This window comes from Coregonus lavaretus (assembly GCF_964263955.1).
Source record: "Coregonus lavaretus genome assembly, chromosome: 13".
Taxonomy (NCBI): domain Eukaryota; kingdom Metazoa; phylum Chordata; class Actinopteri; order Salmoniformes; family Salmonidae; genus Coregonus; species Coregonus lavaretus.
In genome coordinates, this window is record NC_140000.1 from 32,438,326 (window position 1) to 32,568,133 (window position 129,808).

The 129,808-nt window shown below is 43.4% G+C and overlaps 5 protein-coding genes across 10 annotated transcripts; 2 read left to right on the plus strand and 3 right to left on the minus strand.

Moving 5' to 3' along the window:
* Nucleotides 1-29,430: 29,430 nt before the first annotated feature.
* LOC311139167 (PR domain zinc finger protein 13-like) lies at nt 29,431-35,150 on the minus strand (the record flags this gene model as incomplete). Its single annotated transcript, XM_084174059.1, has 4 exons — nt 29,431-30,875; nt 33,061-33,181; nt 33,297-33,428; nt 34,977-35,150. The coding sequence occupies 4 exons, from the start codon at nt 35,148-35,150 to the stop codon at nt 29,431-29,433; spliced, it is 1,872 nt and encodes a 623-aa protein (XP_084030185.1).
* Nucleotides 35,151-44,218: 9,068 nt separating this feature from the next.
* Nucleotides 44,219-51,814, minus strand: LOC311140759 (desmin-like; the record flags this gene model as incomplete). Its single annotated transcript, XM_084175977.1, has 11 exons — nt 44,219-44,312; nt 44,667-45,296; nt 45,477-45,601; nt 45,811-45,921; nt 46,106-46,216; nt 46,308-46,442; nt 47,477-47,572; nt 47,666-47,785; nt 48,065-48,214; nt 48,728-48,887; nt 51,594-51,814. 11 exons carry the CDS (start codon nt 51,812-51,814, stop codon nt 44,219-44,221), a joined length of 1,953 nt encoding a protein of 650 aa, XP_084032103.1.
* Nucleotides 51,815-59,256: 7,442 nt separating this feature from the next.
* Nucleotides 59,257-63,837, minus strand: LOC311139447 (thiosulfate sulfurtransferase/rhodanese-like domain-containing protein 3). Its single transcript, XM_084174324.1, has 4 exons — nt 63,614-63,837; nt 63,240-63,425; nt 60,324-60,483; nt 59,257-59,897 (listed from the first exon to the last, which is right to left on the minus strand). Exons 1-4 carry the CDS (start codon nt 63,738-63,740, stop codon nt 59,840-59,842), a joined length of 531 nt encoding a protein of 176 aa, XP_084030450.1. The 5' UTR covers nt 63,741-63,837; the 3' UTR covers nt 59,257-59,839.
* A 1,656-nt stretch (nt 63,838-65,493) lies between these two features.
* Nucleotides 65,494-102,924, plus strand: LOC311140710 (ubiquitin carboxyl-terminal hydrolase 45-like). Its single transcript, XM_084175894.1, has 18 exons — nt 65,494-65,759; nt 67,502-67,617; nt 67,875-68,044; nt 68,250-68,350; nt 68,649-68,749; nt 85,184-85,335; nt 87,288-87,383; nt 87,731-87,861; nt 95,009-95,096; nt 97,512-97,593; nt 97,809-97,900; nt 98,330-98,386; nt 98,522-98,647; nt 98,737-99,379; nt 100,070-100,167; nt 100,356-100,442; nt 100,663-100,810; nt 102,028-102,924. Exons 2-18 carry the CDS (start codon nt 67,515-67,517, stop codon nt 102,156-102,158), a joined length of 2,406 nt encoding a protein of 801 aa, XP_084032020.1. The 5' UTR covers nt 65,494-65,759; nt 67,502-67,514; the 3' UTR covers nt 102,159-102,924.
* A 6,610-nt stretch (nt 102,925-109,534) lies between these two features.
* On the plus strand, nt 109,535-119,219 carry LOC311140866 (arginine/serine-rich protein PNISR-like). Of its 6 annotated transcripts, none has more exons than XM_084176140.1 (12): nt 109,535-109,594; nt 110,405-110,526; nt 110,698-110,880; nt 112,753-112,997; nt 113,107-113,296; nt 113,436-113,695; nt 113,884-114,036; nt 115,619-115,718; nt 116,366-116,419; nt 116,956-117,141; nt 117,234-118,380; nt 118,876-119,219. In XM_084176140.1, exons 2-12 carry the CDS (start codon nt 110,439-110,441, stop codon nt 118,904-118,906), a joined length of 2,637 nt encoding a protein of 878 aa, XP_084032266.1. In that variant the 5' UTR covers nt 109,535-109,594; nt 110,405-110,438; the 3' UTR covers nt 118,907-119,219. The 6 variants fall into 6 exon arrangements, with proteins under 6 accessions (XP_084032266.1, XP_084032268.1, XP_084032265.1 ...); XM_084176142.1 differs by having other exon boundaries at nt 109,543-109,850; nt 113,107-113,272; XM_084176139.1 differs by having other exon boundaries at nt 109,548-109,850.
* The last annotated feature ends 10,589 nt before the right edge of the window (nt 119,220-129,808 follow it).

A 129,808-nucleotide genomic window follows, 5' to 3' on the forward strand; every position in this document is an offset into this window, starting at 1 on the left:
TTCAGGTTTGTGCACGGCTGGGCCTTAAATTTGGCAGAAGCCTGAACATTGTGGGCATGGTTAGGGCTCAGGCTTCAATTTCATACCCATGTGGCGTGCAGGGCTCTCTTAAAAGGCACTTGCCTTGCCCCTAGTGGACGGTTGGAAATTGCCATGGAAATATAATGCCAAGTGGTGCCCCTAACTAAACCATTCTAAAAACGCCTGGACAGTGTGTAATCCACTGGAGTTTGGGCTGTTTAATCTGTAATGGAGTTGAATGGGCCCTATGTGTGTATTATTTAAACATCTGACTAATAATACCAATTTAAAGACAGCTACCTTTGAAAATAGCTACTGTCCTAGTAAAAGCACGTTGAACTAAATATAATAGCATACCTTGGCTTTTAACATAAATTATCGATGAGCCTTGACTTCATCAAAAACCACAGATAATGATAGTGTTCTTTCACTTTAGGGAGGGAGTCCACTGAGTGTGTGTTGATTCACAGTGCATTAGCAGAGTTCCTGGCTGTTTAGTAGGGTGAGGGTAATGAGGAAATCAATGGGCCACATTCACACATCTTTAACCATGCCCACACACACGCACACTCACACACACACACACGCACACACACACAGCAAAGCATAAAAGCAGACAGTAGTCCCTCAAACATATGGGCCTCATATTGAATTCTTCCTCTATGTTATTACCATAGTAGTGGCTGTAATGGCCCTAGAACACTATCCATAACTGTATTGCTCATAGATTAAGCACAGTGATGAGATGTTACGCTAGTCTACAGTCATATGGTCAACTGCAATCAGACAGTCGATAGCAGCCTGTGGCTGCCGGCAGGCTCCAATTGAGTCCAACCTTTGACCCACCCGTTAGTCGATCCGAACCCAACCTGGTACTTTGAGTGCCTTTCACTTGTTTGTTTTTTCACTTCTCGCCCAGTAAACAGGTTGGTCAGTACATGTTGGTAGCCAGCTTTGTTTGGAGTGATCCAACCAAGGAACTCAGTCTGGCTTTCAACTTACTCTTGAAAGTTGTAATAGTAGAATGCACAAGGTGCAATTTTACAAATTGGGTAGTGCATCATCAGTTTTCCTCTTGTCATGTCAGTCTTTGCGTACCTTAGAGAGCTATTTATAACTTTCTCAGAAATGTCCAGATCAACTAGCTAGGTTTTTAACCCATAGATTTTGTTGTTTGAGTCACTCAAATGTCCCATCAATATACATGAGACATGTCAAAATGTATATAATTGCAAGAAAATTAGCTTTAAAACTGCAAAATGTTCTCTGCACCCCATGACAGAATGTCTAGAATTGCAGAAAATAAGCTTTAAACCTGCAACATTTTCTCTCCACCAGAGGGGTGTGAACTAAATAGAATGGAGCCAGAGGAGATGGCCACCGTTTTACGGGCTCCTGACCAATTGTGTTTTATTGCTCTGTTTTAACTTTTTTTGTACATAATGTTTCCGCAATCATTTCCTATGACCGAAAAGAGCTTCTGGACATCAGAACAGCGATTACTCACCTCGATCTGGACAATGATTTTTTGTTTAATGAGTCGGACGCGAAGGATATACTGCTGTTCCCAGACCAGACCCAAATCTCCGTCATTCGCAAGAAGAGGAGACACCACTACAGGGGTCGGTGAGCCAGATGCCTGGCGAGACTGCGTCGGCAAGTGGATAATCCACCTCTACCCTCTGTTCCACTGGCGAACGTGCAATCACTGGAGAATAAACTGGATGAGCTCCGTTCGAGACTACCCTATCAATGGGACATTAAAAACTGTAATATCCTATGTTTCACATAGTTGTGGCTGAACAAGGACATGGATAATATACACTTAGCTGGGTTTTCTGTGCATTGGCAAGACAGAACAGCAGCCTCAGGTAAGATCTGTGTCTCTATATTACCAACAGCTGGTGTGCGATCTCTAGGTTTTGCTCGCCTGAGTTAGAGTACCTCATGATAAGCTGTAGACCACAGTATTTACCAAGAGAGTTTTCATCTATTTTCTTCGTAGCTGTCTATGTACCACCACAAACCGATGCTGGCACTAAGACCACACTCAACGAGCTGTATAAGGCCATAAGCATACAAGGAAATGCTCATCCAGACATGGCGCTCCTAGTGGCCTGGGACTTTAATGCAGGAAAACTGAAATCCATTTTTACCTAATTTCTACCTGCATGTCACATGTGCAACTAGGGAGAAAAAGCTCTAGATCACCTTTACTCCACACACAGCGACGCATACAAAGCTCTCCCTTGTCTGACCATAACTCTATCCTCCTGATTCCTGCTTACAAGCAAAATCTCATACAGGAAGTACCAGTGACGCGCTGAATACGGAAGTGGTCCGATGAAGTGGATGCTAAGCTACAGGACTGTTTCGCTAGCACAGACTGGAATATATTCCAGGATTCATCCGATGGCATTGAGGAGTATACCACATCAGTCACCGGCTTCATTAATAAGTGCGTTGACAACATTGTCCCCACAGTGACCGTACATAAACTCAGCAAAAAAAGAAACGTCCTCTCACTGTCAACTGCGTTTATTTTCAGCAAACTTAACATGTGTAAATATTTGAATGAACATAACAAGATTCAACAACTGAGACATAAACTGAACAAGTTCCACAGACATGTGACTACCAGAAATGGAATAATGTGTCCCTGAACAAAGAGGCGAGGTCAAAATCAAAAGTAACAGTCAGTATCTGGTGTGGCCACCAGCTGCATTAAGTACCGCAGTGCATCTCCTCCTCATAGACTGCACCAGATTTGCCAGTTCTTGCTGTGAGATGTTAGCCCACTCTTCCACCAAGGCACCTGCAAGTTCCCGGACATTTCTAGGGGGAATGGCCCTAGCCCTCACCCTCCGATCCAACAGGTCCCAGACGTGCTCAATGGGATTGAGATCCGGGCTCTTCGCTGGCCATGGCAAAACACTGACATTCCTGTCTTGCAGGAAATCACGCACAGAACAAGCAGTATGGCTGGTGGCATTGTCATGCTGGAGGGTCATGTCAGGATGAGCCTTCAGGAAGGATACCACATGAGGGAGGAGGATGTCTTCCCTGTAACGCACAGCATTGAGATTGCCTGCAATGACAACAAGCTCAGTCCGATGATGCTGTGACACACCACCCCAGACCATGACGGACCCTCCACCTCCAAATCGATCCCGCTCCAGAGTACAGGCCTTGGTGTAACGCTCATTCCTTTGACGATAAATCAATTCACGCAGATGAGCAGGGACCCTGGACATCTTTCTTTTGGTGTTTTTCAGAGTCAGTAGAAAGGCCTCTTTAGTGTCCTAAGTCTTCATAACTGTGACCTTAATTGCCTACCGTCTGTAAGCTGTTAGTGTCTTAGCGACCGTTCCACAGGTGCATGTTCATTAATTGTTTAAACCCTATACAATGAAGATCTGTGAAGTTATTTGGATTTTTACTAATTATCTTTGAAAGACAGTGTCCTGAAAAAGGGACATTTCTTTTTTTGCTGAGTTTACATATCCCAACCAGAAGCCATGGATTACAGGGAACATCTGCACTGAGCTAAAGGCTAGAGCTGCAGCGTTCAAGGAGCGGGACACTAATCTGGACGCCCTATGATGAACCATCAAACAGGCAAAGTGTCAATAGATTACTAAGATCGACTCCTACTACACCTGCTCTGACGCTCGTTGGATGTGGCAGGGCTTGCACACCATCATGATTACAAAGGGAAACCCAGCCGCGAGCTGCCCAGTGACGCGAGCCTACCAGCTAAATGCATTGTATGTTTGCTTTGAGGCAAGCAACACTGAACCATGCATGAGAGCACCAGCTGTTCCGGACAACTTTGTGATCACGCTCTCTGTAGCCGATGTGAGTAAGACCTTTAAACAGGGCCGCAGGGCCAGATGGATTACCAGGACGCGTACTCAGAGCATGCGCTGACCAGCTGGCAAGTGTCTTCACTGACATTTTCTACCTCTCCTTGACCCAGTCTGTAATACCTACATGTTTCAAGCAGACCACCATAGTCCCTGTGCCCAACAACGCCAAGGTAACCTGCCTAAATGACTATCGCCCTGTAGCACTCACATCTGTAGTCATGAAATTCTTTGAAAGGCTGGTCATGGCTCACATTAACACCATCATCCCAAAACCCTGGACCCACTCCAATTCGCATACCGCCCCAACAGATCCACGGACAACGCAATCTCTATTGCACTCCACACTGCCCTTTCCCACCTGGACAAAAGGAACACCTATGTGAGAATGCTGTTCATTGACTACAGCTCAGTGTTCAACACCATAGTGCCCTCCAAGCTCATCCCTATGCTAAGGACCCTGGGACTGAACACCTCCCTCTACAACTGGATCCTGGACTTCCTTACAGGCTGCCCCCAGGTGGTGAGGGTAGGAAACAACACATCCGCCACGCTGACCCTCAACACGGGGGGCCCTCAAGGGGTGCGTGCTTACTCCCCTCCTGTTCACCCACGACTGCGTGGCCACGCACGACTCCAACACCATCATTAAGTTTGCTGACGACATGACGGTGGTAGGCCTGATCACCGACGACGATGAGACAGCGTATAGGGAGGAGGTCAGAGAAATAACAGTGTGGTGCCAGGACAACAACCTCTCCCTTAACTTGAGCAAGACAAAATAGCTGGTCGTGGACTACAGGAAAAGGAGGGCAGAGCACTCCCCCATTCACATCAACGGGGCTATAGTGGAGCAGGTCGAGAGCTTCAGGTTCCTTGGTGTCCACATCACTAAGGACCTATCAAGGTCCAAACACACCAACACAGTCGTGAGGAGGGCACGACAATGCCTATTCCCCCTCAGGAGGCTGAAAAGATTTGTCATGGGTCCTCAGATCCTTCAAAAGTTCTACAGCTGCACCATCGAGAGCATGCTGACTGGTTACATCACCGCTTGGTAAGGCAACTGCTCGGCATCTAGGACCTCTATACCAGGCAGTGTCAGAGGAAGTCTCTAGACTGTTCTCTCTGCTACCGGATGCAAGCGGTACCTGAGCGCCAAGTCTGGGACCAAAAGGCTCCTTAACAGCTTCTACCCCAAAGCCATAAGACTGCTGAACAGTTAGTCAAATGACTACCCTGACTATTTGCATTGTCCTATCTATTCTTATATTTTGTACTTACTCTCTTGCAGAGGCTCGATGTACACTCACTTGACTCTAACCACACACCCACACATACTACACTGACACTCCAACACACACACACACACACATATGGACCAGCCAGTGCCATTTAAGATGAGGTAGTACGATTTCTTTTTATGTACATGGCCTTATTTCTATTACAGCATATTGGATGACTGTTATTCATATTCCATTCACCCAGTTCAATGTAACAGCGATAGGTTTAGGCTACTACATGACACTTGAATTTTCCCTATACCCATCATGAGGTTGCTACAACCTAGCCTATGAATTAAAGTTTACAACATATGTGCACACAGGTCGAGAGGAAAATTTGAGGTAACACATTCAACATCGCCTTGCACACCCTTGCCTGCATCTAGCTGATTTAGGGTGTAATCATTAGTCCAGCAGTTGCAAATATGACTTTCAATTTGACAAATTCAGGTATGTTTATCCCCGTTTTGTTCGGTTTGCTTCCGTTTAAAACACGTTTTTCTCTCTCTTTGAGTCAACTACTGACCACATTTTATGCACTGCAGTGCTAGCTAGCTGTAGCTTATGCTTGCAGTACTAGATTCATTCTCTGATCCTTTGTATGGGTCGACAACATGTCAGTTCATGCTGCAAGAGCTCTGATAGGTTGGAGGACGTCCTCTGAAAGTTGTCATAATTACTGTGTAAGTCTATGGAAAGGGGTGAGAACCATGAGCCTCCTAGGTTTTGTATTGAAGTCAATGTACCCAGAGGAGGACGGAAGTTAGCTGTCCTCTGGCTACACCATTGTGCTACCCTACAGAGTGTTGTTGAGGCTACTGTAGACCTTCATTGCATAATAGTGTGTTTTAGCATAGTTTTATCTAAAAAGGATACGTTTGTTTATGTTTAAAAATATATATATTTAATGAAATTCACTGAGGAGGATGGCCCTCCCCTTCCTCCTCTGAGGTGCCTCCACTGATATGGACACGCACACACACACACACACACATACATTCACAGATGTTCCCCAATGCTGGAAGGGGGGCCTGAGTGAAAAAGTTTGAATCCAGCCCATTGCTATTTCAGCACACTCTCTCCTCTTTCCTGTCCTATCCAATACAATATACCAAATTAAAAAGGGAAATGATCGGGGGGGAATGCAGTGTGCCAAGTTAATGTAACCATCAAATTAGATGGAACGGTACATCCATGGCTGGTGCTGAACACTGCAACTGTGTATTCCTTGCACAATTCAGTAATGTTTTGTGAGAGGAAAATTGTTGCCCTTACTTTTGAGTCTATATGAGTGTGTATGCAGTGTATCTAGTGGGTGACCAGTTGTGTATCTTTACTCTACCTGCCTTCTCCTGGTTTACCTGCTCCAGGAGAGCCAGTCTGTCAGCAGCAGCAGCAGCAGGAGAGCAGTCACATCACATCCTCTGACCTCAGATAGACACAACACTGACATAAGGGACAGACATGTCTCTATTAAATGGATTCTCCAAATACTGGGGAGGAAAAACCTGCTTTTGTGTGTGTGTGTTTGTGTGTGTGTGTGTGTGTGTGTGTTTGTGTCTGTCTGTCTGCCTGCTTATACTGTATGTGTGTGGACTAGATCACACTTTGTGTGAGGGACACACAATGCACATTAGCGTTTTCAGGCCTGGACGAATGAGAATGGATTCTCATTATTCCCCACATCAAACAGGGGTAGTGCGGCCCATACGCCGGCTCATTTGCAGCTGAATGTGGGAGGCAGTGGGGATGGAGCTCTGTTTAGCATGTGTTTGTTTTTGGACGCGGACCTGGGATAGAGGAGGAGAGGGTACCAGTGAGCCACAGCTGGTGTGCGCCGCGCCCCTACCTGCTTGTGCATCAGGTCTGACTCGGTATGACCTTAAGACAGACTAGCTGTCACCTCCATACCTCCTCATAAGGTGGATCACTATCAGTCTGGGTGGCAGGTTCAGGGTTACACTGAGGTACAATGAGTGACATGAGTGACATTAGTTCTTCTGATGTGAGTGAGGATGGGGCAGGTGTGCTTGGCATGTGTGCTATAAGAAACACAAACAGTATGGTAATAGAATAATTTTTGACTGAATAGGAAGAGGAAAACAACATGTAAATGTGTGTTCACTGTTGACTACTATATATTGTATGTGTGTGTGTGTGTGTGTGTGTGTGTGTGTGTGTGTGTGTGTGTGTGTGTGTGTGTGTGTGTGTGTGTGTGTGTGTGTGTGTGTGTGTGTGTGTCTGTGCATGCCCATAGACCCTCAGACCCTAATTAATAGTATGCACATGCAGTGTATCCAGTGTGTGTGTTTGACCAGCATCGTGTGTTTACTCTACCTGCGCTCCTCTTCTGTTTTACCTGCTCCAGGAAAGCCAGTCTGTCAGCAGCAGCAGGAGAGCAGTCACATCACATCCTATCTCTCTGACCTCAGATAGACAGAACACTGGGCTGAGAGCTCACTGCTCCACTGAGAGGGACAGGTTCACCCCACAGAGATAGAGGGCACTAGATGGATATAACCTGTTTTAGCATGGACATTGCCATTGAGGGCTTCCACCATTTTAAGGTAGTCAACTGGGTGGGGATTCCTATAGGTTTGGAGTGATCAGCCAATGATCAGAGCATTGTCTTCTCCTTTAAATTTGGTTGCCTGTGGTTTGTAAATGGCTTTAAGCTATATCACCACCATCTAGTGGTCACAATAAATTAATGACACACAATATTTGGTTTAGGACTCCAACACTGCAGGTGCAGTAAATCACCAATATTAGCTTTAGAAGAAGAAAATGTACTACTTTAAAATGGAGATAGCCTCAATGGCCCTGCCCGTGCTATCACAGATGCCATAATAGCACAGATGTGATGATGAGTCCTCTATCTATCTCTGTGGTTCACCATGAGACATCAGCTGGGAAAAGACAGTTAAACCACAAATACAAATAAAATAAAATACACATTTATCAAATAAACGCAGATCTACCCACACATGCAGAACTGGGTGGTTACTTCCACCATTTTAGTAGCAGTGTTCTTTCCTAAGAGATAAACTGTGTCTTTCCTTTTTTTAGAGTAAATATTCTGTTGATACAGCAGCGGGTAAGGTTCAAGGTTGGCCTTCCTGGTTTGACTGAGAGGGGACCAATACTGGCGCTACTGAATGCATCTGAAGGAGATTGTCTCTGACGCTGTGCCAGTGCAGGCTGCTTGTTATCTTTGTGCTCTGTTGTCCTTGCTCTGCTGTCTTTCCAGCAACATGTCCCTTTCTCCCTGCCAATTGTGTTTGTCTCCTCCACAGCCTCTGTTTGTGTGTGTGTGTGTGCGCATACGTTTGCGTGTACTTGCATGCTTGCACGTGTGTGTGTCTGTGTGTGCATGCATGCATGCGTGCATGCATGCGTGTGTGTTATGTGTTGTGTTTTCATTCACTATGTGACTGTCTGCCTGCCAGTCTGCCAGTGTGCCCATGATCTCCCCATAAGGAAGGGCAAGGTTGTCATGCAATTCTGACTAACCTCAGACATCCTCCAAGCAAGTTTATTCCAATATATCAGTATTCAACCTTGTCATTTTTTGGTGCACTTGAACTGCAAGTCCCACACACAACTCCAACATAAACCTCTTTCTGGTGGTGAGGTAGTGTAACAAGGTGAGTAGGACGGAGCCAGGCGCAGGAGGTGTGAATCAAAGAATAGGGTTGATTTGGCCAATACAGCTGTCTACAGCAATGCCTAAACCAAATACAGTGCGACTTAAAAAACAAAACACACGAGTGAATATCCCAGCGATAAAAGTAACATAATGCTCAACACGAGCTAGCGACACCTCCACATGGAACAATAACACACAAAGACATTGGGGAGCAGAGGGAATAATTATACACAGACTGATGAGGGGATATGTACCAGGTGTGTGTGAAAAACAAGACAAAACAAATAGAATGATGAAAAGAGTAGCGGCTCCAGCAGCGCGCCGACACCGGCCCCGGGGACGGCCAGGAGGACGCGGAGCAGGGCGATCTGGATGGCGACGGTGGAAGTCCCGCAACAGGGAGGGATCGAGGATATCCTTCACCGGGACCCAGCACCGCTCCTCCGGACCGTACCCCTCCCACTCCACAAGGTACTGAAGGCCCCCCGCCCGACGCCTCGAATCCAGGATGGAACGGACGGAGTACGCCGGGGCCCCCTCGATGTCCAGAGGGGGCGGAGGGACCTCCCACACCTCAGACTCCTGGAGTGGACCAGCCACCACTGGCCTGAGGAGAGACACGTGAAACGAGGGGTTAATACGGTAATAGAAGGGAGCAGCAACCTATACGTAACCTTGTTCACTCTCCTCAAGACTTTGAACGGCCCCACAAACCGAGGGCCCAGCTTCCGGCAGGGCAGGCGGAGGGGCATGTTCCGGGTTGAGAGCAAGACCCGATCACCCGGTACAAAGACCGGGGCCTCACTGCGGTGGCAGTCAGTGTTGGAGGTGGACTTGGGCGGCGTTCCACGTCTCCCCCGCGTGCCGAAACCAGTCGTCCACCGCAGGAGCTTCGGTCTGGCTCTGATGCCATGGTGCCAGGACCGGCTGATACCCTAAAACACATAGAAATGGTGACATGTTAGTGGAGTAGTGGCGGAGAGAGTTCTGGGCATATTTGGCCCATGGCATGAACACTGACCACTCCCCCGGCCCCCAAAAACCTACCCACATCCTGATTCACCCGTTCCTCCTGCCCATTAGATTCGGGGTGAAACCCAGAGGTCAGGTTGACCGAGACCCCCAGACGTTCCATGAACGCCTTCCAGACCCTAGACGTAAACTGGGGACCCCGGTCAGACACTATGTCCTCTGGCACCCCGTAGTGCCGGAAGACGTGAGTAAAAAGGGCTTCCGCAGTTTGCAGGGCCGTGGGGAGACCGGGCAGAGGAAGGAGGCAGAAGGCCACAATGCAGGAGGCCGGGAGTATGGGGGTGTTGTCTATGGGCCTCTCCTCTGTGTCGTACAGCCGTGACAGTGCGTCTGCCTTCACGTTCTTCGTACCCGGGATGTAAGACAGTGTAAAATCAAACCGGGTGAAGAATAGGGCCCACCTGGCCTGGCGAGGGTTCAGCCTCCAGGTTGTACTCCAGGTTACGGTGGTCCGTCCAGACGAGGAAAGGGTGTTTCGCCCCCTCGAGCCAGTGCTTCCACACGGTCAGGGCTCGGACACCAGCCAACAGCTCCCGATCACCAATGTCGTAGTTCTGTGTTTTCGTTAGTGCAAATCAAGTCTGACATTTTTGATTGGAAATTACAAACTTTAGAAGCATTTTTAAACCTTGAATACACTACAATTTGCATTTCCTGCTGCACAGGAGAATTCCCTGCGACAACAGAGTGATCAAATTAAGATAGCAGATCTGTACCTGAGTGATGCATAGTGGCAAGCATTTTGCACCATAATGCCCACCACACATCAACACATGCAGTGAAGAGAGATACTTTGGCAGGTGAATATCGATTGGCCCCTTCACCAGTCACATTACGGTGTACTAGGGATGTACATCTCTCCTTTCAAGCACGATTCGATGCACATCTAGATACATCGCTGTCTGCCCATATGTAGCCTATCTCTGTGGCTTAGAGATTGAGATCCATTAACCTGTTAATGGAGCTTGTTGATAAACTCCTCATGTGCTGTGACCCCTCTAGAAGCAGGTAATACACTACTGTAGCTGTATCCTACTCAAAGGAAATAGTAAGATTCATCCCCCTGAAGCATAAAGACATGTAATTCACATACCCTCCTGAGGAGTTTGGAGTATGTACTCTGATAGGTGCTGACTTCCCAGTTGCCCTAGAAACGAGACATGTCTTCAACCAAAGTACAGGCAGTTGTGTTAGCTGGCATCGCAGAGCATCACTATCAAATTGTATCATCCATGGACAGATTTGAAGCAATATGCACACACAGGCAGGCATGCATGCATACACACACACACATACATTCTCGTGCACATACATGCGCATTCACACGCACACGCATGCACACACACACACACACACAGCACACAGATGCCTGGGGTCCTGTGCTGTTGCGGAGTATTTGTAATGCTCGCTGACTGTTACTTCCTCTTTCTCCATCAGATTCCCTCAATAGGAGCAGTTCAACAAAGCCAATGTGATTATACCTTACAGAGAAATCAAATGAAAGAGAAGAACATGTCAAGACAAAACCCTCATTTTAATTCACCTGAGCTTTGTCTCACTCTAAGCTCAAGGTTGCTTCACAAATTAAAATTTCAATTATTAATTTAGGTCTGTTTGGCCTGTTAGTTTTCTTTGTAATTTTTCTTATCTGATTTAATTAGCAAAAAAATATGTTTGATGTCTTCAGGACTGTATTGTGCGTGGCCTTTTTGTGTGCTGGGTTTGTGTGACTCCAGGAGTGAGCAAATTGAGAGAATTTAATTAACTTATTTTTGAAAGAGCAGACAATGTGTGTCTGTATTACACAGACTTAGTGGGTGAACGAGAGATTTTCAACATAACCAAGATTTTTTAAACTGTTGATAATAGATATAGGAAGTGATGCGAGCTAGTGCATCGGTGGCTTCAATGAGAGAGAACAGTCTCTGATAAGGGAGCAGAGATGTCTGCTGCTTATTACATACTGCCTGTCACACACACATACCCACATACACACACAAATAATTTGTGAAGCATTTATGCAATGCTTATGAAGAATTTATTAATGTCCTATAAAGCATATATAGACTGATTTTTTTATGCATTGGAACACACTTGGTCTCTAGTAAAATTGTTAAGAGACAACCCAACTGGAAGAAACTTAAATACCTTAAAATACCTTAAAATAACTGATATTAAAGGGTCTTGAATTTGATCAAGCACTTTAGCCTTCCACTAAAAACTCTGAAGATAGAACAAGAGCACTTGGTGGACTATCAGCAGCCAATGAGTAATAGTTGTATTTAATTTTTTATGGCTGCACAAGCACTGTGGGACCGTGAAGATCTATTTATATTCTGTATCTTCCTGTGTGTGGATAACACCTACGACCCCTACTATTTCATCCTATATACACGTTTCTCCTATTCACAGTAGGAACTATTGGCCCTTGGTTTTCCCATGGTTCCACCTGAGTGAGTCTTCTTTTCTGTATCTGTACTTTCTCCTCTTTCTCCATTCTCCTCCTTCTTTCTCCTTCATGTGACAATATGTCTTCCTCGGATGAACTGAAAATGTCAAGGGGTGCTGAAGGTGGGTGTGGTGCATGAATCAAGCGCAGGACGCAGAAGCTCAGTCCAAAAGACTTTAGTGCAATATTCACGTAGAAAATAAGCACAATAAGCCCGAAGGCGAAATAACGGCGCACACAGGCGTCAAACAAACGGCGCACTAACGTGCGAAAAACCTCTCCAAAACACTGGAGGGAAGTACGTAGCTCCAAAACAAAACAGAAGAGCAATCACACACAAAGACAAACACACACAACGAGAACTAAATAGGACACTAACGAGGACTAACAAGACACAGGTGTACAACATCAAGACAAAACCAAACGAACATGAAACATAGATCGGTGGCAGCTAGTACTCCGGGGACGACGACCGCCGAAGCCTGCCCGAACCAGGAGGAGGAGCAGCCTCGGCCGAAACCGTGACAGTACCCCCCCCTTGACGCGCGGCTCCAGCCGTGTGCCGACCCCGGCCTCGGGGACGACCAGGAGGACGCGGAGCAGGGCGCGCGGGATGGTCCCGGTGGAACTCCGACAGGAGAGATGGGTCTAGGATGTCCCTCCGCGGCACCCAGCACCGCTCCTCCGGGCCGTACCCCTCCCACTCCACGAGATACTGGAGACCCCCCATCCGGCGTCTTGAGTCCAAGATGGACCGAACGGTGTACGCCGGAGCCCCCTCGATGTCCAGTGGGGGCGGAGGAGTCTCTCCTATCTCATTGTCCTGGAGTGGACCAGCTACCACCGGCCTGAGAAGAGACACATGGAACGAGGGGTTAATATTCTTATACTCAACAGGTAGATGTAACCTATAACACACCTCATTCAATCTTCTCAGGACTTTAAAGGGCCCCACAAACCGCCGACCCAGCTTCCGGCAGGGCAGGCGGAGGGGTAGGTTTCTGGTAGAGAGCCAGACTCGATCTCCGGGTGCGTACACCGGCCCCTCACTGCGGTGGAGATCGGCGCTCGCCTTCTGACGAAGGACGGCCCGCTGCAGGTGGACGTGGGCAGCGTTCCACGTCTCTTCCGAGCGCCTCATCCAATCATCCACCGCAGGGGCCTCGATCTGGCTCTGCTGCCAAGGTGCCAGAACCGGCTGGTAACCTAACACACATTGGAAGGGGGTTAGGTTGGTAGAGGAGTGGCGGAGAGAGTTCTGGGCCATCTCGGCCCAGGGAATGTACCGTGCCCACTCCTCCGGCCGGCCCTGGCAATACGACCTCAGAAACGTACCCACATCCTGGTTGACACGTTCTACCTGCCCGTTACTCTCCGGGTGGTACCCTGAGGTAAGGCTAACCGAGACCCCCAAACGCTCCATGAACGCTCTCCAAACACGGGAGGTAAACTGGGGGCCTCGATCAGACACTATATCCTCGGGTACCCCGTAATGCCGGAAGACGTGGGTAAATAGGGCCTCAGCGGTCTGTAGGGCAGTAGGAAGACCCGACATAGGGAGAAGACGACAGGCCTTAGAGAACCGGTCCACAACGACCAGGATGGTGGTATTCCCCTGAGAGAGGGGAAGGTCTGTCACAAAATCCACCGAGAGGTGGGACCATGGTCGTTGTGGAACGGGCAGGGGTTGTAACTTACCCCTGGGCAGATGTCGGGGCGCCTTACACTGGGCGCACACCGAGCAGGAGGAGACATAAACCCTCACATCCCTAGCCAAAGTGGGCCACCAGTATTTAGTGCTAAGGCAATGCACTGTCCGGCCAATACCCGGATGTCCAGAGGAGGGTGACGTGTGAGCCCAGTAAATGAGTCGATCCCGAATCTCGAGCGGAACGTACTTCCGACCCTCAGGACACTGGAGGGCTGGGGTCGGTACGCAACGCTCGCTCGATTTCGGCATCGACCTCCCACACCACCGGTGCCACAAGGCAAGACTCCGGTAGTATGGGAGTAGGCTCAACGGACCTCTCCTCCGTGTCATACCGCCGGGACAGCGCATCTGCCTTACCATTCTGGGACCCAGGGATGTACGTGATTTTAAATATGAACCTGGTGAGAAACATACTCCATCGAGCCTGGCGAGGGTTCAGTCTCCTCGCTGCCCGGATGTACTCCAGGTTCCGATGGTCAGTCAAAATGAGGAAAGGGTGTTGAGCCCCCTCAAGCCAATGCCTCCACACCTTAAGGGCTTGAACTACAGCTAACAGCTCCCTGTCCCCAACGTCATAGTTACCCTCCGCCGGGCTGAGCTTTTTTGAGTAAAAAGCACAGGGGCGGAGTTTAGGTGGCGTGCCGGACCGTTGAGAGAGAACGGCCCCTATACCAGCCTCAGACGCGTCTACCTCAACCTGAAAGGGTAATGCGGGATCCGGATGCGCCAGCACCGGAGCCGACGTAAACAGGTCCTTCAGTCTCCTAAAGGCCCTGTCCACATCAGCTGACCACTGCAGGCGCACCGGACCCCCTTTCAGAAGGGACGTGATGGGAGCTGCCACCTGTCCAAAACCCCGGATAAACCTCCGGTAGTAATTCGCAAAGCCCAAGAACTGCTGCACCTCTTTTACAGTGGTTGGAGTTTGCCAATTACGCACAGCGGACACACGATCCACCTCCATTCTCACCAGTGACGCGGACAACCGATAACCCAAAAAGGAGACCGACTCCTGGAAAAACAGACATTTCTCTGCCTTGACATATAGGTCGTGCTCCAACAGCCTCCTCAATACACGACGCACCAGGGTTATATGCTCGGCTCGGGTAGACGAGTACACCAGAATGTCATCAATGTACACGACCACCCCTTGTCCCTGCATATCCCGGAAAATGTAATCTACGAAGGATTGGAAGACTGATGGAGCATTCATCAACCCATATGGCATGACGAGATATTCGAAATGACCTGACGTGGTACTAAACGCTGTCTTCCATTCGTCGCCCTCCCTAATGCGCACCAAGTTATACGCGCTCCTGAGATCCAATTTTGTGAAAAACCGCGCTCCATGCAATGACTCTGTCATGGTCGCAATCAGAGGGAGTGGATAACTGTATTTCACAGTAATCTGATTGAGACCACGGTAATCAATGCACGGGCGCAACCCTCCATCTTTCTTCTTCACAAAAAAGAAACTTGAGGAGGCGGGAGAAGTGGAGGGCCGAATGTATCCCTGTCTCAAAGATTCGGCTATGTAAGTCTCCATAGCTTTTCTCTCCTCTTGAGACAAAGGATACACGTGGCTCCGTGGGAGCGCTGCTCCTGCCTGGAGATCAATCGCACAATCCCCCTGTCTATGAGGAGGCAACTGCGTCGCCCTAGTTTTACTAAACACGAGAGCTAAATCCCCATATTCAGGCGGAATGTGCAGTGCGGGCACTTGGTTTGGACTTTCCACCGAAGTCGCCCCCACGGAAACACCCAGACATCGCCCCTCGCACTGAGCAGACCACCCATCGAGAGCCCTCTGTTGCCACGAAATAGCAGGGTTATGGGTGCTTAACCAGGGAATTCCCAGCACCACTGGGTACGCAGGAGAGTCGATCAGATACAGCTGTATAGTCTCTTCATGACCCCCCTGCGCACACATCCTAAGTGGTGCTGTGATCTCCCTAATCAACCCCGACCCCAACGGGCGGCTATCTAAGGCATGAACGGGAAAAGGTTTGTCAACAGGTAGGAGAGGGATCCCTAAATCTAAACAAAACTTCCGATCAACAAAATTCCCAGCTGCGCCTGAATCTACTAGCGCCTTATGCTGGGAATGAGGTGCAACCTGTGGAAAACACACAGGTATACAAAAGTGCGCAACAGAAAGCTCTGGGTAAGTGGGACGTCTACCCACCTGGGAGGCCCCCCCAGTGCATGGCCTGTTGTCTTCTCCCCCGGAGAACCCTCCCCAGCACCTGGCCGCAGTGTGCCCTCCACGACCGCACTTGGTGCAGGAGACAGGCCCCCTCGGGCTCCTCCTCCTCCTTTCTCTAGCGTCGGCACCCCCGAGCTCCATAGGGCTCGGCTCGGAGGTGCCGGAGGGCGGAATGGACGGACCCCCCTCGGGACGTCCACGGGTGGCCAGCAGGGTGTCCAGACGGATGGACATATCGACCAACTGGTCGAAGGTGAGATGGGTATCCCTGCAGGCCAACTCACGTTGAACGTCCTCCCGTAGGCTACATCGAAAATGGTCGATGAGGGCCCGTTCATTCCACCCTGCGTCCGCCGCTAGAGTCCGGAACTCTAGAGCAAATGCCTGTGCGCTCCGCCTCCCCTGTCTCATGTGGACTAGACGCTCCCCCGCCGCTTTGCCCTCAGGTGGATGGTCGAACACGGCCTTGAAGCGGCGGGAGAACTCGGCGTAGGAGATGGTGTTGGCGTCCATCTTCCTCCACTCGGCGTTAGCCCACTCCAACGCCTTGCCCGTGAGACAGGAGATGAGGGCGGAAACGCTCTCGTGTCCCGAGGGCACCGGGTGTACAGTGGCCAGGTAGAGCTCCACCTGTAGGAGGAACCCCTGACACCCGGCAGCTGTTCCGTCATACGCCCTCGGGAGCGAGAGCCGAATCCCCCTGGGTTCCGGACCTGGGACTAGTGGACCGGCCGATGGGGTTGGCAGGGTAGGTGGAGGTGTGGGTACCCCGCTGGCCTCCCATCGGTGCAGGGTGTTGATGACGTCCTGTAGAGCGGTCCCCAGTTGTCGTATCTGGTCAACTTGGCCGCGAACATGCTCCTCGAGCGACTCAGGCGTAACTGCAGATCCTGCTGATTCCATTTTGGTGTGTGATTCTGTCAAGGGGTGCTGAAGGTGGGTGTGGTGCATGAATCAAGCGCAGGACGCAGAAGCTCAGTCCAAAAGACTTTAGTGCAATATTCACGTAGAAAATAAGCACAATAAGCCCGAAGGCGAAATAACGGCGCACACAGGCATCAAACAAACGGCGCACTAACATGTGCGAAAAACCTCTCCAAAACACTGGAGGGAAGTACGTAGCTCCAACACAAAACAGAAGAGCAATCACACACAAAGACAAACACACACAACAAGAACTAAATAGGACACTAACGAGGACTAACAAGACACAGGTGTACAACATCAAGACAAAACCAAACGAACATGAAACATAGATCGGTGGCAGCTAGTACTCCGGGGACGACGACCGCCGAAGCCTGCCCGAACCAGGAGGAGGAGCAGCCTCGGCCGAAACCGTGACAGAAAACATGGTATTGATCGAATGCACATCTTTCTCCGAGAGTTTTTCAATTGTACCTACCAATGTCATTGTATTTCTATGTGCGTACCAGCCTTTAAAAAACTCTGAAACATAGAATTTTCTCTGAGTGGTTTTACAGGTCCTTGTTTTTCAGATTCGATGGTGGTCTGGTTGGTTGGTCGGTCGGTATGGACAGCCACATGGATTTGGGTTTTGGCTGTAGTTCCAGGGCCAAGTGTCAAACTCCCTCAATGAAACTCGTTCTAGTGCCCACTAATGAACGACACTAATCGATTATAACGCTGGTGGGAGGGGGTTGGTGTTAGCAGGGTGTTGGTGAGAGAGTGAGCTGGGACTGGGGAGGGTGAATATGGTATCTGGCCTCATTCCAGACCAATGTGGCCCACAGCACAGAGAAAGATGGGAAAACGTACTGTATTGTGAACTCAGTGAAACATTATACCAGAATATATAGCACAGCTATTAGAACAAAAGGCGAGCTTACCTCTTACCAGAGAGCATGTTTGCGTATGAATAAACTCTCCAACATGCACCACCTCACAGGCACACAAAGAGATAAGGTATACACAGGCAAACACTCATAAACAAAGAAATGCACACCGATGCCCTATACAATACTGGAATAAAACACACGCATGTGCACAGGCAGACAGAAAAATAAGCACTCCACCTACAAAAGCAAATACCATCGATCATAGTCATTTGAAACCGCCACCAGAAAGATATTGAAGATGTTGCCCATAGAAATAGAAATGGCCATAGCCATGTCTATGGCGTAGCCCAAGTGTTTCACATGTCACTGCCATGACAACATGCTAAATGTGACTGGTAACAACAGAGAACTGAAAGAGACTGAAGGCACTGTGTTTGTGTGCCAGGCCAGCCAGAGACAGACAGACAGAGCCAGGGTGTTCAGACTGAGAATCAGTCAGCAGGCCACACCAAGGCCACACCAGTCCTTCTCTATACATAATGCGCTGAGATGAGTGAATGAAGATAACAAATGACTTCGGGAAAAGCACTAAAGAAATTGAAAGATTTCCAGGATAAATATTTCTTAAACCTTAGATTTCCAGTAAAATAGTCAAATTAGCCTATAGTCAAATTTCTATGACATGTGTTTTGTGGGTAGGCTATTGCTTTGTAAAGACTGCAATGCAACTGCAATATATGCAAGAGGAGAGCTTGTAAAAAACAGAGCACACAATATCATGACTAGGACCATACAAGTCAAAATGGTCAATAAAGGTATATGCTGTAAATTGTCTCTAGTCTGAATGGCCATCATGTTCTTATTTTATCTCCAGTTTTGTGATTGCGGGTAAAATGTGGATGAGTTGAAATGTCTAGGCCAGATTCAGGAGACAACCGTCAGCCACAACACTGGGCCTCATTTCCCAGAGCCTTCGTAGGGTTAAGATCATTGTTTGAACCATCTTACAATGTATCTTTAGTAGCCAATCTTTTCAGAGCCTTCATTACTAACGTTACTCTTAAAAACCTTAGCACATCTATGAGTGATCCCAACCTGGATGATCCAGACCACTCGTAAAGCAGCCAAAGTGAATCGTTAGATGGTTTTTGCCATTCCGAGTCACTTTATTCACAGAATAATTCTGCTAAACATAGAATCAAGATGTTTAGGCTGGGTATCGTAAGAGTGAGGAGGTTTTTAAATATCCACTGAACACGCAGATTGCAGGTGTATTTTTCTGTTGCTCAATAGAAAAACAAGATTTCAGTCTCGGAGGTGTGTTTCCTGACCAATTCCATGTTTGGTTATTGATGTTTGTCCCCCATGAGAAGCCTATTTCACTTCCTCAAAATCCCCAGAATGAATCTAAGATAACTCAAGAAATCTGACATTAATTTTGCCATTTTTGCCGAGGATGTTTTAGCGCAAAGGTGTTTGGTGCAGTTTCTCAAGTAAAAAAAATGTGTGACGTGTTGTCTTATGTAAGCAAAGTCGGAGCTGCTGGGCAGGTCTGACTCACTGTCTATGCTATTGGATAGAGAGCAATCACCACTGCTGTTCATCCCATGTTAGTGGGCAAATGGACATTGTCAAATCAAAACCCAACCTTCATTCACCAATTGTGACACACAGACGTTCCAAACTCCCTTTTAGACGAGATGTATTAAATCAAAACATTTTTTTTAGCAATGGCTTTTTTCTGGCCACTCTTCCATAAAGCCCAGCTCTGTGGAGTGTCCGGCTCCTTCAGGGTTATCTTTAGTGTCTTTGTTGCCTCTCTGATTAATGCCCTCTTTGCCTGGTCCGTGAGTTTTGGTGGGCGGCCCTCTCTTGGCAGGTTTGTTGTGGTGCCATATTCTTTCCATTTTTTAATAATAGATTTAATGGTGCTCCGTGGGATGTTCAAAGTTTCTGATATTTCTTTATAACCCAACCCTGATCTGTAGTTCTTCACAACTTTGTCCCTGACCTGTTTGGAGAGCTCCTTGGTCTTCATGGTGTCGCTTGCTTGGTGGTGCCGCTTGCTTAGTGGTGTTGCAGACACTGGGGCCTTTCAGAACAGGTGTATATATACTGAGATCAAGTGACAGATCATGTGACACTTAGATTGCACACAGGTGGACTTTATTTAACTAATTATGTGACTTCTGAAGGTAATTGGTTGCACCAGATCTTATTTAGGGGCTTCATAGCAAAGGGGGTGAATACACGCACCACTTTTCCGTTATTTATTTTTTAGAATTCTTTGAAACCAGTAATCTTTTTCTTTCCACTTCACCAATTTGGACTATTTTGTGTATGTCCATTACATGAAATCCAAATAAAAATCAATTGAAATTACAGGTTGTAATGCAACAAAATTGGAAAAACACCAAGGGGGATGAATACTTTTACAAGGCACTGTATTTTAAATAAGAAGGCCAAAACCCAGTAATATCATCTCCCACCAATACCAAGTCTTCCCATCTTAATCAGTAGGCCTTCTCTCCACATAGTGTAATAAGCCTTTTCTATCACGACTCAGGATATGACCCAGATGCAGACACAGGAGGTGGATGGTTCAGTTCTCAGATAATTTATTATAACACGGGGAGCAGGCAAAGGGCAGGTCGAGGACAGGCAGAGGTTCGTAACCAGATTAGAGTCTGACAGGTACAGGACGGCAGACAGGCTCAGGGTCAGGGCAGGCAGAAGTTCATAAATCAGGTCAGAATCAGGCAGGTACAGAACGGCAGGCAGGCTCAGCGTCAGGGCAAGCAGAAAGGTCAGAACCGGAAAGTCTAGAAACAAAAAACTAGAGAGCAGGGAAAACACGAAACACTCTGGGACGACCTGACAATAAAAGACAAACTAGCAACAGAGAAACAGAAAACACAGGTATAAATACACAGGGGATCATGGGGGAAATGGGAGACACCTGGTAGGGGGTGGAGACAAGCACTAGACAGGTGAAACAGATCAGGGTGTGACATGTTCAATGTCAAAAAAGACAGTAGCCACTTTTTTCATGACCAGAGTTTTTTCAACTTCATTGCTCACCTTTACTAATGCATCCAAAGTAGACCTATCTTTACGGAATCCACTTTGACATTGACTCAACCTCTATGTTCCAGGAAATATGACAATCTATTGACTATCATCTTTTTCATCAGTTTACACAAGTTAGAGGTCAGTGCTATTGGTCTATAACTATCAGCACATGAAGGGTCCTTACCAGGCTTTACAATAGGTAATATCACTGCATGTTTCCAACCCAAAGGTATAACCCCCTTAATCCAAATCGTATTAAATAATCCCAGGAGAACATGTATGACCTCATCAGGTAGATGCTTAAACATTACATAGCACAACTGATCATGACCTGGGGCTGTATATCCACAGCCTATTAAGGCTGAATGCATCTCATGTATGGTAAAAACAGCATCCAAAGAAGAGTCAACAGTATCCCTTTTCTTATACACATTAACATTAACACATTAAAATCTCACACCTGCGTTGCTTATATACTTCATCCAAAGTAATCCCACTATGTACCCTAGCAAATGTCTTCCCCAAAAAGTCAGCTTTTTCTTAATCAGTTACGGCCATTTTTTGACCCACAACCAAAACTGGAATTCGAGTGGACTTGCTTCTTCCAGTCATGTTCTTCAACATAGACCATACATCCCCCAGCTCAGTACCCCTGCCTATTGTAGAGCAGAACTGTCTCCATGCATTTCTCTTGACAGACTTATTGACTCTACGTACTAAAGCTCTCTTCCTTTGGAAATCAAGTAGATTCTCAGGAGTCATATTCCTACGCAACACTCTGTAAGCCATATTTATTTCTCGAATAGCCGCAGTGCACTCTTCAGTCCATCAAGGAACCATTTTCCTTTTCTCACCCACTTCACTCACTGGTACATATACATTTGCAGCACTCAAAATCAGAGAGGTCACACATACATCAACCGGCCTCTCTAAAGACAACTGTCCAACAGACTTTAAGCAATGATCAGCACCATCTTCTGAATGGTACCCTATCTGGAATAGTAACATCAAAGTTCATGGTACACAAAATTGGGAAATGATCACTTCCAACAGTAGAATCATTCATTACATTACATTCACACATACATGCAATAGATTTAGAAGCCAGTGTGAGGTCCAAGCAGGATGTAACCCCTCTACCAACATCAACTCTTGTAAAACATCCATTGTTAAGACATACTAATGCTCTTGTTTCCATCATATCTTCCACAATAGTACCATTAGCATCTGTATGTATGCTTCCCCATAAACTATTATATGCATTAAAGTCGGCGCACCATATCTCTCTAGAGCCCAATTCTCCTGATATTTCATCAAATATCGCTACAGATAGTTGACAACAAGGCTTGTAAAAATTTTGCATTTTATTTTATTTAACCAGGTAAGCCAGTTGAGAACAAGTTTTCATTTACAACTGCGACCTGGCCAAGATAAAGCAAAGCAGTGCGATAAAAACAACAACAACACAGAGTTACATATGGAACAAACAAAACGTACAGTCAATAACACAATAGAAAATCTATATACAGTGTGTGCAAATGTAGTAAGTTATGGAGGTAAGGCAATAAATAGGCCATAGTGTAAAATAATTACAATTTAGTATTAACACTGGAGTGATAGATGTGCAAAAGATGATGTGCAAAATGAGCTAAATAAATAACAATGTAAATAACAATATGGGGATGAGGTAGTTGGGTTGGCTAATTACAGATGGGCTGTGTACAGGTGCAGTGATCGGTAAGCTGCTCTGACAACTGATGCTTAAAGTTAGTGAGGGAGATAAGAGTCTCCAGCTTCAGAAATGTTTGCAGTTCGTTCCAGTCATTTGCAGCAGAGAACTGGAAGGAATGGCGGCCAAAGGAGGTGTTGGCTTTGGGGATGATCAGTGAGATATACCTGCTGGAAGTTACTGTGTAATTTAATATTACACATTCATCACACATTCATATTCAGATGGGTCAGGTATATTACGATATACAAGACCTTCCCTTATGAACGTAGCACACCCACGACCCTGTCCAATTGATCTATCAGATCTGATTGAGCAATAACCAGGAATAATAAAATCAGGATGTGGTCTAAGGCATGTTTCTTTTTTCTAGACACTCTTATCCAGAGCGACTTACAGTTAGTGAGTGCTTACATTATTTTTTTATACTGGCACCCCTTGGGAATTGAACCCACAACCCTGGCGTTGCAAACGCCATGCTCTACCAACTGAGCTACATCCCTGCTGGCCATTCCCTCCCCTACCCTGGACGAATTGTGCACCGCCTCATGGGTCTCCCGGTCACGGCCGGCTACAACAGAGCCTGGATTCGAACCAGGATCTCTAGTGGCACAGCTAGCACTGCCTTAGACCACTGCGCCACTCAGGAGTTTCTTGAATACATATCACATCAGGTTTGATCTCTAAATCTATTAAATATTTCTTAAACTCCTGACCGTTAGCAATAAGGCTTCTGGCATTCCACTGAAGGATAACAAAAACTCTAATTATCATCATACTGAGACATTCCATCATTAGTATTATTAGAAGTCAACATATCAACTATCATGGCGACAGTAACATCTGTTACTCCTAAAATCTCTGTTGCTGCTTCCACAATGATCTTCAACTTGGCAGTTCTTCTTTCCACAAACGCAGTCAGGTTGGTAACCAATGAAGGCTATGAAGTCAATCTGATTAACTATTAAGGTGTCCTTTGAAACAACACATTTGTGAGTGCAAGATTTCTGAACAGGTCTCATATCTGTGTCTGGACCAACATAAGCAACATTTCCTACAGTAGGTCAATTTATTCCAGGAGTAACTCTATTATCTCCATCATTCTGCCTAATAGTTCCACCAATCTGCCTTGCAGCCTCTGCATAAGAGACAATATGAGTGATTTTATATCTTTGAGCCGCTAGCCTCTTTCTGCACCTGGCATCCACCAAATGCTGCACTGTGTTGCCCCCCACAATTACAACATTTAACCTTGACATTGTTCCCACATTCACCATAATCATGTTCCCCTCCACACTTGGCACATCTTTTCTTTTCTTTGCACAGAGCCGCTACATGTCCCATTCTTTGTTATTTAAAACACCTTAATGGAGGTGGGACAAACTCTAACAGTGAAAGCCATGGCGTTTCAAAGTAACATTATCACGTGATCAATGACATCTGAAGCTTCGTTTGATCACGTTTTTTCAAATCGTGTGTTGTAAAATGTGAGATCCCACTGATTTCGCCATGTTTCTGGTGCTTTCTTCTATTCTAAGCTGCTTTCAAATGCCGACCTTTACTTGACACCGTATTTACAATGTACTTAGGATTTTTTAATGTAGTGTCAACTGATTGGTAGCTTAGCAGGTAGGGTTTGGGGACTCAGGGACAAGAACACTCTCAGACCACAGTGAATTGGGTCGAATCCTGGCGATGGCATTTTATTTTGAAAATAGTGACACCACACTTCCTGCACATTTTTGTTCAAACAATTTGTTTTATTTAGTAAAGTATAAGCTTCTATCCTAAATAATGTCATAGATTCACAATTTCTGACAGCAAAAAAACGGTATTCACAGCAAAAAAGGGAAGCATGATGGAAGGTGCGAACGTGTAACAGTAGCTAACTGATAATAGGTGACTAACCACTGCACCACGGAGATATGATGTACTGTGTTATAAACTTCTATATGAACATCAAACCCTGCTTTTCATTGCTGACCAGCAGATATCACTAATTTGCATTATGTTAAAAGCTCAGAGTAATGAACCATTTTTCGGCACAATTTGGTGAAAGCCCCAAAGGCTTCAGAAAGTCTCCGTTTCCCATCACGAAGGCTCTGGGAAACGAGGCCCTGTTCAATTATTGTGGTGCCTATCTTCAGGAGAGGACACCTGACATCTGAGCGGTCTTAATGCACTTTGTATCCAGTCGCTTCCTCCCACAGGCTCGCGCTCGATCGGCAGTCAAACGTCATCCATCACGGAGAAATGGAACCAGCAGAGAGCCTCGTCATAATTGGCTTCGGTATAGCTCAGCGCCTCGTTTCCCAGTTGCGATGTAACTTAAGCATTACGATGATCGTACCAGTTGCATCGTTATATTTTTGAGCAAACTTTTTAAGTGTGTTTCCCAAACAAGCCTGTAGAGAGAATGTTCGCTAAGTACGTCGTTAGACCATGTGTCGATACTGATAGGATCGAAAGAAAAGCAATGCCGCTCTCGGATCAGCCTTATCTTACCTTAGCATTATAATGATTCCACAATAGTGACAACGGATCAGCAGGTCCGGGACAGGGTAGCGCATCCGGTGAAGAGGTCAGGGTTTCATAACCGCAGGCAGAACCGCAGAAACTGGATCAGCAGCACGACCCAATAGTGTGCAACCGCAGCCCGCAATGCAGGAACACCCCCCTCGAGCATCACATTGGTTCCTGCATGAACACCCCCCTCGATCACCCCATTGGTTCCTGCATGAATGCTAGCTAGCGGGAGCGACACAGGTAGACAGTGTCCTTCACTCCCACCTGCCGAACACCTGCCCTCACCATGTTAAAAGAACTGCGGGAAAACAGTGCCTGACAGGTGAGGGCAAAGGACACTGTCTTCCAGTCGCCCCCGCTTCCCGACTCCCACCTCCCACTAGCACAGCAGGCGGGAGGCTGGGGCGACACCATGTGCTAGCTAACTAGCTAGAGTTGTTAGCGACACCTTATCGCCCTCGCTTGCTGTGTGCTGGAGAAAACCATGCCTGACAGGCGGGGGGCGAAGGACAATGTCTACCGGCCGCCCCTGCCTCCCGCTTGCACAGCAGGCGGGAGGCTGGGGCGACACTGTGTGTTAGCTAACTAGCTAGCTTGCTAGTTAGGGACACCCGGTGCTAGCTAGCATGCTAGTTAGCTAGCTAGCACACAGTGTCACCTCCCGCCTGCTGTGTACCGGACTAGCTGGCTAAGCTAGCACAGTGTCCTTCGCAACTGCCTGCCGAACACCTGCCCTCGCCGTCGTTAACAGAACTGCGGGAAAACAGTGCCGACAGGCAGAGACGAAGGACACTGTCTACCAGTGTACAGTTAGCTAGCTACCGTTGTCGCCAATGCCCCTTATTCTGTGGGGTTTATCAGTAGCTGCCATCCAACATTATTGTGCATTAACGCTGCCTACTGTACTGGAGTGCCTCCACCTGTCCTACCTTAAAAAATGACTAATAAAAGCATAAATTCCTGCAGATGCAGGAATGCCCACATGCAGGAACGCCCCGAATAGCCGGCAGCAATTGCACCCTTCTAGCACAACCAGGTGGACTGGGGATGGGACAGCCAGGAGTCATCAGGCCAGGTAGTCCTGAGGCATGGTCCTAGGGCTCAGGTCCTCTGGGAGGGGAGAGAGAGAGAGAGAGAGAGAGATGGGTGATTTAGAGGGAGCATACCTAAGATAACACAGGACACCAGATAAGACAGTAGAATTAAGCCTCAACAGCCTATTTGCGGGAATAGGTGGTAATGTCTCTCTAGGAGCTGATCCCTCTCAATATTGTGGAATAATTATAATGGTAAGGTAAGATTTGAATGGAGAAAGCTGATCTGAGAACATCACTGCTATTTCTTTCGATTCTATCAGTATCGACACATGGTCTAGCGACGCACTTACCGAACGTTCTCTCTGCATGCTTGTTTGGGAAACATGCTTAAAAAGTTGGCTGTAAATAGTTATGCATCTGGTATGATCATCATAATGCTTAAGTTACATCGCAACTGGGAAACGAGGCCCAGAGCCCTTTAGCAAAGGAAAAAGTAGACCGCAGGAGTCTTAAAAAGTCTGACAGGCTTTTGTTTCAAACTGGGAAACCCAAAGGCCTAATGATTGTTGTTTTTTATTGATTATTTAATGGGTGTTATTCACTTTATACTATTTTAGAACTATCTGCGTCTCAAATGCATCAATATTTTTGTTCTAACCCTTTTCTGGATCTGACCTTTTACCCAAGTAAACGTATTTTGTCCTTTAAATGTTCATTTTACAACAGGCCATAAATCTGACCTGCTGTTATTTTAAGATTATATCTGCTCTTTCCAGGGAACAAGACACGTTCCGACCATGCACTTTTACGCACAATGTAGGAAGGAAGCATTTTCACTGCTCGGTTAAAACTGTTCGTTATCTCTATAACGAAAGGTTGACTTTATTTGGTGAATAGTGCAGGTTTAGCTCTCTATCAAGATTGAGGTTGATTTAATTTAATTTCCAGCCAGGCATTTCAGCACACATGCGTACACATTCGTGAATGTGTTGAAAACGGACCATGTTTATTTATTTTCTTAATTAAATTCAAAAGTAAATACAATTTGAATCAAATTAATCCAGTATGGATCTAGAAGCCTACTTGTTGCAGACCCCACATTTTGTTTCTGTTTTCAATTTACCTGGATATTGTTGAAACTCTTACTTGTTGATCAGACAATTGGTTGTAGACCATTTTGATGATGAAGATGATGACGATGATGATGATGATGATGATATTCAATCAATTTTTCAATCAATTTTATTTTATATAGCCCTTCTTACATCAGCTAATATCTCGAAGTGCTGTACAGAAACCCAGCCTAAAACCCCAAACAGCTAGTAATGCAGGTGTAGAAGCACGGTGGCTAGGAAAAACTCCCTAGAAAGGCAAAACCTAGGAAGAAACCTAGAGAGGAACCAGGCTATGAGGGGTGGCCAGTCCTCTTCTGGCTGTGCCGGGTGGAGATTATAACAGAACCATGCCAAGATGTTCAAAAATGTTCATAAGTGACAAGCATGGTCAAATAATAATCAGGAATAAATCTCAGTTGGCTTTTCATAGCCGATCATTAAGAGTTGAAAACAGCAGGTCTGGGACAGGTAGGGGTTCCATAACCGCAGGCAGAACAGTTGAAACTGGAATAGCAGCAAGGCCAGGCGGACTGGGGACAGCAAGGAGTCACCACGGCCGGTAGTCCCGGCGTATGGTCCTAGGGCTCAGGTCTCTCAGTTGGCTTTTCATAGCCGATCATTAAGAGTTGAAAACAGCAGGTCTGGGACAGGTAGGGGTTTCGTAGCCGCAGGCAGAACAGTTGAAACTGGAATAGCAGCAAGGCCAGGCGGACTGGGATGATAACCTCTTTAACCCAATATAATATTATATTTACCAAGGTAAGAACCCAGTAGGCCTACTTTCTAAACGCCCCCAACGCTCGTCGACTCGAATCATTCTTCATAATGGCTACACCATGCTCTACAATGGTGAGATATATTGCGGATTTACTGTAATGCGCACAAGCCAAGCCTTTCGTATGGGTGCGATAGTGTCCTCATATGAATTCAGAGGACACCCCATTTGAAAAACGTCTTCAAACTGAAAGAATCTTAACTTTAACTGCACAGGAAATATAGAGACTAACATCCTGATAACCCTGTCTACAATGTAGGTCTACAAGTGGAATATGGAAATATTCATTAGTGCACCAACCACGGCAGTTAAAAGTGAGGGGATGTGTTCTTCTTCTGTGCGTTAGATAATCGAATAAACAAGTAGGCTATAGAGTAGACTATATATTTGAATCAAGTAAGTTACAAACAATTTCAAAGTTTTAAATTACATTTATTAAAAAGGAACAACTCAGTGAACAAGAAGAAAATATTGTCAATAATCAATATCACTTATGAACAAACGTACAACACTTTTTCACTGAACAGTGAAATATCATATTCTTACATTTGTACATTATGCTGTTTAAATCAGATGTTATTTCCTACTATAAACAAGACCTTAAATAATGGAGTGGTACTAACTGCTATAAATATTTGCTGCCCTTTTCAACTTTGCCCTAAAACAATTGAATGCCCTCGCAAGAAAGTGCAACATTTAAGTAATTGTAATTCAAATGAATGAAAAAATAGTAGTAAGTGTGATTTTAAGTGTTTAAACACTTGACCTACATGGCTTGATAATTAATTGTTCATAACTGTTTTAAAGTGCAGCGGACCTCTATTTGGGGAACATATTGGCTATCAATTAGCATATAAAAAAATAAATGCATTATCATCAGCTATGATATTATACAATTCTGAAATCATACGGCCTATACTTTGTTCCATCTGAAACAAATAGGGCATTGTTGTAAAAGAAACAGCAGTAATTGGAAAATTATCTCGTATTAATCTGATTTTATAAAGAAAAAACAATTACATTTTCAATAGCTTTAAAACATACATAAATAACTTTCACTCATTGGGGAAACATAAATTACACAGAAATCTGTACAGGTAACCTGTTAACCATTTCACTAAACATTGTGCAGTCTTTGCCATAGCCCTATACGTGTCAAAATCTCAATCATCTATTTTACTGGATTCTTGGTCGCTCTGATCATCGGTGAAGCATACATCAACGTCGCTGTCATTGTCGCTCTTTTGCTCGTGATCCTCGAATATGCCCTCGGTTTTGTCCTCAGCTTTTTTTATTGTTTGTCCAGGGTGCCTCGATTTGACATGACGCTCCAAATCCCTCCGGCGCACCAGCACCTTGCCACAGAACTCGCACCTGTACGGGGTGTTCCCCTCCGCGTGCAGACGGATGTGCTTATTCAGGTTGCTGGGGTCACCGAAGGGCCGAAAACAAACTTTGCACTTCAATGGTTTGTACCCTGTGTGAGTTCTCATGTGGATCTTGAGTCCGTATTTCCGAGAGTACAGTTTACCACAGTAAAGACATAAGTGTCCCTTTTTGGGCTTCCCTGAGCCTGTGTTAGCAGTGGGCATAGAGTCGAGCCTGGCTCGGTTCTTTTCGACGGCTATTTCAGACAACTGTTGAGTGTGCATGGCTATCTCCCTGTCAATGTTGGTTATTGAACCCAGGTCTTGGTTGAGTGCAGGTGCGCCAAAGTAGGACATAGACTCCGGGTATTTTAGGAGATTGCTCAAATGGAATTTCAGTGGGTAGTAGGGTGAACTATAAAGCAGCTCGCCATTGTACACGGTGAATGGCATGAGGGGGATATTGCAATCTCCATTATATGGCTTGACGCCATCGAACTGAGGCAGAGAAAACCTCTCAAAATGGAATCCAGAGGACATCTGAGAGTAGCGTGAGGGGGACAGTCCAGAGTGCATCCTGCTCTCCACGTGCTTAAAAGCCGATGTCTCCTCGAAATTAGGTATTAACGGAAAACCCCTGATGGCGTTTGCGCACGGGACTACGGGAGATGTGGAGGGATGGCTTCCGGTCAAAGGTTCATTCAGGGCTCGCGTCGATTTCATGTTCCCCAGGAGTTTGCTGAAGCCTAGTCCATTATGCTTCCCATTACTTTCCTCTCTGTAGACGTCAGCCACGGGGACCTTGGATTGGCCCATGGGCCTGAATGCAGAGCGCACACCTGGGTTGAACCCCATGTTGCTCAACATTGAAGACGTTGCGCCAAGGCCCATGAGATGTCCGTGGTTTCTGGCTGAGGTAACGCTCATGTCAAGTGCTCTGTCCTGCTCCTCAGAGCTGGGTTTCTTTGCTACCCCCGTTTTGTTGAGGAAGGGTGAGGAAGACACGGTCCGTCTGACAGAGTCTGAGATGGAGGTGTTGTGGCCGTTCCTGGGCGAGGCCGAGGTGTTGGGAATGTCCCCGGATTTGGGTGACCTGCTGAAGCTGTCTGTGCCCCTGGCCTGCTCGCTGTTCACAAAGCCCCGCCCGTTGCTCAGAGCGCAGTGGAAATGGACGTGGGCCTTGAGTGTGTTGGGATATTTAAATATTCTCCAGCAGTACCAGCAAATGTAACGTTCTTCACCTGTAGAGAAGCACAGAGACATGAGGTTAATATCGATGGGTCTCCATATTCCCGAATCTCCCCACTTCTGTCAATAAAGCGCTTTCAAACATGAACATTTGTGTTCCTACACATTTCTATCTATTGCTTTGTGAGTGTAGAAGCCTATTATCTGGTGCTTTATGAATGATGTTCCATCTGTAGATGCTCCCAGTGGCCTATTAGAGTAACCTCAAACTGTACGGTTATTTTGTGCCACATGCAAATCTTTTCCATTTTCCATTTAAATGTTTTGGATAAATCCCTTGAGATGAATCGACTCATTTCCAATGGGATTCAGGTTTTGAATAGGCGACAGAGTATATTAACCCTATCCACCTCATCAAACGTGAGCAATGACACAAGTTGAACAATAGGAGGTCAATTATATAGATGTAATGATTTTGTAATCCTTATAGGGCTGTTGTTTATCATCCCCATCAAAAGAGCAAACGCCCCGTCCAATCTGTCGCTCCGAAACCAATACGTTGAATAGGGGGACTTTCTCTGTGCTCTTTCCCGTGGAAATGACAGCAGCTGTTGCTTGAAATCGCAAATCGCCATAGACAATAAGGCTAGCCCATCTGTTAACGCCAAATAATAGGACACGTATGTCAAGGAGCGCACGCTGTATTGGCCGGAGAGCAGCAGAAAGTGCTTCGCCACAAATCAGGGCAATATACATCCCACATAAAAGTTAGCATTCATTAGGCAACAATACCTTATGTAGCCAGCTAATTTACCGTAAAGCACCTTTTTTGAAATTATTTGCTTTTGAATACATTAATATTAATGAGGCGATGACATTTGTTAACCTCTGTCCCCCTATGAATTACTATCGTCTGCTTTGATGATTGTTAAAACACGCCTATTCCTGCTTTTAAATTGCGGATTTATTCCATGTGCCTGTCACTGTAATTAGTGTAACAGTCGAATATAATTTTGGTAGGCTATATCTTGAAAATTATTGTCAGGCCCTCCATTTCATATGCCCTATTTTTCTCAGACAGAGTAATTACACACACTCTTAGAAAAAACGGTTCTAGATAGAACCAAATAGGGTTCTATTGCTTGCTTCATATATGGCACCCCTAAAGGTTCTATATAGAAACCCTTTGTAGGTTTCTTTGATCAGAACCCCAGGGGTTCTTCTTCACTGAACCAAAATTTCGTTTCTGTATAGAACCTTAAAGGATGCCATATATGCAGCAAGCATAGAACCCTTTTTCGTTCTATCCAGAACCTTTATTTCTAAGAGTGTCTAGGCATTATAATTTAATCTAAACACAGTTATCGAATTTTCCTGAGTTGGCGGTATGTGTAATCTGATTAAAACCGGATTATTTCGCTGGTGATTTTATGATTAGGCTATAATTCGATACGCCTATAAACCTATGGCATCGACGCCACTGTTTGAATATCCAGAGAATTGTTTTGGGGAAAAGTTATTATTATTATTATTATTATTATTATTATTATTATTTTCTGTTTATTACACTAGCACAACGAAGCCTAGTAGGTGGTGGTTGGGCCTATTGCTGTCTGTTTTACACATTTTCATTTAAAATGATGAAAAACAATTCGATTTTATTATTGAATTGTTTAACATGAAATTCTGTCAAGCCTATTTAGTTAACAAGACCATTTAACTTTTTAATGTAAATAAAACCATCAAATCGAAATGTATGCTCTGGGGATGCACATTTGTCAACCGTGAAAATATAGGCCTACAACCTTTCCACATAAATTGATTATAATAGCTGGACGCCAAGGTTTGGACAGTCACTTAACTGTGCAATGATGGAACTCACAAAATGTCAATGCCAGTAAGCAGCATCAGCAGGGCTATACTGTAGCCTAATCCATTTCTATTAAAACTTTTGTTTGGACAATACCACATAATGATACATGTGAATTTCGATCGCGCATAAGCTGTTGAACCACCGGCAAACAAATATCCATCATAATATGCCATTTAGCAGACGATTTTATCCAAAGTGACTTACAGTCATGTGTGCATACATTTTTACGTATGGGTGGTCCGGGGGATCGAACCCACTACCCTGGCGTTACAAGCGCCATGCTCTACCAATTGAGCTACAGATTGAGCTACTTTTCTCATCGTTTTGTATGGTTATTTTAAAGGGTAATTCTACAGTTTTCTTACCTTTCTCGTCGTGTGTTGGAGTGGCAGTGGTAGGGATGTCGTACCACTGGGCCAGAGTGTTGGAGTACCACACACTCAGCTCCTCGCCTGCTGGGATCTCCGTCAGCACACGATAGAAAATCTAACGTAAATGGGCAACGTTAGATACATGCAACTAACTGTTTCAGCTTGAGTAAAAAATAAAATAATCAAATGACTTGAGCTTTATGCATTTTTAAATAAAGCACAGTACTGACCTGCCCACCAGGTAGATCTGAGACAGCCTCCAAGTTCTGTTCTTGACTGTTTCTGGCCGCCCGGATACACCCAATCCAGTCTGGCACAGGGCAACCTGATTCATCCACGAATTCTCCCCTCAGCAGCCGAATCTAGATCCACAACATGGATGGTTCAACGCTAGAAATGACGCTAACAAGGCCTAACATTCGATACATTCATAGATCACTAAAAGGCCAGCAGCCGCAGTTTATAATAGTTTATGAATAAATCATGAACAGAGCTGCATATTTGACATTGCAACGTCACGCTTGACTGCAATTGCAGCAAAAAAAAGCTTTGTGTTTATTTTCGTATAGGCTTAGCACAAATAAATATTCAAGGCTTTAGTTTTAGAAATATTGGTTTATTAAATATTGAATTAATTGTTTGTAAATAGTATTGCTATTATGCCCAATGGCTATCTGATAGGCTATAGCCTACCTTGATGTGTGCCAAAGCGTTTAATGCGTCTTTATCTGCTATGTTAACCAGCGGTGATAATTTACCAGGGAGAATGACACATAATTGAGTTGATATGGGAAACGAATTTGAGAGGTGTCAAATGGTTTCTAAACTGTTCAAGCAAATTAAAGATTGAAGCGTGACATTTGACACGGAGATTGCACCTGATGCATCACATGAAGCCCAGGGCGATGCATTTAGTCGCATCAATCACAAACGTCGACAACAGTGTGTAGGCCTATGCCTATATTTATAATGCAGTTATAATGTAGGGTACTTATCTATTGGTTTGTTTAAGACCATAAACTCACCAATAAACAATTAGCCTGTATAAAAAATTATGTTAAATAAATGAATAAACATTCAATTAAAATAGAAATAGCATCCATTTCTGGTAGTTCCATATTGTATTAATAACGATATGTGTTGCAGGAATGTTATTTTAGATGTTCTATACATTTCTATAGGCTATATTTTAGCATTTCTTATCCATGTTCTTATTTTATAGCTCAAGGCTGTGGTCTATGTCTTAGCATCTTTCCATGGCCGGATTGCATAAAAATTAAATGGTTCATCTAGCCTACTAGAAATTTAAAGCGGGCGAGGAAATTAAATCTCACACAACACCCCAGGTCGCCCTATTAGGGCGGTTAAGTAAAGGCACAGAGTGACAAGTCGTCCCACTAATATAACTCAATTATTACCAACCTGACAGCACGAACCAATTAATAACCGAAGGCCCAATGAACTTTGACAGGTCTGGTTCAAAATGTAAAAAAATATCACTGTGTCCCCTTTACCTGCCCTGATAATTAAATATAGGTCCTATAGAAAGAAAATAATGTTTTCGAAATTCATTTTTTTAGTTTTATCTTTCATTAGGTGAATGATTCCCCTAAAGTTTCCATTATTCTTATCAATCTTGTACATAAATAATAATATGAGTATTAATATAGGCCTAAAAGTAATAATGATAATAATAATCAAATGATTTGTCATTCAAATAGGAAAATCATTAAAACAATGCCACAGTATGTATGGGCTGTAGACACTTTTTTATTCCGATAGTTTGTAATTCAATTCTGAAGCCTGCAAAAATCATCCTACAAAAAGCAGAATTGTAAAAAAAGAATTTTTGCAGATAGAACTAATTAGGAATAAATCATATTTCATGCGATAATAAAAACGGTGCTTACCTTTTTCTTGGTTACGACCTCTTTGCGATCAGTCACGTATTTCCCTAGTTTGAAGATGCCCGGCACCGGTCCTATCCGCAGGCCGGTCGGGATGCTGCAGTCTGCAAACACACTGATAGTGGATGCCCGCGTTGCTTGCATGGCTGGCTCTGCGTGCAGTGGTTTGAGAACCATGAAGACCACGCAGTGACTGATTGAGACAAGAAGTAGTCACAGAGATGAGGACAGGCCAATCTCCGCCCGCAAAGTGATGCGGTGGCGTATGTGATCCGGCTTTTCTAATGGAGCAGCAAGGTACCCCCTCGACACATTAACGCGCAAGGGCGAGCAGTATGCGCGCGGTGTGAGAGAGTTTGGCTCTTTCGGCAGCTGTGGGGAGAAAACGGGCCGAGATGGTCACATGGAGACTTTCCCTCACCCTCACATATAATGAATTGCTCCAAAAACGGCCAGGAGACAATGGGCCAGGCGACCTTCCCATCCCCAAAATCCAATTTGTCAAGGGCAGAGAAAAAAGAGTGCAGAATCAAAGGTCTGGAGCTACCATTAATCCTCAGCATGTGGCTTTGTATCCCAGACAGCTCCGATATTTTAACTGACAAATCCACTGTATAATTTCTCCATAAATTCTACCCTTTTTATTGTTCCTTTACAAACCAGTTTTTGGAAATCAGTCACTACTTTAAATCTACTTGGCTGCGTTATTTTGGGTTTATATACTTCAAAGCACTTTATTATCTCCGTTTGGCTGCATTGTGTGTCCCTAGTTTAACAAAAGGAGCAGGAATGTTTGGAAGACTTGTTAACTTCTATTGACTCCCGGCGTGTGCCGGGTTGAGATCGGGCAGGTACCAGAACCACCAGAAAAATAGCAACAGCTTTCAAAATAACCACCATCTTATTATTTCACACTTGTGGTTTTCTTGTCATGAATTCACTCCAGACGTTTTCATTCAGCTGTGACATGGCACAACACAGACCTTCATAACTTTGACTTTAAGTTGCCACAGCTGAATGAAAACGCCACAGTTTTGAGTTTGATCATTTAAATTTCATCTAATTATTTATTTAAAAAAAATCTTATTTTAAGATGTTTTGAGTTTTTTTTATTAATCCTTTATTTAAGCAGGGAAGTGACGTTGAGACTGGCATCTCTTTTTCAAGTGAGCCCTGATATTTTAAGAGCATATTTTATATTTTACATTATTATATCATAATTTATATGCTTGTTATAAACTTCCATTTTGTTTTCTTTTTATTGATACACTCAAATACGAATCAATACATTAGTCAATAAAACATTTATTTATGATGTGTTTTTCTTAGGCTACTATTTGTATTAGATTACTGGCTATTGGATGCTCAAATCCTCTGAATTAACTTTCAGTGTTTTAGGTGGGAAAACTTCACTAGTTCTACTTATAAACTACAATAGGCCTGCCTATATTGTGAAATACTAGTATACTAGGCTGAGTATAGGCCTACTCAGTATTCTGTACAGCCTAAATTCCATAGACGATGGAAAAAAATGCATAGGCCTATCATTATTAGGCCTACTTGAAAGAAACCTCCAGTCGCTTTTTCACCACAGGTTTTAAAACTGCGATTGATCCATTGATCATCTGGCGTGGAAGTCTCAACAGAGGGCGAGATAGTGGGAACAAGAACCTGTGGGCGATAAATTCAGGCCATGAACATGTCCTGCTAACCTCTGCCCTGGCGACTCTGGGATGACACTGCGCCATAATTGAGGGGGGGAGAGATGGGGTCTCTCTCTAGCCACGTAAAGGTATCCCACTGCTCCATTCTGTAAGGCTTCTCTTCTCCCAGCTTCACGAGTCAAAGAGCGTGAACGACACGCGAACAATTTCATCAATAGGCGTATGCAAAGGCCGGCTGTGCGGAGGGTTATTTATTAATGTTGCCATTTGTGACTGGTTCCCATCCACCCGGGAATAACGGGTCCGGCCTCCAAATCTCTCACACCAGTCGGCCCGATTCTCATTCCCATCCTGTGGCTCAAAGTCGAAGTTCTCAAAGTTAAATTAATTATTCTCAGAGGGGGAACGGGAGACATTTCCTTTCTGTTTGCTAACCCTCGAAAAGTAAGGGTGAAACCCATTCCAATGCGCGCACTGAAGCACGGTGAACAGTCAAAGGCTCGGTGTCAGAAGTGAAAGCAGTGTTCGAAACAAATGGGATGGAAAATTAAATGAAATTAAATAGCTTGACCGGCGGTATTGTCCTCCTCTTTTTAAAAGACACATTAATTACATGGTCGCAGCTTTATTCGAGAACAATATTGCGGAGTCAATCACAATATTCCACAAAGCCTTACTTACTCTCTTAACGAACTTCGCATCTCTTTAATGATTTTAAATTACGACCATTGAAGAATTGGACCTTGAGCGGAGGGAGACGTTTTTATAGGAGTTGGCCTATTTCGCTTTGCCCGGGTCCTCCAGATTAGAGTGCCAGCACTTCAATTTTACAATCCCATCGTAATGTGGGGTTTTGATTTAACAGGTTGGCCCTTAATGAGCCATGAATGTAGAGGAACAACCAGTGTGTAAAGCAGCGCGGTTATGGGGACCAATGCCCCACCAGGGAACTCAATTCAAGCTCCTTAACTACCCGAGAGTGCCAAGGGTTCAACACTCTTCTTCTGGACCGGTTACAATACCATTTCAGTCCCACCGGGCTCCCAGGAAAAATAAGTAGACCATAAACTTTGCTCAGGCCTTTTCAAATGACCAAATCATTGTTCCATTTAAACTTAGCCTGGTAGGTAATTTTTTCCCATGTATAATCATGTGTTGGGTAGAAGGGGTAGCATTGCATTTTACACACAATGATTCTTATATTTTGTTATTTAACCTTTATTCAGATTGTCTATTTTATGCTTATTGCTTTTACTATATCATTTTCAATGTGATAAAGTGGGAAAGTGGGCAAAAAGTGCAAAGACGAGACAAAGTTTCATATTCAACCATCATCAGTGTCACATTATTGGCTCCATGTTTGCCAAACTGACATAGTGACATTTCGTGAAATATGGTGGCATTCTGATACTTTTCCCCCCTTCATTTTTTGTGTAGCATGGACCAGGGGTGTCATGCACCACACAAATCTGAGGGGGCACAATTAAAGTATGTGAGGATGGCTGGGGGGTGGTTCGAAGGGGGGCTAGGCATCGTCCATAAAGTGGAGAATTTTGCATTTTTCAAACACCTGAAACACATTTTTCCTACAGTCTAGAGCCATAATCATTATGCTTAATTTTTCTTAATATCGAAGCATACATATTGAGCTGTCTTTATCCTTATTTTTTTTAAAGAAACTAAATTTGGTTATATATTGTTGTTGTTTCTCTCTCTCACGCTCTCTCTCTCTCTCTCTCTCTCTCTCTCTCTCTCTCTCTCTCTCTCTCTCTCTCTCTCTCTCTCTCTCTCTCTCTCTCAATTCAATTCAATTCAATTTAAGGGCTTTATTGGCATGGGAAACGTATGTTATCATTGCCAAAGCAAGTGAAGTAGATAGTAAACAAAAGTGAAATAAACAATACAAATTAAAAGTGAACATTACACTTAGAAATTCCAAAAGAATAAAGACATTTCAAATGTCATATTATGTCTATATACAGTGTTGTAACAATGTGCAAATAGTTAAAGTACAAATGGGAAAATAAATAAACATAAATATAGGTTGTATTTAAAATGGAGTTTGTTCTTCACTGGTTGCCCTTTTCTTGTGGCAACAGGTCACAAATCTTGCTGCTGTGATGGCACACTGTGGTATTTCACCCAGTAGATAAGGGAGTTTATCATTCTAGTTTGCTCTGTTTTTTTGTTAATTCTCTCTCCCTCTCTCTCACTCTCTCGCTCTCTCGCTCTCTCGCTCTCTCGCTCTCTCGCTCTCTCTCTGGGCATGACATCTCTAGCATGGACAATAGCCAGGTCTACTAGCGGAACAAGTGCATTTTCATAAAGAGCATGCTTTAAAGAATGAGACCCAAAGAGCAACGTATTTTACCTTTGTAATTTCACACCTCAGACATGGTGTCTATCCCTTTTAATGATAATATTACCATCATTATGTGTTTCACTTTTAGGAAATTCCACAGGCTTTATTTAATGCGCTTTGCCATCTAAAACTGGGAAAATGCATGCTGCACAAGGGGTGGACCAGCTGCTTTGCAGACAGGGGATGCGGGTGGGACATACTGACTCTTTTGAATAGTAGGCCTAATTATGCTTGTATGGGAGTCCCACCAGATGACATGATTGGGATTTTAACCCAGACTAATATTCAAAATCGCATTAAAGAGTGGCGAAATAAGTGCCAACTGATTCGACGCTGTTCATGCGTGCTCTCATTTTTAAACGCTCCCTTTTTAGAGGAGGGCCGCTCCATTTCAGTATTCAAAGTCTTCAACAAAGTTTGCGCCGGCTTTTGAACCAAATTTCCCTGACTTTAACTCACTTGTCTCGGTTGAGGAGACCGGGATAATGGGGTGTAAAGTTGTTTGAATTGAAAATTTGTTTCGGTGTACCTTATAAATTCATACCTTTTCTCACTCGACCGCCTCAGAATGAAACTGTCACTCTATTCGATTTTCTCTGCTGTCGAGCACATTTAGCGCGAACTCTATTTGTGAAGTTCATTCCTAGGCAAATGTATTCAGGGAGGGCTCGAGATGAATAGCGTGGCGTGTCAGCCGCCCCTAATTGGGATTAAGGCACTTAAAACATATGCATAAAGTGACAGAAATTCACAGGTTTCAAAGAAGTCAAACTTTTGTCCTTCGAGCACACCCAGAGCTTTATGTTTAGGCTATAATTATGAAATATTATGGAATTTTGGAATGTTGTGTGTGGAATAGCCTATAGCCTATGTTGCGCATGCACGTTTTTCGCTGTATGCATGATGTGTCACGTGTGTCTTAGCCCTCTTGCTTCTGGTATGCACGATATGTAAATAATTAGAATTAGACATTGGCTGCTTATCAAAGGTAGGACTAAAGCACATTAATAAAAAAAAAGTTACACTCACTTGCTGCTGTCTGCTAATTGAAAAAATAACACCACAAATTATATTAGGAAAAAGTATGTTTCCATGTAAAGGCTCTCAATGAAGGTACAGAGGAGGTCAAAATAATATAATATGTTCTTGGAATTGTAAATCAACAAGGAACGTGCGTTTCAGTAGCCTACATATATTAGATTTTATCATTGTATTCTCATAGGCCTAATTGTTAGTTTAGTTTACATAGGCCTACATTTGACTGATTTGACTGATATTAATTTCTTAATTTATCATACAGGACTATTAACAACAGTTTTTATGTTGTGTTTTGTCAAGCTTATAGCCTAAATTAATTATTCAGTAGAAAATCCATCAAGTCTATTGTTAAGGCATAATTTGGGGAGGAATATTAGTATTTACAAAAATATAAGGGAGATCTTTATTTCTCCATTCACAATGAGGACTATCTTCCTTGCTCAAGCAACAACTAGGCTACATTTTGATAAACGACAATATAGCCTACCTTTCTCTATTAAATGCATTTCACAAAATCACAGTAATCATTTACTTAGCCTAGGCCTACATAGAATATAATTTTTTAGTTGAACATGCATGTGTCAATATAAGGGATTTAACAAGGCCTAATTTTAGGATAATTCAAGTATTTAGTCTACTTCAGCGACAAAGTGCTTGTGCTTTTATTTTTCTATTTTTCAGACATTTCTCTAAATCGGTCAAATTCAGGGGGCTTTATTCCAAGAGCATGATTTATAGGCCTATGACAAAGTTAGTGCAGGAACTTTGCATATGCATAGGCTACTTCAATTGACTAGATTTAAGCTACTTTTCATTGCCATTCTACACAATAACTGGTTGTTAGTGGACTAATTTATTTTAAGCTATTTATACTGAACAAAACTATAAAGGCAACATGCAACAATTTCAAAGATTTTACTGAGTTACAGTTCATATAAGGAAATCAGTAAATTGAAATAAATTCATTAGGCCCTAATCTATCGATTTCACATGAATGGGAATACAGATATGCATCTGTTGGTCACATAAATCATTAAAAAAAAGGTAGGGGCGTGGATCAGAAAACCAGTCAGTATTTGGTGTGACCACCATTTACCTCATGCAGTGCAACACATCTCCTTCGCATAGAGTTGATTAGGTTGTTGATTGTGGCCTGTGGAATGTGGTCCCATTCCTCTTCAAAAGCTGTGCGAAGTTGCTGGATATTGGCGGGAACGTGAACACGTCAATCCAGACCATCCAAAACATGCTCAATGGGTGTCATGCCTGGTGAGTATGCAGGCCATGGAAGAACTGGGACATTTTCAGCTTCGAGGAATTTTGTTCAGATCCTTGCAACATGGGGCCGTGCGTTATCATGGTGAAACATGAGGTGATGGAGATGGATGAATGGCACGACAATGGGCCTCGGTATCTCTGTGCATTCAAATTGCGATCGATAAAATGCAATTGTGTTTGTCCATAGCTTATGCCTGCCCATACCATATCCCCACCGCCATTGACATCATCAAACCGCTCTCCCACATGACACGGTACACGTGGGCGGGTTGGATGTACTGCCAAATTATCTAAAACGAAGTTGGCTTATGGTAGAGAAATGAACATTAAATTATCTGGAGTCTCCAGCACCCACACCCCCAGCACCCACGCCTGCAGTCAGCATGCCAAGCACACTCCGTCAAAATTAGAGGCATCTGTGGCATTGTGCTTGTGTGACAAAACTGCACATTTTAGAGTGGCCTTTTATTGTTCCCAGCACAAGGTGCACGTGTGTAATGATCATGCTGTTTAATCAGCTTCTTGATATGCCACACCTATCAGGTGGATGGATTATCTTGGCAAAGGAGAAATGCTCACTAACAGGGATGTAAACGTATTTGTGCACAACACTTTTGAGAAATAAGATTTTTGTGCATATGGAAAATGTCTGGGATCTTTCATTTCAGCTCATGAAACATGGGACCAACACGTTACATGTTGCCTTTATATTTTTGTTCAGTATATGTTCGATTTTCAGCAGACGATGGAATGTGCTTGACAGAATAATGGCTAGCTCCCGATTGTGCCTGCGCCACGTCAACGCATCTCGACGCAGAGGTCACTCGCAGGACTATGGCTCTTACTTATCTCTTAATTATATTGATAATACATTGCATCCCATCATATTGATGAAGGCTATTTTTCGCTGGTTTTCTATTTCGCAAGTAGTCCTACATGACCCGAGTCTCATTTAGGTTGGATGCACATTAAGTAGCGAACAAAATGTAATCTAATGATATGAATCAAGGCCAATCAGAGTCGAGAGAACGTCTGTCTGGCTCTTCCTCATTAGAGCGCGGGATTGACAGTTCTAGGTTCAACTATAATCTCCTGTGCGCTTCTACCGAGAAACAACAAGAGAGTTAGAGTCCTGTGTACTGGCTATTAATTGCGCCTGTGTTTCGGGTGGGATGAGCTTGTGGAAATGATGACCCAGGGACATAGGCGGCTATTGATTAATTCGATGTATGCCTACATCTATCTCGTGCATGCTCCTGAATCATCCGGATAATTGCTGCATTAAAATGATTTGAGCTGGATTGGGATCTATAGCCTACAAATAGGCTACATTCGTATTTTACAAATGCATGTGCATCTTACTGTAGACCCAGCATGTTTTTCTTTGTGCTTGACTACATATTAAGTAACATAACCCCCTGACTCTGAAATTGTATTTACAAAAATAAAAATAAAATGTTCCCCTCCCCAGATTGATCAAAAAATGCTAAATATTTTCCTTCATGATTACAAGTCACTACATTCACACATGATGTCATAAAATACATGTGTGTTTTGTAAAATACATCTCAAAGCTGAGTAGCAATTGACCTCAGCTACCACAGGCCTTGTTCTTCAGATAATTGGTATATTTTTTATATAATGTATCTTTTTCCTTTAGAGAAACAGAAACAGAGAGGTGCAGTGTGAGGTAAATACCATATATTTAAATAGATATTCTCCTATACCCATAGGCCTGGAAATCTGCTCAATATCTTTTCACCTTCTCAAAAATCTTCCTCTTAACATCAAATATCAATGTCAAAACACTCCCTGTCAATGTAGGCCTATATCAAAACCAGCAATGGGTCTATCAGTTTATCTTGAAGACAACTAATAGTAGGTGAGTGAGGTCTTCCAGATCCACTGATGCTACAATTCAATAACACATAAGACCGAAGGTGCATTCGCATATATGACTAGAATCATGATACTATTCTGATGTAGTACTACTGGTATTCTAATCTCAGTTGTGTTGTATTTGAGTGGATTCGTGTTGCATGACCTTTAGCTGCGCCGATCTGCCTCATGTCCTCTGTGCTGTTGGTCCTCTCCATCATGGGACGCTAACTGTGTTTGGCATGTGCTGACGAGACCCAATCGCTCCCGATCAGTGGTAGATGGAAAAGGTGTGGATATGGATGGAATGGGGACATGGAACGCCTGTGTGCCATCGCTTCGCTGCAAGACCGAAGCTGTATGATGGCCCCTCGAGAGGATGTCAGGGTGAAGGACCCCTCAGGTGACTCTCTTTCTTCACTCATCCCTCGCATTACCTCTCCTTCACCCTCTTTTTGCTCTATTGCACCCTGCCTCTCCACACGCTCATACAACCTGTAGGCCTAGTGTGCAGAACAAGGACCACCTCATATATTCAATGTGAGTGGGTGAGTGAGTGAGAATTTGTGTAACATGGAATGTGTGTAATTTAACCTCTCCTCTCCATGGTACCATATTGATTGTGGTTTTCATTGTGCCTTAGGGAGATGTCATGAAAGCTTATATGGAAATGCGTTTCAGGATAACATTTTCTATGTTTCATCATGCACAAAAACATTATGTAGCCTAATAACTAAACCAAACTAGACATAATGTAATGAATGAAACAGCAGACACACCAGGAATTGATTGCTGAGAGCTTTATTTGCTGCTTGTTGAGTAGCTGTGTAAGGCACACAGAGGTTCTGGATATGTGGTTCAAAGGCACATTACAAGAGCCGAAGGATACTGCTTGACTAGGCTGCAGGGTCATTCATGGTCTCATGTCTTGGTCAAAGGTCAGAGACCAGACATGGGCCGTCAGTGCAAAGCTCCAGGGGCGTGAGGGGTTAAGCGGTGAGAGGAGGTCACATGGTCATTCACGCCTATTCCTCGTCCGAGTCATCGGCAGCGCCAGAGATGATGTAGGTTTGCTCCGTTGTGTCGCTTTCCAGTGTCTCGTCCTCTGATTTAACTGTTCTAAGGGAAAGCAAAAAATGACCTGGTTGAATAAGTGTCTTTACAAAAGACATGATGTGAAGATTAATTTTTCTCCTCCAGTCATTGTGTTAAACATTCTGACCTAACAATGTTCTGTCCCTGAGCAAGACAGTTAACCCTATGTTCCCTGGGCGCTGATGACGTGGATGTCGATTAAGGCAGCCCCCTGCACTTCTCTGATTCAGAGGGGTTGGGTTAAATGTGGAAGACACATTTCAGTTGAATGCATTCAGTTGTACAACAAACTAGATATACCCGTTTCCCTTTCCTAACAAAGGTCAATGATAAGCCTATATTACTCTCATAATGTTTTAAAGTGCAGGTTACTTTTACCTGATGAGCACCGTCCTCCTCTCTGTCATCTCCACTGCCTGCTCCTCGTGGGAGTACTCCATGGAGGCGCCGTATCCATATTCACCTGCACCTTTTCCAATGCCTCCGCCCATGCCTCCACCCATTCCTCCACCATTGCCTCCAGGACCCATGGCTCCAGCACCCATGCCTTTAGCACCATTGCCTCCAGCACCCATTCCTCCACCGTCCATGCCTCCACCCATTCCTCCAGCACCTGTGCTTCCAGCTCCTAGGCCTCCAGCACCCACACCCCCAGCACCCACGCCTCCAGCACCCATGCCTTTGGCTCCAGTTCCTCCAGCTCCCATTCCTCCACCATTCCCACCACCCATGCCTCCAGCTCCACCCCTGCCTCCAGCACCATTTACTCCTGTACCCATGCCACCAGCTCCCATCCCTCCAGCACCCATTCCTCCACCTAAGCTTCCAGCACCCATTCCTCCACCCATGCCTCCAGCTCCACCTATTCCTCCACCACTGCCTCCAGGTCCAATGCCTCCAGCCATGCCCATACTCATCCCAGCGCTCATGGAGCTTGAGCTGCTACTCATTATGGACATGGTCCCAACCATGGTTGTGAGTCGCAAGTCCTCGCCCTCAATCAGCTTCCTATGGAAACAGAGAAAAGCCGTATCAATGGATCAGAATCGAGAAAATATGAAATTACCACAAATTCGCTTTTATATGACACTCATTTCTATTTGCTCATCTAAAGGTTATTTACACTCTCTGTATGATCCTATCTAAATCCATTGCACTAAACCTGGCATCACCTGAGTGCTACCTCACCTGTAAGTTGTGATCTCAATCTCCAGAGCCATCTTCATGTTCAGAAGGTCCTGGTATTCACGCAGGTGCAGAGCGATTTTCGACTTGGTGGATTTCAGCTCCTCCTTCAGGGCCTCAATCCTTGCCTGTGACGTCAAAAGATCCACCTTGAGTTAACACCTTAGTAGGCTACAGATGAAAGGTTGAACACCAACCTTTCATCTGTAGCCTACTTGGATTTGAACTGTGTACAATCAATTCAGATATATTTAACGGTTGAGTTCTGTAGTAAACCGGACTGAGGTAAGGTTCATTAATAACTGGACCACTCCACCTCCTGATCTAACGTGCTCACCTGAAGGTCCTCCAGCTCTTTCTTGTACTTTTCCTGTGCTTCACGAATTTGTGCCTCCAGAGCCTCATTCTTGGTCTTCAGAGCTTCCAGGCCACGCTCTTTATTTAGGATCTTCAAAGGTTAGGAAAAATACAATAAAAATGTATTTTTCCTTCATATTTTGATTGAGGAAAAATATCCATTGACATAGGCTTATAGGCTACAACTCTTATTTACATATAGCCTCGATAATAATAGTTGATGTGTCACATTTTACAACCATGTAGGAATATATTTTTCAAATAGCCTAACTTACATCCTTCTTGGCGCCAGCAACTTCTTCCCTGACACTTCGAACCATATCCACATGTTTTGTCGTCTTGTTGTTCAGGTCTTCAAACTTACTTTTATACCAGGAATCCATTTCCTACAACATATAGGGGCCATGAAACACATTCAGACCTTGAAATTAATTACTGCTGTATGTATACACTCCAGTTAATTATAAATAGGCCTACCTGTAAATTTTTTGCCGCTATTTCGTCATACTGAGCTTGGATTTGTTTGAGAGCGCCTGAGAGGTCGGGGAGGTCATAAGCGCTCTGGGCTGAGGAATGGGCAGCATATATCATTTTCAGAAGCTCTTCAATTTCCTGAGAAAGAAAAAAGGTTCAGTTAAATGTTTAGATGGTGTAGGCCTACACAGTAACTCCTATGCATTCAAATGTAACACTATTTTGGGGTTTATATGGTCCCACCCCCATTTTGTGTTAAAACTACTCTGGTCATGACGTTGATATTTTTGTAGTTAAAACGACACTAAATGGAGTAAATATCCAACTCTCAGAGTTGCTTAAATTTAACTTCAATTGCCATTTTACTATTTTCAGTGTTGTTTTTAATCAACTCCCTTGCCATTTTACACATTTGTGTTGTTTTGAATTAACAATCAACTACAGCGGATTACATTTATCTTTCAGTTTACTTCCTTTGTGTAAAGGGTGGGAAATTTGAATTAAATTTGAATTAAAGGGTGCCTTATTTGAATATTTCTTAATGTGTCACATTATGGTGGTTTGCAATGTGATATCCAATCTCTGTTGGAAGCCAACTTGCAGGAATATATCCAGCACTTTTACATCACTCACAATTTGCATTTAAAATGCTTGTCAGAGTAGGAAAGAAAACACATTACATGAAGACTACCTACACCATGTAAACTAGAACAACTATCTCACTAAGTTGCTATAAATCCAACTACTTTGTCTAGAAAAATGTATGTTTCTTATCTTTGTGTAGCATAAGATTGAAAAAAAAACAATCAATGTACATGCAAAAATACAGATATTGAAACATTTTTAAAAAATCTACCTGCAACAGTGCATGCTGGGAAATATGACAATGAGGCCCCTCCCACACCTGTGGAGAACTCCATAGATTTAACTCCCCGTCTCTGGTTACTCTTAATGGAATTAAAAGTACTCCATGCCAATGAACTCCAGTTATCAACACAGGAAGCATATCACTCTCTTGAGAGATAAGATAACTCCCAATAGAGTAAATTTAACCCTCATTTTTTAAACACTGATTTCAACTATCCTTGATTTACTGTTTATCATTTCATCCATTCGCTAGAGTTGGTACAGGTCGCTGCAAATCAATAAGTGCACGCTATAACGCGACCTACCGCTTTGTGCACCCTCTGAAGGAATTCAATCTCCACCTCCAACTGCTCGAGCTGTTTCTCCAGGGCTATGCGCTGAGAGGTGGCTCTGTCCACATCCTGAAAACCAAATAACACAATGGCGTCAATGGCACTTGAATGTTTATCAGGCAATTTTGGCTAAGACTATACAGTGATTAAACAGCCTCTCACCGGACGGAATGCTTCTATCTCCATCTCGGCCCGCCTCCTCAGCTCAACTGCCTCCTCGTATTTGACTTTGGTCATCACCAGTTGACCTGCCATGGCCTCTTTACCGGCTATGGCTTGGTCCTGTAAACCAAAACACAGATGAACCTTTATTGGGATATAAAGGTAACAAGCCGATAATAAATTATAGGCTGTGTCAGCCATATTGAAAGAAAGAAATCACCATATTGTCCACATTCTAATTCTCGCTCTCTTTTTAATTATGTCTCCATCTCCTCCTCTGTGTGTGTGTGTGTGTGTGTGTGTGTGTGATTTCTGTTTTTTCGCTCTAATGATCATCTGTGAGGTAAACGAGAAAAAAGGGGACAGTGATGACGTGTGGATTAAGCCATTCCGTCTCACCCGCTGGATTCTCATCTTTTCTGCAATCTTCTTCAGATCTCTCAGCTGCTCCTCGTACAGTTTGCGCAGGCCCGACGGCTTCACGAACCGGTTCTGGATGCCGTCAATCTCCATCTCCAACAACTTGTTCTGCTGCTCCAGGGACCGAACCTTTTAAGAGAATGACATTGGCGGGGTATGAATTATCATCAAATTTGCCAGCGACCCTCACTTGAATATGCTCGCTGCCCAAATAAGTGGGAATAATGCGCGCCTCCGTCTCCACAGCCAGAAGGTGCATTTCTCCACTGCAGCCCTGTATGGCACACTCAAACAAGCGTAGTCTAATCAGACAAATTCCATCAAAGAAACATCAGTTCTTCTACTTTAAGGGCGGCAGAATATCGCACAGATGTTAAAGAATATTGGCAGCGGCACTGATGCAATGTATCCGGCCAGAATCCACACACAATTGCACCTGCATGTGTGAAGAGCAGCTATGTCTAGGCTATAGCTTACTAGAAAGTTGGCTATCTGTAATATGAAAGCCACAAAACAACAAGTTCATCCCCATATATTGCGTCAATTAGTCTGTGCGCGCACACCTATCCAATAATCCAAAAGTTTGTGTGTGCTAGCCTTGGCGCCTTGTGTGTGAGCAAGTGTATAGTGGTGGGTGCTTACCTTCTCAATGTAAACAGCAAGTCTGTCGTTCAGTACGACCATTTCCTGCCGCTCACCACTGCGCGTGCTGAGGAATTCTTTGTTCTCCGCAGCAGATGCGTCCAGGTCCACCGGGGCCCCATTGCCATAGCCCACACATGCCATGGTTCCCGCATTTCCGCTAAAATGACAGTCAGTTCAACACTCACCGCTTGACCTGGAGATAACTGACATGACTTTGTTATTCAAGACATGACGTAAATATTAAAGGTTTGAAAGGTTATTGTCACTTGCATGTCACATCACAGCGACATGGTTAACCGATGGCCTGTCACGTAACCTTCTATTAATTTCCAGGTGCCACATTTGTGCCTACTCTGATGTCAGATGCAAAAAAATGTTTTTGCCTGCGCTGAAGACGTCTATATCGGTCATATACTACTTTTGAGAAAAAATCTAAACAAAATGTATTTGTATTTGAGTGTTTAACAGCATTTGTAACTTGAGTCTGATAATTACCCGTACAAAACAATTAATCTGATGATACTCGTGGAATATAAAAATACTTGCTTGATATATGGTTCCAGTTCCTTTAAATACTTATTTGTATGTGAAAACTGAAATGGTCTATTCATACATTTTACTAGAAGCTCTTATCCAGTGCAACTTACGGTAGTGAGTGGATACATTTTCATACCTTTTTGTACAGGTCCCCCGTGGGAATCAAACCCCACAACCCTAGCGTTGCAAGCACCATGCTCTACCAACTGAGCCACATAATCACAAACCACTTGATGTCTCAATGTACTAAATTACTGTATTGTGCATTGTTTTTCTTCATGGAGATGGAAAGTTTACAGGTACCAAACCTAGATGACCACCCTATGTACAATACAGTAATGTACATTTACATTAAGTGGTTTGTAAGGATGGTAAATTAATACTGCACAAAATGTGGTTGTTTTCCATGTTATTTGATCAAGAAAAATATTTTATTTGATGTGGATGCTTTGTGTCTTTGCCCATAACATTGCACCTTTTGATGTAAATGTTTGAGGACAGGGTTTTGTTCTTTAATGGATTCCATTAGAATGACCATCACAGAGAAAGGGACAGGGCAACAACTCTTACAATTCCAACTATTGAATCCTGCAAAATACTGTTCTTAATTATACAACAACCTTTTTTTTTTTTTACAAAGCAGAGATGCTGAAAAAATATTTTTGTCTGCTCTACAGATGTCTATATCAGTCCACTAGTAAAGGCCCAGTGTACTACTTGCGGGTACTACTTGTGTCAGAATTTTCAGGGGGTGCTGCAGCATCCTCAGCACCCCTACAGCTGTTACAAACTAAAACAATTAATTTTAATATAATGGTGTACAGCCTATTTGTTCTCATGGGTATGAGCTATTTTGCCGTTTTCGAAATGTCTTGAATTTAGTCCCTTACAATGTTTAGGCCTACCTACTTATTTATTTATTGATACCTAAAACCTAAAATTCACAATAATATAAAAAGTTGTACATTATTTAGATGCCATTTAGTTTAGGCCTATAGGTTAATCCTTATGTGGAAAATTGACATAGGCCTTACTTTTTGACAAGTAAAAGTTTCTCTATTGTTTTTAGTCAATTGATGCCATCGAATTGCATCAAAAATACATTTAGAAATAGGCTAGTGCTGCACAATAAGAAACAATGAAAACGGTGGTTTGTGTAAGAGAGTGGGAGGTGGCGGATTATAAATTGTCTGAAGTTCCACTATCTAAAAGTTAATTTGCTTGACGTTGTTATTATTGCTTGACTACAACAAAGGTAGCCTATCAACTCTGAAAGCCATGCTTGTCTCTGTCCTCACTCACACATAGTGCTATTAGATGGGAAAATCTATTTCACAGAGTGAAAGAGAATTCGATTTGTTATGTCTGTCAGGAAGAATTGTGGCAAGTCTTTGAGTCATCTGCCAGTAAGGAGACAAATTGGCCTATAGCCTCAGAAGAGCAGTAAGGGGAGGGGAGGTACATACTGTACACTGTTGACAGCAACATACATCTATCTTGTACTGTACTAATTGCCTGTATTTTGGTGGTAATGTAGCACAAATAGCTTTCCTGTAAATTCACAAATATAATACTTGTGGTGTATCAGCAGTGTGTAGTCTCACATTATCGCTTTCAGATGTCACTTATATTGTATCAACTGTATCTACATAACCTCTACTACCCTTTTCACACTTACTGGGCTTACTGGGCTTGAACATTTGAGTATAGCCACATATAGAACAATGAGCCAGATATTTCACTGGATGTATAAATGTGAAGCATCCAGTTGGCCTTTCCACTCACTACCAAATATGGTTATGAGAGGAAGCCCAGTGGCCGGCGGTGGGAGAAGATGAAGTGGGATGGATTTTGGCCGACATTCTGCACATTTTCTCCTTGATGAAACATTTGATCTCAATACAGTTTTCTGTTTCCAAAACTAGAATCTGTACCAAACAGTGGACTACGTTTTGTAGACTTTATCCTTTGACAAAGTTTCTAAAAATTGCTTTGTTTAGAAGGAGTGCAAGGGGGAATTGCACACAGGCACTTCATAGGGTAGGCGTTCCCTAACGGAAAAATGCAATTAAATGCTAGAATGCACAATCGGATCTCGCTAGCTCGTGCTTGGCTCTGCTCACCTCCTTGCTTGTTCTGCCCACTATGATTAATTTGCTCCCATTGGAAATGACAGGCTCTGGTCTATCTTGGGTTAGTTATAAATATATTTGGTATAGCCCTAGCAACTATGGTGGATGCGGAACCAGGCCAGCGCAGTACAGCTGAGCTTGGCTTAGTTGTGTGAAAACTGTACTAGGTGTAGAGTGTGGAGTGAGCATCTTACCCAGCCATGCGAGCGTTGCGTGAGGTGGAGACGGTCCTTCTGCCCATGGTCTGGGCCTGCATACTGCTGGCTCCGGCACTGCGCAAGTAGCTGGCTGACTGGTGGCGGTTAACTCTCCGGGTCGGGGATGGGCTGGACACCCTAACCTGGTAGGAGGATGAGCTGCTGCTGTCCTCAAAGTGGCGTCGGTAGGACGAAATCCTCTCTGGGCTGCGACTCATGTTGGCGGCTGCTTGGGTTTGTCTATCTCTGGGTTCTCTGGAGGTGGTCAATCTTCACCTATGGGACCTCTGCTACTTTTGCTGTGCACTAGCTCCATCGCCTGAGGCTCTTTATACTCCACACGGCCCGGCTTAGCCCAGCCCAAAGGCATGGCCTGGCCCAACCCAACTCATGAGCCAAGACCTCTGGAATCTCTAACCTCAGCACCACACTGGGCCAGACCTGCCATGGCATTCAGACATCTGGCAGCACCCTGCGAGGAGCTGAATAGGGGCTATGGAACAGAAAGGCAGATAGAACAGAGGCAGCACTAGCAGGGCCCATTAGGCAGTAGGTGCATGCAGCAGCAGTCACTGATGTAATCTGCTCAGATGGGGCAGGGGGCTTTAATTGCACGCAGAGCATAGGGCCAGGGGGTGACCCGATGAGGTCAGGCTGGCTTCAGAGGGACAAGGGGCTGCCTGAGATTTGACATAAATTAGAACTTATTAGTCTGGTCTGTTTTTTACACCCTAAACACTAACTGGCCACTCCAATTACTAACAAACATAACCCCCCAAACATACTCACAGGCATAGACAGTAAGCACATACACTACCGTTCAAAAGTTTGGGGTTACTTAGAAATGTCCTTGTTTTCGAAAGAAAAGCAATTTCTTTGTCCTTTAAAATAACATCAAATTGATCAGAAATACAGTGTTGACATTGTTAATGTTGTAAATGGCTATTGTAGCTGAAAACGGCTGAGTTTTTATGGAATATCTACATAGGCATACAGAGGCCCATTATCAGCAACCATCAGTCTTGTGTTCAAATGGCACGTTGTGTTTGCTAATCCAACTCTGCCTAGAAGGTCAGCATCCCGGAGTCGCCTCTTCACTGATGACGTTGAGACTGGTGTTTTGCGGGTACTATTTAATGAAGCTGCCAATTGAGGACCTGTGAGGCGTCTGTTTCTCAAACTAGACACTCTAATGCATTTGTCCTCTTGCTCAGTTGTGCACCGGGGCCTCCCACTCCTCTTTCTATTCTGGTTAGAGCCAGTATGCACTGTTCTGTGAAGGGAGTAGTACACAGCGTTGTACGAGATCTTCAGTTTCTTGGCAATTTCTCGCATGGAATAGCCTTCATTTCTCAGAACAAGAATAGACTGACGAGTTTCAGAAGAAAGTTATTTGTTTCTGGCCATTTTGAGCCTGTAATCGAACCCACAATTGCTGATGCTCCAGATACTCAACTAGTCTCAAGAAGGCCAGTTTTATTGCTTCTTTTAAAATGATAAACTTGGATTAGCAAACACAACGTGCCATTGGAACACAGGACTGATGGTTGCTGATAATGGGCCTCTGTACGCCTGTGTAGATATTCCATAACAAATCAGCTGTTTCCAGCTACAATAGCCATTTACAACATTAACAATGTCTACACTGTATTTCTGATCAATTTGATGTTGTTTTAATGGACAAAAAAATTGCTTTTCTTTCAAAAACAAGGATATTTCTAAGTGCCCCCAAACTTTTGAACAGTAGTGTAAAAAATGTCAAAGATGGTGACACTTTATTTTACAGTGTTATTACTATAATAATTATTGTACATACAGTGTAGGTAATGAATACTCATTGTTATACTGTACTTATAGCAGTAAAACGTTTCACAATAAAGGGGCCATCTCTCAGCTGTTTACCAAAACAGTGGCGGGGTGTAGGCTGTTGTTGTTGTTTGAAATGCAGATTGCACTTTAAGTTCAGTGAAACAATGGGTATTGATTGACAAGATTAATCACATATTAAAGTGTTACCTCAAATACAGTACATTGTTCTCTTGTCCGATAGGCCTTATGCCTGATCTGAAAAACTGCAACATTGTGTGAGGGTGTCAACACTTTTACGAGAGATTGACAGAATTTCCATTGGTAAGATGCTTTCCATTTACCTCAGAGCTTGCAGGCATGTGGGATGTGGAGTCTCCTCTGCATATCTCAGTGATGAGAACAGAAGCTAAGTATGCCCACCAGTGCTGTTCAACATCTAATCAAACTATGACATCACTCATCCATAACATACTCACTCCATTGCACAAGGGTGCGCGGTGCCGGAGCCAAATATAGAGAGATATACAGTGCCTTCAGAAAGTATTCACACCCCTTGACTTTTTCCACATTTTGTTGTGTTACAGTCTGTTACAGTCTCGCAAAGAAGGGCACCTATTGGTAAAAAAAAAACAAGAGCAGACATTGAATATCCATTTGAGCATGGTGAAGTTATTAATTACACTTTGGATGGTGTATCAATACACCCAGTCACTACCAAGATACAGGCGTCCTTCCTAACTCAGTTGCCGGAGAGGAAGGAAACCACTCAGGGATTTCACCATGAGGCCAATGGTGACTTTAAAACAGTTACAGAGTTTAATGGCTGTGATAGAAAACTGAGGATGGATGAACAACATTGTAGTTACTCCACAATACTAACCTAAATTACAGAGTGAAAAGAAGGAAGCCTGTACAGAATACAAATATTCAAAAAAATGCAATAAAACTTTTAAAAAATTGGCAAAGAAAATACATTATGTCCTGGATACAAAGTGTTATGTTTGGGGCAATTCCAACACAACACATCACTGAGTACCACACTTCATATATTAAAGCATGGTGGTGGCTGCATCATGTTGTCGCTCTGGATAAGAGCGTCTGCTAAATGACTAAAATGTAAATGTAAATGTATGTTATGGGTATGCATGTCATCGGCAAGAGCTAGGGAGTTTTTTTTAGGATAAAGAGAAAAGAATAGAGCTAAGCACAGGCAAAATCCTTGAGGAAAATCTGGTTCAGTCTGCTTTCCAACAGACACTGGGAGACAAATTCACCTTTCAGCAGGACAATAAACTAGGCCAAATATACACTGGAGTTGCTTACCAAGATAACATTGAATGTTCCTGAGTGGCCTAGTTACAGTTTTGACTTAAATCATCTTGAAAATCTATGGCAAGACTTGAAAATGGCTGTCTAGCAATGATCAACAACCAACTTGACAGAGCTTGAAGAATTCTAAAAGAATAATGTGCAAATATTGTACAATCCAGGTGTGCAAAGCTCTTAGAGACTTACCGAGAAAGACTCACAGCTGTAATCGCTGCCAAAGGTGATTCTAACATGTATTGACTCAGGGGTGTGAATACTTATGTAAATTAGATATTTCTGTATTTCATTTTCAATAAATTTGCTAAAATTCTAAAAACATGTTTTCACTTTGTCATTATTGGGTATTGTGTGTAGATGGGGGGAAAAAATCTATTTAATCCATTTTTAATTAAGGCTGTAACACAACAAAACGTTGAATAAGTAAAGGGGTATGAATACTTTCTGAAGGCACTGTAAATTACTATGGCTCTGCATTGTCCTAGAGAAGACGTCAACTTATCCAAAAATATTTATTACTTTCTGTTTTTGGCTATGTACCCTTTCATGAACAGGGTTCGGGTCAATTCCATTTACATTCAGGAAGTAAACTGAAATTCCAATTTGCCTCAATGGATCTCGTTGCGAAAAATGTGTAATTGGAATGACAATTTACTTCCTGAAATGGTATTGGCCCCAACCCTGGTCATTTGTTATTTCAAGATGGCAATGTAATTAAACAGAGAATGTTGAGCCAGGGAAATTGTTGCTTCTGAAGCCATTCTAAACGATCTGCCTCTCATTAATGGACCTGAATTGTGTTTATGGTGGTTTTTTAGTTGGATGAAGTGTAGAACCACTAGGTGAATAGATGCCCGTGGCTATGTACTTGTGTACAAGGACTGCTGAATTTGTCAACAAACTTGACACATCTATCATTGATGACAAAGGAACTTGTGAATGCCTTCTGGAGGTTATGTGGCAAATTCATATAGACGTATTGGTTATTTGAAGTGGTTACTAGATACAGTATATCACCCCAGTGCAACAGCTTTCTATAGGGCAGGGATTAAGTTTCCAATACCTTTTTCATAGCAGACAAATATCCTAATTTAATTCAGTTATATCGCATTTTATATGGCCATGTCTGTTATTTCATGAGAACCTGTATTTCCCTAGTAAATTATGTTCTTTGTTCCTTGTTATAGATTTAGCCTAGTTTCCATTGCTCAATCCTCGGAAAACCTTTGACAATAAAAAGAGACATCGTAAATCAATGTGTGTTTATTTCATTACATAAAAAAGCTAAATAAAATAGTTTATTTGATCAGTATATGCAGCACCAACCTACCTACCTATATTATATCCAATAAATGCATGTTGTATTCACCAATGCTCATATTCACATCACAGGAGAGACCTGGGCCACGTTGAGTAGGCAAACATTGTGAAACGTTGCAGATAGAAATGTCACGAAGAGATGTAATTCTTTATTCTGCATTTCAATAAATCAAGTTTATTTTATAAAGCCCTTTTTACAACAGCAGTTGTCACAAAATGCTTTACCAGTTACCTGCCTAAATCCCAAAGAGAAAGCAAAGCAGATGCGAAAGCATAGTGGCCAGGACAAACTCCCTAGACAGAAAAAACCTAGGAAGACACCAAGAGAAAAATCTGGCTCAGTGGGTTGGCCCATCCTCTTCTGGCTGTACCGGGTAGAGATTTATAGTACATGAGGCATTTAAGGCCTGATTGTTTTTCAGTTCATAGTGTATGTTTCTCCGACTGATGGATAAGCAGATAGAGAATCATGTTTGTCCTACACAATATATTTATATCTGAACGTGTCAAAATGTTGTGCACTGCTGAATGCAGCCCAGATACAATCTGAAGCCAAAACATTTGGTTTCCAACAGCAGAGATTTGTATTAACCTTGCTGTCTGTCTCGCCAACATTTGCAAACATTGTTTCAATATTGAAATTCGATCTCCAGCTGTCCCATAGTAATGAACGTGTCGGGGGTTGGGACGAGACATACAGGCTGGCCGCTTTTCTCAGCCAGTCGAAATCATGAATCAGCATAATTTTTATGGATATATACAAGAAATGTCAGTAGAAAAGTGCTTGTGTAAGCCAACCAACGTTACACAGCTATCTCTTCTGAACAGTGGCCTGGCGAAAGAGCAAATACACCACATGACCAAAGGTATGTGGACACCTGCTCATCTCATTCCAAAATCTTGGGCATCAATATGGAGTTGGTCCCCCCTGTGCTGCTATAACAGCCTCCACTCTTCTGGGAAGGCTTTCCACTAGATGTTGTAACATTACTGCGGGGACTTGCTTCCATTCAGCCACAAGAGCATTAGTGAGGTCGGGCACTGATGTTGGGCGAATAGGCCTGGCTCGCAGTCGGCTTTCCAATTCATCCCAAAGGTGTTTGATGGAGTTGAGGTCAGGGCTCTGTGCAGGCCAGTCAAGTTCTTCCACACCGATCTCGACAAACCATTTCTGTATGGATCTCACTTTGTGCATGGGGCTCTGTAGCTCAGCTGGTAGAGCACGGCGCTTGTAACGCCAAGGTAGTGGGTTCGATCCCCGGGACCACTCATACACAAAAAAAAAAAAATGTATGCACGCATGACTGTAAGTCGCTTTGGATAAAAGGGTCTGCTAAATGGCATATTATTATTATTATTGTCATGCTGAAACAGGAAAGGCCCTTCCCCAAACTGTTGCCACAAAGTTGGAAGCACAGAATCGTCTAGAATATCATTGTATGCTGCAGCATTAAGATTTCCCTTCACTTGAACTAAGGGAACCATGAAAAACACCCCCAGACCATTATTCCTCCTCCACCAAACTTTACAGTTGTCACTATGCATTCAAGCAGGTAGCGTTCTCCTGGCATTCACAAAACCCAGATTCGTCTGTCGGACTGCCAGATGGTGAAGCGTGATTCATCACGCAAGAGAACGTGTTTACACCACTCCATCCATCGCTTGGCATTGTGGATGGTGATCTTAGGCTTGTGTGCAGCTGCTCGGCTATGGAAACCCATTTCATGAAGCTCCCAACGAACAGATATTGTGCTGACGTTGCTTCCAGAGGCAGTTTGGAACTCAGTAGTGAGTGTTGCAACCGAGGACAGGCGATTTCTACGCGCTACGTGCTTCAGCACACAGCGGTCCCGTTCTGTAAGCTTGTGTGGCCTACCACTTCGTGGCTGAACCGTTGTTGCTCCTAGACGTTTCCACTTCACAATAACAGAACAACAGATGACCGGGGCAGCTCTAGCAGGGAATAACTTTTATGAACTGACTTGTTGGATAGGTGGCATCCTATGATGGTGCCACGTTGAAAGTTACTGAGCTCTTCAGCCATCATGGCATTGGCACATTTAGAACGAACGACTGGGTCGCGTCCATAGATTTAGAACAAAAGGACTTAACGACTGGGTTGAGTTTCTGGCATCCGAACCGATAGAACGAATGACCAGCCGGCTTGGGTAGCAACCCTAGATTTGTGTCGGGACTATATCTTGTGGAATAATTAAATAGTATGAATAAATTAATCAAAATAATGTTTTTAATGAAAATATGTCAATCATTATTTGAATATGTTGGTAACCTGTTGTATACAAATGATAATGCCCTCGAAGCCGGTGTTTGGAGGATATATTGACACGGTTTGCTAATTAAAATATAATACACCTTAGCATAGATTCTCAAATAAAACTGATAGGGAATATATACTGTATGTAAAGCTGCATGTTCACAGCAAATTCTCCAATGTTAAATTTAACAATGTGCCAGTGTCTATACAGGTCCACACTTTGTGTTAAATTAACACTGTGCTTAGTGCTGACGCTTTTACAACTGTCAGTGTTAGGGAATTAACACTTTCAGTGTTATACAATAACACCTCATATAGTAATTTTAACATATAGTTTACGCCAATGGGGTTTTGCAATAACACCTCCTATAATATTTTTAACCATTACACCAAGACATTACAATAGTCTTTATTACCACATGCTCTTATGTAAGCTTTTATAAAATTACTTTAGGAGTTGGCAGCAGACATGCGCAAACTTTAATTAACATAACCATAGACCACTTAAAATAGTATAACACTTCCACTCACGGGTCGCCAAAAATAACTTTTTGAAAGCCACGCCCCCACTATAATTTCCCAGTGTGCCTTGGGTCTTTTCAAATGAATTGTAGATTTACCACCCATGACTGTATTTGTTAGTGGTTGTTGAATTCGTTCATTTTTCAGTCCTGTGGACTTCACCAAGTGAATTCCTACTGTAGGCGAATGTCATCATTAAAATATAATTGTTTATGAAAATACATTACATATTTCATAAGGCCTTACTTTGATGGCCAAGTTTTACCTGAACACAGCGGGGTTAGGAACCTCCTGGTTTACATCAGGCCTGCAAGTCTCATTATGCTGGCTTACAAAGTTATGTGCAATTCCTATTCGAATCTAACCAGAGTTAGGACATCAAACAGTTGGAATTTTTATTCACCGTTTTTATTCACCCGCAACCTGCATTCAGACTGACTATCAGGGTTAGGAGCATTAACAAAAGAAGACTACCTAAACCATTTAAACTGTAACAACCATTTCAGTAACAGCTGCAATAAATCGAACTGATTAGATTATTTTAGTTTATTTATCTTTGTGTAGCTTAAGATTTTGAAATTAATCAATGTACATGCAAAAACACTGATATGAAAAACAATCCTTTTTTTTGCTGCATGCTGGGAAATATGATAATGATGGGCGTGAATTTGATGGGAATGTTTGACTCTCCACAGAGTAAAACTGACACAATCACACTTGAAACTGGTTATTAACACCCACTGGGTTTATTTTACACCACTGAGATTTAATTTCACTCTTGAATCAACACTAGAAATGTTACACTGTAAAATCAACACTAGGTAACAGTGGTCAATTTGCTGTGTACATTCCCTCTTTACTGATATAAAGCAAATTGGCTATTTATGGATTACCTTCCATAATAATCTGAAATGTCAGATAATAGCTCAATCTTGATTGATTAAATAAAATGACCTCCAAGAATGGCACAATTCTTGAGCCTCTCAGACAATCAGCTTTCTTGTTCACATTTTGCCCAATCTTGCCATCCACCTGCATAGTGTTGTACGCTAGAAAGAGAGAGAAAAGGGAGAGAATAAGTGAGCGAAATTATAAAAAACTATTCATGTTTAAAGAACTGATATAATGCAACAGTCCCTGTTTTTGGCATCTACAGCATAAAAAGTAAATATTTCCTTGTACTTGATCAGATGTTTTGGTACTGTATGTGGCATTTGCCCATGGTGCTGAGCATGCTGGGTAAAGCACTGTTGTGTAAGGAACTGAGATAAAACAGGGAGTTCCCTAAATGGGCCTTAAACAAAATTAAGTCAAGAGCTGAATTGTATTTTCTACAGCATGAAAAAGCATGACATGAGGAAATCTCCAAAGTGAGAAGTTATTTCGAGCCTATGCATTTTATGTCAATATGATATAGACCTGCAATGTATAGTATGGTACTTCTAGTCGGTTGTGGATAATGCAGTCTTTCTCACTCTTTATATCCTAGAGAGACTGCTTGGTCTAGGGCTTTTTGGCTCCTGATCCCAGCCAGGCAGGAAAAGACAATGTGGTCTGTCGGCTGGGGCATGTCTCCACCATACTTCTCCTTGAATTCTTCAGGGTTCAGCTGTAGGGCAATGTTCACCTGTCCAACTGCAATGGAAAAAACAGTATATAACAGAATTGAGGCTTAAAGAGCAGACTCTTTTACATAATTGTGTCCTTCTATGTTTATCATTTCTATCTGCAATCTTCTATCAGTAGCCTATGTCCCTAACAGTTCCCTAGGAATGTCAAACAGGTTGGTGGAAGCCCACGAGTGCTACTAGAAGTTGTCATAACATAAAGTGTTTGTTTACATTGCCATGTATTTGTGCCAGAATATCACATTGAAAAAGAAAAGGAGAGCAGATGCAATAAATTAATAACCAACGTTTTGACAGCCAAGCTGTCTTCATCAGGATAACACTGCGGGTCACTAGTTTATATACAGCGCCTTCGGAAAGTACTCAGACCCCTTGACTTTTTCCACATTTTGTTACGTTACATCCTTATTCTAAGATTGATTAAATAAATAAAATTCCTCAGCAATCTACACACAATACCCCATAATGACAAAGCAAAAACTGGTTTTTAGAAAAAAAACAGATATACCTTATTTACATAACTATTCAGACCCTTTGCTATGAGACTCGAAATTGAGCTCAGGTGCATCCGGTTTCCATTGATCACCCATGAGATGTTTCTACCACTTGATTGGAGTCCATCTGTGGTAAATTCAATTGATTGGACATGATTTGGAAAGACACACACCTGTTTATATAAGGTCTCACAGTTGACAGTGCATGTGAGAGCAAAAACCAAGCCATGAGGTCTAAGGAATTGTCCATAGAGCTCCGAGACAGGATTGTGTCAACGCACAGATCTGGAGGAGGGTACCAAAAAAATGTATGCAGCATTGAATGTCCCCAAGAACACAGTGGCCTCCATCATTCTTAAATGGAAGAAGTTTGGAACCACCAAGACTCTTCCTAGAGCTGGCCGCCCGGCCAAACTGAGCCATCGGGGGAGAAGGGCCTTGGTCAGGGAGGTGACCAACAACCCAATTGTCACTGACAGAGCTCTAGAGTTCCTTCCAGAAGGACAACCATCTCTGCAGCACTCCACCAATCATAATTTTATGGTAGAGTGGCCAAATCCTCAGTATAAGGCACGACAGCCCACTTGGAGTTTGCCAAAAGGCACCTAAAGACTCTCAGACCATGAGAAACAAGATTCTCTGGTCTGATGAAACCAAGATTGAACTCTTTGGCCTGAATGCCAAGTGTCACGTCTGAAGGAAATCTGGCACCATCCCTACTGTGAAGCATGGTGGTGGCAGCATCATGCTGTGGGGATGTTTTTCAGCGGCAGGGACTGTGAGACTAGTTAGGATCGAGGAAAATATGAACGGAGCAAAGTACAGAGAGATCCTTGATGAAAACCTGCTCCAGAGCGCTGAGGACCTCAGACTGGGGCGAAGGTTCAACTTCCAACAGGACAACGACCCAAAGCACACAGCCAAGACAACACAGGAGTGGCTTTGGGACAAGTCTCTGAATGTCCTTGAGTGGCCCAGGCAGACCCCGGACTTGAACCCGACCGAACATCTCTGGAGACCTGAAAATAGCTGTACAGCAACGCTCCCCATCCAACCTGACAGAGCTTGAGAGGATCTGCAGAGAAGAATGGAAGAAACTCCCCAAATACAGGTGTGCCAAGTTTGTAGCGTCATACCCAAGAAGACTTGAGGCTGTAATCGCTGCCAAAGGTGCTTCAACAAAGTACTGAGTAAAGGGTCTGAATACTTATGTAAATGTGATTTATTTTTTATAAATTAGCACAATTTCTAAAAACCTGTTTTTGCATTGTCATTATGGGGTATTGTGTGTAGATTGAGGGGGGGGGGGGGTAAAAAGATTTAATCAAGTTTAGAATAAGGATGTAACGTAACAAAATGTAGAAAAAAGTCAAGGGGTCTGAATACTTTCCAAAGGCACTGAACAAAAATAAACACAACATGCAACAATTTCAATGATTTTACTGCGTTACAGTTCATATAAGGAAATCAGTCAATTGACATAGATTCATTAGGCCCTAATCTATGGATTTCACATGACTGGGCAGGGGCGCAGCCATGGGTGGGCCTGGGAGGACACAGGCCCACCCATTTGGGAGCCAGGCCCAGCCAATCAGAATGAGTTTTTCCCCACAAAAGGGCTTTATTACAGACATAAATACTCCTCAGTTTCATTAGCTGGCCGGGTGGCTGGTCTCAGATGATCCAGCAGGTGAAGAAGCCAAATGTGGAGGTCCTGGGCTGGCGTGGTTACAATGTGGTCTGCGGTTGTCAGGCTGGTTGGACGTACTGCCAAATTCTCTAAAACAACGTTGGAGGCGTCTTATGGTAGAGAAATGAACTTTCAATTCTCTGGCAACAGCTCTGGTGGACCTACCTGCAGTCAGCATGCCAATTGCACACTCCCTCAAAATGTAGACATCTGTGGCAAAACTGCACATTTAAGAGTGGCCTTTTATTGCCCCCAGTACAAGGTGCACATGTATAGTTTGAAAGGACACACACAGGTGTCTGTAATCAAGCCTTCTGTGGCTTGACTTCATTGGTCGATTTACAGATAAAAATAGAACATATAAAAACCATGAATGATTACATATGATTATAGATGCAATTAGGCTACATAGGCCTACAAACGATTTAAAATTGACAGCAAAAACACAATAATCACAAGAATGGCTTCAGATCAAACTCTAGGTCATATTGTACCATGTTGCAGCACATTTTACAATATGCAGATTTGTCATTAGAGGTTGAAGTCATGAGACAGGTCATAATGAAAAGGATAACTCACGAGGTATGTTGATTGACCCCGGGATGTTTCCATACTCTCGGAGTTCCCACGGCTCTCGGACATCTATTACTACACATGTACGGGTAGCGAGTAGTTTCTTTAATTGTTCGTAAGAGACATCAGTTTCTGGCAATTGGAATGAGCTGAAACTACGTAACACGTCCTCTTTGTGAGCGACATGGATATCTGAAAGATACAAAAACAACGGTTGTTGACTAGTGAGCAAAATAAAAAGGGGTTTACCAGCATTTTGAATGAGTTTTAGTGTAAAAGAGTCACTACAATAATTAAAATTAAGCCTCACATTTTCAACTTCGCTAATTACACAGCCTTAAGACTTGTTATTTATTTCAACCCATGCCAAGCAGACTTACATGATGCACATCGGGAGTGAGAACCGAATGTGTTTGACAGTGCTCTTCTTGAGGCTGGAATGACATTTCGGTTTGCTAAAAGCCGTGGAATCGCTGCAGCAAGCCTCGAACAAGCTTTCTGAGCCATGTCAATATTTACACATGTAACTAAATCAAAGGTTTCAGAACAAAACTCAAAACTACACTATTGTATTGTTAATGTGTATTCACTGCTCCAGCGCCGTTGTTTTCTTCTTCTTCTTTGGATTTTATGACGAACTACACTCAAAAGGTGTATTGTCGCCACCAACTGGACGGGGTAAAACATTTACAAAAGAAAATTCAACTCCATATGGAGCGAAAATTAACATAAATGCACACGGACTTAAAAATAAAAAAAAGTATCAAAAATATATACATTCCCACCCCTTCAGTCCTTCTAAAACTCAAATACCCTACGCAGGCAGAGAAAGTATGGGTAACTGCATACTTGGAGTGTGTCTGAAAGTGGGCGTTGCAAAAAAAGTGGGTGGATCAACAGCCATGGGTGTAACATCAGCCCTCCATTATTGGTTAGACCAGTCATAGCCAGGTGCACCGCGGCTTAATGTCACCTGGAGCGAGCGGACCACAGGGGAGTGCCATCACTGACCCCTGGGTCTAGGGCTCCCTTGTGTGCCTGCTTGCTTCTCAGGTTGTCCTTCCTCCCCTCTGCAGATCCAGCACCAGTCCTAGCACCAATCCAGATCCCATTGGCCGGTCCTAGCAGCAGACCACCAGACGAGGTGCGGAGGAGGGAACAAACACCAGACCTTCACCCGGAGCGAGCAGACCACAGGAGAGTGCCACAATTGACCTCCAGGACTAGGGTTCCCTTGTGTGTCTGCTTGCTCCTCAGGTTGTCTTTCCTCCTCTCTACAGATCCCGACCCAGCCCCAGTTCGCGGTTCCGGGTTCCTATTTTCTCTGAGGCCCACAGTCCCATCACCAGACCCTGCACCAGACCCCTGGTTTTCCAGCCCTGTTACCAGCACAATTTCTAACCTGGCCCCAACACCAACCCAGGTTTTCCTTGTCCCAGCCCCAACACCAACCCTGGACACAGCACAGACCAATTCGAACTGCCACCTTCATCCAGCAACTGCTAGCTCAACCCTTCCCTTCCCCTCCCCAAAGACACAGACACATTGTGGACTGACTGACTGACGGACTGAATTGACTGAATTGACTGACAGATTTTTCTGAATCCTTTTTTTGATTAATTGATTGCTTTGTTTCTCTTATTTATTTTCTTTTTTATTTTATTATTGGATAACCATTTGGTTTGCTTTATTTGAATTGATTACTTATAGTTTGAATTGTTGATTATTTAGAATTTTGAATTAATGATGGATGAATTTTAACTTGTTGAACATTTTAAACTGTCATGTTTACAGGTTAAGATAACAAATGTAGCAGGTTATGAGAATGAACGTAGTCGGTTAGGATAATTAACGTGGCAGGTTAGGATAATGAGGATTAGGTTAGGAAAAGGGTTAGGTTTAGCTAAATGTAGCTCTTCAGATGTAAAATCGTTTTAATCCCAGTGTTTAACTGCAAAAAAATCAAGTACCGTCCTTCTGACTGACATGTGCAACATTGCGTGTGCACCGAAGTGTACGTATCACACCAAAGACAGTAAAGCGCACTTCTCAAATCGAATCTCTAGTATGTTTACACAAGCATACGCCGATCATACATATTTTCTTAAGAAAATAGCTCCATAATTTACTTTCCTACCATCATAATTTCGCCTTTCCTGCTAGCAATTTCTGTCACATGGTAGTGCACAGGATGTATTTTCCGGTTGTGTTTAACCTGAACGAGCCACCGTATTGCTTCACATATTGACTTCAGCAATTTGATCATGTGACTTTTTCTGGGTTCAGACGCTAGCCATCGACATGTTCCCGACAGTTTTAGAAAGTCAAGATTATAACTTAAACTATATTATGAGTTTTGGACATTAGCTACAAGTATTCTGTGGACTTCATTCGAGTTTCTTGTCGTGTATGACATACAATAAAGTCAATCGTGTGAAATAAGCTACGACGCTACATTGTGTTGACATATTAGCTAGCTAGCTAACTTGCTAGCTCATTGGCCAGTTTAAGGGCAAAATCAAAGAGGTGAGTTGTTTCATGTAAGCAACAACATATTCTAAAATCCTCAGAGGCAATGTGGTATGCCAGCTAAGTAGTTAGTAGTAAAAAGCTTTTAAAACCACGAACTCCCAAGTTAACTTAGCTAGCTAACGTTACAGTCAATACGGCGGTTAGTAGCTAACGTTACCTGTAACGTTAGTTAACTTGTCATGCACTGCGTTAGCTAAACCTCACGGTGGCTTGACTTGGTTGTATATTGTTACATTAAGTGTAACTCAGCTAAAATAGATTTGGAAAACACAAAAGTATTATTTTCTTTATTTGTAGGTATGGCCTTCTACAAACTAGAGCTGTGTCATATGCTTTTGCATCATGTTGAAGTTGATGACTTTTTATAAATTAGTTGAATGAACCATTGTCGATATCTTTACAGAACAAAACAGATTTCAGCTATTGTTTAGATTACTGTGTCTGTGCCCTCCTAACGTTAGTTCACTCTGGAGGCCAGGCATCATCAGTCTGGCCATTCTACAGCTCTTACCCACACTAGATTTTGACAAATAAACATTCTTTGGATATCTGAATGTCTAGCATCTGTTTGATGCTACAGAGCCCTGTACAGCTTATATAAATATATTCTGTGAATTCATAAAAGCAGACACTTTTCGAAGAGTGATATATCCATATTTATTTTATGGTGGTTTTATGTCAGGGCTCTCCGACCCTGTTCCCAGAGAGCTACTGTCCTGTAGGTTTTCACTCCAACCCTAATCTAGCACAATTTATTCTAATAATTAGCTGGTTGATAAACTGAACCAGGTTAGTAACAACTGGGGTTGGAGCGAAAACCCACAGGAGCGTACCTCTCCAGGGACAGGGTTGGAGACCCCTGTTTTACATGGTGAAATGCTGAGCCACACTAGCTGCGTTTTACACAGGCAGCCCAATTCTGATATTCTTCCCACTAATTGGTCTTAATTCAACTGAGATCTTTTTCAAAACTGATCTGATTGGTCAAAAGACCAATTAGTAAAAAAAAATTGAATCGGGCTCCCTGTGTAAACGCAGCCATAGTCCTTTATCCGGCTTCGGTACACTGGCAATGGTGTTCGGCATGGTGGGCTGGGGAAGCTGAGACTCTTTGTGCTTATGGTGAATGGTCTTTTGCTGTCTGCGGTGTAAGTCGCTCTGTATAAGAGCGTCTGCTAAATGACTAAAATGTAAAAAATGTAAAATGTAGATTAGACTAATTCTAATGGAAATTCAAGACCATGACTATGTGATTCTTTGAATCTGGTGGTGTGTTGGGGCTGGGCTGGAACAAAAGCCTGCACATACAGCAGCCCGTCAATGCCAGATTTTCCCAGTAAGTAAGTAGCCTTGCACGAGTTGGAACGGCTCATAGGAGCAGATCTCCTGTTTCTGTAGCGTGAGGCAGCTTGATGAACAAGTACATCCCCTGCACAGGACACTAGTCTATCGCAGGTCCTTACCCCCAATCTATCTCCTTAATGCTGGGTGCAGAGACACACCAGTCCCATTTTTACAGTCTTTGGTATGACTCGGTCATGGATCGAACTCCCAACCTTCCAATCTCAGGCGGATACTCAAACCACAAGGCCACTGAGTTGGTTAGAGTTGCCCAGCTCTATACTAAATCATGCAGCAAAGCTCTTAGATTTGCCTTCAATGTTTTCTTTTGGCCCTGTCAATTTTGGGCACTGCTTAAAACCCAGAGTAGTACTGATATTCCTATGTCTCTCCAGTCTACACCTACAGATGCGGCTAAAGGATCCCTTCTCCTTGAAAGCCGCCGACATGACTAAGCGGACTAACAAGCCGAGGAAGCCTCGAGATGAGGAGTCGTCGGACGAAGTTAGCGGTAAGATCATGGGAAGCTCATGCTCCCTGTTGTGATGAAAAAAACATATGCCTAAAAAAGTTTAACTGACCCAATAAGCCTTCCACATGTTTTGCTCTATTAATGGCTAGTCCAATCATGTCTGATTAATTCTATGGCAGGGGACCTGTGGAGTTCAGATTATGACGTTATTTGATATCTATTGTAAATCATGGTCATTAAGGGATTTGTAGATGCTAGATTAGCAAGCAACATCAATGTGACTTCTTGCTCCTCAGGGCTGACCTGCCAGCATGTCAGCAAGGCGGTGGACCTGAGCTCAGTCAAGAAGGCGGTGACCTCGAGCATGTGGTCGATGTGTTCAGATTGCCTGAGGGAAAGGACTATGATAGATGGAGAGCCAGCCAGTGGCCACGACATCCTCGTATGCCTCAAGTGTGGCTTCCAGGTGAGCTTGGACTTTGAAAGCTTTTATCTAAGGTGGGGGGATGAAGGTTCCATCAGTATTTTGATGTATGAATTGCTGCACTTGACATGTGATTCAGAAATGTAACACTGTTTGTTTCATTTGTAACAATCTGACCTGCAAATAGTATGGATGGTGGTAGCCTATCTAAGAAATGGTGTTCCAGTGAACTGTACCCCTTTCACAGGGCTGTAGCCAGCCAGAGAGCCAGCACTCCACCAAGCACCACCAAACCCTCCACCCTGAGTCCCATTGTATCACCATCAGCCTCGGCACCTGGAAGGCCTGGTGAGGACCCTACAGCAACACATGGAACATACAGATTATAACAGGACAACAACAAAAATGTTACAGCCATTCTGCCGTTCTAAATAGGCTGATGTAGCACTATCCCTGTCCCTTTGTGTCCACTGTAGGCAGAGGATCTTGAACTGAAAAGTTATTCAAATATTTACATTTTGCCTCAGAATATCTCCAGTAAATGTTATGAGCAGTAGTTATTCACACCACCTCAAAGAATGACAACTTCATATCAGTAAGCTGATGGCTGTGTTTGCTATTCTCTCTCTCTCCAATTCGTTCACAGGTGTTTTGAATGTAATGAAGAGCTCTCCACTCATTGCAATAAGAAGGCTTTGGCCCAGACCCTGGATTTCCTACAAAAGCATTCTGTCAAGGCAGCCTCAGGTAACACATTCAACACACCTGACAAGGCCACGGGTTGCCAGCCACCCAATGAAAGGTGATCAATTTTAGGTATATTTATGTGTAGACTAAGACGACAGCAGGCTACCACCTGAAATTAAAAAGGGTGTGTAAACAGTGCTACACCATTTTACAATTTAGGCATTTAGCAGATGCTCTTATCCAGAGCGACTTAGTTAGTGAGTGCATACATTAATTTTTTTCATACTGGCCCCCCGTGGGAAACGAACCCACAACCCTGGCGTTGCAAGCGCCATGCTCTACCAACTGAGCTACATGGGGCCTGCCTGCCTGACTGACTGTGAGGGACCAGCCTGAGCTTGGGCATGAACATGGGGCAAATCATTTATTTTGCTTATGAAATATTGACATTTCTTGGCTTTGACAAATGCACTGGACTGAATGAAAAGCTGAAGAATTTAATAAATGAGAACCAATATTTAAAAAACTCTTCTAGGCTAGAGCCTAGATTTCCAAGAAGCCATTTCATCCTCCTTTCACTTCTATATTTTGAGTGCAAGTGCTATTGGTTTTTACAATATGTGCTATTATATAGAGATATAGGTAATTACTGAATGCAGAAACCCTCTGTGGAGACTCCTCTCCTCTACAAACTTAAATTGATGTTCACCTGAAGGAGTGGAGTTGAGTGCAGCACGCCAACTCCCCCTGGTGGCCAAGGCTTTTTGGATTCCAGAATCCAGGCAATTTTTTCTTTGCAACTGTGGCCCAGAAAATTGTTAACTGAGGATGTGCATCTCTTCTTTAATGAAACGATTCAATACGCATCTAGATGCATGGGTTCTGATATGATACAGGAACGATACGTTTTAGATTAAAACAATTCAGTGTAATTCGGTTTGATTAGGGGAACGAATTGATGTGATACAATTCAATGCACTAAAATGTATTGCATGAACACATTCATTTTCCATTTAAAATTAATATCTGCTGCTGAAGGGAGCTCAGGAACTGGGCCTCTCTGAGCTGGACCTGTCTGAGATTACTTCTCTAAACTGAGTGGCCCTCTCTCTGTGTGTATGTGTGTCAATGGTGTGTGTGTAGGCAGCTGAGGCCAGACTGAGCATCTACCAACTCACTATCAGATTAGGGGTGGTGGAAATGTATGCTTTTTGTCCCCCCACTTTTTATCTGAAATCACCATCACCCACTGATTAACTTGTCATTTTTACAGATTCAAAATGTTTTGAGCTAGTACTATGTCAATATTTATATTTAGAAATTAGCATAGCATTTAGCCAATTAATATTATGCAGCTTTGTATTTTACCCCATCTCGAAAGCGAATGGTTTAGACCGTTTGGAATTTAATCTCAGACCAATGAATGCGAAATGATTGCTGTCCTTTATGAAATTCCCCTGTTCATGTAAAAATGACCAAATACACTGACTGTTTAAAGCAAAACTATTTCTTATGATGAACCTGAACAATCTAAATAAAATCTGAATGATTTAAAAACCCAATCAACAGTTGGATCTGAGTTGCTGCTTCCACTCCTGTAGGCTACACAACTCCGGTAAAACACAATTGTCTACAGCACATTTGGTAACAATGACCCAACAATTTACATTGGTTGTCACTCAACTAATAAAGCCTATGATTTGACATTGCAAAAAAACATTTTACAAGCATCTGAATACTGAAGGTGCCAGATGCACGAATAGCCTATAAGAAGAACAGGGATAGGCCTACCTCTCGTTGGCACGAGCAGTTGTTTCCCACACTGTGTGCACAGTTATTATCTGACAGTCATACGCACTTGCATGCATAAAAGTTTGATAGGCTACTGAACTGAAGGAGAGGACGCATCAGTTCAGTCACAACAGATAACTTATTTTCGGAATAAAACAATATGAGGAAAAAACATTAGTGAATGCGATTTTTAACATTTGAATCGAATTTCTGACCGATGCTTGCTTAATTTGGATCGGTTTGTGCTCCGACAGATGCACTCATTTCTTACGCATCAGTCCCCGGTTCAAATGTTTATTGGTGAATCGTTGCATCTCTATAGTTAACTGTAATTTTCCCTATCAGTCAATAATCCTCTAATGAGAATGTTGCATGTAATAACAGAGGTATTACTGTGCAAATATATAAAATAATCATTTGCCATGGTTGCATCATGTTCAAAAATGTTCAATGCTTTGTTACAGCACATTTCTGCATTAAAAGATGCACTGAGGTGTGTTTTAAGTTGACAAAAGCTGTGATGACCTCCCCATTCATGTTTGGTCAGGGCCACAGTATGGCTTAACTGCTGACATCACTGAAATGAAAAGCTGCAGTATGGATGCTACACAGGTGACAACAACTGAAAACTTGTAAAGATGAGATGATTCATATTTTTTTCCTATTGAAATTATATTTAATAAGCGATTTGGTGAATGCTTTTGTGAAGGGGCTTGTACAGGATTCATTTGTATACAGTAATTTCCGTCTTTCCTGCACTTGCCATTACTTTTTCATGATTCTGCCAATTCACAAGTGGTTTTGTAGCCTAGCCATGCGTATCCCAATCTGTACAGACCAAGCCAATTCCACCTTAACCCAGCCAGCTGAGCCACCCTCACCTAGTCCACCACATTCTCCTAGACCCCCCCATCACCCATGTGGTAGATTCACATTCCTTGTGATGCCCTGTTTAATAAAGTTCCCTGGCCTAAAGACTACCAACTGCCCTTACTGATCTGCCCTGTGGATGTCCCCTGCCTTTCCTGAGCCTCCTACCTCCAGCTCTGCTGCTCTTCCTTCCGCCTGCCCCATGTTCATGCCCAAGCTCAGGCTGGTCCCTCACAGTCAGGCAGGCAGGCAGGCCCCGTGTGGCTCAGTTGGTAGAGCATGGCGCTTGCAACGCCAGGGTTGTGGGTTCGATTCCCACGGGGGGCCAGTATGAAAAAAAATGTATGCACTCACTAACTGTAAGTCGCTCTGGATAAGAGCGTCTGCTAAATGACTAAAATGTAAATGTAAAATGTAGTGTTGCGGGAGTGACGCTCCAGTTCCCCACCTCTGCCGCATGGCCGCACTCATTAGTGGCATTAGGCGCTTGAGCGGCGCTCCCCGGCTGGGTTCCCTGAAGAACGAGAGCAGCTGTGTGGGGTCTGGCCACTGCGCTGAGCTCCCCTAACCTCCCCCTCTCCCACAGTCCCCCCCCACCTCACTGTCCCCCTGTCCCACGCTGCATGTCTCAGCACCTCTGGGAAGGGCCTGTTGGGGCATGCTTGTGGGAGCCAGGGTCCAACAACGAGTCCAAAGGGATGGAGATCAACAGCTGCAGCGCATTCCCAGGGATGAACACTACATGATTGGACACACACACACATTCCTTCAATTGTATACAATGTGAATAGGTACATTGTTTTTTTTAGGTATATGAGTTTGTTAGTGTTGACTTTAAAAGTCTCTTCCTGTGTCTTAGAAATCACAGAATGGCGCTGTAGCCTCCAGTAGTATTTCCCCAGCTTCAAGGGCACTGCGGTTTGAGCATACCAGTATCCAATTAGATTCTCCAGTCCAGTCCTCTCACTCCAGCCTTCACAAAGCGTACAGGACTACACAAACTGAAATTCCATCTTGTTCCCTCAGAAATGACTTTCACTGTGGTTGTGGTGGCGGAGGTGGGCATTCCTTTTCATGAAACATGGTGTTCTCTCTAGATAACTTCCTGTCACCCATCCACTCACTCAGTGGAATAGACAAAACCTGCACGAGTCACATGTCGATGTCCCTGATCATTTGTTTTTTGAGCAGTCCCTTTGAGTCCGTGGGGGCGGCACAGAGGGCCGACATCCCTTCCCCTTTACCTCCACGTTACCTGTCACCTTTCTTCCCACTTGATTGTTCCACACCGGCTGGCTAAATAGGGAGAGAAAACAGGCAGCCATTGTTGCGGCGAAAATGGACTGCTGCTTTCGGATGGGGAGCTGGTGAAATTGCATTTCTGCTTGAAGGCCAGGTTTTTAGGCAGAGGCTGTTGTTGTATTCTCTTTTTACCATAGATCCCAGGCACAAAAGAGCCCCAGCAAGAATTTTTCAGAATCCATAATAGTTTTGTACAACAACAGCTCAGGGTAGAAAGAAAATCTATTAACGGTGCTCTCTCACCAACAAGGCCTTCAGCTGAAGTACCAGAGTCCCACTAAAAGGAGACTTGACCTCAGGGAGCTAGTCTTCAGCTTGTAACACAGCTGGGGTGTCTTTGTGGAGGAAATTAAAATGTTTCCTTTGAATAGGCATCAGAGCTTGGCGCTCGCTGCGTTTTGCCCATTATTTTCTGGTATTGATTTTCATCCAGTGAGTAATTTTTCCCCCTCTTTGTTATTAGTGTACTTGCAATAGCAAGGACACGCACATAATTGTACGGAATCTTTACTTATTACTATTATACTATTATATCTTTCTTCCACATGCCTCTCCTACTCATATACCAAAACCAATGGCTGTACGTTTAATAGGTAGCTTGTGCTTTTTAAGCTGATTCTTTTTAATTACATTTTTTAAGACCAGCATACAATCTCATAACGTCTCTGACCTTAATATTTCAGTATTTAATGGTCAATAGAATTTTCAGAAGTATAAGAACCACAGCTCAATTTCTAAATTTGATGGCACAGAAATGGGGATTCTTCAATACCAAATGAGAGAACCCATGTCAACTTTGTTAAAGGGGCAGTGCAGTCAACAACATGATTTTCATGTTTTCTTAATGATATTTCCACACTATGAGGTTGAAATAACTCTGAAATTGTGATAATGTCATTTTACTAGTGTAAGAGCTTTTTGAAAAACAAAGCCAGGAATTTCAGCATGTTTAGGTGGGATGGAGTTTATGGCCAACAGCATGACATCACAATCTGATCGTATTATTCTGTCCAGTCATAATTTATTTGCATAATGTATCCTCCTACTTTGAAGGGGTAAGCGGGGTAGGCTCTAGACTAGAGTCTAGTTGATCCTATCTGCCAATCAGTGCTGTGTATGTAGAAATATTGAAATTTGTATCAACACACCCACACGATCAGACTGAGCATTTCAATGGCAAAAGGAGGCTCAGGGAAATAAATGATACAAATATATATTTTGAGTTATTTTAATGAAATAAACACACACAGTGATGATTTAAAAATACTGCATGGAGGCTTTAATATGGCTTCTCCCACCTCAATCTTGCCATTCATACAAAATGCATAGGTTCTTCTACTATTGTTTCAGCGAAAACCTTACCTTTCTAGTTACTGGTGTTATGTATTTTTTGTATTTAGAAAGATGCTAGCCACAGTGGAACGGAATGCTGTACCTGGTGAAAGCCAACGTTTTTTTTCTCTCTCTTGACAAAAAAAACACGTAATTTGTGCTATAGAAATATTTCCCTGCCAAAAGAGACAATAAATACCATCTTGTGCAATGCATTCCATTTATACAATGGAGCTAGACAATCTCATTCTCTTTTTGACATTTTGGTTTTATGTGTTCAGCCTTTTTCATCTAGGACCTTCAACCATGAGAAAATAATGTATTTATTCTTTGTGTCCATTTACATGGCATCTCTCAAAGGATAAAACTATTCAACTCTTACCATGTGACTTGTAACCCTCTACTAGCATTCACGGTTTTGTGTAACCTTTTAAAAAATGACTTGTCCTGTCAAAGTTCTTAGTTTGATGTAGTAGGCTAACTCCCACAGTAGTGTTACAGTTGGCTAGATTTTCTATTTTTGGGGACCCTGGTCAGCCCATAAGACCCTTGTTTAAATCCAGGGTTTCAGTTCTACATGTGATGTAGTGTTGGTCTACAGTCAGTCAGTGGGTAACGTCCATAAGAAAAAAGCTTTTACCCTGGTGGTCCCTTTATGAAGCGAATCAAGGGTGCTTCTGTAGTATTTCCCACCACTGCACACTAATGTAGGCAAGCAATGTTGCCAGCAATGGCTTGGAAAGTGTGTGTGTCTGTTTGCGTGCATGCGTGCGTGTGTTTAACATGGCAGTGGGCTCTTTTGGCCTCAGATGGCAAGAAAGCAGGCTTTTCATGCCCTGCAGTCACAACAAATTAACAAATTAATACGACATTTGGTGTTGCCCAGCCTTCCCCTTGACTGCCTGTTCTCTGCTGCATGATGAGAGCTGTCCTTGGCTCTCCACTCCGGTCCCATTCTCAATGGTGAAATTAATCAAACAAGCCTCTTGATAAATGCTCTCTTACAAGTATCTGCTTTAATGTTTTACTGTGATGACACTGCTTCATAGGCTTTTGAGGAAGTATGTCAAACGAGAGGTCATGTAACATTTAGCATGTCTGTTGATAAGTTAGGTTTTGAATGTCCATTTTGTTTTAGCCTAGCTCTATGCTGTGGCTGGTATATTCAAGTTTTCAACCATAGTTACAGTACTCTGCTCTAGACCAATAGCTACTGTAGTGATTTTTGTATTTTTAATATGTCAACATCCTAAATATGTTTCATACACAGCATCAATCCAGTGAGTCTTGTAAATTCAAATTATAGTTCAAAATTGTTTGTGGTGGAATGGCGGTATATTTGATCATATGAATAACCTCTATCGTCTTGACATATTTGCGTAATTTTTTTGTGAACAATTGTTTTTATTAGATCACAAAGGCAATACAATCAATAAAACAATTAAAATAAATCCTCCTTTTGAACCCCGCCCCCCAATCCCTAACAACGCATACTATTAAAAATGTAACTCCAACATAACCATTTCCTTATATGAAGGTCATGTGGTGGCAACCAGTGCTGAACATGTTTTTTTGGCAGCAGTCAACCAAGCCAGCCAAACCTTGCGTTGTTTCTCATTCAGCTGCATACCTGATCCGTCATTAAGTAACAGAGGAATTGGTTCAAGGGGTACAGTTTTAGACAACACTTTCCTCCAAAACTCATCAGGACAATCCCATATCATATGTTTATATGTGCCAAGTGTATTGAGGGAACATAGGTCACAGTTTGGGCTTGGAGACTGTTTGGATGAAATCTTAAAAGTGGTGTCAAGTATGACCTATGAGCTTAAAATGAATTAACTGATGGTTTGGGTTCTTTGAGTGAAATATATTCTCCCAGACATTCTCCCAATCAATAGCGTCATCATCAATAGTCATATCTTTTACCCACGCTTTAACAATTGAAATATCTTTCCGCTTTAGTAATTGAAGATGAGAGTAAATAACTGACACAGAACCTCTGGACGGGAATGTAAAAATTCACTGCTGACCGTAGTCTAAGATGAAGAAAGAATGACGACCCTGGCAAACTGAAAACTAAGGAGACCCTCTGAGTTAAATACATATATTTCCCCTAGATTATTGACCCCTTTTGCAGACCAGACTTTTGACTCAAATGCTTTGTTACCTGAAGTAACAGCCTGGTTATGCCACAGAGGGGTATGGAGATGCCTCTTCCAGTTACCACCTACCTACACACTTCTCAACCCTCCTAAAATTATATTTTGTATTAGAGATAATGGGACCATAATATAACATGCATTTCTTAATAGTTATACCAGAAAATAACACGTCTAATCTAATAGGAAAAACTAGTTCCTCCTCAATAGCTCTCCAAGTGACTGATGTAGACTGATCAAACCATGATCTAAGTAGGCGTAACTGGAAAGACTGGTAAATATAAACATTTGGTAATGCAAGTCCCCCATTACCCTTCTGTCATTGTAGTACCTCAAACCGGAACTTTGGATGTTTGCCATTCCAAAGGTATTTACGTACAAGTTTATCAATCCTTACCCAATAACCTAGTGGTGGAGAGAGTGGGATCATCATTGCTTAGGAAATTAATACGTGGCAACACACTCATCTTTATGGAAGCAACCCTCGTTTTTAAGGAAGCAGGCAACTTCTCCCAAATGTTTAGATTTCATTCAACCTCTTTGTAAATGTTCTCATAATTAAACTTCACCAAACCATGCAGAGATGTTTTGTAAATTAAAGATGCACTATGCAGAAATCGCTCCGCCATTTCTTGGTTGCTAAAATTCTGATAGTTTGCCTAATTTCAGTTTGTGACAAAACAAGCAAGTATATAGTGTAGAGGATCATTGTACCATCTAAACCACTGTGAAATATATTTTCCTTAACCAAAAATATTGTATTTTCAGCTGTTTGAAGGTGGTGTACAAAAACCAAAAGTAAAAGACGCAAAAACAAAACTTAAGAATGGAAAGCATAGAAATAGCACACATAGAACAGATCTATAATACACATTTATATGTGAATTTGGTCGGGTCGCCCAAAAGTTACATATTGCAGCTTTAATGCCCAAATAAGTGGACTGGGTGTGAAACTTTCTTTGCCGCTTCATTAAGCAACATTTAATGCTGACTTATACCCTGACAGCAATTTGAAATCTTCAAATGTGGATAATAATGATGAGATTGAATTCTCAATATCTATCATAACTAAGATGATATCATACGCTTATAGAGATATGATATGACAGGGTGATTTAATCAGTATAGGAGAAGCAATTGCAGAGAGATAGAATAAATGTCGGGGATAAGTCTACATCCACGAAAAATAGGAATGGACTTGATTCTATGTCATTTGTAGACACCATGGCAAAAAGTTTAGCATACGATCCACGAACCATATCGATAAAATGCTTTCCCAAACCAAATATCCTTAAGGCCGCCCACAATACTGCTATTTGAGCCTGTCAAAATACTTTTCGGCATCTAGAGACAGCACAGCGCACGGTGTGTCCAACTGTTGTGTTTCATGTATTCCGTGCATTAAATGACGGACGTAGATTTGCGCTATTGAATTATTGAGATAGTAGCTAGTGTCCACAAATTCAGATATAAATGAAACCTCAGCCTCAATATGAATGCAACATTCAGGCTTGCCTGCTTTCTGGTCCAATTCCGTTCAAGTTTTTGGAGATAAAATAGTTATTTTTTCATGAAGAAAGCAAACAATGACCATTTTTCTTTCTCGCTTGTGTGAAAAAGAGCTGGGAGTCGAGGAGGAAGTCAGCAGGCGGGGGGTAGGCAGGCAGGCATCGTGATCGTTTAGTCTGCCCTGGGGACAAGCTCCACAGTGTCACTGCTGCCCATATTCGGTGGCTGAGCAAGGAGGGCCAGGTGGTGGTGCCGAGCGCGGCACAGTCAAGCGTGGACGCAGCTCATGCTGACATTTGCCTTCCCCGACTGCTGCAGGGGGAGGAAAAATCTGCTTTTCCATATGCTTGTGCTCGTTGGGTCCCCGGCAGATGGCTCCCTGAACATTGTTTACCTTGAGTGGCGGTCCCAGATAAAGAGTGTGTCCATAGGCATTCCCATTCCGCCCAGTTTTCCCCTCTCTCCTTAGCCAAGGAGCCGGTCGGAATGCTCACACACACATACTTGTGTAAACAGGCACATTCTCACAAAGCTACATACCCATCTCGTCACACATTCCCCATCGCATACAGATTCCAGAAAAACCGTATAGTATTTCTCTAACTCGTTCTCTCATTCTACCAGGAACTACCCTGTCCACACTTGTTTGCTATGAGTTGTGTGTAGTGTGGACATATGGCCACCTCCCTGATGGCTGTTTTGTTCCAGACAGACAGGCCTCCAGATGTTTCCGGTGTGGAGGCTGGAGGGACAGATGCTTTTGGCTCGACTGGGGTGGACTGACACTCCATTCAATGGTCCCAAAGCGGAACCCCGCCCCGCTTGGTCACAGAGACCATCACAGTGCCAGGCAAAGAACATCCATCTGCCATAAATCAGAGTAATTATCATCAATATTTGATGATGTTTGACATTCTCAGTCAATGTTTTAGCAGGATCACTAACCGATTCTGTGGTGGTAGAGTAGATCTAGGGGGAGGGTTGGGGGGAGACCGTAGCGTTTCCACATCCTCAGCCTTCCATAGTTACACACTTGTCCTGATCTCTGTTACGGGTTTACAACTGGGTCATACTCAATGGTAGTGATGGGGGGGAAAGAATCGATACAGTTACATATCAAGATATTATATTGATATTTGACTCAAAGTATCCATTTGTAAAATACATTTATACTTGGTAGCGGTAGCTAGCACTAGTCGGCTGTACCTGCGCCAAAATGTTTCATCCTATAGCTTGTTCTCCATCTTTTTAAAGTGAGCCAACACGTTTTCAGCACTTATTTCCATGACTGATCAAAACAAATGTTCTCATGCTCTCTCTTGTCCTTCTGCAGCAGACATACTGTATAGTGAGCAATATGTTTGGAACATCAAATAAAATCACAGTATCGAATCGCAATACTTATAGAATCGTGAGAATCGCAATACATATCGTATCAGCACCTAAGTATCGTGATAATATCTTATTGTGAGTTTCCTAGCAATTCCCAGCCCCACTCAATGGGTCTTCTTTAATATTAAATGTTTTGCATAAACCTCATGCTGTAAAAATAATTTCATTTTTGTCTATTTGGTCTATGCTTCATGCCCCCCCCCCCTCATTCCATGTGGATAACACACGGCAAGTGTGCTTTTTAAAAGTGAAGTGTTCAGGTTCCACTCTGCTATGTGTGTGAACATCAGAAGGCCAGGTCACGCTTGTCAAGGTCCTTCTCCCCTCAGTTGGGCAGTACCAAGTGGCGGACTGACTATGGCTGCTCGACGAATACCTATTTTTATCAGTGTCTTGTACTGACCCCGAAATAATACTTTTTTTTACTAAGGAGTGATTTCTTATTTTTACAGGGAGCATGTGCAAGGCCTATGTGTTTGTTTTGAGGAGAGAAAGGGTGGGCAGGAGGGTCGGTTGTTTTCACAACGAAAACCTTGGGTTAAGGGTCATGCCGTCCATGTCTCTCTCACCTTGCCCTTGTAATGCTGGGTCAAAGCCAGAAGGCTTGGGGAGCAGGGCAGCAGCAAGGGGTCCACTGCTAACTGAGACATCTGTCTGTCTGGTCGGGGTGAAGTGCTGCTGACTGATAGCAGAATACATGGTCCTGAGTCCTCAAGGTAGCTTAACCTCCTTCTCTATCCAAGCACATGCTGGTATGATTTACTTATGGTACATGCAGCTATGACAATCTCCATTTGATACCATTTATATGATGAAATAGGTAGGTACTGCAGGTAGCCCCATAACCTGTCACCCAAATAATAACAATGTCACATAATTATAGTCAGAAAGATAATGTCACATACTGACATTGAGCACCTAAGATGACCACATTTCTCATGTCTTCCCGTTAGAAAATCACAAATCAACAGAGAGAGACGGACAAAGGCAGTAAAGCAAAATTCCAATCAGGTAGATGGCACTGCACCCACCTTTTCCCGTCTCTGGTAGACTTGTAACACTGATTAAGGTACACATAAGAAGTGTGCATTAATTCACGGTTAAGCAGCTTGCTGTCTTCCGGAGCATGAAAAAAAAGGGCAAAATAGTGTAAATTATGGGGAGGGGGAGGGGGAGGGGCAGGAAGGCAAACAGGCACAGAGGGTGCTTTCTCTCATCTCAACAGCCTTGGGTCCTCTCACTTGTTTTGTTCATTAATGCCTAATGTGACGGAACACCACTTGTCTCTCCCTTCACAAATGACACCGATGACAACGGAATAGGAAATGATGGGCTGCTGGGAGAATTATAAATGTTTTATTGCTTGTAACGTTTGTACTAGGTCCTAGCATGTATAAGGCAGCCCATTGACTATACAGTACACTATATATACAAAAGTATGTGGACACCACTTCAAATTAGTGGATTCAGCTATTTCAGCCACACCCGTTGCTGACAGGTGTATACAATCGAGCACATAGCCATGCAATCGCCATAGACAAATATTGGCAGTAGAATGGCCTTACTGAAGAGCTCCGTGACTTTCAACGTGACATCGTCATAGGATGTGGTAATGTCTATGAGCAACAACGGCTCAGCTGCGAAGTGGTAGGCCACACAAGCTGACAGAACGGGTCCGCCGAGTGCTGAAGAGCGTAGCGTGTAAAAATTGTCTGTCCTTTGTAGCAACACTCACTACCGAGTTCCAAACTGCCTCTGAAAGCAACGTCAGCACAAGAACTGTTCGTTGGGAGCTTCATGAAATGGGTTTCCATGGCCCTAGCAGCCAAGCTTCGCCTGGAGTGGTGTAAAGCTTGCCGCCATTGGATGCCAGGAGAACGCTACCTGCCCGAATGCATAGTGCCAACTGTAAAGTTTGGTGGAGGAGGAATAATGGTCTGGGGCTGTTTTTCATGGTTCAGGCCAGGCCCCTTAGTTCCATTGAAGGGAAATCATAACGCTATAGAATACAATGACATGCTAGACGATTCTGTGCTTCCAACTTTGTGGCAACAGTTTATCTTATCACTCTTTCGCCTCTTAGGGGCCGATTTGCCCTATGTTTCAGTGTGAAAGGTTTCTGACTTTCCTAAAGTATTTCTTAGCATTACATCCCCCTCATTTTGTAGATAAGAGGTCAGTAGAGAGATGTTCTTAGTTTGTCTCAGCCAGCCACACCCCATGGTTTGAGTGTTAGACTAGTGCACAGAGCTGTCAGTCTCCTGAGTCCTCCCCAACTATAATCCCTCAGTGCTTGTCCCTGCTGGCCTGCTCTGCACTGACGACTGCCTCCCTCTTGCTGAGTTGGGATGGTCATGGAGGAGTAACAGCTGGGCCAGAGAGCCGTCTCTCCCTAAACAGCGGAAACTTCTCCAGCTGTCATCTGCTCTCTCCCATATGACCCGGCTCTCCTTCCAGCTGCCGCCCTGGCCTCCCACACGTTAACCCACTTCCACCGCAGGAGACCACGCTCGCCGTTTGCTCCGGTGTGTGTGTGTCTGTGTGCTGCTGGGACCGGGACTGACCCCCACTAAGAAGCCACCCCAGCACATAATTGGGTCAATGCAACCCCTGGCTCTCTGAACAAACTATTAGGCTCTGGTCTCACAGGAAATTGAGAGACACTTTAGGTGTTGTTTTTTCTCTGGCGACCTCAGAGAACTTGGCTCATACGTGCCTCGTATGTAGCTCATGCAGTTTAAAGTTTCAAAATGCCATTGCTGCACCAAACTCTCTTGCAAGGTGACGCCATGTGAAAAACAAAACTGAACACATTTTCACTGCGCTTTACATACTAAACGAACAGTAAGCGCATCTTAGCTAAAACATTTGTCAGTGCATTCGGAAAGTATTCAGACCCCTTGACTTTTTCCACATTTTGTTACGTTACAGCCTTATTCTAGTATTCAGACCCTTTGCTATGAGACTCGAAATTGAGATCCGGTGCATCCTGTTTCCATTGATCATCCTTTTTCCAGTTTCTACGACTTGATTGGAGTCCACCTGTGGTAAATTCAATTGATTGGACATTATTTGGAAAGGCACAAACCTGTTTATATAAGTTCCCACAGTTGACAGTGCATGTCAGAGCAAAAACCAAGCCATGAGGTCGAAGGAATTGTCCGTAGAGCTCAGAGACAGGATTGTGTTGAGGCACAGATCTGGAGAAGGGTACCAAAAAATGTCTGCAGCATTGAAGGTCCCCAAGAACACAGTGGCCTCCATCATTCTTAAATGGAAGAAGTTTGGAACTACCAAGACTCTTCTTAGAGCTGGCCGCCCTGCCAAACTGAGCAATCGGGGGAGAAGGGCCTTGGTCAGGGAGGTGACCAAGAACCCGATGGTCACTCTGACAGAGCTCCAGAGTTCCTCTGTGGAGATGGGAGAATCTTCCAGAAGGACAACCGTCTCTGCAGCGTTTGCCAAAAGGCACCTAAAAGACCCTGACCATGAGAAACAAGATTTTCTGGTCTGATGAAACCAAGATTGAACTATTTGGCCTGAATGCCAAGCGTCACGTCTGGAGGAAACCTGGCACCATCCCTACGGTGAAGCATGGTGGTGGCAGCATCATGCTGTGGGGATGTTTTTCAGAGGCAGGGACTTGGAGACTAGTCAGGATCGAGGAAAAGATGAACGGAGCAAAGTACAGAGAGATCCTTGATGAAAACCTGCTCCAGAGCGCTCAGGACCTCAGACTGGGGCGAAGGTTCACCTTCCAAAAGGACAACGACCCTAAGCACAAAGCCAAGACAACGCTTCGGGACAAGTCTCTGAATGTTCTTGAGTGGCCCAGCCAAAGCCCAGACTTTAACCAGATCGAACATCTCTGAAGAGTCTTGAAAATAGCTGTGCAGCGACGCTCCCCATCCAACCTGACAGAGCTTGAGAGGATCTGCAGAGGAGAATGGGAGAAACTCCCCAAATACAGGTGTGCCACGCTTGTAGCGTCATACCCAAGAAGACCCAAGGCTGTAATCACTGCCAAAGGTGCTTCAACAAAGTACTGAGTAAAGGGTCTGAATACTTATGTAAATGTGATATTTGCTAACATTTCATAAAAACTGTTTTTGCTTTGTCATTACAGTGAGGGGAAAAAATAGTTGATCCCCTGCTGATTTTGTATGTTTGCCCACTGACAAAGACATGGTCAGTCTATAATTGTAATGGTAGGTTTATTTGAACAGTGAGAGACAGAATAACAACAACAAAATCCAGAAAAACGCATGTCAAAAATGTTATAAATTGATTTGCATTTTAATGAGGGAAATTAGTATTTGACCCCTCTGCAAGACATGACTTAGTACTTGGTGGCAAAACCCTTGTTGGCAATCACTGAGGTCAGACGTTTCTTGTAGTTGACCACCAGGTTTGCACACATCTCAGGAGGGATTTTGTTCCACTCCTCTTTGCAGATCTTCTCCAAGTCATTAAGGTTTCGATGCTGACGTTTGGCAACTCGAACCTTCAGCTCCCTCCACAGATTTTCTATGGGATTAAGGTGGAGGCTGGCTAGGCCACTCCAGGACCTTAATGTGCTTCTTCTTGAGCCACTCCTTTGTTGCCTTGGCCGTGTGTTTTGGGTCATTGTCATGCTGGAATACCCATCCATGACCCATTTTCAATGCCCTGGCTGAGGGAAGGAGGTTCTCACCCAAGATTTGACGGTACATGGCCCCGTCAATCTTCCCTTTGATGCGGTGAAGTTGTCCTGTCCCCTTAGCAGAAAAACACCCCCAAAGCATAATATTTCCACCTCCATGTTTGACGGTGAGGATGGTGTTCTTGGGGTCATAGGCAGCAATCCTCCTTCTCCAAACACGGCGAGTTGAGTTGATGCCAAAGAGCTCGATTTTGGTCTCATCTGACCACAACACTTTCACCCAGTTCTCCTCTGAATCATTCAGATGTTCATTGGCAAACTTCAGACGGGCCTGTATATGTGCATTCTTGAGCAGGGGGACCTTGCGGGCGCTGCAGGATTTCAGTCCTTCACGGCATAGTGTGTTACCAATTGTTTTCTTGGTGACTATGGTCCCAGCTGCCTTGAGATCATTGACAATATCCTCCCGTGTAGTTCTGGGCTGATTCCTCACCATTCTCATGATCATTGCAACTCCACGAGGTGAGATCTTGCATGGAGCCCCAGGCCGAGGGAGATTGACAGTTCTTTTGTGTTTCTTCCATTTGCGAATAATCGCACCAACTGTTGTCACTTTCTCACCAAGCTGCTTGGTGATTGTCTTGTAGCTCATTCCAGCCTTGTGTAGGTCTACAATCTTGTCCCTGACATCCTTGGAGAGCTCTTTGGTCTTGGCCATGGTGGAGAGTTTGGAATCTGATTGATTGATTGCTTCTGTGGACAGGTGTATTTTATACAGGTAACAAGCTGAGATTAGGAGCACTCCCTTTAAGAGTGTGCTCCTAATCTCAGCTCGTTACCTGTATAAAAGACACCTGGGAGCCAGAAATCTTTCTGATTGAGAGGGGGTCAAATACTTATTTCCCTCATTTTATAAAAATTTAACATGCGTTTTTCTGGATTTGTTTGTTGTTATTCTGTCTCTCACTGTTCAAATAAACCTACCATTAAAATTATAGACTGATCATTTCTTTGTCAGTGGGCAAACGTACAAAATCAGCAGGGGATCAAATACATTTTTCCCTCACTGTATGTGTAGATTGATGAGGGGAAAAAACGATTTAATCAATTTTAGAATAAGGCTGTAACGTAACAGTCCCGTGTAGCTCAGTTAGTAGAGCTTGCAACGCCAGGGTTGTGGGTTCGATTCCCACGGGGGACCAGTATGAAAATGTATGCACTCACTAACTGTAAGTCGCTCTGGATAAGAGCGTCTGCTAAATGACTAAAATGTAAATGTAATAAATTTTGGAAAAAGTCAAGGGGTCTGAATACTTTCCGAATCCACTGTACATTTCACATGCTAAATAGTTGCATTTGAAAATGTCAAGTACTCATTAGTAATCGAATACAAACCTTGAATCGAGTACTCGCGCCCAACTCTAGTCTAGAGTTGAAGAAACCTTGTATCCAGAATATAGAAGTTAAACAACTTTTCCTTTTTGTGTCTTGCAGGAACAACATCGAAAATGATGAAGCTTAGAGAGGAGCCCAGCGACTATGCAGACCAGCCCAGAGGGAAGAGTCTGATCAACAACAGCACACTGGTCCCGGTCAAAGGCATCAGCAACCTAGGAAACACCTGCTTCTTTAATGCAGTTATGCAGGTACGGTCATTATGGGATTGGTTTGTGTACCGTAAACATTATGTCACTGGTGAGGCTGCTTATGAAATGCAACCATAGGGATAAGGTAATGTCGAAGAGAGTCTTTACCACTGGTGTAATAAAGGTGTGCTCATGGGGTATCGTCTCCAAAACACATTTTTGTTAATGTCATAGCATTGTGTGTCTTTATTAATGCCAGCATTACAGAAGCCCTGATGAAGGCAGCGTAGCATCGGAGCTACAGTGTGCTGCTTTTCTTTTCAAAGTGTTTTGCTCCACCAGCCAGCAACTAGCTAACCCTGTGGTGTGTTTTCCCGTCTCCTGGCTATATGAAAGCCACAATGGTCAATCTTGATCAGGTGTGCTTCTTAAAGCAGCCCGTTTGTAGAGGGCAACAGAAGTTTCCTTTTCTAAAATGGTAGAGTAGGCTTTAAACCCTATTGCAAGATTTCCATGTGACATCTGTCTAGGGCAGTGGTACCCAAACTGTGGGGGGCGCGAGGGGTCGGCAGGTCCGACTTTCAACTTACTCTTGAAAGTTGAAATAGTAGAATGCACAAGGTGCACTTTCGAAATTGAGTAGTGCATTATCAGTTTTCCTCATGTCAGTCATTGCATACCTTAGAAAACTATTTATAACTTGTCAGAAATGTCCAGATCAACTAGCCCATGTCAGCTAACATGTTTTAGCTAGGTTTGTTAGCCCATAGATGATGTTGTAATGTTTGAGTCACTCAAATATCACATGAATAAACATTAGACATGGCAAAATGTATAGAATTGCAAGAAAATGAGCTTTAAAACGTGCAACATTTTCTCTCCCCCAACAAGAGGGGTGTCAATAGTTTGTGTCATGAACAGTGCTTGTGCCCATAGAAATAGACGTTGCGCGCACGCAGGGGGGCGTGGGATGTACCCCAATTCTGGAAGGGGGGCCTGAGTGAAAAGGTTTGGGAACCCCTGGTCTAGGGAATAGTGTACTGTAAACATGGTGGCTGGTCAAAGTGGTATGTCAAGTGCTGCTCCTCCCTACAGTAAAATACCATAACATACCAGCCATCAGCAACACATGAAAGGCTTGTATCAACAGGTTCTGCCATAATGCCATCGTCCATTATACATATTTTTTTTTTTATGTCTTTACAATACAGTTGTATAGGCAAGGACAAGTTATGCATATATAGTACAAGGGTATTTTAAATGCATATGTGTGACTCATCTATCCACACGAGAATAGGACTGGTATGGAGCACATTCTCTAAGGTGCATTGTGTGTTGGCTGTCTGCTCTTGGGGATTTGAAACGTACAATCCCTTCCCGTTTTCCGCCATTTTGTTAATCACCTTCTGGAGCGCTCTCATGATTGAAACCAGACCGAACATTCTTTCTTTACATGTTTTTTTTTCTCTCTTTCTATTCTCATTGTCTCCTTCAAAATTGCAATTTTGCTGGTGAAACAACATAATTGTCTGAGAAAAAGCTCACACTACTGAAGCCATTGTGTATTTTCCATAGCAACTGTCTTCATTGCCAGGATGTGACAAAACAACTGTCGTTTGAAAGGGAAGAAAGAGATGCTGCAGTAATATGATGGGACAATGGTGGCTCTGGGTTATCCTTTCTGTGTTTCAGTCACAGCTCATCGTTTCTTTGGAAAGGGCTTTTTTAGCATAATGATATTTAGGCTAACACCTGCCAGTTTCTCAGAATGAATAGAGATTTTTCAATTGTAGACCAGTTTTACCAATCATTTTTTTTGCATTTGTAATATTTTTCTGTTTTTATTATTTTTTGTGAAGAGATGATGAAATAAAAAGGAAGAAGTGCAGGAAGATGTTCATTCATGATTCTTCTAACTGATAAGAAAATATTCTGTCCTGTCCATGCAGATGAAAACGATGATGACTAGATTCATGTGAATGCGTTAATAATGGCTGATTTCTGTCCATCAGAATCTGTCCCAGACTCACATGCTGAACGACCTGATACAGGATGTGAAGGAGAAGGGACACAAGCTGAAGATCTGCCCCCCTGCTGAGTCAAACGTGGTACGTTCCACCATCAAAAACCTCTCCCTCATCCACTTGGTATAGTCCAGTCCCCTTTAATCCTGTCCAGTCCACCACTATAGTCTTATACTGTACATGGCACAGGAAGCCACTTAGTACTGTCTATATGGGTGGTTCTTTTTATTATTAGCATAACAGGCTATCGTAAATAACCCTTGAGTCATGTTGTAGCCCTCCCCCAATGTCTCCAGTCATCTGTAAAATGCAGTCAAGCCCATTCAGCTTCTCCATGGTAGTGCAACACTCTGTATGAAATACATGCCTTGTCTAACACTCATATGTTTGCTCGCTCTCTCGCTCTCTCCTTTCCTGTGGTTGTCCTTCAGGGGGCGTTGACGGTGACCCTGCCCAGCCCGGAGCCCCTGACCTCGGCCATGTTCCTCTTCCTACACAGCATGAAGGAGTCTGGGAAGGGCCCTGTCAACCCCAAGATCCTTTTTAACCAGCTCTGCCAGAAGTAAGAATCTACATTGTTCTGCATTTGTCTTTATTTTATGTATTGGCCATCTCACAGCATTGGTGTTGATTGGGCCGGAACCCGGTATAGGCTATTGTATAGCCATGGGTGTGGACTTGACCTACTTCCTGAGCTGGTCCATACTAAAAGATAGTAATGAAAATAACATATGTGGGCTGCCCTGTAGGGTGCCAGAGGAGGCACTACAGACCTGTAAAAGGTTGGCTAAGCTTTCATAACTATATTCTCTTTCATCGTGTACTAATAACAAACTTGATCACCAAGAGATATCAATCGTTTTTGTTACCATCAATTCTTCCTTACTTGAGTGATGAAATCACCACTGCGCAACATTGCGCTGTGGTTACGGCATCAGCGGTGCATCAATGTTAGCCACACAGCCTCATGTGCAGACAAGCTGCCCCACTCCCAAGGTTAGAGGTCACCGTGCCCCAACTGGTCTGGCGCTTCTCCATCGCCGTAGCAACAGTCAACCACGCAGTACAGGCAGGGTCCACAGCTTTTACCTGCCCTATTGTCAAGCTGCCATGGCGAACACTTCAGAGAAGAGGTTTTCTCAACCTGCTGGACTCTACCAGCACCTGGTCCATCCAGTTTTCAGTCCACCCTGCTCCCCAACGCTGGTCAACACTAAACCCATTAACACCAGTACCCACTCCACACAGAACACATAGTAGACCTCACTGCACAAAATGGCTCTGATGCACTCTGCTTCCAGCTGCAATCAAAACAGCATGGCATGTCCTTGTTCTCTTTAACACGCTGCACCACCTGTGTTCGTGTTTGAACCTGAGCGTGGTAAACCAGCTGCTTGGCTGGCCCGGCCAGCCCTCCCAGTTTCATGATGAACGCTTATGAACACGGGGCTCTTTGAACATGCTGAGCGGTTGGTTAGGTCTCTCTTTGAACGTGTGGTGAATGGTTGGTTGGCTCTTGTTGTTGGAACATGGTGAACGGCTGGTTTGGCCCAGGCTGGCTGTAGTGTGTGGGGCCTGTTGGGTTAGGTAGGACCGGGCTCTGTACAGTTGGCTGTGTCTGGGTGGGATGGGGAACGTTCGGGTGGCTGGAGCGCAGAGCCTGTCAGCCGGCTGGGTGCCTCTGGTGTGTCCAGGTACCCGGCCTTCCAGGTGCGTGTGAGTGTGAGAGCAATGCCACCCCTCACCTGGTACCACCTCACCCCGCAGCGCACATGCACTCAGCCGGGTGTACACATAGACACAGCACGCATGCACACACACACGTACACCAACACACATTCACCCGGTAGACCTCATTTCATGCCCTTCCTCACGCTCACATGCACACGCATTCCTTAAATCAAACCCTTCTTCCATGCACACATTCACTCGACACATACACATACAAATGCACATGCTACGCACCTCATCCTATGTTTCTACCCACACATATGATTTGCCATCGCACTCCCATCCTTCACAAACAATCTCTACATCTCTCTCCTCATTCTGTCTGTAACTGCAAGGTCAAGAGTCACTCCTCTATACAGGGACATTCTCCTGATGCTGTTTATGATATTTCTCCTGCAGCGTGTTGACCTTCGGAATGGCTAAAGCCATATACACACTAGGCTGTGTGCATGTCCAATCCTCGTCTTTATTTCCTGAGCTCTCCTAGCTCAGTGGTGTGTTGCCGGCCCTGACCTGGGAACGTGCACCCTAGTGCTTAACAACACACAGGCTGGTTAAAGGGGCTACTTGGGTAGGACTCCACGGTGTGTGTGTGTGTTTCTTTCTTTGGTATTAGAGGCAGATTGAGCCTAGTGTGTTGTGTTCACCCTTGACCAGCTGAGTCAGTCCCTGCCTGGCCTGCCCGTCTGGCTGCCCCTCTATACCCAACGCCAGGCCCCCTGTGCCAGCTGGACGGGTCAGGCTCGGACCAGCGCCAGGCCCAGTGGTTTGGAGGGTCAACACCACACACTGTTTCTGGTGCCAGTGAGAGACTCAGCTTGTACCCAGACCCGCCACTAGGCCTATGCTGCTGTGGTGGGGGATGTGTGTATGGTGCACGAGAGGAAAAAGCTCTACCAAAAAAAACGTTTATTCTCAAATCATACAAATTGTCATACGACTTTGGGCATTCATTAAAGCTTCATCTAGAGAATATTATGTATGCTTACACAGGAACACTCTTTTACCCCCCATTTTCCTTACACTAGCATTCAGTTATAAAATAACACACACAAAATACGAAAACACACTTGCACAAATGCACTCTGCAAACACACACACACATACACAATGACTGACCTTCTTTCATGACTTCTAGGCTATTTCTACCAACCTGTGTGTACATCCAACGCAGTAGGAAAATAGCAGGGTACAACAATGAGCCACATCTCTAGCAGGCAGCCACACAAAGGCACATGGCCACACAGGTCTGTACATGCATGGAAGATCTCCTGCTGCTTAAGAATTGAAGAACAGGCATTCTCGCAAGGAAGGTCATATTCAGCTGGTCTCACAATGCCTGATAAATAATGTCCACATAGCTGCAGCTGCCTATACAAGGCATTCATTCGATTTCTGATGTTACATATCACACTTTTGTCTGTCCTTGTGAGGAATAGTCTATATGTGAATGAATGAAAAGAGTCAATACACTCAAATGTAGAGCGGTGGATAAAAAGCTGCATTCAACAATGTGAGAATGGCAGAAGAGCGAGACCTTGCTAAGAAATAGGCCTACACTTATTAAAAGGAATGGCTTTCATAAATGATTGCTTGTGGGACTGTGAATGTGATTACATACGAGGCAGGGTGTTCTATATGTCAAATAAGTGTTGATTCTTATGTTATAAATGTGTTTTTGCATGCATAATAGATTCGTGTTTTTACATGCTTATGCTGGATAGATAAGTGGCTTTTATCATGTAAATATGTGTGTCAATGTGAAAGTGACTCAATGTATATGATTTATATTTTGTATTGAAAGTGTTTGTGAGTGTGTGTGGCCGTGTGTGTGCGCCCCTCTGCCTGTCGAGGTAGTGCAGCGTGCCGGGGTTGCCTTGCGTCTGTTACTAACTCATCCGCTGTTAATTGTGTTAGCACCGCAGCTGTCTGCATTGGTCAGGGCCAGATTGGGAGCAGCGCTACAGGGCCCTTCTGCCTCTCTTCCACTGGGATGAGCTTCCAGACAGCCCCGTTCCCACTGATCCCATTGGAGCTGCTCGTCTGCCTCTCACCCGTCGCTGCTCCGTGCTCCTCTCCCGGAAAAAATACCCCAAGACTGCTGCGTGCCTCTGTCTGTCTGTCTTTTAATCTCAATTATCACTATGTGCCAACCAGATACTGTACCAGTCCAACCCGCTTTGTGTTCGAGCTGTTAGATAAGCAGAGTTGGGGATGAGTGTGTTTGGCATGCATGCTTGATAAAAAGCCGAATTCCTACTATAATCCCCATTGTAATTCCCACTTCAGTTCAATTTCTTTTTTACACTTCCTTTACACAGGATACAAAAGAGGTGGCAAGCTAACAGCTCAAGTATTAAGACAAGTTGGTCATATGATAAGAAAACATTCTTTAAAACCCAACACTCATTTTGTACACATTTGAAGGAAGATATTCCATTATATGTTTTGGCATCTTTAAAGGGGATGAAATGAGGGACATATGTGATCCCCCCTCCGCCCCCCTTGCGTGTGGCAGAGAGAGGGCAAAGGGACAGAGGTAGAGAAGGGGGGCTGAGTTGGTCCTCTAGACCTCCTGCTCATGACCTGTGTTGGGGGCAGGTGGCCATTCGTCTCTCCCCCAGCTCCAGTCACTCATTCTGGGGCTAGACGTCAACATCCATCACCACATGGCAGAGATTATCCAGACTGTAGGCCCATCCACTCTGCTACCAGTTAGAGGATGAATACCTCTGTTCTGATTGGGTCTGGGAGCTCGCCAAGAGGAATTGTTCACCAGTTCAAAGGGTAAATCGTTTGGTTTCGTTTGCATTGCAGGCCAATCTGGACGGGTCATTGGTCTGTATGTAGAGAGGATATGACATCGGATCAGGATGCTATACCTGGGACAATGAAGCCCCTAAAATGCCTTTTAGGAGGACACATTTCTCTGTGGAGAGCTGCTCAGGGGTGTTATAAAGTACATGTAGTACCAGTATTCCAGTTATCCAGTTATCAAGACTGGTGAACACTAGATGGTCAGATGCTAGACTGGTATCAAAGAGGCAACGAATGTACTTGCCCTCCTCTCTGACCCTGTGCACTCAGATAGCATTGGCTTAGCAGTGGTCTGTGGTCCTCTCAGGTCAGCTGCATGTTGTCCTGCCAGCCTGTCAGGCCAACCTGTTCTATGGCTGTGTGGCTGGCGCTGCCCAACAGGTTGTGGTGGTGGCTCTGGCCCTGGCTGCCCATCTGGCCCTAACATCTGTCCCTACATCTGTCCTGCTGTGGCCAGGGACAGGCTCAAGGAGAGCCCCCTCTACGAGCGCTGGTGCGTGAACACGCAGGATGTCCACTGGCACCATCGCCATACATTTTCACCCTTAGCTACATGTACTGCTGGCGAATGATAATGATGGGAGATATGTGTACTCTAGACAGTAAAGTGCTTTCTATTAAAGACATTCTGAATTGGCTTACACAGTAGTCTGTTGGTAAGCCCAGAAATACCATAGAGCTCCATCGCTAACACCCATTTTCACCTGCAATGTCAAATTTCATTTGCAAATACTTGCACAAGTCTAACAATTAGCCACATAAATAAAGAAATTCTCACGTAAACATCAAATAATGAATGTACAGTTGAAGTCGGAAGTTTACATACCTTTAGCCAAATAAATTTAAACTCAGTTTTTCACAATTCCTGACATTTAATCCTAGTAAAAATTATCTGTCTTAGGTCAGTTAGGATCACCACTTTATTTTAAGAATGTGAAATGTCAGAATAATAGTAGAAAGAATGATTTATTTCAGCTTTTATTTCTTTCATCACATTCCCAGTGGGTCAGAAGTTTACATACACTCAATTAGTATTTGGTAGTATTGTCTTTAAATTGTTTAACTTGGGTCAAACGTTTCGGGTAGCTTTCCACAAGCTTCCCACAATAAGTTGGGTGAATTTTGGCCCATTCCTCCTGACAGAGCTGGTGTAACTGAGTCAGGTTTGTAGGCCTCCTTGCTTGCAAACGCTTTTTCAGTTCTGCCCACACATTTTCTATAGGATTGAGGTCAGGGCTTTGTGATGGCCACTCCAATACCTTGACTTTGTTGTCCTTAAGCCATTTTGCCACAACTTTGGAAGTATGCTTGGAGTCATTGTCCATTTGGAAGACCCATTTGCGACCAAGCTTTAACTTTCTGACTGATGTCTTGAGATGTTGCTTCAATATATCCACATAATTTTCCTTCCTCATGATGCCATCTATTTTGTGAAGTGCACCAGTCCCTCCTGCAGCAAAGCACCCCCACAGCATGATGCTGCCACCCCCGTGCTTCACGGTTGGGATGGTGTTCTTCGGCTTGCAAGCAACCCCCTTTTTCCTCCAAACATAACTATGGTCATTATAGCCAAACAGTTCTATTTTTGTTTCATCAGACCAGAGGACATTTCTCCAAAAAGTACGATCTTTGTCCCCATGTGCAGTTGCAAACCGTAGACTGGATTTTTTATGGCGGTTTTAGAGCAGTGGCTTCTTGCTTGCTGAGCGGCCTTTCCGGTTATGTCGATATAGGACTCGTTTTACTGTGGATATAGATACTTTTGTACCTGTTTCCTCCAGCATCTTCAGAAGGTCCTTTGCTGTTGTTCTGGGATTGATTTGCACTTTTCGCACCAAAGTACGTTCATCTCTAGGAGACAGAACGTGTCTCCTTCCTGAGCACTATGATGGCTGCGTGGTCCCATGGTGTTTATACTTGCGTACTATTGTTGGTACAGATGAACGTGGTACCTTCAGGCGTTTGGAAGTTGCTCCCAAGGATGAACCAGACTTGTGGAGGTCTACAAAAAAGATTCTGAGGTCTTGGCTGATTTCTTTTGATTTTCCCATGATGTCAAGCAAAGAGGCACTGAGTTTGAAGGTAGGCCTTGAAATACATCCACAGGTACACCTCCAATTGACTCAAATGATGTCAATTAGCCTATCAGAAGCTTCTAAAGCCATGACATCATTTTCTGTAATTTTCCAAGCTGTTTAAAGGCACAGTCAACTTAGTGTATGTAAACTTCTGACCCACTGGAATTGTGATACAGTGAATTATAAGTGAAATAATCTGTCTGTAAACAATTGTTGGAAAGATTACTTGTGTCATGCACAAAGTAGATGTCCTAACCGACTTGCCAAAACTATAGTTTGTTAACAAGAAATTTGTGGAGGGGTTGAAAAACGAGTTTTAATGACTCCAACCTAAGTGTATGTAAACTTACGACTTCAACTGTATGTCATTGTTATAGGAGACACCTTTAACAAAGTCAGTCATCTTCTTTACTTGGAATCTTGCTTAACACATGAAGGCAGAAGGAGGTCATTGTCTGGGTATGCATCTATATTTGTGTGTGTGACCCTAACTGGTTTAATGAAAGCTGTGGGAATGAAACAATGGCTGCCTTTAAGCACCAGAAAGCTGCAGAGAGGAGAGGAAGTTGAACGGATGAAGCAACGAAAAATGTCTTTGAGAAAAAATAATGGCCATTCTCCACTCTCATTGACGTCTCTGTATGCACTATTGATACAGCTGATTGCTTTATGCATGTGGTTGATTGCTTTGTGCATGCTTGTCTGAGTGTGTGGGCGGGTGTGTGTTTGTGTACCAATGATTTGTGTTTGCCTGTCATAGATTTACTCATTTTGTAAAATATTATCCATTATCAATAACATACATGTGACAGGTCTAGCTTAGCGGTAGAGTTGCCAGCTTCAGACCACATGTACTGACCCTGGAGACGGTTCGATCCCCTGTCCACCTCTAACTTGCATCCCTCTCAACTGTCTCCCTCTCTCAAGATCTGTCAAAAACATTAAAATACGTCAGGAATGCGGAATTACGTTGTCCTTTGGGGAAATGTTTTTTACACAAGTGTGCGTATGTGTACACATTTGACAAGGGTTCTGTGTGATTGTATGTGTTCTGACTAAGCTGTGTTCTCTCTGTCTCACCAGGGCTCCACGCTTTAAGGGCTACCAGCAGCAGGACAGCCAGGAGCTGCTCCATTACCTACTGGACTCCATGAGAGTAGAGGAGACGAAGGTGAGACTATAGACCCACATTACAAACGCCACATCCTTCTTCCACTCAGCCTAGTACCATGGCTCCCTCTCTGTGCCAGTGGCCGTGTTTGAGATCCACACTGACTGAGCAGACCGACCGATCTACAAATCGAAATGAGTAATTATTTAGGATGCCTTTTTTATTGATTTATTTATTTATATATATATTAATTTTTTTGGTGATCAGTTAGGCGACTGAGCAGAATGTATGCTCTCAAACGCACCCTGTGTCTTGTGTAGTATGAGCATGATGACATAAAGCTGTTACTCTCTATGTCAACAGTGTATATGATACCAGACAGACTCCCAGCAGCCAAGCTACATGTAGGGTGGTGTCCAAGCTAGTAAGAGTACGCAAAAGAACAGGCATTGTTGTGAGTACAATTGAGAAGCACACTTCAATCGCCAATGGAGAGCAGGCTAAAAGCCATGGGAGACAGTGTGCAGGGTTTGGTCTTTGCCTTTGCGCCTCGGCCAGCCATTGTCTTTTAACCTTATGGTGCCATGTTTTCTGGCAAGTGCAGACTGTCGTCCCCCCCGTTCAGGAATTAGGGGGGAGCCCACCACCACCACTATGGGCCCGGCCCAGGGCTGAGTCAGTTGGCCCCTCGGCCCCACCAGTGGCTCAGCCAGCCTCAAAAAGAGAGGAGAGTAGCGGGTGTGGAGTGGTCAGCCCGGGGCCTGGGACAGGGGGACAAGGGTACAGGCTGGGACTCCCCCCCTGGTTCTTTTTAAACTTGTGAACACTGACAGTTGTGCCACTTAGGGGACTTGCAAGTGGCACGGCGGGCGTCATTGTGTGATCTGGGAAACACGCAGCTGTGGGTCGCCCCATTGTGCTGGAGGGTCACCCCCTCCCCCGCTCCAATCAGGGAGTCCGAGAGGGAGGGGTGAAGGGGGAGCTGGCCCTATTCATACGTTCATTATACATACACTCAAACGTAAACACACGCGCACACACACACACGCTTATATGCATTTTACATTTACTGTCTGATGAATTTACAATAAAGTCACATAAATTGACCTGAAAAAAGGTGTAATGGGTTTGCACTCAAAAAGATGTCGCATAAAGCTTACTTCATTATTAAATTCTGTACATTATTTTCACTGCATCAGGGATAGCGTATACAGACGTTTCGGCTTTACAGCCGCCTTCAGTGTGTAGGTACAAAGAACAGCCGATGAGCAGCAGGTGCTTCTAATCAGGGTTGCCACTCATCTGCCATAAATTGATCTGCACAGCATACACAACCTAACAAATATTGTGTACACATAGTAAAAAAATTATGACACTTACACATTTTATTTACTCAAAACAGAATTGTAGATACACTCATCGTGTTTAGTTTGCACCAACTCAAATGTCCTCAACTGCACGGAATCAGCCCAAACAAATGTGCAATAAAACACACACACACACTTTGAGTGAATGGCCATTTCTCCCATAGCCTGTCACCACCAACCTACGAGGCCCAAGTGGTTGTGTTGATTGGCCATTTAGTATCAGAAGTCTAAATATGCTAATCGCACACAGTCAATTATCACCAATTAGCTGAGACGTTAGGTAATGCTCCCTCTCAGGGCATGGCCTGTCCTTCTTGGCCCATCTTCATTTTGTTTCCATCCCTCCACCCTTTCTTTCCTCACCCCCCTTCCCTTACCCTGAGCCCCTCTCAGTCTTGCGTGGGACAGTACACGCTGTTACTTTGGGTAGGGGGGTCCTGCTGGTGATTAATTAGTGTGGGGCTCAGCAGGGTCTGACTGACTAGGGAGAGGGGTACAGGAGGGGTGCAGGGGGGCTACAGAGCTGGGATTAACCAGGCTTTTGACCTAAATAGCCAGTCCAGTGCGTGGGTCCGGGGACAATGGGGGCGACTAGTCGGGTCCACAGACACAGACCACGGCCAATTATCTATTGATTGGTGTTTTACTGTGGCGGTGCCTCTTCACAGCTCTACTCGCCGACACACTCACTGACCATGTCACCTTCAATCACTGCCCACGGCCCCGCCACCGAGACTGTCAGAGACGGCTGGGTGACACACTCCACACATACGCAGTGTACACACACACACACACAAACACACACGGCCGCTGTACACACACGCAGTACCTGCACACCAGCGCACAGTACACACACACACACACACACACACACACAGAGAGCGAGATGCAAGTGTACATTCAGATCTGGAAGAAGTGTGTGTTTGTTTACTAATGTGTATTTACATACACACTATCATTTTTGTAGTGGTTTCAATTCCTTGGCTTCCCATGGTAGCTGTTATATGAATCAGCCTTTGTTGTATAAAACCTACATTTTGTAGTCGCACATTTTTCTATCTACTAAGTGACATTTATATGAGATCAATTTAGTGTTTGACATTCCCAGCGGATCAAAGCGGGCATTCTGAAATCCTTCAACAACCCCACAGAGAAGACTGCAGATGATGAGACCAAACGCCAAGTCAAAGGTTAATGTTCTATTCTGACACAGTAGAATTGACCTAGATCAATAGCCCCATCTTGTGGCAGCTTTATTTACTGTTCAATGGCTTACTATGGAAAAATACCTCAACCACAGGAAACACAGAGCATGTTTCATGAATGAACATAGGCATTGGTTAAAGTACATTTATTCTGAATGATTGTAGCTGAACTTTGTTGTTTTTATTTCCTTTTATCCCAGCATACGGGAAGGAGGGTGTGAAGATGAACTTTGTGGATCGCATCTTTGTGGGGGAGTTGACCAACACCATCATGTGTGAGGAGTGTGAGCATGTAAGTGATTCATTGCCTGTCCATTCTGTTTAAGGTTACTGGAATCTAGGTGCATTTAGGTATGTGTGTGGTCAACCATTGAAGAGTTTGGCTGTATTCCTTAATACTTAATGATGATTAATCATACAGCTACAGTTATAATAATATATGCCATTTAGCAGATGCTTTTATCCAAAGCGACTTAGTCATTCTAAATTCATTTTACGTACAGTGACCCTGGGAATCGAACCCACAATCCTGGTGTTGCAATCGCCATGCTCTACCAAATGAGCCACATGTTTTGTATGTGTCATACACAGTTAAACCATTTAAAAATACTTCTCAATGAGAAGTGTTCATCTTTCTGTAAGGCTATAGTTGTTCCCAGCTGAAAGCCATGCCGTACTTTGATTGTTAGTGATATGGATGCCTGTCCTCTGTCTCCCTCAGATCTCCACAGTGAAGGAAGCCTTCATTGACATCTCCCTGCCCATCATTGAGGAGCGGGTGAGCATATCTTTGCATTAGTTTTGCAATAGTTCCCAGTCCAGAATACTGCTTCTGACATGTTGGTCATATGTGATAAGTGTACAGTATGTTGGTTTCATCTCTGTCTTTGTGTCATGTCCTGGTGCTGTTCAGATGTCCAAGCCGTCCAACACGGGCAGGACTGGGAAGAGCAGTCGGGAGCAAGAAGCTCACGTCTCCCACGGTGACGAGATGCTTTCGGCAGCGCTCAATAAGAACAGCAGAAAACTTAGCGGACAGGTGTGTGTGTTCTTTGTGTCTGTGTGTTAGTGTAGTTTGAGTCAGTGGGTGGGTGTGTTTTGCTGACTGTGTGTGTCTACCTCCCTCAGAAGCAGCAGCAGGGCCGGAAGTCCCCTGGCTCTGTGGAAGAGAAGGGGGCAGACAGCCCCTCGGACCACCCCGAGGAGGAGTCCCCCTCCGTAATGGCCCGTGCCGCTGGAGGTTCCAAAATGGCCGCCACCAGCAGCCTATCGGACGGCAGCGAGAAAGACTCTGGCCCTCAGGACAGCAGCAACGATGCCGACAGCGAAGCCTCAGAGAGCGAGTGGACCCCCCGGCACTCCTCGGGCCACAGCCATGGTGGCAGAGGGACCACCCCTACCCAGTCTCCCACATCCGCTAACCCGTCCGCCCTCTCCCCCAGGACCCAGCAGGTTGGTGCTGTGGAGCAGCTGGTCAGTGCAGTGCATAAGATGAACCTGGGCCCTGGTTCAGGGGACTCACCCTCCACACACTGTCCTGAGGACCAGGGGGAGCCCCAGCCTCAACATCCTCAACAGTCTCCTCACCCCCACCACCAGGGGGCATTCCAGGCCCTGTCCCACAGCTACACGCCCTGCTCCAAGGAATGCTCCGTTCAGTCCTGCCTTCACCAGTTCACCTCGGTGGAGCTGCTGATGGGCAACAACAAGCTGTTGTGCGAGAGCTGCACGGACCGCCGGCAGAAACAACTGCGGAAGAGCACCTCAGCAGGTTATTTAGAACACATACAGCGTTTGAGAGAGAACTTGTGCTGGTTTGAAAGAGAACCACTGTTGTTAAAGACAATTTGTTGAGATCCTGACCTGATAGTGACAGCAGTACGTGATATGGAAATGCATAGCTACTCGGCACCTATCCATGTCACGCATTTACACAGATATTCAAATGCAGACATTTAGGCTACGCTTACTTGTATCAGGCAGAGCAATCATGTATTTGAAAAATTACCATTCACAAAGTGACATTGTGGTGTCTGTATGTGCTTAAAGACAGTGGTCTAAAGTACTTAAGTTATTTTTTAGGGTATCTGAACATTACTTTACTATTTAGATTTTTGACTACTTTTACTCCACTACATTCCTATGGAAAATAATGTGCTTTTTACTCCATACATTTTCCCTGACACCCAAAAGTACTCATTACATTGCGAATGCTTAGCAGGACTGGAAAATGGTTAATATAAGGAATGTGGAATGATTTATACTTTTACACTTAAGTATATTTTAGCAATTACATTTACTTTGGATACTTAAAAATATTTAAAACCATATACTTTTAGACTTTTACTCAAGTAGTATTTTACTGTGTGACTTTCACTTTTACTTGAGTAATTTTTTATTAAGGTATTATTACTTTTACTCAAGTATGACAATTGGGTACTTTTTGCACCACTGCTTACAGAGAAGAAGTCTGACAGGGTGTACACCAGCGCTCGCAAACAGATGCTGATCTCTTCGCTGCCCCCGGTGGTCACTCTGCACCTCAAACGCTTCCATCAGGTTAGCATATTATTTCATGCGTTATTGTACACATCTTTACGTTATATATATGATATATCATGTTCATGTGAATTACGTTGTGTTCTCCTGTTTATCTAAATTGTGGTCATGGTGTAGGCTATTACTGTGTCTTATTGTGTATCGATATATTTGAGGTTAATTGTGATTTTGATTGTGTGTGTGTGAAGGCAGGGATGAACCTACGAAAAGTCAACCGTCACGTCAACTTCCCTCTCATCCTGGACCTGGCTCCGTTCTGCTCGGCATCCTGCAAGGTACTTACTCTTCTTCACGCGAAAACAGGGACAATATCTTTACTAAAAACCTTACACTGAAATTAATATGGGTCCATGGACACTGTAGCTCATGTATTTGTGCTTGTTATGAATGGTTGAAAAGATACAAATAGCTTAGATGCTCCTGTTTCTGTCTGAGCTCTTGGCACTGCTCAATGCCTCATCCTGAGTTAATTTGTGTGTGTTTCTATTTGGGCAGAACCTGGTGGCGGGGGAGCGTGTGCTCTACAACCTGTATGGCATCGTCGAACACAGTGGGTCGATGCGCGGGGGCCACTACACAGCGTACGTAAAGGTCCGCTCGCCCCAGAGGAGAACCGAGCAGCCACAGCGCAGAAACCTGGCAGGTAAGAACTGTCTCTTTCTGTCTGTCCATAAAATACTCTATTCCTTTAGCGATTTTGTCTTAAGAGTCTATGTCAATACGTTTACATAAAAAAATATATATATATCGACCAAAGCATGGAATTGTATGATTGTAAAAAGTATGTGTGTGAAGGCCTATATTTGTGTGAAGGCCTCACTCCGTGTAACCTTGAAGGCGGTATTTATGAGAGAAAAAGCGCTGTAGTGAATATAGATGTCCGGCGTTATATAGATGTATTTTCTCCTTTCCCCACTCAAGGAGAGCGCCTGCCATTCAGCGACGCTCAACTGTAATGAAAAGGTCTTTATGACAGAGGTCTGTGTGAGCAGTTGTCCTCGCTGGTAATTAACTAGTATAGAACTTGAGGTGACATTGTCTTGGCAGCATTGGTGAGCCACCATAGAGAGGTCAGAGGGGCCTCGGTAACCACTGATAGAGTTTGTCTCCATCAAATGGCAACGCCGCTGTCGCCTACCCTCCTTTCCTCATGTCAACACATCCCTTCTTACAACGCTCATCTTTGTTTCCTCTCATTTTCTTCTCATTGCTTTTCCTTTTCTCTTTCGCTTCAATACATGTTTTCCTCACCCTGCTGTAACCTTCCATCAGGTAAATGCTGAAATACACTACACGATCTTTGCCCGGTCTACGGGCTCTAACCATCGGAGAACCTCTCACATTTAACGATTCAGTCAAGCCAAATCGTAGTGTACACCTGGCGGTCTCCACAGCAGTACGATTGGAAAACTCACACTTGCCGATAATTGCCTGATTTACGTCCAAATATATTAAACATATTTGAAAATTATCGGGACACCGTAAGTGCCTGTGAGAGCCATCAACCGCAAATGGGGTATGCGCTTACACGTTACGGGCTGCAGCGTTACGTTTTACTACGGTTTGCTCCAATTCCCTACGATTTGGAAAAATGCGCCGGGAGCCCGTAGATCAGGCTAAAAACCTGTAGTGTCCGCCTGGTTTAAGTGTAAAATAGAGCCTGAAGTTTATCATTATGTAATATGCTCTGTCTAATTCAATTCATACCAGTGTTGCTATGAACATATCTTTGTTCATTCTGCTCCTCATTCTGTCACTGTTTCTGTGGTAAGCTAGCCACAGTCATTGGTTTCTCACAGTAATGGCTCCTAGAAACTCTCCATCTCTTCCCATTAACCAAAGACCCTTACTGTGTTTCAGGTCCAAGGGAAGCAAGCAGTGCCACACAGGGTCAGTGGGTGTATGTGAGTGACACCAATGTCCAGACGGTACCAGAATCCAGGGTCCTCAACTCTCAAGCCTACCTGCTGTTCTACGAGGAGCTGCTGTGACTGCCAGAGCACAGAGCTGCCCAACAATCATTGGTCTCTCAGGAGAGAGAGGAAGAGGAAAAAAGAGAGAGAGACCTGCTTTGGGCATACCTCTCTCTAAACTTTGACTCCCAAGAGCCTGAAACATGGCATGCACTGCATTATGGGATTTGTAGGCCATCAGGGACATGCTACCTTGATGTATGCTGGACTGCTCAGCATTGAAGGGTTACCATACTCTTCGTGTCTCGGTCCACTTACTGAAAGTCCCCATACAGTTGCTTATACGTCTGTGAAAGGGAGCGAGAAAGGGAGAGAGTGGCAGAATAGTATGTTTAATTAGCACAAATTATACAGAAGAAAAATGCTATGTTATTTATATTTTACAGCCTGCTGTGGTGAATACGAATTGTATTTTTTGTAGAACATGTGAATGTGTGACTACCATTAAATCGTGATTGCCAAAGAGTTTTTGGTAAGAGAAATAATATAAAATGATGGAAAACATACAAGAAAGACTTAAGTGCCAAAATAATGTGATCTCAAACTATTCCTGAAAGGAGAGGTCCATAATGTGGCTGGCCATCCGAGTGTGTTTCAGACCAATACATTACTGTGTTGGTCGGCACAGTTTTTTTTTCCAATTCTATTTCTATTACATATGCACACTGGTGCACAAACAATCTCTAACCACACAGATATAAACACATTGTGATGTTTAACAAAAGGACATTGCTACATATATGATTGCCAGCTCGCCGGACAATAAACAATCGTTTTCTTTTCATTTCATTTGTCTTTTTATCCCATGTTTTCTGCTGTAGTTAAACTAAAGGCAGTGAATGTGTTGATCAATCTTGGGATTCAAATGTGTCTTACCATTTATGTTAATCGTTCTGCAAATATTTTTGGGGGAATGAAATGGAGATATTTTATCTGTCGGTTGTTGGGAAATTGCCAAATTATTCTGGTGAGGTGAAGGATTACTATAAGTAAGGGTACGGTTTGATTAATTTATTTCAAAACAAATAAATACTCAGTGCCTACACTCTAGGATTATTATGCTTCTGCATGTTAAGAACAAATAATTACAGTGAACATATATTTGCATACAGACAGCTTGTGTGAAATGTGTATGCAAAACCATGAGAATTTGGTGTATTACCACAATACAAACTATTACATTTACATCATTTAGCAGACGCTCTTATCCAGAGCGACTTACAAATTGGTGCCTCAGGCTACAGGGTTTTTCTTCAGGCTTTCTTTTCCTTCTGAAAATGTCATTCGATTTCAATAAGGAACTCGGAACACCATTGGGTTATGTGAAGTCATATATATCGAAGAGAATAAATCTAATTTATGAAATGGGAAACCAACAAGGCTCAGCTGGCATGTTCTTATTTTGAGTGGATGTTTGAATCCTCTCTTTTTTCCCCCAAAGGAAAGTACTTGATAGTGGATGAGTATGGCTGTTGTTTTTGCACTGGAATTTGTGTCATCCCTCTTTACTGTGTGAAGACGGTGCTGGCCATTAGTCAGGGGCTGTCACAGTGAATCCCATGGTGCCATATTCACTCTGTCGGTGGTGGCGATGTGCCATGACGGGTGCAAAGCAGCGCTGTTTGAGAAACATGTCGCGAGCTGGTGAAGAGGAGGTGGGTGTGGAATCAGGAAAAGGGCAACGTCTAAAAGCATCCCATCGTCCGCCCTCCTGGTCCCACACACTGTGACATCCCAATCACGCTGTTAAAACATTAAAGCAGAGTGTCAAGCCACCCACCAACATCACAGCACTTTAAAAAAAAAAATAAACATGTATTTGGTCTATTTTTAAAAGCAGGGGCCCTCGCTTGGGGACATTCTCTTGAAGGATTAGATATGATTTTAATCTCAGTTAATGAAAGGGCCTGGTCCTCTTTCCTCTGTCACGATGGTAATGGAAACCAGTGACAAGGGACCGTTGCAGTGTTCATCTCTTACAACAGTACAACACAAAGGGACAGTGCTCAAGCTCAGTTTAACATTTAGTCACTGTCATGGAAGGCCTGGGTGGCAGAAATAGAATTGTGTCCCCTTCAAGCTTGGAAGCGTATTGCCTTCAGGGCACTGGGAACATGGTACCAAGAGTTTGTTTCTGAGAACCATGTTCTCTGTCAGCATCTGGGTTAGGCGGCCTACATGGGTGTTTATTTTAGTCTATAGCGTTATTGTTTTCTTGACTTGTCATCTTGTGTTTCAAATGTTTATTTCAGAGGTTTTAAGACAGGATCACAATACTGGATGGAATTCAATCAATTGAAGATAGGTTTTCGGATAGAGGCGATGTGCTCTGTCCCAGACAGTCCACCAGATGGCTGCATGCACTGGATACTGGCAGCTGTTTGCCATTGGAACTGAACAGGGCCACGTGCAGTAGGAAAACATCCATCTTTTTAATAGCCAACCACAAAAATTATTGAAATGACAGGCTACAGACCTTGACTGAGAGCAATAAAAATGACCTTGTCTTGAATGCAACCAATAGCCTAGGCCTATGAAAAGAGGGGAGACACACAGATTGTACAATATGACTTCCATCTAACCTGGAGGGAAAAAATAAAAAATACTTTCCAGTGGCATTGACTCTCCCATTGATAAAGATCATTCCAATAGCATCAATTGACATCATGCGTCCGTCAGTGCTCACTGGGCTCTTTCCCACTCTCTCTTTCTCATCTGGTCATGCTCTCTATTTGGGTGCACTACCAAAACAGGGAACTGAATGGGGAAGTATAGGTTCAATTCTAAATGTATGTCCATCTATAATTACGATAAGGATTTATTTGTATTTGTATTTCTAGACCCCCTTGTCCCCAGCTGCTTGCTAAATATTGCTAAATAAGTTCAGGTCCAAAAAATTATTCATGCAATAATTACTGATAAATGAAGTTATTTTTTTATTCCTTTAATGTTCTAGCCAAGCAATGCATAACGTCTCATCTTACAAACAACTGATGCAGTATTTTATCAAAACCCTTCCCCCTGAAAATACAATGTCTCATAGTGATTTTCTTGAAGGTCTATGTCCCTAGAGCTGGAAAACGTGTGATAGCATTACAGTAATGGGAGCTTTCTCTGTGTTATCACTCTTTCTTTCATCTCTCCATCTTTTATTTCATCAATCCATCTCTCCACTTTCTTTAAGACATAATTCGCTATGTACAAATCGAATTAAAAAAAACATGAAAGATAATATTTTCATGTCATTCTTTAAAACGATGAGACAATGTCAGGAAAACATTTGGGATGTTACGCTGACAAAAAATGGCAGTATACAAGTTATTGCTCATGTATACCCTTTCATCAGATATCATTGGAAAGCTTAGATTCCCAGCTATACATCTGACACATTTTCACAATATTCAGGTCAACATAACTTTGACCTCGAGTCTAGGGTACATATCAGAATTACCTCTATAAATTGCTTTAAAAAGGAAACCCAGGTTCATTTCAAAATTAGTTGCAAGTGGTTCTGAAAGGTCATGAAATTACCTTTCAAATGATGTATAATTTAACCAACTTTGAAAGCACCAGCTACAACTATTGTTTAAAAATGGCCCATATTGTGACATTGACATTACAATGTTGGAAGCTTCGCCATAGAATTCCATGTAGTGGGACAGCTGTTTTTGGATTGTAACTTCGGTGATAGATGCACCACATTTCACACACGGCTAGATTTGTAGATACAGGGCCATCACAGGATTCATGCATTAGCTTTGTCAGAGCCTATCTTCTGTAGCATGTGGCAGCTCAATGTACAAGTACAATCCCTGTACAGGACGCTATCGCTGGGCCTTGAACATATATCTCACAGAGAAATTCAGTCTCAAATCGTCACCTGTTTGGGGCCAGATACTGCTGAACATCTGAGCAAAAATATCCATGTCCATGTTCTCCTGGCTGGAGTGGACATGGACAGTGTGGCAGTGCATCTGTGTGTGAGTGAGTATTGTCTGTAGCTTGTGAGGTGTGTAAACATTATTATTTTTCTGTATTTTTGTTTGGTTGCTTTTTGTGTTATTGCTCTGTATGTCTGCATGCTAAGTGTTGCTTGTCATACGTTGCTCTGCATGTGTTCATTGTCTGTCTGCATTGTCATTTAATTGTTTTTAATAAACTGCACAGGGACTGCGGTTGAAAATTAGCCGGCTGGCTAAAACCGGCACTTTTACAGAAATGTTGATTAATGTGCACTGTCCCTAAAAAAAATTAACATAATAAAGTAAAGTTGAGTGAGTGAGTGAATGAGTGAGTGAGTGAGTAAGTGAGAGAGACAGAGAGCAAGAGAGAATTAGAGAGTTGTCATCATCATAACACATTTAGGGTTAGAGACACGGATGCCCAACAACACTGTGGATACCCTGAACTAGAGTACATGCGTGATGCTTTAAGAGTTACTTATGGTGGAAATTTTGCACATCATACAGAGATACTGAGGTACTACTGTACGTCAACCTGAGAGAACATGGTTGTCTAAAACCTGAGAGAAATCTGAATTTACCTCAGCTGATGTAAAGTCCAATTGTTCATTGATGTGCTTAACACAGTTGATGAGAGACTGACTACCTCACTTCTTCTTTTTATAAAAAACAAAGTGTTGAAAATTCCAAATTGTTTGCATAGTCAACTTATACACAGCTCTGACACACACACACGTACCCCACCAGACATGCCACCAGGGGTCTTTTCACAGTCCAAAAATCCAGAACAAATTCAAGAAAGCATATAGTAGTATATAAAGCCATTATTGCATGGAACTCCCTTCCATCTCATATTACTTAAATGAACAGAAAACCTGGTTTCAAGAAACAGATAAAGCAAGGCATCACGGCACAACTCCTCTCCCCTATTTTATTTTATTTTATTTATTTATTTATTTTTTAGTCATTTAGCAGACGCTCTTATCCAGAGCGACTTACAGGAGCAATTAGGGTTAAGTGCCTTGCTCAAGGGCACATCGACAGATTTTTCACCTAGTCGGCTCGGGGATTAGAACCAGCGACCTTTCGGTTACTGGCACTATGCTCTTAACCACTAAGCTACCTGCCGCCCTATTTGACCTAGATATTTTATGTGTGTGTATGTATTGATATGTGCCGATTTTAAATTGATGTAGTTCTGTCCTTGAGCTGTTCTTGTCTATTAATGTTCTGTAAATTATGTAATGTTTCATGTTTTGTGTGGACACCAGGAAGAGTAGCTGCTGCTTTCGCAACAGCTAATGGGGATCCTAATAACATACCAAAATACCAAACACAGTAGAACCCCATTCCGTACCAAGTAGAATGGCCAGCGCATGGGTCAAAGGAAGCCTTGACCTTCCCAGAGACCCTGTAGGTTCTAAAAGCAAAAAGGGAGAACAAGCGAGAGATGAGGAGGACGGATATGAGCGAGCGAGAGAGGGGATGTGCCCCAAATAGCACCCTATTCTCTAAAAGTAGTGCACTATTTAGGGAGCACGCTTTTTAGTCCAGGACTAGAGAATATACAACAGTCACTGTGGTCTTGAGATGACGAGGGTAGGCTATACTGTACCAGTGGAGTTTAGGTCGTTGAGCACCCTGGCAGATGCTCTGAGGAGCATCATCATGGAATGCTCACTACTCTTTAGCTGTTGGGAAGAGAACACCCATTAAACCACTCAGAGATAAAGAGGAATACAGAGAATACAGAGACAAATAAGAATGCAAACAAAGAGAGGTGGAGTATAGGTGGAAGAAGTGGAAAAGAGGTGCAATGATTCATTACATAATCAAATACTTTGGTTTTACCTTGGTGTGTGTGAACGCTTTTTCTTCTCTCCTCTTCTAAGATGCTCACTCTTTCACACAGCTCTATCTCCGTACCTCTTTTATCTACATCCTGACTTATTTTCTTCAGTGTTAATTTCAAGGGAATATGTCTTCCAGTGTTGGGGAAGCTACTCTGAAAATATAGTTTACCAAGCTACCAATTACTTCACATTGGAAGAAGTTAAGCTACGCTAACGCTACCCTTAAAAAACATATATAACGTAGTTAGATTTAGCATACCTATATCTGAAATATCATGGAATACAAATTGCAAGAACAGACTGATCCGTTGTGACAAAGCTCTTAAAAGAAAAGGAGACAAAATGAGAATGGACTCTACCTACATGTGTATTTATCCTACTGTTTTTACCAAACAAATGTCAATTATGGAGTCAGATGTTAACAGAATGTTATATTTAGCCTATTAAACACAGAAACGATGTTTCAATTGAGAATTAGGCAGGTCTGATGCCAAAAAAGAAAGGAAATTCTTGCCTACTTCACCCATATTTTATTTTTGCAAAAAAAGGAATGTGTAGTTCCAGTAGTTAGCTACACCACTACATGGCAAAAAAGTTAACTACTGAAAACACTATCAAGATTTGAATTTAGTTCAACTACCACCAAGCTACAGAAAATTTTGATTAAATTACTAGTTGAACTACATGTAGTTCACTACTCCATTGTACTGTATATAAGGATATGAATATATCAATAGTGTGTAAATAGTATTTTTGTTTTCTCTTGGTTTCTTTCCTATATATAACTCTTGTTTTGTTTTTAGTTTCATGTATATTATGCTGTTCTTGTCTATTACTGTTTTGTACTTTTTGTTTTATGTGGACCCCAGGAAATGTAGCTGCTGCATGTGCAGTAGCTAATGGGGATCCTAATAAACTAAACTAAACTAAACTCCCCAACACTGTCTTCAGACCACAGGTGTGTGTGAAACTCACGATAAGATTCCACCTACGGAGTCCTCTCTCCCTGGGTAGGTTGCAGTATCAACCTCTTAGTCTTACACATAAAAAGTTGCAAACCCACTAGTTTTGTCTATATGCATCACTTACTGATAATAACCTCCATGGCTGTGGCCCTAATGACACCCTATTCCCTGTAGAGACAATGGCTGCGTTTACACCCAAATCTGATATTTTTTTCACTAATTGTTCTGTAAAAGATCTGATGTGATTGAACAAAATACCAATTAATGGGAAATAGATCAGAATTGGGCTGGCTGTGTAAACACAGCCTAGGACCAGCACAGCTATTGTCAAACAAATTCAATTTCATGAAAACATTAACTTTAAAAATATTTACAATTACTCTACTAAATCAAATTTGGGACAAATTGTTATTTGGAAATAGGCCTGTAATATGTACCAGAATAATGACATTACATCATTTCTGCAGAATTGTTTTAAGTTGATTGTTTTGTCACTTTTTCATGATCTTTGGCCCTAATTTACAATCAGTAGGCCTATTTTTGGCCCCATAGAGCCCAATGGTTTGTGACGAGCGTTTTCTCGCAGACTTTTGCCTCCGTGGCTGCCAGCAAGACTACTTCCAGGTCGTAGCCATTTTGAGTGCTCGACGGTGAAGAAGAACCAAGTTGGAGAGGTGGGAAACGCTCAAGCGTGTTATGATGTTTAGTTTGTGTCCATTCTCCTGATGCAGCTGTTACAGTAGATGATATTAGCTACTGTTCTTTGAAGCATTATTCCAAACTATAGCTAGCTATTTTCTAACTTTCCAACCAAAATCTTGAAAACAAGCAAGCTGACGCTAGCTAACTGTTAGCTAGCTAACGTTAGCCAGTTGCATTTAGTCACCGAGCCCGGGGAATTTGGAAAACACTGACTGAAGAAGCAGACAGGTAATGCACAATCGTTTAGATACAATTATATAACGCGAGAATGTTTACCTACCAAGATATCAAAAATTAAGTGCATGCAATGTAAATGAAATTCACTGGTAGCGTGAAGCGCAAACGTTCGCTAGCTAGCGCCACCCAGCAAATATCCATAGCCAGCTGACCTAACTTAGCTAGTTAACATTCATGCCCCTAACTGCCGCTAGCTAGCCACAATTACGCAGATCTCAATTAGCTATCAAGGTTACCCATTTAGCTTTGTTTATTTTTTTTTTAATTATTAGCTGGTTTCTGCACTATCAATAAAAAGTATCTGCATCGATATCAAACTAACGTTACTAGTTTGATCCGAAGCCATTTGGGTGAAACCCCTAATGTAGCTAACTTTACATAGCTGAGACCGATTTCTAGCCGTTCTGATTTGTAAACAGCCGCTGGCTACCTAACTAGCTTGCTAACACATTCATCATGATACGTACAGTTCGCATGGACGGTTCACATTGAGAATAGCACTATTCACTTTCAGTAATGTCATATCATGCTTCTGTCCCACATAGTCAGGCTCCAGGCGTAGGAACTACAGGGTGAGAGATGTGGGACCAGGGTGGACAGCCCTGGCCGCAATGGCCTATGAACCAGCAACAGTGGATGCAGTCCTTCCAGCACCAACAAGATCCAGGTGGGTGACATCACCTGTATACATAGAGCTCTGTCCAATTGGGAATTATCCAAGATTGGATTGGTGTAACATTGCTTTGATCATGCAGAATGACAGCTCAGTCATTATTTACAATTTTACAAAATGACACCCCAAGCAATGCTTCTCTTGTTGTCTCTCTGTGTTGTGCAGGCCAAGTGGACTGGGCAGCACTGGCCCAGGCCTGGATTGCTCAGAAAGAGTCTACAGGCCCTACAGTAGATCAGCAGAACCTTCATCCTAATGGACAGGACATACCTGGCATGGATCCTGTGGTGCCCAATAACCATGGCTCCTTCCAGGGCGACTCCAATTTTGGCAGAATGTGGCAACCTGGTAAACTCTTAACATAATTTTCTGGGGATGGAGAATATATGAGGCTTATGTCCGTGATCTGTTTTCTCACGTTGCAAGAAGACCCACCATACTTGCTATACTCAGTCTGTACATAATTGTTCTTTAGATCTCAGGGAAGGTGTGATGTCACCGATGTACTCCAAACAACATGTTCTGGCCAAATTTCACATCCACCACATTACCATACAGTACCAGTCAAAAGTATGGACACACCTATTCATTCATGGGTTTTTCTTTATTTTTACTATTTTCTACCTTGTAGAATAATAGTGAAGACATCAAAACGATGAAATAACAAATATGGAATCATGTAGTAACCAAAGAAAGTGTTCAAAAAATCAAAATATGTTTTAGATTCATCAAAGTAGCCTCCCGTTGCCTTGATGACAGCTTTGCACACTTTTGGCATTCTCTCAACCAGCTTCACCTGGAATGCTTTTCCAACAGTCTTGGAGTTCCCACATATGCTGAGCACTTGTTGGCTGCTTTTCCTTCATTCTGAGGTCCAACTCATCCCAAACCATCTCAATTGGTTAAGAGGTCAGGTGATCTGATGCAGCACTCTTTCACTCTCCTTCTTGGTAAAATAGCCCTTACACAGCCTGGAGGTGTGTTGGGTCATTGTCCTGTTGAAAAACAAATGATAGTCCCACGAAGCACAAACCAGATGGGATGGCGTATCGCTGCAGAATGCTGTGGTTGCCATGCTGGTTAACTGTGCCTTGAATTCTAAATAAATCACAGACAGCGTCACCAGCAAAGCACCATCACACCTCCTCCTCCATGCTTCACGGTGGGAACTACACATGCAAAGACACAGCGTTTGGAACCAAAAATCTATAATTTGGACTAATTAGACCAAAGGACAGATTTCCACCGGTCTAATGTCCATTGCTCGTGTTTCTTGGCCCAAGCAAGTCTCTTCTTCTAATTGGAGTCCTTTAGTAGTGGTTTCTTTGCAGCAAGTCTCCTCTGAACAGTTGATGTTGTGATGTGTCTGTTACTTGAACTCTGAAGCATTTATTTGGGCTGCAATTTCTGAGGCTGGTAACTAATGAACTTATCCTCTGCAGCAGAGGTAACTCTGGGTCTTCCTTTCCTGTGGCGGTCCTCATGAGAGCCAGTTTCATCATAGCACTTGATGGGTTTTTGCAACTGCACTTGAAGAAACTTTCAAAGTTCTTGAAATGTTCCGTATTGACTGACCTTCATGTCTTAAAGTAATGATGGACTGTCATTTCTCTTTGCTTATTTGAGCTGTTCTTGCCATAATATGGACTTGGTCTTTTACCAAATAGGGCTGTCTTCTGTATACCACCCCTACCATGTCACAACACAACTGATTGGCTCAAACGCATTAAGAAGGAAAGAAATTCCACAAATTAACTTTTAACAAGGCACACCTGTTAATTGAAATGCATTCCAGGTGACTACCTCATGAAGCTGGTTGAGAGAATGCCAAGAGTGTGCAAAGCTGTCTTCAAGGCAAAGGGTGGCTACTTTGAAGAATCTAAAATATAAAACATATTTTGATTTGTTTAACACTTTTTTGGTTACTACATGATTCCATATGTGTTATTTCATAGTTTTGATGTCTTCACTATTCTACAATGTAGAAAATAGGAAAAATTAAGAAAAACCCTTGAATGAGTAGGTGTGTCCAAACTTTTGACTGGTGCTATAGCTGTGCCCCAATCAACTTAGTTCCCCTGCATTCCAGTAGTTAATGTTAGAATAGCATAACTGCAAGTGTACGTTTTGGATTTTTGATTTGTCTCTTGTAAGACAAGCCTTTTGGTGGGCTTAAAGAGATCCTAATAAACAATAACAATGCACATGTGGTGTTTACAGAATGGGGGATGCACGGTCAGCCCCCTCCTCCTCCCATAGACCAGGCGTGGATCCCCCCAGGAACAGGACCTATGGGGACTGGACCTATGGATGTGGTGGCTCCCTCTGAGGACAGCAACAGCCAGGACAGTCTGGAGTTCTCTGAAGGCCACCATAGGGTCTACCCCCAGAACAGCCACGGCTTTGGGGGTCAGCCCGACAACTACGCCATGAACCCAATGGCCATGAACCAGTTTGATTATCAGGTACACACACACACACCACACACTTAAAGTAGAGTTCCATGGCTGCTGTTGTGTAGGGCCTCTCTGTCATTCAACTAGTTTGGATGGTCCTCATTTTCTCTCTCTGTAGCACGGGGCGGCTGCCACCTACGGCCCCACTCCCACAGGGTTCCACCCTCCATATTGGCAGCAGGGCCCCCCACAGAACAGACGGGACAGGCCCCCAGGCTTTAGGGACCGCCAGAGATCCCCCATCCAGATCCCCAAACAAGACGCTCCTGCTGCTGCCGCCCTCGGTGAGCATCTTCACCAACACCTCGGTAAAAAAACTTCCTCATACTGCTGTCAGAGAGGTAGAGGCTTGCTTCAGCTCTCTTGCCGTTCATACCCATACCATCCAAAATGTTGTATCTCACCATGTTTTGTATCTCAGAGTTGCTCTCTACTTTTCTCAATTAGCTTTCCCAGGCACGCAGGAAAACAGACACACACACACAGCATCCAATGACCTGGCTCTCCTCTCAGATGCGGTGAAGAGGCGCACCCTGCCGGCCTGGATCCGAGAGGGCCTGGAGAAGATGGACAGGGAGAAACAGAAGAAGCTGGAGAAGGAGCGCATGGAGAAACAGCGTGCCGAAATGGCTAAAGATGAAGACAAAGAGAGCGACGCGGTGGACGAGGGAGGCGATGGGCCTCGTTTACCCCGCAAGAGTAAATTTGTAAGCATCGATCTCTTTTTGTTTCCATGGCGTCATGAATCCCATTAACCTTATGAACAATGAGTTGAAAAATCCCCAAAACAATTGCATTATATTCCTGTAAAACTGTGACACTGGTGAGCTTTCAGGAAGTCCTGTTGTCGTGTCTTTGTATCTGACCTACCACCCCTTTCCCTCCTCTGTAACAGGACAGTGATGATGAAGAGGTTGATGAAGATGAGAGGGAAGATGAGGACCGGGTCCTGACCAGGAAGCAGGAGCAGGCCAGCAGGAGCCCGTCCCCTCCCCCGGAGGACCAGAGCGAACCAGAGATGACGGAGGAGGAGAGAGAGTTCCAGCTGGTCAGTTTTGGCTTACAGCTACCATTCTGACACATTGGGGTGGGTGTAGGGCTGGGCGATATATCGAATTCAAATGAATGTTCTTGCGCGATATTCTAAATGCCAATATTGCAAGAATCTAGTTTTGTATTTTTATGAGCGTTTGTCGGCTTGTAGGCTACTCATGTCTTTTTGGTCTCTTCTCTTTTGTCCTCCTCCTGTGTGCACCTTCCCATTTACACCAGAGATCTGTATATAATGATGACATGCTCATGTCTCCTCCCTAACAATGGGAATCGTCCCGAAGGCAGACGACAAGCTTATGTCCAAAATAAGCCCATAGAAACGCATTGGGTTAATATTGGACAGATTTTGGCGAGAGCGAAACCTCTCGCTTCGCATCTTCCTCTCTGTTTACACACACACACACCAAGCCCCTTCCCCTGCCACTCACAACAACAAAGATGAGAGATCACTTCTTCCTCTCTGACAAGCGGTTTCAACACACAATTTGCATGTGAGGTTTGGTCCAACAGAATCGGTCATATGAACACCGAAACACATTGATACATTATTTTACTGTAATAAAGTTAACCTTTCTAGCAATACCCTTTTTATGTCAACTCCTCAAATTGCACGCAGAGCAGACACTACTAAAACGGGAGTATCAATGAACATTGATTCTGGAAAAGTAATGCTCAGTTTGTCGGGGTGGCATTGCGGTACCACTAGCAGCATTTTAGCCAAATACTGTTATACTAGCTGTCTAGTCTGTTTTATACATTTGCAATAAGCATAAAACACTAGTTATATAAGGAATTGGTCATTTGTTCTCATTCTGAGAAAAAAGGTAGGCCACTTGAATTCAACATCTGAACAAAATGGACAGGCTAGCATGCTGTTCAAACAGTTGGAGACGGACAGAAGTGTGTGTTCATAGCAATTCAACTGCTCTGCCTTGTTAACTACAACTATTAAGATTAGCTAGCTACTCACTAGCACTTGTGCTTGAGAGATTGTTTGAGACCTGCGTACATTTTCTATAATGACTGTTATAAGAAGTTAGTCATTATTAGTGAATGTGCATTATGCATGGTTCTGGTAAAATTTGTAACAAAAAGGAAATTTTAATAGACAGACTTGAATGCCAGATCAGTTATTATTGCAAAAAATCAGGTTAAACTCTTTTGATAAAGTATTTAAATTATTAGTGGGTTGTGGAAGGCTTACATTTAGCCTAGGTATAATTTCACAAGCCCTGAATTCATTAGATCAATGTATTGGACCTTTAATTGTACAACAAAGCTTATTTGGAGAAAAAAAAATTTATAAACTAGATGTGTATATATTGTGAATCGCCTATAAGTTTGAAAAAATCAAGATATAATTTTTAGGCCATATCGCCCAGCCCTATGAGGTTGTCTTTTGTTATAAATTTTTTTTGTGTTATGTTATAGAGCCCTGATGCTCAAATAGCAGCCCGGTTCACTAATTTCAATATATAAGAAAACATCCTATCCAAGACTGCAAAAATTGCCCTCTTGACAAACAAGTGATTATCATTAACTCATGTCAGAGCCTTTTCTCACATTTCTCTCCAAAGATGATTGTGACTAAAACTCTGCTGACGGAAATCCTACTGGAGGTCACCAACGAAGAGATCCAAACTGTGGCCAAAGAGACGCACCGCAAAGCCACCAAAGGTCTGCTTACCCCCATCTCCTCGAGCCCACGCATCATCTGTGCCTGTCACAAAGACATTTTTAAGCCTGTTTTATATAGTCTGAAAACGTCACTCAATTCATCTCTGTAAGTCAGGGTAATTGAGTGGCAAACTTGGAGTATTTTCAAAATGTGATCATATGCATCTTCAACCATTCTCTGCTAATGCAACGGAAGAAAAAGAAAATGTCCCTGGTAAAAAAGAAAGAGCAGCTGGTGTATTTAAAAGAAAACAACAGTAACCTAAACTGTTTTCCCTGGTTCCTGCTCCTGAAGGTCCTCCTGAATGACTGTATTGCTGAACCCATTGACTCTAACAAACGCTGACCTATAGATCAGATTCAAGTGACTTGTCCCTGTTTATCTGACACTAGTGCATTAGTACAGAGTGGTTCTTCTCCCCCATTCCAACTGTCTTGACTTTGAATGTGTGTGACAGACGTTGTTTGTTAACCCCTTCTCTTTTCTCCGTTTTTGTCTCTTTTTTTTATTTTATTTTGCCAAAGACCGCTCTTGTGAATAGTGCATTATCTGTGCCCCCTTCTCTAGAGACTTCTCTATGGTGGCTGTCTCTATGGTGGCTCTATGTGTTTTAACATGTTGTTCCTGTTGTTGATGTGAATCAAAGCTCCTGCCAAACAGCTGGCACAGTCAAGTGCACTGACTTCTCTGATCGGCATCGGTGAGTTCCTCCTCTTTTCTTCCAGGCGGGGGGGGGGGGGGGGGGGGGTTGTTGGGGGGGTAAGAATCAGAGCTCAAACCCCTGTCCCCTCACTGCTTTAGTAGCTCAGAAGAGTGACTGAGGCAGCCGAAGGGAAGGGTCCACCTCACAGCTAGGGTTGAAAAATTCTCCAAACATTCCCCAAAATCTTATTTTTTTATTCCGGTTGAAAGGGAATAAGCTGTGAGGGAATCCTCCAACCTGGAATCTTTCAACCGGGATTTCTGAAAAAAACAGGGAATTTGGGGAACGTTTCTGAAATTGTGCAACCCTTCACAGCACAGTTTGAGTGTCTTAGCCTTAGATTTACTAAGTATTTTCTTATCAGAACACTAAAGAGCATGCCATCTTACAGTAAGTGGAGTGTCAGTGGGTTTCTAGTGTGTAGTTCAGTTGGAAACATAGACAGTAGGCTGCGTCTTTGACGGGAAGCTTGGTTGGTTGTATGGGTAGTTACTGCGATCTTGCTCAAAAAGCTGGGGGCTCTGTTGTGGCAGGTGGACTTGGCGACTATGGCTCGGACTTGAGTGAGGACGAGGAGGAGCACAGCGCCCGGGCGTCCGAGTCCTCTGACACGGACGAGGAGGAGCTGCACCACCGCATCCGGGAGAAGATAGACGCCTTCCGACGCAAGGAGAAGGAGCTGCAGGAGAGACAAGCGCAGGAGGCGCAGCACGCACGTGGTGAGGGAACTAAACGCAATATCAATATCAATAAGCAGTGGTGACGTTGTCTTTGAGAGTAACATAAATGTTTTGTTTTTTGTGTCTCCCAGAAGAGATGGTGCTGGACAGAGTGAGCAGAGAGAGGGGGGATTATGACGAGGGCCAGTTAGAGAGCCTCCATAAACAGGAAGTGAGAGAGAGGGAGGCGGAACCCACAGCAGAGAGACGCAGGTCCCGCAGTGAGCCTGAGGTTAGCAGCGAGGTCAGGCAGGCGGGCCGGGGTAAGGAGCGCAGCGGAGGGCGGGGCACCAGCGGTTCCCCCAGCAACGGACGCAGCTCCAGCTCCAGCTCCAGCAGCGCCAGCAGCCGATCGTCTTCCTTCTCCTCGTCATCCTCTGCCTCCTCACACTCCTCTTCGCGCTCCTCCTCGCCCCGGAGGAAGAGGAGGCGCAGCCGCTCCTCCTCGCACAGGGCCCGCGGTGGCGGCCGGCGCAGCCACAGTCGCAGCTCCCACAGACGCCACGGGGAGCGCAGCGACGACAAGGCCCGGGAGAGGAGGAAGGGCAGCCGGAACCACAGCACAGAGCGCTCGGCCCGCCACCGGAACCGCAGCCACTCTCGAGAGCGAAGGGTCAGCAGGGGAGGCAAGAGCAGGTCCAAGGACAGGGCCAGCCGCAGCAAGAGCAGGGACAAGGAGAGGAACAGAGACAGGAAGATGAGCAGGGAGCGCAGGGATAGTCACAGCCGCAGCAGCAAGCACAAGCAGAAAGCCTCCAGCAAGGATAGGGACAGGAAGAAAGACCGGAGTGGCAGCCACGACAAGAAGGAGAAAGAGAAGAAGGAGAAGGAGAAAGAGTTAGATAGGAAGAAAGAGAAGCAGAAAGCCAAAGAGAAAGAGCGGGAAAAGGAGAAAGGGAAGGAAAAGGAGAGGGGGAAGGAGAAAGCGAGGGATAGGGAGGTGAGCGCTGTGGTGGCGGAGGAGAGTAACGGCAAATCCAAGAAAAGAAAAGAGAGCAGCGATCACACAGACCCTCAGGGTGACAAGCACTCCCGTCAGGATAGCAGGGCAAGCAAGAAGGGCTCCGCCAAATCTAGCAAGAGGTACTCTGACTCAGAGTCGAGCAGGTCCCCCACCCCCGAGGTTAGCAAGGAAAAGAAGTCTAAGAAATCCAAACGTAGTCGCTCAAGATCAACGGAAAAATCTCACAAGTCTGGTAAGAAGGCAAGCCGCAAAAACAAGTCTAAGTCACGATCAAGGTAGTATTCCATTTTTTACCCTCTTTTTCTGTTGTATCATGTTGTTTCTGTTGTGTGTGGGTGCGTGTCGTATTGGAGGCCTACTAACCAGTAATATTTTTTTAGCTCAACTTTCTTCGTTCACTGTCAGGGCTCAAGGCTACCTTACAAAGATAAATAGTAAATATTTTCATGTTGTGTTAAAAAAGGAACCATTTGTAGCCAAGTTTATGTTCCTCAAAGACTGTCTCCATAGTGCCCTCTGTTGGGCATGTGGAGCATATCAATCCATTTTAGTGCCTTGTGTGAATGTAGTAACTGTTCTTCCCAAAGGAGAGTGACTAAGTTCATTCAAAAATCAATGCAATATTGTCCTCATGATGACCTGATGTTAACAGGGCCCCAGTGGGGCTGTGTGAGGATGTGACTGTTTCTTTTGCCTGTGTCTGTCATTTTGCATGAGTGTGTGTGAGTGGTGCAGCACCATTAATGTTCCCCTTCGCGTCTCTGTTTCAGGTCCACGTCTCCCGCCAGGCGCTGGCGTTGAGGAGCACAGGGCTCCCTAATCTGTGCACTTACTTTTAAATTCCATGAGTTTAACAGGCTTGTCTCATTATAGAGGCAACGGTGTAGGTGAACTCTCCACTCCCCCCTTCCCCCAATCCTCTATCTTTGTAAATATGTTATTTTTAAGTGCAAGTCGGCAAACAGGACATTTTGAATGCTAGGTTTTTGCCTTGTATCATGCAAAGCTCTGAGGTTTTGTAGTCAGTAGAATCTTGGAAAGATGTCATTTTAAAAAGCTAAACAGGATAAACTTATTCATGTAAATTGTCCAATAAAACTGAAATGATCCCTTGTTCTGGATATTTTCTTTGTCTACTGTATAACTGTTGCCAAATAATGAAGATGAACTCATCATGGGAAACACCCTTTACAGTGCATTCGGAAAGTACCCCTTGACTTTTTCTACATTTTGTACGTTACAGCCTTATTCTAAAATTGATTAAATAAAAACTTTTCCTCATCATCTACACACAACACCCCATAATGACAAAGCAAAAACAGGTTTTTAGATTTTTTGCAAATGTAATAAAAAACATACCTTATTTACATAAGTATTTAGACCCTTTGCTATGAGACTCGAAATTGAGCTCAGATGCATCCTGTTTCCATTGATCATCCATGAGATGTTTCTACAACTTGATTGGAGTCCACCTGTAGTAAATTCAATTGATTGGACATGATTTGGAAAGGCACACACCTTTATATGTAAGGTCCCACAGTTGACAGTGAACGTCAGAGCAAAAACCAAGCCATGAGGTCGAAGGAATTGTCTGTAGAGCTACGAGACAGGATTGTGTCGAGGCACAGATCTGGGGAAGGGTACCAAAAAATGTCTGCAGAATTAAAGGTTCCCACAGTGGCTTCCAATATTCTTAAATGGAATAAGTTTGGAACCACCAAGACTTCCTAGAGCTGTCCACCTGGCCAAACAGAGCAGTCGGGGGAGAAGGGCCTTAGTCAGGGAGGTGACCAAGAACCTGATGTTCCTCTGTGGAGAAGGGAAAACCTTCCAGAAGGACAACCGTCTCTGCAGCACTCCACCTATCAGGCCTTTATGGTAGAGTGGCCAGACGGAAGCCACTCAGTAAAAGGCACATGAACACCTGCTTGGAGTTTGCCAAAAGGCACTTAAAGACTGACCATGAGAAACAAGATTCTCTGGTCTGATGAAACCAAGATTGAACTCTTTGGCCTGAATGCCAAGCGTCACGTCTGGAGGAAACCTGGCACCATACCTACTGTAAAGCATGGTGGTGGCAGCATCATGCTGTGGGGATGAAAACCTGCTCCAGAGTGGGGTGAAGGTTCACCTTCCAACAGGGCAATGACACTAAACACACAGCCAAGACAACGCAGGAGTGGCTTCGGGACAAGTCTCTGAATGTCCTTGAGTGGCCCAGCCAGGGCCCGGACTTGAACCCGATTGAACATCTCTGGAGAGACCTGGAAATAGCTGTGCAGCGACGCTCCCCATCCAACCTGAAAGAGATTGAGAGGATCTGCAGAGAAGAATGGGAGAAACTCCCCAAATACAGGTGTGCCAAGAACAATTTAATCAATCTTAGAATAAGGCTGTAACGTAACAAAATGTGGAAAAAGTCAAGGGGTCTGAATTCTTTCTGACTGCACTGTATGTACCACACTAAAGGCATGACTGAAGTGTTGTATGTCACTCATTTGTTAGTAGTGTATTTATTGAAAAATGTGTGTGCAACTGACTTCCAAATAATAATTGTTCTTTTTTTGGGGGGGGGGGGTCATTAGACCTGCAGTAATTTGGATTGAGTGCAATTGATAACATGCCATTATTAATAAAATGTTATTCATATTGAATTTTGTACACTCAAATCTACAAAGAGGAACATTTTGTAAGTTAAACTATATGAACACTACAAAAATCACCATATTTTATATATACTGGACAAAAATATAAACGCAACATGTAAAATGTTGGTCCCATATTTAATGAGTTGAAATAAAAGCTTATTTCTCTCATTTTGTGCACAAATTTGTTTACATCCCTGTTAGTGAGCATTTCTCTGCCAATATAATCCATCCACCTGACAGGTGTGGCATATCAAGAAGCTGATTAAACAGCATGATCATTACACAGGTGCACCTTGTGCTGGGTACAATAAAAGGCCACTCTTAAATGTGCAGTTTTGTCACACAACACAATGCCACAGATGTCTACATTTTGAGGGAGCGCGCAATTGGCATGCTGACTGCAGAAATGTCCACCAGAGCTGTTGCCAGAGAATTTAATGTTAATTTCTCTACCATAAGCCGCCTCCAACTTCGTTTTAGAGAATTTGGCAGTACGTCCAACTGGCCTCACAACCGCAGACTACGTGTAACCACACCAGCCCAGGACCTCCACGTCCTGCTTCACCTGAGGGATCCTCTGAGACCAGCCACCTGGACAGCTGATGAAACTGAGTATTTCTGTCTGTAATAAAGCCCTTTTGCCTATGCCCTCCCAGGTCCACACATGGCTGCGCCCCTGCCCAGTCATGTGAAATCTATAAATTAGGGTCTAATGAATTTATTTAAATTCACTGATTTCCTTATATTAACTATAACAAAGTAAAATCGTTGAAATTGTTGCATGTTGCGTTTATGTTTTTGTTCAGTATATATTACTGGCATAGTCCAATTTCATCTTTATGTTATGTTTGCAAGATACAATAACGCAGTACACAAGATTGTGTTTTATTAGCCCAAAGGCCGGTGTCGTGGTAAATATATTATGTTATAGCTTGGTCTGACTAAAATCTTGTGCATAACCCATCTTGTGTTGGGGCCTTTGGACTTAATACAATGCACAAAGACTTCTATCTTGTCGGCCTTATCAGCAGGTGGCTATGGACAACACCCACGCCATAGGTCTCTCAAGTTCTCCCAAACTCACGAGTTATTGCTCTGAGGACATACACACACACCCCCCCCACACACACACACATACACACACACACACACATCATCATTGTTAAACATACACACATACACACACACACATACACACATACACACACACACACACACATACACACACATACACACACACACATACACACACACACACACATACACACACACATACACACACACACACATACACACACATACACACACATCATCATTGTTAAGCACACACACACAAAAAACCCCTTCTCTTAGGCTGAACATCTGAAGACAGAGAACCCGACTCAGAGCCAATGCAATGGAGATGACCTCGACCAACTCATCAGGACCAATCGGAAGATCAGAACTACTAGAATCAACCTACTTTATTTTATTGTATAAAATGTCAGCACACAATGTTTTGGGGCGCGCTCTCGGATATCTCCCTACGAGGTTGACGAACGGGTCCGTGCACGCTATTTACAGATATCTTTACCTCTGAATAAACTGCCTTATATTATACAATTATCCACCTTGTCCAAAAGTCTCTACTTGGTCTCCGTTCTCCAGTAAACTTGTTTCATCAACAAACTTGGTAGCAGAGGGTGGTTTTCTAACTCTGAATTCGGTCCATAAAAGTTGATAGAGACAGGAGACAAGTAAGAGACGGATCTGAAAGGACGGGTGACCTGTCCGCAGGAGCAGCCGGGAATCCAGCTCGCCTCAGGAAACTGATCTAAACGGACGTCAATACAAAGGTAAGCAGAACCTGTTAAAACAAAATCTGCATATTGTATTGTAGGATAAACCAAATTATGATCAGTAGACTGGGGGTGAGTATGGATTACTGATAAATTTATAACATATCTATTATGACTCAAAAGGCACATATGTAAAGATATCTGAATTCTTTAGGTTTTTACTGTTGAAATGTGACTCTCTAGGGGAGGAGTCTAGTTACAGAGGTGGTGGTTCACGAGAGACGGACCCTTTTATTTTTTGCTGTTGATATCTGAAATCTTAGGTTTTTACTGTTGAAATGTGACTCTAAGAGAAGAAGTCTAGTTACAGTGGTTTTTTTCCTGTTGAAATGCGGCTTTCTAGTGAGGAGCCTATTACAGAGGTTTTGGTCCACAAGCGATGGACTCTTTTATTTGATCCACAAGAGAAGGATCTGGTGACTTGATAAAAAGATTCAGATAGTCGGGTTGAGTTAATTCCGTGAGAATCCAAGTCCAGAAAAGGTTCTCCCGACTAGACGCCAGTTGAATGGTTTAAACGACTGGGAGTCTCCTTGAGGAGAATCAAAAAAAATAAAAATAAAAATACAAGTTCAGATAGTCGGGCAATTTGGTTGACGTGGCACTCAACTATATGTACTGTGAGGAACTTAAACTGAATTCGTGTGTTGATGCTGATATGTAATGAAAATGTAATTGTTGAAATGATAACCTGAATGTTGTGTAAGATTGGCCGTTTCATGAGACTAACTAGTGGATAACTTTTAAGAGGACCACTGAGTCCTATTTTGCCTGTTATGTAGCCGCTGCGCTAAGAGCTGACTTGAACTTTTTCCCTCTTGTGGTGTTGGTATTTTCATAATTCCCAAAATTAAATTGATAATTATTTTGGGAGCGCTCGAGTTTGCTAATATATTGTTCCAAAAGGGCGATTCTGATACCTTTTGGGAAAATATATAATAACTCGAATACCTGAAAAACAATAATAACTTTTGCTAAATAAATTCCTAGAATTAGATTGATAATTATTTTAGGAGCGCTTGGGTTTGTTAATGTATTCTTCCAAAAGGGCGATTCTGATACCTTTTGGGAAAGTATATAATAGCTCGAGTACCTGAAAGACAATAATAACTTTTGCAAAATAATTCCTGGGATTAAATTGATGATTGTTTTGGGAGCGCTCGGGTTTGTTAATGTATTGTTCCAAAAGGGCGGTTCTGATACCTTTTGGGAAAATATATAATAATTCGAATAATTGAAAAACAATAATACCTTTTGCAAAATAATTCCTAAGAAAAAGTATTGAACATTCTTTGTGTACGAGGGTGGGACATCAGAGATAAGTCTGAGTCAGCGCCAAGAATACATTGCTGGTTTCGGCCAGTGACGGGCTAAGTGCACCAAGATAGTCTAAAAAAAACTGTATAACCATGGCAACCACTACCGTCCCAAAACTCAAGTTTAATGAATATCTAGATCAAAAATACAGGATAGAGCGGGAGTGGTGCCGAATGGTTTTTAATTCGATCTAAAAGTTGGTGCGAGAGGAAAAGGCAAATCATCGATCTAAAAAACAGACGGAAGAGTGACCTGAAAATCCTGGAGAAATCAATTATTCGTCTTGGCTCAGGAAACCTGATCAGAGCGCGCTCTTCTAAAAAGGTATGCAGAGCCTGTTAAAACGAAATCTTGCATATTGTATTATAGACCAATACCAAATTATGATCAGTAGTACTGAGCGTGAGAATGAATACTTGTTAAATAAATTTCCATCCTAAATGAATTAAGGCATACATGAGATATCTCGTACTGTGATTTATATGAATTAATCTATGTGAAGGCATAGTGGAATCATAGTATAGATCTATGTGGAATTTGCTGTGTTTTATATTTTAACGTGTCTGTGTTATATCTTAAACGTGTAATGAATGATGGGAAGTTATAGTGAGACTTATGAGACCGAACACCAATCTGTGGAATTGAGTGAATTTGACCTAGGGTTTCAGGAACCGGGGACTGGGGAGACTGATATTGAAGTTGTGCATGATTCTAGAACAAGCGTGAGATAACTAAAGCGTGGTGTGTGCTGTGTGTAGAGATTACTGCATTGGTATATGTGACTGGAATTCTGATTCTTATGATAATAATTGCATTACAAATTATATAAATTAGCCTCTTTATATGCGAGGGTGTCATACATGAGATAAGTCTGTATTTGATACCGATAATACATCCAAGATAGAGAAAGCAAGATGGCAGGACCAAACATAACCATACCCAAATTCAATGAATACATAGAACAACGAATGACAGGGAGAGTAATGACGGGTCCACCAAGGGAGGGAGGTCATATGCCCGCCCTTGATGTACAACAGATAGAAATGACTGATTATGTGAAGAAATTGACGGAATTTTCTGCAGCACTCTCTTCTCAGGCGCAGAAGGCCCAAGAGGGGGAGCTGTCGGGAAGTACGATGACACTGAAGGTAAACGTGGGAGGCTGGGTGAGGGTTAAAGTCCACAAGAGAAAGTGGCTGGAACCCAGGTGGACTGGACCGTACGAAGTGAAGGAGGTTACTTCACACTCAGTCCAGGTCAGAGGTAAATTAGGCGCACACTGACACCATCTAACTCATTGCACACCAGCCCCCACTCCTTCTAGATCACTGACAGAAGTCAGGGCTGATTTGAGCAGCGAGAACCAATCCTGACAACACAATGAAGAAACCCTTATGGGAACAACAATCTCACTCAGGGTGAAGAAGAACTTTTTCCCCCTGGGAGAGATTGGGAGTGTCTGAATGTTTGTATGTATGTTTTCTGATAGGAATTGGACTCCTGCTGGGCACTCCTTATGAGGTGTTGTTCTTTTACATTACATTTGAGTCATTTAGCAGACGCTCTTATCCAGAGCGACTTACAGGAACAATTAGGGTTGGGTGCCTTGCTCAAGGGCACATCGGCAGATTTTTCACCTGGTCAGCTCGGGGATTAGAACCAGCGACCTTTCGGTTGCTGGCACAATGCTCTTAACCACTAAGCTGCCTGCCGCCCCATATGAGTTTAAGGTTGTGGCGTTGTTTGATCATGTGATAAGGTTTAACTTGTAATCGGACCATAACTAAAGTGGTTGTAGAAGTAATGTATAGGTAGGGGAGAGCCAATAGGGGGCTCCATTGAACTATTATGGTTTATTTGGCATTTCAATGGCATAAGGTGAAATCTGTATGCATGAGGGGAATTCGATTATGTATTATTATAGTATTATGGACACTCCGTAACAAATAAACTGAACCAAACAAGACGTTACTACAGCAATAGAGAATAGTTAATGTTGTTACGTTAGTTCTTAAACCCGATGATAGAGGAAAATGCAGAACGCTGTTAGAGTGTGTTTTATTTAGGCTACTAGGGTGTTTGAGACGGAAGGGCTGGCTAGACGGGGGTGATGACGTGGCTGGATGTGCGACGTGAAAGTATTTACTTTGTGAGAATCGTAGAGGTTGTGGAGTGACTGGCGATGTCCCTGGTTCGAACACAGGTAGGGACAGTAGACAAAGCTTTCGCAGTGGGGCTATATACCTAGATTACTATGTGGATGTGAAAGGTTGAATTAGATAGCTTAAATAGAAGTATTCTAGACAAGTCTATGAAAATATGTTATAAGGTTACCATGCTCTCTCCCCGAAGGAGCAAGGGGAGGGTGAGAGACAGTACAGTTCGGATGGTAGGAACATCATTAAATGTATGCTAATCAACGATAGCAAGTATTTGTTTTATTAATTAGGGCATAATCAGAGAGAACAGTTAGATAAATTGAATAGCGAACTGGAATGGGTTAGCGGGGAAATACAAGATAGATGGACCATTTTGAAACGATAATTTATTTTGGTTAGGATGAAAGTATGCATTGGCTGTTGTGCTGGGGAATGGCGCCAGCCTGTAGTGGGTTATGGATTTGTTACATAAACTTATATTTTGGACTGGGGTGATAAAATAGGCTACAATTGTAGCATAATCAGAAAAAAGACACAATTTAATGTGAATTAGTTATTACAATTGTTGTTGATAGTTGTTACGGTTATTATCATTGATCCAGTAATGATATAAGGATAGTAGAGGAAGGCAGGGGATTTAATCTCATTTAGGGAAGTTATATTAGGAAGAAAATACCATTAAATGAGGGAACATTTGATGTAACTGTGATTGTATTGGCTAAAAACTCAAATATGACATATACAGGGAGGACAGGAACAATAGAAGGGAAGACAGGTTTTTCTAGGGGGTTGAATAAATAATTGATAAATGGATCATTTGAGATGAGATCACATGTAGCAAAGTTAGGGTAATCAATTAAATAATCATAGTATACTCGAGGAATTTTGAGTGGTTTAATGGATTAGTTAGGAGGAATTAGAATGATACAAACAATTATTGATGAGTTAAGACTGGGGATAACCAGGAGAAAGAGATTAGCTCATCTCGTTGGAATGTTGCCAAGGGCTAGGGGAGCAGTAGTGAAGTTAGGCCGTATTTAGGTCATAAAAGTGAGCTACCAAATTAGGGCCTGGCTATTTGTGGTTGTTTTTCAAATTGGGTTTTTAAATAAAAAACAACACACCTAGTATGATGTTTATAAAGCCTTGTTTCAATTTTGGGGGGGTTTCAGCAGGTCAAGGGTTATGGGTCTTAAAGGTGCACACAGTGAATTTTATGGATTTTTTAGGTTTTGGCTGAGTTTGGGGTATATATGATTTCTTATGAGAATGAATGTCATGAGGACTTAATGAACACTTGGGATAACTAACATTTATGAAATATCTAGAATAATGGTAATTGTTTAGTATACTATGGGATTAAACAGTTCGTTAAATGATTTCAATGGCCTCTGAACTCTGTTTTAACATTCTGGTGTTAATTAATCATCCACACTAGTACATTCTAAAGGCATGAGAGGAAGACTTTAAGATAGTTTATTTTACTAAGTTGAGGGTAATTTATAGTACTGTGAAAATTGTGAAGAAGATTATAATTTGGTAATAATATATTTGATTTGAATCATAAATAACAGAAGAGAGAGTGGAGGAATGGCAATTGGATAATGAAATACCAATATTAACTAAAGTGATTGTTTAGGTAGGTGGTAATATTGACACATGGCCAAATCATGTGTCAAAGAGGGGGATGGTTGGATTAAATATTAAATATATACGAAGGAGAGGACAAAATACTTAAAAAAAACATGTATGATAGTTTATTAACCACACCTGTATGTCAGAGGTTTTGTGCCCCACAGGTGAACTAAAGGAGAAGGTGACCCACTCTATCTAACCAGGAGACTGAATCAGGCCTGGCGGGAAGGGCCCTACCAAGTACTGCCTTTGCCAGCAGAATAGCTGAGAGATCCATCTGGGTGCATGTCACACACTGTACAAAACCAGCTACACCTGACGAACAAACACAGAGTTAGGAGAAAGATCCGATCACCACTATGGTCCGGGGGTTGCCTCCTTAACGAAGATTCCCTTACCCTGTCTGATCATCCCTGTGTGAGTTCGATAGAAGGTAAAGCAATGGGTTGGCCTCTGGCATCTGACATGTTCTCAGGGCAAGGGTGGGGATTCACAGGTCTCCCGACGGTAGGTAGCTGTCTGATTGTGGGGGCCATATTCCTAACACACACGGACCCTCCTGTTTCAGCCAGAAGTGGTAGTTAACCTAACACAAGTTGAAAAAGCATAGGAGACAGCTAGACGTAGGGAGAGGGGAAATTCTAGAGTAAACCTCTCTGAGGGAGGTAGTGAGACCGGGGCTGTGATAAAGATAGTGCAAAACTATAGACCTGGAGGAAGTAGTACAGGTGGAAACGGGGTATAGAAATCTTAACCTGTGGTTGGAATGGATTCAGTATACGGCAACAACTATGTCTAAAGAAGACTGTTTTGCCTGTGGGACAGCCAAACCAGGGTTAACAACTACTCCGTTCCCCTTGACAGGCTTTAACTCTCTGTCAGGTTTTTCCTCCATGCAAGCCACCTGGGAATGTGGTGAAAGAGTCTTATGGTAACTTGCACTATCTGTTTCCCCCGATAACAAAGTCATCCCGACCTGGGTTGCCTCAGTTTGAAGTCACAGGGGATTCTAAATTGTTTTTCTAGTCTAATCTCTCCTCTTTGTTGCAGCAAGAGGATTATAGGAGCCAAAACCAGGCCCGTGCTGACATCTGATGGATGTGTGGTGATAACTGATTGTGAACTCACCTACATACGCAAACAATCAAACGTGTCAGAGATTGGTGAGTTGTCACATAGAAAGTAGGACCTCCTCCCGGGAGCCTTTGATGAAAGGATATATATTGATGGGATCCACAATCAGATCGCAGCTGAGTTTGAATCAAGTATTTTCTGATGGTCAACAATTAATAAAAATGTAGATTGGATAAATTATATTTAATATAACCAGCAAAATATTTATAAACCACACTCGTGATGCAATAAAGGGATTAGCTGAGCAGACAGCGGCAACTAGCTTAATGACATGGCAGAATAGAATAGCTTTAGATATGCTTTTGGCTGAGCGGGACGGGGTTTGTGTTCTGTTTGGATATATGTGTTGTACTTTCATCTCCAACAATATAGCACCGGACGGGCCTGTGACCAAAGCGCTTGAGTGACCATCACCACGCTGGCGAACGAACTGGTTAAGAACTCTGGTATTGATAGCTCCATAAACGATTGGTTTGATAACATATTTGGTAAATGGAAAACTATTGTTGTGACTATTCTGGGTGAAGTTATGGCCTCTATGGGTATACTTGTTCTTTGTGGATGTTGCCTTATTTCCTGGCTGAGTGACTGGTTTGGTGAGTACTCTTCTATGGTGGTTACTGGATTTCTGACCCTAGTAATTGTGTTTTTGCTGTTAATGTGTTGTGCTGCTTGCATCGTCCCCCGTCTCAGGAGGTCAGTGGTAGGAGTGGTGCAGGCGTCAGGTATGATGCTGTTGTTACCGGCCCAGGATGATGCAGGTGACTCTGCTACTGACTCTGAGACCAAGCTGGATGATCCATGTTTTGCCTAGTAAAATACATACACGCATTTATTTTCAGTTCTTGCTCATTTATTACCTTATGTTTTTACTAACCACTGTGATTGTTTATTCTTCCTGATGTGAAGGTAAAGGATTCCTGGGTGGCTGGTAGCCAACTCAGTACATGTTAGGTGTAGGGGAGGAATAGA

Coding starts and splice junctions, on each gene's coding strand:
- LOC311139447 (XM_084174324.1), bottom strand. CDS start 63,740: ATGGCTCAGAAAGCTTGTTCGAGGCTTGCTGCAGCGATTCCACGGCTT. Junction 63,426..63,613: donor TCACTCCCGATGTGCATCAT/GTAAGTCTGCTT, acceptor TGTATCTTTCAG/ATATCCATGTCGCTCACAAA. Junction 59,898..60,323: donor GTCTCTCTAGGATATAAAGA/GTGAGAAAGACT, acceptor CTCTCTTTCTAG/CGTACAACACTATGCAGGTG.
- LOC311140710 (XM_084175894.1), top strand. CDS start 67,515: ATGCGGCTAAAGGATCCCTTCTCCTTGAAAGCCGCCGACATGACTAAG. Junction 87,384..87,730: donor CCCCTGCTGAGTCAAACGTG/GTACGTTCCACC, acceptor GTTGTCCTTCAG/GGGGCGTTGACGGTGACCCT. Junction 99,380..100,069: donor GCGGAAGAGCACCTCAGCAG/GTTATTTAGAAC, acceptor CACTGCTTACAG/AGAAGAAGTCTGACAGGGTG.
- LOC311140866 (XM_084176140.1), top strand. CDS start 110,439: ATGTGGGACCAGGGTGGACAGCCCTGGCCGCAATGGCCTATGAACCAG. Junction 115,719..116,365: donor GCACCGCAAAGCCACCAAAG/GTCTGCTTACCC, acceptor TGTGAATCAAAG/CTCCTGCCAAACAGCTGGCA. Junction 118,381..118,875: donor AAGTCTAAGTCACGATCAAG/GTAGTATTCCAT, acceptor TCTCTGTTTCAG/GTCCACGTCTCCCGCCAGGC.